We start from the raw sequence: 139,800 nt of genomic DNA on the forward strand, positions 1-139,800 counted from the left end.
TGAACACTGGTGGGGGGGCTGCAGCATCTATCAAACTGTTTTAAATGGTTCACTGTTTAATTGTCTGCATTGTGTATTTTATATTGTATTTGTTGCCTTTGTGTTTGTCCTCCTCTCTGTGGATGTGTCTTGTTGTGAATAAAAACTCTCTTGGTGAACATGTAGATGAACGTGAAGGTGAAAGTGAAGTTGTGAGATGTTGAGTCACGATGGGGATGAATACACGTCTGTGTCTCTCGGTGCTGCTGCCAACACTTGACATCACTTCTGGAAAAGTCGTCCGGCTCAGAAGCGTCGAGTCAGACACAGTGAGACAGCACGTCGACAGGAAAACACACTCTGATTTCAAAATAATAGCTCAAAGTTTGAATAAAAACACTGCAAGCTCATTTTTTTAAGGTAAAGGTTTTTCAAACATCAACAGCCAGAGGTGGAAAAAGTACTCATATCCTGTACTCAAGTATAAGTACTAATACTAGCATTATAAATACTACATTTCAAGGAAAGAGATTCCCACTATATATTCTACACATTGCACCTATTTTTACCGTAGTGCATCTTTATATAGCCCTGTATTATTATGTTTTATTATCATTTATCAGGTTCCATCTAAATTTTATTGCCTATTTTATTCTATCTTGAACTTTTCTCTTGTCTGCTGTTGTAACAAGTGAATTTCCCCCACATGGGATCAATAAATTTAATCTGATCTTTAATTTTAATTTTATTTTGTAATCATTCATTCTTGATATTTCTTGATTCATGCATTAGTCCCTTCAGCTGTTTGGGTTTGTAAACAACCTGTAGGTCAACTGGCTGCTGCAAACACATAATAACACCCATCCATCCATCGTGTGTTTTTTATTTTGAAGGGCAGCACAGGACACAGGCTGTCCTCTCCCAGCAGCTTGCAGCAGCGGGGGCAGCCAGCATGCCTGCCCAGTGAATCACATGTCTGCACCGTCCCCGTTATCCACTGGTATAAATAGGAGCAGCAGAGAGGCAGAGGCAGCTTCAGTCAGTCTGGAGTCTCAGGAAAACAACAGAGGTGAGTCACACAGGTTTCTGTTTATCTTCTCAGTCTGCAGCTCGGTGATGCTCAGAGGAAAAGTGCCTCTCCAGATGCACTATGTTTTTATGCTTTATAATTCTAACTAAATGTGAATGATGAACAGAACGATGCATTTTTTCCAGATTCATCTCAACATGTCTAACTCTCGATTCATCCCCATAATGTGTCTTTAATGTTGTTTTGTTAAATGTCGGTGCAGAAATGCTGACCTCACGGCTGCGGGTTGTTGTTGTTTGTGTTGCCTGCTCATGGGTGTGACCTCCATCTTTGGATAAAAACAACAGGATTAGTGCTGATGACATCATGACATTGTGGGTTGGTTCACTTTCATACGCAGGAGCATTTAAACTCTGACGCTGCTGCAGAATTTACTGCAAAATAAGATTATACACATGTTATTTGATGATTGATGGATGGGAGGATACGTGCAGGAAGGATTTTTAATCAGATTCACATTTAGTATTTTAGTAATAACTCACATTCAATTGTCATCCTCAAGTATAAATACTGTCAAATTACTATTTGATTATATTAGTAATGCGCAGGCTACATTCTAGGGATTTTTGCAGATTTGCTGTTTTGACCCTGAGCTGAATTTAGCACAGCTCCATGTGACAGGTGAATCCTCCGGGGTCAAACATCCCCACACACTTGAAACGAGGCTGAAACAAGGCCACATGCTCCAGTGTCCCACTTCTTGTAAATGGGAAGCCTGGATGATCCAGATTAGGTAACTGCTCCTTCCTCTTCCCTTCCTGGCGCAGAAAAATACATAAGTACGTATTTGAAAACCAGCATCTCCAGGGGAAGTCACACTTTCTGTAACTGGTATTTCAGACACAGACGTTTGAACAGATAAGACGTCAGTGACAGAGTCGGACTGAAACATAACACAATAAAGATCTAGGTGAACAATGAATAAAAACAGAATAATAATATAGACAGTACATTTGACAGTATGTAATATGCACATTATAGAGTAATAATACAATGCAGTATATATGGTAGTAATGTTCTTGTTTGTCAACAGCCCAGAACCCAATGAATCGATGATCACAGACTAATGTTCCAGTGACCAACGAATTAACTGATTAACTGATTAATCGTTTCAGCCCTAAATACAAAAATAACAATCATAGACCGTAGATGGACGACATGACAGCTCATAAACCCCTCCTTCATGTTAGCAGATGGGACATGGACCAAACTAAAACGTCGAAGAACATATCGAATAAAATATTTCTCAAAGATGTTTTTTGTCATATTAGATCGTTCTTATCGCGTTGATGTTTGTTCAAGGTCAATAAAAATGAGGTGAAATGTGATGATTGACGGCTGAGACTGACTCGTGATTGGTCGAACATGTCTTGTCATGGTCTCAATATCGTGGCTCCGCCCCCCCGATCACTACCGCGCAGACTCCAAATGTGCAAACGTTCATATCCGGGATATTTGGGCTTCACTTCTGGACTTATATAATGTTGATATAATATGTAGTAATGTGAAAGGGTTTTAGATATGATGATGCAGTGGACAGATGTTCCTCTCATCTCTGTGTTTCACTTCATGAAGTTGAAGCTGAACTTCCTGGAAGGCCGTGCAGGCGGCAACATCTGGATCGGAGCTGCTGGTCAGTTTGCATTCTTTCACTTGTGTAACCAGGATCCCAGCAGCTGCTGTTCAGCACAAAAACCCAGCTCCACCTCCGCTGCGTCAATGACTTCACCTTCTCTCCGTTTCACTCTCACTCCTTTCACCTTTTCCTCCGTCCCTGTTAAACTCTCTCACTTTTTTTTTCTCGGTCTTTGACGTCGAAACCTCTTTCATTCTGTTTTTCTCATTAAAAAAAAAGAAATCTCCGTGTTTACAAAGCTTTCCACCTACCGGCTCGCTGTAATTAAGCTTGAGGTTTATCGTCACATGAATAATGAACTCATTGTGTAAGCGGCCGTGGCTCGGTGCTAAACTCAGGAACTCATGTGCTCATGCAGCGAGGAGAAAGTAGGTTATTTTCTTAGCTCCCAAGCGGGGGTGCAGTCCTGCAGGGTTTGGAACAGTTGGTGACATTATTAGATGAAGCTTTGTTGCCCTGACTTTGTTACGTGATGAGAACAGATACCAGAGACAACTTGAATTCTGCTGAACAACATAGAATCGCTTCATCCGAGTAGAGATTCAAGAGATTTTGGAGCAATCATGACATTCCACCATGTATTTATGGCATCGAATGGATAATTAAAACCAAATTTATCAGAAAAATTCAATAAACAATTGACATATACAAACATTATGGTGATAAGAACTACCTAAAATGACAGAAACCATGTTTAAGAACATTTTATTTGACGTGTTTTTTGACTTTTTAGTGTCCTATGGATTAACATGGAGGAGGTGGGGTTCATGACCCAGGGGGAAATCAAGATGGCTTCACTTATGAGGAGCTGTCATGTTAGGGGGTTAAACAACAGAATCTTTTTAAAAGTTATGAATCTTGTTTTTTTTTATTTGTAGGAAAAATTGCTGCCAAAGCCAACATTTGATTCACTCTGCTTGTTTCCATAGTAACAGGAGATTGTGGGCGATGAGGGGGCCGTGCTCAGAAATCAATGCAGGACATGAACAAATGTTTACTCTCATTAGAAGTAGTTAAAAAAATAAACTTTGTACTTTGTTCAAAATGACCGTCCAATGACATGTGGACAGTCAACATGTGTTTGTGTGTAAATCTCTGTAAAGGGCAAATCGACTGGTGCATTCAGATGTGTGTGTTTAGAGGAAAGAGGAGGATCAGGTGTTTGCTGCAGAAATAATTAACAGAGATTAGACTCATAGAGAGATTTGTACTGCAGAGAGAGAGAGGGCCAGTGTGTGTGTGTGTGTGTGTGTGTGTGTGTGTGTGTTTATATACATATATATACATACTTATATATGCATTTATATATAGAAATGTCAGACCAGTCAAAGTCACCGGAAACACTGATCCGAGGTCAGTTTGGCGTCAGAGAAAGACGATCCGTTCATTCTGCGTGACTCTGGTGTATTCAAGTATTGATTGGTTCCTGTTTTGCTGTGTAACAGGACACAGTCTGTGATCTGAGGTCAGTGCTGAGCCAGCGTCCATTTTCCACTGCGTAGGTCACTGCAGCAGACGTCGTCCTCTACTGGTGATGGAGGGACATTACAGAGACATTAGCACAGTCAGGAGGCCCCAAAACTGAACCTGTGTGTTATCACGTCTCCAGGTTTTTCTCACCATTGCCTGGTGGCCCAGTGAGAGTCAGAGAGGATGTTAATGATGATGATGATGATGAAGAAGAAGGGGCTGAAGTCCCTGACTGTGGTGGCTCTTCTTCTGGCCGCAGCCAACTGCATCCTGCCTCCGTCCAGAGAGGATCTCAACCGTAGGTTTCACAGCACCGGAAAAATACACAGTGTCCGATCACTCAGATAGCAAAAATAAACATTTGTGTCTTTTCAATCTTTATTCTTATTCTTCCCAAAAATGTGTAAAACAGTAACATTTTGGATTGTGCAGTGTAACACATTGTTTCATGAAAAACAAGCCGATGCTGGAAATATGTAATTTATTTTTAATCCATCAGTAAAAATGGATCTGTTTGATCAGTGAGGTCACAGAGACCATGAGCGTGTGTTGTGTTGTCCTGTCCCTGCAGAGCTCTCTCTTCAGGGAGAGAAGTATGTGGCCAAGCAGGTTGAAAACGCCGTGAACGGAGTGAAGGAGATGAAGAGCGTGATGGAGAAATCCTCAGAGGACCACAAGAAGTTTCTGGACGCTCTGGAGAAAACCAAGCAGCAGAAAGACGTACGTTGATAACCACAGTGATCCAGACGTCAGCACGGATTTTCTTTGTATTGTAGAATCTGCAAATGACAGATGAATGAATTATGTTTAGGATATTGATCGACTGCAGAAACAAATGGACTGAAGTTATTTCCGTGGAGCTGTCCGATCACTGTAGAAGAGTTAATGTGCTTTTTTTAAGGAAAGCAAAGTCACCGCAAAGTCCAACATCCAGTGGTTTATTCATCTTATGGAGGAACTTAAAGAACCCAGATGTTATAACTGTTGTTTTATTTAGAGAAAATACATGAACTGCTCCACACTTGCAGAATCCTAAATCCAATTACTGTTCTTTATCGATATGTGACACGTCCCTGTGTTGCTGCAGGAAGCGCTGCGTACGGCTCAGGAGATGGAGACCAAGCTGGAGCAGGAGGAGGAGGTGTGTAACGAGACCATGAAGACTCTGTGGGAGGAGTGCAAGCCCTGTCTGAAGAACACCTGTGTCAAATACTACTCCAGGACCTGCAGCAGTGGGTCGGGGCTGGTGGGACGTCAGGTGAGACTCACACTGGACGTCCTGTTTGTCATTAGAATCCAGAAATCAGTACATCTGGCAATTATGAGTATAAGTATTTGGACAATGTTTTCTCTTGACAAGATTAAAATCCCTCTTTCCCATCACTTTTAATAATGATAATAAAAACTTTTCCCTTTTCAAAAACAAAGCTACAAAGTGCTTTCCTCTCCTAACCAAGGAAAGTTGATTTAAAAGGCGTTTCTGTGTTCCTGCAGCTGGAGGACGTGCTGAACAGGACGTCTCCCTTCTCCATCTGGATCAACGGGGAGAAAATCGACGTCCTGGAGCAGGAGGACCGGCGACAGAACAAAGAGTTCAAGAACCTGGAGGAGAAATACACTGTGATGGCCGACGGCGTGGACAGCATCTTTTCAGACAGCATGAAGGTGCCGTGTATCTCACAGATGAACTAGAGCCTCATGTGATAACAGTTCACTTACATAGAGAATACAAACAGTGCTGTGATGGATGATCTCTGTCCCGCTGCTCTTTTCTCAGGTGGCCGATCACGTCCACTACAGCCCTCCATCCTTCTTTCTTCCCAGTTTCTTGAGCCCGTTCACTCGTCACAGCAGAAGTGTCCGTTCTCTGTTCCACGATCCCTTCCAGGGCTTCCAGAGCCTGTTCTCCCCCATGGTGGGGATGGGCAAGAACTTCTTCGGATCTATGGACTCCATGATGGACATGGACACTGACACTGCTTCCAACGAAGGTACGAAGAAAACCTCAAACAAAATCACAACTGGTGAAGAAGAAATCCTGGATCCAGCTGTTTGAATCTAATCTCACAGTCTATTGTTATTTACACTATTTATTAGCACAAAACATTTTAACATGTTAGCGGCGTCCTATCCTGACAGTAAAAATCCTTTAAAGTGTCTAAATCACAGTTTGAAATACTCCCACAAGGATTCATATGTGGTCATGTGCATGTTTACAATGTTTAAGTTTCAAACATAGAATACTTGTAAACCTAAAATACACAACAAGTGGGAAATTAAGGGAGAAATCTCATATGAAGTCTTTTTCCTCTCTGTGTATTTGCTTGCAGACGGGAGTATGAAAGAGGACGTGATGATCACTCAGCCTTTCGGCACCGGCAGGATGACCTGCAGAGAGATTCGCCGAAACTCCGCCGGCTGCATCAAGTTCAGAGATGAGTGTCAGAAGTGCAAAGACATCCAGCACCTCGGTGAGAGGAGAACTCTGTGGAGACGTCTGTGACAGGATGTTACTCTTCATCCAAAATGTGGCAAAATAACACAGGAGCATCACTGGGGCAATACTTTAAATTAACAGATACATAGAACATGAATAACACAACTGATAATTAAATAAGTAAGAGTGTCCTCCATTATGATGATGATAATGTCGTCGATGATAATGATGATAATGATGATGATGATGATGTCCTTCCTCACAGACTGCTCTGGGAGGAAGCCTCTGGAGGGCCCCCTGAAGGAGGACCTGGAGGAGGCTCTGGCGATGGCCGAGCGCTTCACTCAGCAGTACAACTCCCTGCTGAGGAGGTTCGAGGAGCAGATGTTCAACACCTCCTCCATCCTGGACCTGTTCAACAGGCAGTTCGGCTGGGTGTCGTCTCTGGCCAACAACACCGACAGCCAGGACGGCATCTTCCACGTTCAGACAGTACGAACGTGTCTCCATCTGTGGGAGCTGGAAATGTGCAGTCCTGTTAGAAATAGAGAAACTATTGGAAATATAGAAGATTCAGTAATAAAGGTGCAGTTTGTTGCAGTTATTATCTCAATAAAGTTCAACCATCTCTGTGCTGCAGGTGGTCGGCAGGGACTCTGAGGAGAAGGCCGATGAGGAGAAGAAGCCGAGAGAAACCGACGTGTCCCTGCAGCTGTTCGATTCCCCCACCATGAACATCAGCGTGCGGGGCGACATCCCCTGGACCGACCCCAAGTTCTCCGAGGTGGTGGCTCAGGAGGCGCTGGACCGCTACAAGGGAACCGCAGTGTGAGTGTCACACCGGGCCCCGGCAGGAAACACACGTCTACTGGAATAGTTCAACTTATTATGGAAGGAAATGTGTTTATTTGAGATTTAGATGAGTAAAACAATTTTAATTAGCAACTTATTCAGTAAAATAAAAGTTTTGATAGCTGCAATCATAACCACAGATACCAATACGTCTGTGAAAGGCTCATATCGACCAGTATATTATCAACCAAACCATTAAAAGCCTCTAATCTCTGTATTTCTTCTGATTTCTTTTACAGTTTGGTGAAATAAACCCCTTCGCTCTGCACTGATCCTGATGTAAAACCTCTGATCGTCCTGCTTCTGCAAACAGTTTCACCTCAGAGAGTCATATCGTCGTGTGTCCTGCTGTCAGAGGAGATGTTTGCTAGATAATCCGCCTCCAACATTTTAAGGCCTTTGCAGTTTATATCATAGTGTTGGTGAGCTGGTCTGAAACAGGCTGCAGCATTTCAATGAAGTTTCCTTTTAAAAGCCAAAATATTCTCTCTGTAATGGTTTATTCTCTGCATTCAGCTTGTCTCACACACGTAGATTCAACTATTTTCTTCAGTATGATTCAATAAATCGATTTGTTTGCAAGAATAAAAGAAATAGGAAGTTTATTCAAGCTGTTTCAGTGACTTTAATGACCTGATCTACTCTACAGATCTCTGATAAGTCTTTATCCGAGTTGGTTTGAAGTTAGATGCCGGAGTTGAAATCACTGATCGGAGAAATAAAACTTGGGAATGTAGAAGTTGATATTTCAGGACGTCTTGGAGCTGCTCTGTAAAAACCATGAAGCCATGAAGCAATGCATTTCATAAAACCTGCTCAAACTACTGCGTCTCTGTGCACGTTTTTTCTCTGAATGTTGGATTCTTCAGGGAACTCAATGATGAACATAACCTGCCGTGTTTACAGAACTGATATCTACGAGTGGGTGTAACTTGATGCAGCTTGATTGAATTCAAGGAGACTGTTGATTTATACAAAGCATTTACTCAAAACATGTCTGCTGCACATGGTTGAATGTAAAAGTAAATTCAAAGTAAGATTTTGCACCAGTTACAATTAAAAGGGGAGAAAACTAAAGTTAAAGGTACAGTATGTAACTTTTACTGAGCAACAGCGCCCTCTGCAGCCACAGGTGGGGATTAATTCTGTTAGGCTCTGTGTCCCACTCACTGACCTGAATGAAGGAGAGGTGGATATTACCCATGATCCCCGGCTTCCTGAACCAGAGGAGCTGTAACAAATCCACTTAAATCTTCACATTTTAAGTTTCCTGCTGAATATTGAAGATAAACTCTGGTTTTAAATAACTTTTCTAAGTCTTTATAACTGATCTAGAGTTTAGATTTACCCTTCAACTGTCTAGACCGGATTCTGACAATTAAAGCTGCGAGTATCAGTCAGTTCCACACTTCTCACGTTGCACAATAACAATAAGTTTCACAGCTTCTGTCCCAACACGCCTGGATTCTGCTTGAATACAAAAGAGTGATTCTTCTTCTTCAACCAAGCTTCTGTTTCTTAACTTTTCCAAACCGGAAGCAGCTTGACAAAGGAGTCGGTTGCAGAGAGCAAGAGTTTAAAATATTGTGCCGTTTTTATTTTTTGTGTAAAAATCACACAGCTGCTAGTTGACTCTGCAGAGATACAGTACATCCATGCAGTTAAACATCTAGGATCCCACAGCCAAGAGAGAAGGAATTAAATAGAATATTCTTTCGCTGTTAGTCAGCAATTAATGCAAATTTACATGAGTCCAAAAAAGTGTGTATCATATACAATATACAGCACAGATCTGGGAGCGAATAGCCATTCAAAATCCCATCAAAGACTTTGTTATCGATTGCTTCTGCCTGCCTGGATTGCCTTTGGGGTTCGAGGGATGAGGAGGGAGCTGTTGTGCTTGCAAACGTAAATCGATCCCAGATGAAGGTGTTTAATAGGGTTTTAAATGGTATTAGTTCCAGGTCTGGAAAACAATATCACACACACACACGCACGCTCGCACACACACGCGCACACACACCAAGTACATCATCGTCCTCAACAGCAGAAAAAAGAAGGCGAGCCTTGATACGACAAGGAAGAGGGAGTCCAGTCAGTCGCCGTGGAAACCTGAACGCCAGTGGAGGGGGGGGTAAGGCCTTAGAAGAAGACAGATTCTTCACCAACACACATAAAGCTCCAGGGACCAAACATTTTACAATAATAATCATAAAAATAAGATTAACCACACAAGATGGGATATTTTAGGATACTGGCACAAAAAAACCTTAGTTTCCAGATTGTACTGACAAAATAAAACTCGAGTGGTTCAGTTTGTCTCTCATCTTAAAGCATCTTCTTTTTTTTTTAAATACACGTGAAAGACAAAAAAAAAAAAACAAGGACGACAACATGCGGGTTAAAAGAAAGAAAGAGGAGGGACGTAACAAAATAAAAGAACAGAAATAAGGGGAGTTAAGGTCAAAGTGCTGTCGGGTCGTTCAGGTCTCCCGTTCTGTCGACTGGTCTCCGTCCGTTGAGCTTCGTCCTGCAGGTTTCAGGTGAGAATCGCCCCGATAATAAAACACTGATCTGGAGTTTACTTCTCTCTGGAGCTGGGGGTAGGGGGGGGGGAGTGGACTGCTCATCAAAAAAAAGGCAAAATGATACATACAGTAGATGTTGTTTCTGGAAGATCTATGATACAAAAGAAAATCAGTATACTGTTCACACAGTTGCTACTATCATAGTACAAACAGCTAAGTCGAGTTGGTCTGTGGAGATGAATCGCCCGTACTTGCATAGTGCCGACCGCCCGGGTGGAAAACAGTAATCAGACTCTATCTGCACCACTGGTTTGAATCTGTGCACACGTGTTTGCCGAGTAGTAAAAAAAACCTAAACAAAAATCACAGGAAAAACGTCTTCTCCCTCAGCAACACAATTCTTCATAAACGCCGCCTCCTGCAGTCAAGCAGCTGGAAAAAGAAAGAAGTCTTCAAACCCTTCATGTGAATGTCTGCTCTCTTAAAGACCGGAAAAACAACCTCGGGAAGCGAGAAGATGAGGTTTTTGAAGCGTTTGAAATGTTGAGCCACGGCTACGTCACAAAAAAGGAAGGGAGAGAAAAGCTGCGTTTTCTTTAATCTCTTTGAAAAAAAGAAAACACACAGTCTGAGTAGAAGTAGAGAGCAGTGATAGTTCAGTCATTTGGCATTAAAGTTAAACCATTCAGTCACATCGAACCCAAACCACTGCAACGCGAAGGAGAGAAGCATTCGGTCGTGATCTCATGTCGTCGCCGAACACACACACACGCAGATGTGGGGGGCAGTAAGAAGAGGGGTGAGGGCTGAATTCATGTCACAGGATGAGTCAAAAAAAGCCTTCACCATGATTTAGCCGTTAAATGCATCACAAAAACACACACACACACGAGTCCTGTCCAGAGGGAGCGTAGCATGTTCTCTGGGGATCGAACCACAGCAAACTCCAGTCGGAAAAAATGTTTCTTACGTTTACTGGCAGATGTAGGCTCCTGTTGTACTTTCTACATTTTTCCCCGCAGCCTCTCAAATGTGCTGCAGCATGTTTCTGTGATCTATTTTTAATTATTTTGGTTTTTGAAATATTGGAGAGCCAGTGACACAGGCTCCTGTCGACAAGAACAAACTATCTTTGATGGTATTTGGAGCTGAAGTCCTGTTTTTCCAGTAGTTAAATGTCCTCATTGACGGCAACTGGACAGAACTTGTGCCAAATAAGCGAGACGACAATTAAAGTTGTTCAACACTTGCAAACTCTGCAAAATTTAATATATTTACTTAAGATTGATAATGATCTTGGGTCTTTTCTTTAAATATGCCAGATTCTTAATACGGCGCGGCTGTAACCCCAAGAGAGGAACAAACATACTGATGCTAGCCTCAAGTAAGTCACTTAACAGGAACACAAATACACAAACAGTCGCACCAACACGTGACACACACACACACACACTCCGCCTTTCTTCTTCAGTCATTCAGAGTTAATTAGACGCCAGCATTTGCAGCGTCTCGTCCGCTTCTCCGGAACCATTCCTCAGTTCACCGCCGTCCTCACCTTCGCCTCTCTTCAGAGAAGATTGAAAAAGTGCCAGTTTGTGAAACCCCCCTGCGCGCCCCCCGTCGCCTCGTCCCGCTCGGTTAAGACTGTGCCCTCCGGTCCGCCGGGTTGATGATTGATAAGTGAGAGAGTTTTAACGGAGAACCCTGGGGCAGGTCGGAGCCTCGAGGGAAAGCCGGGATGATGGAAGGAGCGAGGGAGGGAGGGATTCACACCGAGGGCCACAGCTTTGCTTCAGATGAACCACAGCCAGGTTTTTCCTCTAAAGATGAGAGAAAGGTCTGAGCTGCTCCAGCTGGACTTCCAGAGATATCCTCTCTTCAAGCAGGTCCTGTGGAAAGACCAGTTTGGAGTTAACGTTATATTTTCTACTAAAGGGGAAGAAGAACATCTGAGTGTTCAGCCTCGGTACCTTCAGCTGTTGCTGCAGTTCACTGTTGAGTCGCGCCAAGACTGTGTTTGTCTCCTTGTTTCTTCTGATTGAAGCTTGAATCGCTTTTTTGTCTTTTCCTACCGACCTGAAGACACAAATACAAGCTTTTTATTTAAGTTACACAAATTAAAATTAACCACTTGCCTTTAACCAAACCTTCCAAAGTGTGTTTCCTACCTGGGGATGGAGGGCTGAGTGGCGAGCACAGCAGCTATGATGTTGGATTTCTGTGGACCGTGCTGCTCGTCCTCTGGTCGGAGCTCGTCTTCAGATTTCAACCTCCGACGCACGGGTTTGGGAGGCGGAGCTAGTGGACCAGATGCACCTTTGGCCTGATGGGGAAAAAGAAAACACAGACAAAAATTAACATATGCAAGTGAGTGGGATAAAACACATTACATTCGTTAGCATTGGCCTTCGTCATGGTAACAAGTAGATTGATAATTTCTTCTGTAGTGTGGTTTCTCAGCAGATGTTCACATACAGAGTTCACAGTAGCCGTGGTTCTCTCATCTGCTTGACCGTCACTCTTCACTGTTCTTAAAGGACCAGCGCCCTCTGGTGCCTTTTCCACCTGTGGACACAAACACACAAACAGTTTAAAAAGGGGTTTATGTGAGGCGGCTTTTCAACGTGTGGATGTTCGATAAGGTTTCAGGTAAATAAAACTTCCGACTGGTTCTGATGAAGCATTTAATGACTCAGTAATCCAACGACTCTGTTGTAAAACCTTTGATCGCCGATGGGCTATAAAAAGGTGTCTGTGTGAATCTGTCTTCAGAGAGTTTGGGCGTTTCTCGTTGTACGTTCAAGCAACGGGACCCACTCGGCTTTCAGAGTTTTTAAATCATTTGCTAAATATTTACCACGAGTGAACCTTGAAATAGAGACACAACAGTCCAGGTGAGAACTGACCTGTCCGGCCTCGCTGTGTTTGTCGACCTCCGGCAGACTGGAAGGCTGCTCCGAGGCAGCGAAGGCCTGGAACTGACTGAAGTCTGCGAAATTGGGCTGTTGAGGAATCTGCTGGGGCGAGGTGGTGGTGAGTCCTGCGCCCCCTGCTGGTACAGCCTCTGCCTCCACACGATGTCCAGTATGTGGTGCTGATGACTGTGGAAAAGGAGTCAAGAGCCTTTTTATCCCTGAAACCTAAGACTGAGCGAACTGTATATAAATGAGATGCAAAGTGACTTTCACATGTTGTGTAGCCGTCAGTCTGACCTGTGTGGGCAGCGGTCGAGGAGGCACAGCCGGCGGGTAAGCTATCGTAGAGGGCTGCTGCTGTCCCGGGGCCGACGCAGCGGCGAAGGTGCGATTCATGTCCAGAGACGAGGAGCGAGAGTGAGAGGCGTGAGGCCGAGGGGGAGGGGGAGGAGGGGCCACCACCTGCAGAGTCTCTGGAGACGTCCCCGACTGAGACCTGAGCACAAGACACAAAATAATATTCAATCCCTCGGAGCCCAAAGTGAATGTTAATCACTTTAGTTAAGAAATACGACAAAATAAAAAAGGAAATCTTGCCATAGGAGAAGTTGCTGATTCCTTTTTTGATGTATAAAGCAATAAATAAATAAAAACAAAAATACATTTTTGAAGTCCTATCTACTGACCTTTGTCTTGTGATTGGCTCCTGGTCTGAGGTGTAGGAGTCTGAACTGCTGTACCCATCACCTCCACAAGACAAAGAAAAACACCGTCAACCTACTCACGTATAAACCATTAAATAACATTTCAAGTACACAGATATACAACATCAACACAGTACAAAATGGCAAAACTAACAATGGACTTCATTGCTAATATACCTAATGCAATTTATGATGCATCTGAAAAGTTTCAGGAGCCCAAAGTATCTATAGATCACAAGCTTTGACTCAGCCTCTGGAACAGCAGCCCCTGGTTGACTTACCCCCAGAGTTGGCGGCTACAAACTTCATGGAGGCGGGCAGATTGGTTTCTTCTGACAGTTCTGGAGGTTGGGTGAGCAGAGGACTTGTGGGGTGATTGTTATCTGCAGGTTAAAGGAAACGTCGAGAGTCTGAGGTCGGATCAGCAGTTTCAAAATCTGATAAGGATTTCCGCTGCATGTTCATGAATAGTGCAGCGTAACATCATGACAACCAACCAATGCCAAAGAGAAGTGAAATCTTTATTAGAGGCCACATATTTTTATATATCTTTACACATTATGCTAGAAAGTGATTTCGTTAATAATGATGTATTATTATTATAAATCAGGATGGTCACAGTCAGACATGAGGCCTGAGGGGTTTTCTCACCACTGCCAGTTCTCTTCAGCTCCATCTCCTGCATGTGGATCTTACTGGGCGTCATCCGGATGGGAACCGGGTGAACGATGGCTGTGTCCTGGACGACAGAAGAGACAAGGCGACAGGAGGTGAGACGGGAAGGGAGACATGTTTCACGTCTCCATCATTAACTGAATCTGATTCTTAAATAACAGTTTCATAAATTCATGTTGCAGTGACGCTACTTTTACTTGAGTAACGGATCTGAATACGTCTTTCTCCACCATCTGAACCTCCAAACTGCACATCATTTATTTTTGCTATTCCAAAATGTGAGGGTGGAAAAAGTTATAAATTAAAAGATGATTTATTTCACCATTCAGGTTCTGCTAAGTGATTTTAATGTTGGGATTTCGGCCCAGAAATACAGAGCACTTAAAAGAAATTTGAGAAGATACAGTAAAGCAAATTGTGGTGGCCAATAGTGTACTTTCATCAGATTACTTATGTAATTATGTTGACTCTCCCAGAGGCAATTATTGCTGTAGGGAGAGAAAATCTGCCTGAGAGACAAAAACAATTTTCTACTACTTGGACAGCAGCACCAAGTACTTTAAAAAACCTATAGCAACCATATGTGGAAACATTAGCAGACACAATATGCACTAGTAACTGGTGGATGTCACTGTAGGAAAATAAAAAGTGATGTCCAAGAGTAGCTAAGCCAGCCAGATCACAACACACGCCGTCCACTGCTGATGCAGCAGACTGCACTGACAAAGAACTTCATGCACAGATAGAGAGACATAAAAAGAAAGAGAGGAGAGAGAGAGAGTGGGGAGAGAGAGATCCAGAGAGGTTAATGTCTGTCCATTAATGGTGAAACCATGCATTACTAAGTGATTGACTTACAGGGTCAGCTGGTGCAATGTTAGAGTCAAATTGGGTCAGAGTTTGTGAGCTGGAGGAGCGCTCGCTAAACGTCTCCCACTGCTGCAGGAGACAGACAGACAGTGAGAAAAAAAACATGTCAGTCGGCCAGTGCAGTGACATCACACATTTACATCATCAGTCTGAGCCGCCGTCGCCGCCGTCATCCGTAAATGTGACGTCACCCGTCGTCCACTGACGACGTGGTGACAGGACGTGGTCGGCGAGCGTGGAGACAACAGACGTCGCCGACTTTCACACAGAACCACCACAGTCCAGGAAGCGAGAGAAGAGGTGGTGAATTATCAGTAATTATGTCTGATGATGAAGAGGATGGAGCGGCAGTCGATACATGACGGATGATGGATGAAGAAAATGCCGCGTGGCCCATTTAACCCTCAGCAATTACGTCAGATGAATCAAACACAGCAAAAGCAAACAGGCGCAGAGTTTACAGTACGTGTGAAAATACAGTAAGTGACTTGTGTGTGCGCGTGTGAACCTCATTGCTCTGGTTCATCTCTGGCCAGGCCTGGTTGAGGGAGGGCATGGAGGGAGACTTGTTGGGGGGGTCCTCCACCGGAGAGCCCGAGTATCCCACGTCAGCAGCTGTCTCTGGGACCTCTGTGTCAGAAAAGGACAAACAGGTTATACTCTTACACAGGGGGGCGGGGCGGCCAATGAATGGTGAGGCGGTCTCAGACTTTTGGACCCTTCTGTATGAGGCTTTCGATAATTAACACATGTGATAAATAAACTGCAAAACACACTGACTACAAATGATTGTTGGGAATGTTTCTTTTGGAAGTTACATGCAATATTCCACTTGTGATTTTGCAATTTCCTTCAACCAAAGTAACAAGTAAAACAAATATTTTGTCAGTAAAACGAACCAAATGGACCTTCACTAATAAACAGGATACACCTTGTTTGGTCCGTACAAAAGCTCAGTGTATCTCTTCACTGGACATTGCGGCTTCAAGGGAAGATTAGTGGCTGCTGCTGGTGGTGTCATATATATCAAGCAGATGGGAGAAGTGTCAGTGCTCTGCTGTAAAGACTGTTCCTCTAAATAACACCGGGAGATTTGGTGCAGAAGCAGGAGAAGCAGCAGAAAAACCAATATCTTCAATTAATTTACATTTAACGATCGCAAATTGAAGTAGGGCAGAGAAGCAACAACAACCTGGAAACTCATCTGCATGGTTAGCATGGCTCTGCGGGCTGAGGCAGTCGTGGCCGACAGAAATGAAATAAATGAATTACTGAAGCTGCTGATTTGTTGCATCAGCTTCCGTATCTGCAATTTCTCTGAGATGAATACAAATAGAGGATGTAATATTATCAGCAGCAGTTTTAGGAACAGCAGCTTTTGGCAATAGCAGTGATACACACTCTGCATGTGTTCCGTTTGATTATCTATCACCAAAGGTTTTGTGTTTGTCTCAAATAAAAAAGGGATTTAGCATCATGTGAGGCCACAACTCTTAAAATACAATGAGCTCCACTGGAGTCTTCTTTCCATGTATCATCATGCTAATTATGGGGATCAGCTAATGAGTGGACGTCATGTTGCCTGGCAGCAGGATACTTGGCTTGAGCATGAAAAAGTAAAGCCCTGTCAAATGAGCGACCTACAACCCACAAGAGGGCAAGTGTTGCACGCTGCAGCGCTGTCACCTGACAGATTTTATGAGACCCGAGGTTGAGTGGAGGGAGGGAGGAGAGAGAGAGAGAGAGAGAGAGAGAGAGAGAGAGAGAGAGAGCAAGAGAGGCTGTCCGGCTGAGTCATCCAGGTCAATCAGCTTTGGCATCAGGCTCTCGGGCAGCTTCTCGGGGAGGTCATAGCCATTCTTCCTGGCCACCACCAGGTGAAAGGCGGCACAGAACTCGTCCAGGGTCAGTGCTCCGTCTTTGTCGAAGTCTGACAGCTCCCTTCAGAGACAAATCACACACACAAGTGAGTCTGCAGCTCAGCAGTGAGCTTATTCAAAAAGGATCAGCGGCCTTTGAATCGGCCTTTGTCTTTACATCATTCAAAAAGTCAACTTCAGCTTTTTGCTAGTTCTGTTTTATTGGGTGCATCAGAGTGGGAACATCAGTATTTATGCAGGTTCTTCTTTTATACACGACATGTAGTGTGTGAAGCTCATGATCCGAGTAGTAACGTTTGAGTCCTGTTCATGATCCGGAAAAATTAAATGAATTCTCACACCAATGCAAACAGGCCTGTAAGACTGGTCACATGAGCCGACGGCTGTGTAGCGATTAACTCTGTAATTATTCAGGAACATTTTATTTCCCCTTCAAAACAATGGCAGCTTGATAGACTGGGGGTTTCCCATTACACATAAAAGAGCTGTGCAACATCATGATGAGGGTTAGATCAGTTCTGACAGGAACCAGTCACAGGTTCCTGCCCCGTGCACTAGAACCTTTAATGGTTCCCCATATCAAGTTGACCCAGTTACCAAAGTAAAGACATTTCTCCTGTCTTAACCTTCCATGTTGTAAAAACCATCACCAGTTAAACATATGGTCAACAAGTGCAGCAACAGTTGCACAGATGGTTCAGACATCTTGACAATGCACTTCAATCTCTTCAAGACGGACGAACACAGCTGAGACCGACACTTTCAGGATTCAAACTCACCAAATATGCGACAGCTCTAAAATCGGTAGTTTTGATTTGGTGAAGAATTCTTTCGCTGCTGAACCTGGGACACACAGAAACATGATCAGTCCAGGTTTTTACAGATAACCTGTTTGTTTCGTGTGTGTGTTTGTGCATTTTCCTACCAGGTATGAAGCCAGTGAGGTCCGGCTGGATGGTTTTAAACTGGTTAATATAATACTGTCGCTGCTCGTCCGTGATCTTCCAGGGATCGTCGTAGCCGCTGGACTGTCGCTGCATCTCATTGGTCGACCCTGCCGAGGCCGCAGTTCGTATCGTTGCGCTATCCTGTGAGAAACCACGTGGAAGATTGGCAGAAACTATTAGGAAAGTAGTCCCTGTTAAAACGACATAATTAAAAACACATAATTCATGAAAGCAGGTTAGGACAAAAAGTGCAGTTTCTTCAGTGATGGTATCTACTGCTTGCATCTTTCTGTTTCTGTTTCGTTCAATAATGTAATACAACGGTGATGTAGCGAAATGTTTTCTTTATTTTTATTAGACTCTAAATAATTCTGAGCTATTGAACTAGCTCGACAGAGGAGTCTGAGAGGAATAACATTATCTGAGAAACTAGAATCAAGGGCACTCGGAGAGCGCATACCTCTGCCAAGGCTAATATCCTCCCTCGCTGTGTTTAAGAAAGTGGAAAAAAATCCTGGATCTGCTCCAAACTTTAATGTGTTCTTCCTTGGGTCGTGCCCCACCCCTCTACATAATTTAATTAAAAATCGGTTCAGTAGTTATTGAGCAATCCTGATGGCAGACATACAGACAGTAATGAAAACATAACCTCCTTGGCTGAGTGTTTATCTCGTCACAGGGTACAGGAGCCTTCACACTTTCTTGATTTGTCTGAACAAGGCCTAACAAGCTGCGTCAGTTTCAGTCCAGCGACGCCGGCAGATAAAGCACTGATGTAAAAATTTGGCGGATGTTTGAAGTGCCCCTGTGGGGACTGTGATATCTCCGGCTTTATGTTTGCAGTGTGTGACGGCGACTTTCCATCTGCTGTTAGAGGTTGATGATGTTTACCGTTAAAACACAAACGTTACAGTCAATCCCATAATCTGCGATTCTGATAACATTTACTTATTAATCTCCAGTCGGTCACTGGTGCGTCCTGAGGCACGACACGTACGCCTCGCCAATATGTACGGTAGGTGAAAGGCAGATCTTTTCGAGACCGTGACAGAAGCACAGCAGTGGCCTACCTGGGCCGATGAGGGATGCATTCCAGGGAGTGTGCTGGATGGGGGGGTGTCTGCTGTGAAACTGACCCAACTCTCCTGACCCGGTAAAGGGGGCGAGTGGGACGGCCACATGCCCTCACCCGGAACTGGACCTGGATGGAGGAAGAGTTTGAGAAGTACAGTCACATCCAATGCAACACAAATACAAATACTGTGTTATTAGGAAAGGATCAAGGCTGAAACTAACAATAACTAACTAACTCTCCATTGAAATGTTTAGTTTTTTAAAAGTTTTAAAAGCTAAAAAAGCCTGAAGTGACCAATCTGTGTCAAACTCAATGATGTTCAGTTTACTGTATTTTCTGACAAAGACAAGCTTTGAATTTTCTGACATTTGAGAAAGTGGAATCAGAAATGTTTTGCCATTTAAACTAGGAAAATCTCTCAATCAATGATATATGGATTATGGGAAAAAGCAGGCGATTCATTTTCTATTTATTGCCTTAACCTAACATCTCCTCCACATTTTGTCGTAACAAAAGTAAAGCACAGGTCATGTGATGTCTACTTTGTTTCCTTTATGAGTAACTGCCTTACTCAGCAAGAATTATTAATAGTGTGTACGAGCGGCAAACAGCAGGAAGTAAAAACCAACTGATATGCTTTACACGCCGACTCTTTTTCAAGATCATCAACACTAGTGACAACTTCTCTTTCCATTGTCCACACCTGGAGTCTTTCATGTAGACTGATGCTGTTTTTAATGTCACAACCCAGGAATCAGCGTAACAATAAGTCAGGGTCTCACTTTGTTTGTGGGGTTTTGTTATGTTGTTGAAATAGGAAAAACATCCAAGATTGTCTTGTTTTTTTGGGGGAGGGGTTTGTTGATCGACAACTCATTGTAGCTGGACGTTTATTTTAAAACAATGTAGGTCAGAGGATGTTACCCGTTGGTGGTTCTCTGAACTGCGTCCACACGGCTCCAGCTGCCGCCGCCACCACCGCCGGCTGTCTGTCTGCGTTTCCTCCGCTGTGCTGCCGCTGGTGTTTCCTCCAGGAGTGAGGGGAAGTGGGGGGGGACTGGTCCGGGGAGACCACCGGAGACGTCGGTTCAGGCTGCTAATGGATAGAAATATAATTAAACATTTTAATTCTACACATAAAGGAAGAAAGAGACGTTAGCTTTCAGATCGCATCTCAAATTCTACTAGAATGGCAAAAACAATGCTAAACAATCCTACACATGATTGTCTAGTTCTTATAATATACATATAAAAGAAAAAAGGAAGTGGTCTGACTCATTTTTCATAAAACAAAAGTGAAAATAGGTTCTGGTAAAAAAAAAACTATGAATTTTGAACTGCCAAATAAAGGCCACTAAATGCTACAGGGATGATGAAGGAACCAGTGAATGAACATGTCACAATAGATGCAAATAGGTAAGAGCTGAGGAAGATGCCTTTACACAAACACACTGACTGTTTCTGCATCAGAAAACTTCAGACAGTATTAAGAGCTGGAGGCAATCAAACAGACACAGGAAATGCAGCTGTATTCCAGTGGCTTATCTTTAATAAACACTGGTTGCAACTGTGACAGGAAATAGCATGTGTCTGCAATGCTCCCCAAGAGATACATGATGGTATTATAGCTCATTTAATGCAGTTATCACAGAACTAATTGTGGAAAAACACAGCACATGTGTTTATAATTCAACCCGCAGCCTTAAACTATGCCTCATTTATCATAATTAAAAGGAATAACACACCTGTGGTTCTATGTTTGTTGCCAGGGGCTGGATAACCTCGTGGACAGGAAGTGCGATGGAGGTTGCAGGACCTTTCTTGTTCTGGAGTCCCCTTGCTGGTGGCCTGGGTATTACTGCAGTAGCAGAAGCTGGGTACAGACCCTGGCTGTCGGTGTCCGGATAGAGCGCCGCGTGCCGCGCCTCTGCCTCGTTCTTCCCCACCACGAACCGGGGCAGTGCCAGGTCCTTGACTAGAGAGACGGGAATCCATTCAGAGGATTAGAGGAGAGATTTGTTTCATGTTGATTTAAGGAATGAAGCTAGAACTCCAACATCATCAGTCTGTGAAGTTTAGTGGATTTGAGGAGTAGGTTTTTGCTGTTTGGGTTTAGTTTTACAGAGTAGAATCTCTACTTCCTTTACTTCACTGAGTGACTACCTACATTTCCCAGAATGCCTGGAGACGGAGCATTAACTTGTTGCAATCAGCTGTGGTTTGTATGTGTTCATGCAGAAGGTGCCAGCTGTAGAATGAGAGCAATGTAAAAGTAACTCATCCGAGAGTAGAGCTGCTTCCTCAAAATAATACAAACCTCTGAACACTGGTCAATTGAAAGCTCCAGTCGCTGCAGTAAAATGGGTGTTTGTGTCTTCTACTGTATGAAGCTGAGTGTCAGAGCTAAACAGTGAAAACAGAAAAGAATCTGTATTTCTCTCCTGTCACGGGACTGAGAACAAAACTCAGAATGGATTGTTTCAGACTGGTACCGTTTCTTTCAAGCTTATAACTTGTAATCTCGCAGCTTAAGATGAAGTTTTTGGAGCATATACACATCAAGTGATGCAATCCTTTCAGCAACTTCATTTTGTACTAGTTTACCCTAAACAAGTAACAGTGTGTGACATCTTCCCTTGTGTTTTTTGAGAGCAGTCACACCAAAGGCAAACAGGAAAAAAACAATTTTGCAGTTAAACTCTCGAAGGGTTTACACAAGAAGCTTTGTTTAGTTAGGAAATAGAAACTAGTTTAAACTGTTATTATTGTCAAGCACCTGATAAAAACATTGGGCAACAGTGACCTGAAGTGCTGAAAGAGCAGTGGCTCTAATTTCTGATTAGATGTTCTTGTTCAAGGTGATTAATATTTTTCCCCATACGCTCAAACAGCAATTTGGGTTTGCTAAAGGACACGTGGGCAGGAGGATCTTGGGATCAAATCATCAGCTCAAGGATTAATGAAGAACTGATTAAGATGAGGGGTTTGTTCCGTTCTAGAAAGCAAAAAGAGGAGAGCACCATTATGTACTTAAAGATTTTAAACAAAAAGAAACGTCAGGTGGCCAGAGAACCTGCTAAGCCGTTATGCGATGGTATTTTCTGGTGAATCTCTGGTGTGAAGAGTCCAATCTAAAGCAGGAGAAAAGGGCAAAAACAGTGGCAATGATTCAAAGTCCACCGTGGACTCACCCGAGTTGAGGCTCTCCACCCTCAGGGGCAGCCCGGACTGGGCGATGGCGATGAGCTTGAGAGCGATGTAGAACTGGCTCCTCCCGAAGTGACCCAGTCGAGTTGCTCCACAAAGCTCTGTGATCTAAAGCCCCAGACGAGGACAGGAAGGAACAGTTAAGGTCGCCTTCGCCTGAAACTCTGATATGAACGATTTCTGATAAAGAGGAAGGAGGAACTGGTCTTCACTTGCAGACGTTATACTTCATTATACCTAGACATTTCTAAATATCTGAACAGGCTTCTTGCAAGCTGGTAGATTGAGCAGTGAAAGGTGCACAGAAACACAAAGGTGAGAGAAAGGTAAGAGCGTATGATGTGTGGTTTAATTATTGATGTGTGGATACAGTAAAAATACACAGGGAATTAAACTTCATACACATTATTATGACTCCTTTAAGTGGGAGGCCTTCAGCCCCGTGAGCCACAACACAGACAACCCACCACGGCTGACTGATCCCTTTCTCGCTGACAAAGAACTTTCTTATGAGTGTGTGTGTGGGGTGGGGGGTGGGGGGGGGGATACAAAGTACCAGTCACTATTCTCAGCCTGTTACAACACGACATTGTAGCCGTACCCGTCTCTCTCCCTCTCTCCCTCTGTCTCTCACAGGCCACAGCAGCGTTCAGTGTGCATATCGGAAAGTAGAGGATAACAACACAACAACACAGCTCCCCCCTTGTTGACCTTGAAAATGATGCTGAGTCACAAACTGCAATGATTGGGCCTGCTGGGAGACCTGAAGTCCCCAGAATGAGCTGCTGCTGTTTGACTGCTGGTAACTGTCAGCTGGGGGGGTGGGGCTGGGTGGGAGGTTATGTTTTCACCCCCCCTGTCCATTCGCTTGTTGGCTGGTTTGCTTTGTATGTTCGGAAGCAGGATTACGCAAAAACTGCTCGACAGATTTCCATGAAACTTGAAGGACGCATCAGGGAAGAACATGTGAAACACTGTTGCGACTCTGGATTCAGGGAATGATTTTGGGATCTTGATGAAAATAGAAGAATAAAAACACATTTAGGGAACTAAATGTGTGCAATTTAGTGCCGCTTGATTGAATTGAAGGGAACTAACAGGCCTTGGTGGATGTATGTGCTTTACAGAGTGCCAGTCTAGATAGTGGTTTTCTGTGTGTGTGTGTGTGTGTGTGTGTGTGTGTGTGTGTCTTCTCTTAAACGTGTATTTTTGAGACAGTCTGGGTTTGATGACATCTTGTCTACGTTCCCAATATGTCAGCACGACCTGGTGAACACCACAATGGCAGATGTTGAAGTGAAAATGGAAGGAGAGAGCTGGACGTGATGCAGCTGAGGACAATTTAGCAGCTGAGACATGTCCCTGATCAGAACCAACCCAGCAGCAGACACTTTGAGACCAGGTTCTGTCCTGAGAGCAGGAGGAGAACCTGGTTCATCTCTCTCTTTGGGCTAAGGCTAACGTTAGCCAGAAGAAGGTGTGTCTCCGTCGCTGCGCAGCATTGCTAACCCCACCGGGGCTAACCCCACTTCCCCTGGCTGACAGGTCGGCTCTGACAGCCGGGCACGTCTGTGAGACACCTCCGCCCCCTCCGCAGCCTCACCCCCCCCACAGTGTGATCACAACACTCCGGCTAGCTTACCTGCAGGACAACTTCGCTGGGCAGCTGGGCCGCCCGGAAAAGGTCAAGAACTCTGCCGTTGGACGCCACTTTCTTGGTGTTGTCCGTGTCGCAGTAGGCGAACAGATCCGAGTAGTATTTCTGCTCGACGTCGGTCAGCGTGAGACTTTCCATCGTGGCACCGAATCGCAGCCGAAAAAAACAACCCCAGACGAGTTTCGGCCGTGGATTAGCCCCTTAGCCAATGGCCGGGGCAGGATCCCGAAAAAATGGGCGAGACTTCAGGGATCCCAACTTAGCTAGCGTCGGTGCACCAGCTAGCGCGGAGGTTAGCGGGGGTGATGCTGCTCGCAGCGCGGGCACCGCTCTCTGCAGGAGCCCCCGGTGCCAGCAGCTAGCAGCGGGAGCCGGTCGCCTCCTCGCGGCGGAAATGCGGCGCGTTTCCAGACACTTTGAGAACTTGTTGGGCCACCGGAGCCAACAGCTGGCTAGCAGCGGAGCTAACGGCTACCTGGGTGCACACAGGCACCGACGTCAAGCTAACCAGCGACCCCGCTCCGCCCCGGACACGCGTCGCGTTCACCCTCGCGTTGTCTGTGCGTGAAGCGCTGCCCGGACGCGCTCTCTGCGTTTTCGTTGCGGGCGAAGTCCCGTGCGGGGCCGTCAGACGCAAAGTTTCTGGGTCCTCGGGTTCCTTCCTCTGGTGATCGGAGCCGCCATTCCTGCTGCCAGCGTCCGTCCGTCCACCCAGAGACAACACCACACTTCCGCCTCGGGTCTTCAACTTAAAGGTCCAGTGTGGAAGATTGAGCTGAAAGGGATCTAATGGCAGGAATTTAATATAAAATGATCCCAGTGATGTTTTCACTAGTGTGTTTCATCTAAATTGTACGAATTGTTGTTTTCTTTACCCTAGAATGATCCCTTTAAATTTAAATACTTTATATTTACATCAGGAAGCGGGTCCTCTCTACGGAGGCAGACATGTTTTGTTTGTTTACAGTAGCCCAGGCTGGACAAACTAAACATCTTTTGAGTTTTTATGTCAACTGAAGCTGTCACAGGTTCTCTTTCATGTTTGGAGGAGGAGGGTGAGCTGAGGGGTTTTCAGCTGCAACATGCAACTTCACCACTAGAGGTCACTAAATTCTACACACTGTACCTTTAAGAGACCCCCTCATATTTGCTTGAACTAAAATTAACGTTCATATTTGTGTATTTTAATTTAAGTTAGTATTCGTGTCAAATGCCTTCAGTATTTTCAGTGTGTCAATTACATTATTATTAATAAAATAATTAGATACGCTGTCAATATCACTTTCACTTTACATCTTAAGTGTGATTGTATTGCAGCCAAGGGTGAATACTGTAGTTCCTGTAGGGCCCCACATGCACCATATATAATAATCACTTTATTTATATAGCACCTGTCAAAAATAAAATGCAACACAGTGTCATTTAAAATCTCTCTCTATGTTTATATATTGTGTAGTTTGTGGTAATTTGATTAATTGGACATGTGTATAATCACAATAGAAACTGATATGATGAGAACCTTCCAGTGGGTGGTACCTTTGGTCTGTCAGAGAGGAAGAACTGTATGGAGCATATTCCTAAATAAAGTTTGTGTTAAACCAAGTAACCTCAAGCTGAGCCCCTTAGCTCCTAACACTTGTCTAATAAAAGTTTCTTCAAGCATTGCAAGTCCCCCTGAAACACAAAGGTTCGCTTTTATTCTGAAGTGGAACTCTCTAAACTTCCGGTACAGTCTCGTGTGACCTGTGGCTAACTTGACGTCAGCGCGAGCTCGCTCAGCCTGCAGGGACCCGGATGAGTGATTTCAAAATAAAAGCTGCGCTGAGTCCCTGAATGTGAGTTTACCAAGTTTCATGAGTTTTCAAGCATAGTTCGCTCCTCAAGAATTCACTGAAACCTTGACATACACTATGGTACTTGCCATGTTAAATCTGCAAATGAACATTATTGGCCAAATAAAGAACAACATACATTGCTGTAACTCTAACAGCCCTTGATTGCGGGTGGTAAATAGTACAAAACCATTGGATACAACCATGAAATAACTTTTTTATGCACCAAAATGTGTCTCATATAAATGAAAAGAGATGAATGGTGCAAACAAAGACAAATCCTCCACTGTACCTGAAGAAGTTGGCACTCCGGTGTGATTAATACATTGAATGATGCACTGTGGACCATGTACACCTGTGCTTTTCCTACTATGACAAGTCAACATGCCTGCTATGACACAGGCCTGTTGCTGGGGGCTGCTGTGGCACGAGAACAGAAATGAACAGGATGTTGAGGAAATGATGAAGAAATGATGAAATGATGAAATGAAGAAACAGAAACCAATAGATGCAGTTAACAGTGGGAGGAAAGGGGATCGAAGCTTTCAGCACAAAAAAGTAACTTGTAGTTTTATTTTGCTTAGAATGTAACACAAATACAATCAGTTGCAAACTTCTTGTGAGTTTTCTGGGGCCTGATATCAAGAGCTTTTTTCTTTAATTTTGCATATTTGCTCATTGAACATCGGTGTAACCGGTTACATGCGTCATTCTGACATGAGTTCAAAAGGTAAAACTTTATTTAAAAGCAGAAAACAAGCACAAGAGCTCCTGTACTTCTTCTTTGCCATATATGGGGCAGCAGCCTGCAAGAATCACACATCTGTCACAATGAAGTCAGATGAGCCTTTTACGGTGCCTTCGCGTGTTATGGGAAATTTGGCCACACAGGAAATACAACACATTACCTTGTTCATAATCCAACGTAACAATGGGTCGAATTAAAGTTAAGACCTAATCTGAACCAATGCCCTAATTGGAAATATTCGGCTTATATTAGATCACCAAGAAGGTAATAGAGACAGACAGACAGACAGAGAGAGAGAGAGATTTTCTTTTCAAACCACATTTATAATTTAAATAAATAAGCAGCTGCCCCCCCACAACAGAACCAAAATCTTTGGTCAAACACCACTGACACAGAAACTTAATTTCTTCATTTTTCCATCAGAGAGTAAAGTCCTCTGCTCTGACTCTGGCTTCCACTAGCAGCTCCTCACCTGCAACATTTTCTATCTGGTTTTTCCTGCTTTTTTTAAATGGACAGTTTGGCCTGTCCGACTACATAGTTCACTTCTTTGCATTTTCTTTTTTTGGGGGGGGGGGTTGTCCCGAACCCCCCCACCCCACCCCACCTCTGGGAAATCCGCCCCTGCCTAGAAGTGCTTAAAACCCCTCCGAGCGGACCCTGAACGCAGCAGCTGCAGCAGCACTATCCAGCCGGTGGATGAGGACGATTCTTTAAAAAAACTCCTCAGTTCACAACCCAGGAAACAATCAGAGAAACCAGGTAAACACGTTCATAGAAAAGTTTCTAATCCTGCGCGGGGTCCAGTTGGATTATTGTGTTTACCGACCACGTATTTAATCCGTTTATCGGTAAACTCCGGTCTCCCTGCAGCTCCACTAGCCGGTGGCTAACCGGCGAGCTAGCGTCTCCGGCTCCCGAGGGGGGGGAGAAAAACCTTCCTCCTCGGGAGAAACTTCACAGACACACGAAGACGAACACGAACACGTGGACAAATCCTCGGTCTGTTCGACGGCCGAGTCACGAAGAGCGTCAGTGTGGATGCTAGCCGCTGCTAACCGGTGCTAACCCTCCACTTCCGCATTGACAGTCCGCCCTGTTCATGTTGGAGCGTGTTACCTTCGAGTGAACTGTGCAGGGATCACGTGTGGCGGGTTTGCTGGTTGTTCTTGTATAAATTTGGTTGAAGAGGATTGAAATTAGCATGTGCGTTGTTTGTCTGGTCTTAAATCTTTATTTTATTATCAGGAAGAAAAAAATCTCAGCCCCAGACTCCCTTGAGAAAACTGTCATAATTCACATTACCTTGCTTTTAATCCAATTTAACAATGGGATGAATTAAGGTTATGACTTAATCTGAACCACTTCCCCCCTCTGGAGCATTCGGCTTTCATTAGATCACCCAGCAGGGAATAATTAGATTTATATCAATAGTCTCCAAATCCCCCCTGCTTTGCCCAATGTGCACATGATGTCCAATAAGGAAGTTGAACATTTAATTGAAACCAATTCTCCTTGTTGGGTCACGTTCCTGCCGGTTTGAAGACTGGATGAGTTTCTACTTGTAAGAAGGCGTTCGTTGACAATTAAAGCGTCTCACTCTTGAGTAGAGTTTGTCTCGGTGGACTCTCCCTGCTCCTCAGTGGCGTGAACCAGAGACAGCTGCTCCCATCTCATGAGTCGAATTGACCCTTTTTAAAGCTAAATGTAGTAAAGTTCAAATGTGTTGTCTAATCTCGCTTTATTTTGTTTTCCCCCCTTATAGCGACAATGAATGTGGCCCATGAAGTAGAATTGCTGGTGGGGGAGATTCAGCGACTCGGCAGTAAAAGTGAGTCCGGTGTCAGAATCATGGAACATTCTGTAACTATCTGTAGGAATATCCACACATGTGTCACTCACACTTAGAAGAAGAATGCTGCAAAGCCTCTTGGCACCAAAAACATTTAGTCAATTAAATAATTAGTTGATTGACAGCAAAATAATCAACAATTTTGAAACTTGATTGTTTAATTTTTTCTAATTGAAATGTGCAAATATAAAATTTTATCATGATCATTTGCATGTTTTTGCAAGTATTTTTATTTTAAAAAGGAAAATTACTTTATTTACCAGCATTGTTACTTACTTTTTTATTTCAGATGATCTCGGTCAAAGTACGGTGAAGTTCGGCGTGCTGTTTAACGACGACCGCTGTGCCAATATCTTCGAGGCGTTGGTGGGCACCTTGAGAGCTGCCAAGAGGAAGAAGATTATCAGCTTCGAGGGCGAGTTGCTCCTGCAGGGCGTCCATGACCAAGTCGACATCATCCTGCTGCAAGAATGAGACGGAAATCTGGACCAGGCGCTTTTCTACAGTAACTGTGGGTCTCACTGAATCCTTCCAAATTCTGAGCTTCTTGTCCCTGAGCTTCTGTTTCCAGTCATCCTCCTTCATGTATATGGCTCAATATTTGAACTCAAAACGCACAGATTGCTCCTCACAGTTTGCCATGTTGAACAGACCCAGCTGCCAGGTCGGCATTAAAGATTGAATTGTGCCAATTTAGAGAATATTTTAGGGTTTTCATGGGCTGGCAAAACAGCCACATTCAAAGTTAAAAATGACAAAGTAGAGTTTCTCTCTTTCTCAGGCGCGGCCTTGCTATCAACCACGGGTCTGTGATGTCACAAACGCACAAATTGGGAACGTTATAGTTTTTGTAACACATTAATTCAGGGTTTTCTTGTTAATTTTTGGGTAAATTACAGTATATGGTAATTGTCACAACGAAATGCCTCTTTTGATGTTACCAGTATCATGAAAATGGCAAGATACTGGTTTAGTTTTAGCACTGCACTAGCAAATTCTCCCTTTCATCAGCCCCAAGTGGCAGTGGGAGTTTAACCAAGACCTAAATGCTCAAAAATCATGTATTGTAATGATTGTTTTCACATATTAATCTAGTGCAGCTTTAGAACAGCGCGAGTGTGAGTCCACCAACAGTGTCACCTAATGGCCGCTCCATTTATTGTTTACACGAGTCATTAATACTACCTCTTGTGGACTTTTTTAAAAAGACTTGAAAGGACCAGTGCTGTTGGAAATTCAACAATTCCTTCACGGAACTACAAAGGCAATTGCATTTTAAGAATGTGGCACCTATTTGTATCAGCTGCAGCCTCCAAGAGTCGTTTTTATTCCATCTTTTTTATATGTGGTCTCGAATGAACTTTCTCTGCTCAACAAACTCCTGAGCTTGCCTTTCATAAGAAATAGTTGATTAACAAATGGAGAAACCTTTTCTTTATGTGCCTTTTTTTTGTGTTGCTGTTTCATTACAGGGTGATTGGTGCCAAATGCAAAAGATGATTTGTATTGATTCTCAGGACCAAATCAACATAACCAAAATATGTTAAGTAACACTTGCTATGGCTTAAATTAGGTTCCATACTTGTAACACATTATGTAGATTTATAGTTTTTATTCAGTACTGTAGGTCCGATGAAACTTGCAGATCAGACGTGACCAGTTTGCTCCATTTCCCACCAGCTTAAATCACCATCAATAAATAAATTGTCATTGCTTAGTATGGATGCCCAAAGTAGTCCAGATTAAATTAATATATTATGAAATAAGCATACTAATTAATACTGATTGTGCATTATTTGCCTCATATCACTCAAGAGAATAAATGACACAAATAACCTGCTGAAATAAAATGGAGAAATATCATTTTTAGAATGCAACAGATTTCATATTCATTAGGTGAGTTTAAAAATGTTTAATTATTTTACAGGTAAATTTATATATAATCTGTATTTACTTGTCATTTATCTAATATCTATCTAATTTGGACCATTTGGGCTTCCATAGAGTGGTAATTATTTGCATGCACATGAAAGACCAGCAATCGAACAGATTTTTGCTTAATGAATGTAACCTCTACTTGGCAGCTGTTGTTCCCACATGAATAATATCAAACATTTTCCTTCATGTTCACACATCAGATCATTATTTTCTGATGTGACTCGATCAACGCCTGGTCTGCAGGTTTCCTGAGGCTCGTTTAATGTTCACTGCTGTTGTATTAGCCAAACTCTTTGTGTTTCAGGTGTTGGTTTGTTGATTGAGTTTGACTTGATCTATTTTTCTGATCGGTATAAGAGGTCATTCACCTGCTTCATGACGGTTCTCTTAACTTTGTTTTTGTTGCATAGATGGACCAAAAAAAAATCTGGTGAAATCAAGAGAAGGAGCTTGATTATATTCTGATTAGGAATGACAATGAATATAGAAGAAAAGATCAGTCGTGTGTAATATAATCATGGGTTCGGTAAAAGTTGTGGGGACATTGGAGAAACGCAAGAGAGGAAGAAACCTGCTGCTTGTATCACTGTCATTTTGGATTTCAAGATCAACCTGCTGTTGCTGCACTCGCTGTGTGACGGTATTTGGTCGGAGGAGAAAGTTATGATCTGAGCTGTGCCAATAACTCAAGCCATTTCTGTAAACTCATGGGTCGGGATGCCTGCACAACGTGTTCAAGTGCGTCATTACTGTCTTTTGTATCGGCAATAACATATTCCTGAAAGAACAGAGGTGTCTGTTACTGTGGAATACAGAACAAAAGAATAAAATCTTTACACTTGAAACCTTCAGTCTGCTTTCTGTTTCTTTCTAATGTTCCCTGATCTCAAAACGACCTGGGAATCACATTTTTGACACTCATGACTTCTTCTCATCTTCTGACTGCAGCTCAAACTCTGCTGCTGCCTTCATGTGCTGTGGGAATATCTGAGCATCCCGGAATTGTTGAAAACTCTCAAGATGCCACCGAGAGCAAAGTCATAAATTAACAAGAAAAAAAAATCACAGTATTAAGTGAATAATGATTTTTTTTTTCTGTTTTGGAAATAAGCAGCAAAGAGAACCAGATGTGCCAATGGAGTATTTTGTATTTTGTGAAACCTGCAGTAAAGTATGTCTTCAGATGATGTGCCTCATTTCATATTTTAACACAGGTTGATCTTGTAATATTTCCTACATAAAATGACATGTAACCTAAAATACGACTCCTATCATAACATACCAACTTTATTCTCTTAAGATACAACTTTGTTTCTCATGATATTAGGACTTAATGCTTGTAAAAACTTCTTTCTTGTAAAATAAGACATCGTAGAAACTTCAGAGAGAGACGTGAGAGATCCCTCTCCCAGGACGGACAGAAGTAGCTGTAACAGAGTACATCAGAAAAATAACAGTATTTACAACATTGATTAGAAGAAAGATATATTAAATATATACAACTGCCTTGTACTTTATTTGGAAATGTGAACTTGTACACACACGGTGCAATAAACTGTACATACACACTCCATCCAGTTAAAGTCCAACCACCTTTGAATGTATATAGTCTTAGTTTTGTATTGTATTGCACTTGACTCTTTATAGTAAGCTCTTTTTACCTTGCTTTTAATTGAACTATTGCACTGCTGAGCGGTTTGTCCAACACCTTTCATTGTATATAAAACTTGAAAATTGAAAAATTAAAACTTCTGCCGGTATTCGAAGTGCTAAAATCTGAGCTTTCTCTCGGGTGCGTGAACGCAGCGTGAATCTTTTGACAGCCAATGGCGGGGGGGCGTTTCCGCGTGACGTCAGGGGGGTGGAAGAAAACAGCAGAGCAGGAATCAAAACAAGAGACGGACACGCCCTCATCGAGACACAGACACAGAGACAGGGAGACAGACACAGAGACAGGGACGCGGGCACAGACGGGGACACTGACAGGGACACGGACGCTGAGGTTACAGCCGCTCATTGCGTCTCATTCTGCCGCCACAGCCGCACGGAGAGCCGCCGGAGCCGCCGCGCTAATGGAGTCCGCGGACACGTCCCGCCGCGGCCGCTCGTAGAGGTCGAGAAGCGCCCGGAGTCCCGCACGATGCCGAACCAGAAGAGCAGCAAGGGGAAGCGGAGCCGACGCACCAACAGCAGCGGGGACGAGCAGGAGAACGGAGCCTGTGCGGCGGCGGCGGCGGCGGCAGGGGCTGCGGTGGCAGGAGCGGGAGCGGGAGCGGGCGGGGGCCGTGGCGGCGGGGAGCTGCAGCGGGAGCCGGAGGAGCGGCGGCCGCGGCGGCTGCTGCTGCGCCCCGGAGCGAGCGCTCGAGCGGTAAGACGCGGAGGAGAGGCTCCGGGGATGCGGGGGAAGTTTTTTTGGGGGGGGCGACGGTGCCCACCTTTGCTTCCCGACCGGAGGGAAGCCCCGGTGCTGGTCCGTGGCATCCGTGCACTGCGACGCAGCTGCCGGAGACACGACCGCACCGGACCTCAATGAGAAATGTCGCTGTTTATTACCGCTGCCTCCATTATCTCCACCTGCAGGCTGCACGGCTCCATCACGACCGAAGGCCCTGCACGGGTTCGTGGTTATTTGTGCGTGTCGCTGGTGTTTCCGTGAACCAGCAAGTAGCCGGTACCCACCTGCACCCGAAATCCCCCGTTAATGCGATTGATTTGCGCGGATTTTGGACGCGCAGGGTTGTTGTGTTGTGGCCCGAGGAGATCACAGGCAGCAGCAGGTGAAGAAGTTAAAATGGCTTTGAAGCGGGGGGTGTTTGGTGCATTTCAAGGAAGCCGAGTTAAACAGCGACTTGTGTTCCTTCGGGTTAACACGTGAAATCGCGTCTGGATATGAGCTGATACTTCCCGATGAGCAGGAAATCCTTAAATTGTGGAAACTGTTGATAGAGTTTAGTTCTTGAATCACAAGGATTATTCCCATTTGTAAATAATAACCCTTGTTGTCAAACGTGCAGCATCCGTGTTTACATCCACGCTGCTGCTCGATGGCTGGAACGTGTAGTGTGCAGGCCTCAGCTTTGACTGTTTCCTTATCCTCTCAGTTTTTGCTTGTGGCCTTCCTCCTCCTCCTCCTCCTCCTCCTCTTCCTCAAGGGTAATACTGACACCTCACCGCTTGTCTGCGCACTCAAGTTCAACTTCATCCCGAACAGACTTGAAATGCAGAGAGAAAGTCTCCCTGTTTGCCTCCTCACCCTCTGATCGTTATTAAGAATATGGTTTTAAACAGACCTTTACTTTGAAAAACCCACCTCTCTTCTTATATCATAGACTCTATGTAAAGCAAATATAAATACAGACAGTTTATGATGTAATCTATGGATGTAGTGCAGTATTACAGGCCGTGTCTAGTTATTACATATTAATATAATACGACTTCTACAACTAGGCCAAAGCAAAGTAAACACAAATCAGTGCATTTCTCTTATTTGAATGTTGAAATCATAGAGATAATCATCATAATGTAGGTAAGCTAACTAGCAGTTATAATAATAATAATAATAATAATTAGATGTTAGACTATGAAGCAGTGCTGAAACAAGTCACTTCACTGGTAATTGACGAAGCGGAAACTACTTGTCGTTCATTTTCTATTAATTGTCTTGAATATTTGACTATTTCCTGCTTCTTTTAATGTCTCACATTATGTTAAAAAGAATGTTCCTCAAATTTTCATTTCATTCTGTCAAAACAAGCACTTTTATTACGACATCTCCGGCTCTGGGAAGTTGTGACGAGCATCTGATAAAGATAATCAATAAGCAGATGATAAGAGCAGTTGCAGCCTTGAGTGAAATGGAAATAAATCGACTTTTCAGGAGTGTAAATTGTGTAAAAGTGAATTTAAAACCGTCAGAGAATTTCTCCAACTTTCATTCATGCTGAAGTGTGAATCCAGTGCAGCACTTTCTCAAGTTTCTCCCCCACCCCCGCCCCCGCCCTCCATTGTATGAAAGCACAGAGAGTGCACAGGAAAGGAAGAAGGAAACTACCCCCACAGAGTATTATCATCAGCTGCTGCTTGTGTCGACTGTGTGCCCACATTTGCTTGATTCACATCCAGACTTGAGAGTTGGCGAGGCTTGAATAGAGCCGCTCACAGGCTCCGATGGCCTAGTTGAATTCCATAAATCGATGGCGGCGAGGCAGAAAAGACACCGGAGTCACTCGCTTTGACTAATAATCTCATCTGGTGGGTTCATGATGACAATGACGTTGATGATGTAACTGCTGATGGAGACACATTTTGGCTTTAAAGCTGCTCTACGACAATAATCCATTATTTGATTTGTCAGTTTACAGAAAATGTTGATTACGGATTAGTCTGTGCGTTATTTTCACAGTCAACGGGTTCATTTTCTGGGGTCATAAAATGTCAATAGCATGTAAAAAGTGAAAAAGGAATCACACTCACACAACTCCCTTGATTCCAAAGTCAAATATTCAAAATACCTGTTTCTAAACTTCACCCAAAATTCACTTTACAATCATGCAGGACAAAGAAAAGCAGCAAATGACATATTTGCCTTTATTAAATGAATTGCAATGACATGATTCATCACCAAAATTATGATTCTGCATACACATTTGCTGGATTCACTTCAAAACGTAGCTTTTACACATTTTTGATGAACCGATTGTCCAGAAACAGAATCATTATTTGCAGACCTAAGGCTCTTTTTAGGGAAACTTTCATGAGAAACACATTAAAATCCTCCTCTCTCCTCCCTCCTCTTGTTCTCTCAGAGTGCCAGTGTGCGACGCCTCTCGGCTGCAGCCTCGGCCGCCCCATCGACCTGGAGAAGGACGACTACCAGCGCGTGCTCTGCAACAACGAGCTCTGCCCTTACGGCAACTGGATGCATCTGCAGTGCTTCTACGAGTGGGAGAGCTCCATCCTCGTCCAGTTCAACTGCATCGGCCGCGCGCGCTCCTGGAACGAGAAGCAGTGCCGGCAGAACATGTGGACCAAGAAGGGCTATGACCTGGCCTTCAGGTTCTGCTCCTGCCGCTGCGGCCAGGGTCACCTGAAGAAAGACACCGACTGGTACCAGGTGAAACGCATGCAGGACGAGCGCAAAAAGAAGCCGTCTGAGAGGAGCGCGGGCAGGACTGGGGCCAGTGGCGGGTCTGTGGGGTCCGGGGACGGGCTTTTTGAGGAGCCTAAGAAAAGTAAGACACCTGGAGCAGGAGCAGGAGGAGGTAAACAGTGCCACCGAGCCTCGAGTCAGGATTTACCTCGCAGACAATCAGTGGACCGACAGAACTCTTCCGAGAGAGGAGCAGCATTGGGAGGACCCTTTCCTCTGGGCCTTCCTCAGAAATCTCCATGTGACTCTCCGGGACAATCTCCTCCTACCGGCTTCTCCCTCTCCCCCACTGCTGCTCCCGGATCAGGGGGAGCCGGCCTGAGGGGTTCCCGTCAGCTGGGAGAGTTTCTCAAATCAGCCGTCCACATGGACCCGCAGAGGAAACACCTCCTGGTCGGGGGAGCCCTCAGCAGGGCCGGCGGCTGCTCTGTGGGAGCCTCCGGGGGCGGGGGCCCTCACCTGGACCCCGGCTCTGTTCTTCCCCTGCCGCTGTCCTTCGCCCTGCCGCTCCACCACCGCCTCACCTCGGGCAGTGTGGGCGACGGCACCCACTCTCATCCAGTTCAGTTCCTGAGGAGGCTGGACCTCTCGGAGCTCCTGACCCACGTCCCCCGACATAAACTCAACACCTACCACGTCCGCATGGAGGACGACGCCCAGGCAGGACAGGGGGAGGAGCTGCGCAGGTAGAGCTCCAGGGACATTGGTTTTCTAATGACTGATTCACAAATTAAATCTAATATGAACTTGATTGTTACAGTTTTTTAAAGTTTAAATCTAGATTGCGGTTCATGTGTGATCAGTGATTTGATATATTCAAGTTTCAGATCGTAGGAAAAAGCCAAATGAAAGTTTTTATGAATTTCCGTCTTTGTTCATCGGCTGAACGGTTTTATTCAAAAGACAAGGTTCAGCATATTATTGAAGCTTTAAGCAAACAAAGCAAAATTCAACATTCATGTCTGAGGTGAGAGGTTTAATCTTTGACTAATATCGACATCTGATAATCGTCTGTGTCACAGGTGGAAGAGATTAGAAGGAACATTTTGTAACTGACTCCTCAGATTTAAAGATGAGCTAAAACCAGACCAGTGAAAAAAGGACGATTCTAGTGTAGGAGACGTGATGATGGTGTTTTTCATTATTTCTAAGTTTGTCCCCGTCGTCTGTCCTGTAGGTTCATCCTCTCCGCCCTCAGTGCGAGCCAGAGGAACGTGGTCAACTGTGCGCTGTGCCACCGGGCGCTGCCTGTGTTCGAGCAGTTCCCCCTGGTGGACGGGACCCTGTTCCTCAGCCCCTCGCGCCACGACGAGATCGAGTACGACGTCCCCTGTCACCTCCAAGGTCAGAGCTGACATTATGTTGAACAGATCTTAAAGATGAATATATAGGAAAACACGTAAACATGTACCCAGGGGTCTGCACTCACACTCTCAGTATAGTTAGAAGACAATAGAATAGGTGTTTATGTGTAATATTTTCAAAATGTTCGTCCTTGACCTGGGTCCTGTTCTACGAAGCTGGTTCAACTTCCTCTTGATTTAACTCTAGGTTTGAAAAGAGAGTCAGGGTTGACGAACCCTGGTTCAGTGACTCAGTGTTAAACAGTTCTACAAAGCTGGTTAAGAAGTTGGTCTGTTAAGTCCGTTTCCATAACAACCCAGCAAATAGCAGTGTTTCACAGAGGAAGGCTGCACGTTAATTCTGAGCGGATACGAGGAGATTAAACACAATCAGATAAGAAACTGTTACAGCGAGCAACGTTAGAGTTTTATTAAAACACATTACTGACCGAGTACCTTCATAGGAGACGTGATTTTTGCCGGCACGTGTTGTCTCGACTTTATTTGTAACATGATTGACATGTAACTGAACGTTAATTATGTGAAAAGACTGAGGAAACTTGAGTTATAGTCAACACATGGACCCAGTTACTGAAACTGACTCATTCCTCACTGATGCTGAATTCAGATTTTCTCTGTGTACAAAGTACTTACTTGATTCTATCTCAACTTTGAGCTGCAACAACGATGGAAAATTCACCTGCAGCAAATCAGGACGAAATATAAAAACATTCTGTAAAGTGATCAGTATGAAAACTTCTCAGTTTCTCTAAATCGCTAAATCACAATTGATGAAACTGGATCCACTTGATCTTCATCATCATCTTCATCACAGCAGAATCTTTCTCTCAACAATGTGTTCAGTTTTTTTTATTGGGTTCACACAATTTTACATTTACACAGTTTTCAGTAGAACAGGCCCCAGCCGGAATTTAACGAGAACTTAACTAATATCTGAACTAATATTTTTATGATTTACATGTTTTGTATTGTTCCTATATTGTGAAGATTAAACAAAAATAACAGGATGGATTAACACAAAACTGAGTGGCAGGATGCAATATGGGTCAGGGAGTAAATCCAGATCTGGGGACAGGTCCATGAATTATTTATCACTTTCTTGTTGTTGGGCGTTTTTCAACATTTTCACACATTTTCCAGGGAACAAATTATTTATCTCGTTGTAAAGAAGCTGATTATTTGTGAGTGTGTGTAACTCGGTGCAGCCTGGTTGGCTCTAAGCGACCACTGAGTGGCATTGTAGTTTAGGAAATGAAATCACATCAGCGGAGAATTGTGGCATCATGCTAATCTAAAAAACTATGTTCCTCTTTATGCAGTTTTGTTTCTTTCACACACCGTTGCATTACTAGTTGCATTTTCTTGTATTTCTCACAGGCAGGTTAATGCACCTGTACGCCATCTGCGTGGACTGTCTAGAGGGCGTCCACAAGATCGTCTGCATCAAATGCAAGTCACGCTGGGACGGGAGCTGGCATCAACTGGGCACCATGTACACCTACGACATCCTGGCTGCTTCCCCGTGCTGCCAGGTAGAAACTCTCGTCTCTGCGAGCTGATGTATCGGCAGCAGTACTGACAGAAACATGTATAGTATGAGATTTTTTCAGACTAAAATCTAGAACCCAAGGCCTATTTCCTCCTAATCTTGGAAAGCTATAGGTGTTATTGCTTTATCACACATGCAGTTTAACCAACCAGCGTCCCCTCTCCTCCCTGTGCATCCTCAGGCTCGACTGAACTGCAAGCACTGCGGGAAGCCGGTGGTGGACGTTCGAGTCGGGATGCAGTATTTCTCCGAGTACAGTAACGTCCAGCAGTGCCCTCACTGCGGCAACCTGGACTATCACTTTGTTAAACCCTTCTCCTCCTACAAAGTTCTCGAGGCTTATTGACAAATGTTGTGTGTGCATGCTCGTACGGCTGCTCAAGTTCTCGTTGGTTTTTTTCTAACACAATCTAGGAAAGATTTTATTTTTTTGGGCCTCATGGTGGTTTTATGTGTTTTAAGTTCACGCTTTTATTTTTTATGTATAAGAAAAGAGAATGATTCTAGTTTTAAAAAATAAATAAATCAAAGTCCCAGGACAGGATCTCTGCTGTTGGAGGAAGGTGTTGACAAAAAATGTGGAATTGACACTTTTAAGTCAAGCGAACACATTTATCTGTGACAAGTGAATGTATCTGTGCGCCAAAATTTACTTTTATTTTTTACCAAATAAAAAAAAATAAAGATGAATCTTGAATAAAGCAGAGAAAGATGAACACAAGTGTTGGTTTGAAATGTTCCTCACATCGAGACACGTTTTCCCTCCAATGAAACGCGGCAAATGTTTGATCAGATCACGGCTGTATTGACCCTTCTGTCGCGTCCTCGCTGCTAACGGACGACGTTTGGCTCCGGGCGGCCTTGGGCCTGGAGTTGTCCGACTGCGGCGCCGCAGACTTCTTTACTTTCTGTGCGATCTCCTTCGCCGAAGCCGGGCGGAGGATGCACGTGGCTCCTCTACCCTCGCGTATGACCGTCGGCTTGGAAACAAATCCCACCATTACCTCCAACTGTTCCACCATCTGCTCCAAAGTTGTGTCCTGTGGAAAGAAGATGTCCCCGTGTAAGATGCCGATACTTGAAAAAATAACAAAAAAGATCGTGCAAGAAATCCGTCTTTTCTTCAAAGCTTTATTGATAAATCTTTCATTTGCAACCAAGATATGGAACCTTGATTAAAAGGGTTTGATTTGACAGATTAATAAACATGACAACATTTCTAAATTACCTCGAACGCATCTTAAAATCCATGATCTACTTTACAGTGTCTAAAAATACTTTTCTTTAGTTTGAGCTGTTTATTTTAAAGGGTTAGATTTGACAGATGAAAAACTAATCTGCATGACCCTCAAACATATCTTAGAAAACATAACCTGTTTCATCAAAAAGTTCTAATATGGTGAAATGAGTGTAATCATATGAAAATCTCTGTAGTTTGAGCTGTTTTTGCTTCAAGGTTCTTTCAAGATGATTTTCTGTCATCGTCGTTCATGAAGATCAGGAACTGATTTGTTACGTATCCTGATCCATACGAGATAATAGCATTATTTGCTGTTTATGCAACGTAATTTGGAGTGTTTGGAAACCCTGAAGGCCGACCACAAACTAAACAGTACGTCAGTCTTCTCCTTTCACATCCTGCCGTCTCTTCCTGTCATAAAAAAAAGGCCAAAATATGCCCTTAAAAAATGACAGAACTTGAAAAAGTTTGGAACAAAGTGTGTTCTTCCTCACCAGGTTGCCTGGGGGGGCTCCGCGTGCCGAACGCAGAGTAATCCTAACGTGGTGCTTCTTCCCCAGCCAGCTGTCCACTTGCTTCAGCTTGGTGCTGAGGTCATGAGATGCGATGATAGATGAAAAGCTGAGCTCCTTCACCTGCACAGACGCTGCGGAGGAAATACAGTCAGTCGCCTCTTTCACGTGACGTGTTACACCGTGTTTCACAGATTCAAATGAAAAGGGGACTGTCCAGTAAGTTATTGTTACGTTTTAAGTCGAAGGACGAGTGAGCAGAGCTGAAACAATGGAAAATGACATTATAAACATTGGAAGATGTCAACTTACCAAATAACTACTCAATTAATTTGAGAGAATGATAATAGATGGATTGTTAATGAAAATAACATCTATTATCAAAAATGCCGAAGCTAAGACATCCTGACTTTTAGACTTCGTCATAGTTGAAGCTCCAAAAACACTGGATCTGACATTTCCCATCATGCAACTCTTAGTTCATTGCAAAAGCACCAGTTCTACTTGCAGGTTTTTAAATGATAATGCTTCACTTGTGCTTCACCCTGTGAGGTGAATAAAAAACGTGTCTTAAATTAGACGCCTGCATCTTTGGAACTCCACATCCCAGATGTGAACCGAAGTCTTTCTGTTGTCTCTAATCTGACAACAGATTCTTTTTAAGAGTTGACAAAGCTGCTCGAGAACGACACAGGACACTGAACAACTGTCTTCACGGGCTGAGGAGGCACTAAGATGTGAATTAACCTCTCTCTCTCAGGGGACCACACACCTGGTTTCGCTTTCTGTTTCTCCCTCAGTTTCAGCTGCTCTTGGTGGATTTGTTTGCCGCTCATCAGCTGGTAGAGGGGAGGCTCGTTGTGTTCATTGAGCAGCACCAGTTTCAGACCCTGCTCGTCCATGACCCTGATCGCATCTGCTCGGTGCATTCGGCCCATGTCCTCGCCCGTCTCGCTTATCACCTGTATCTGTTTCTGCGGGATCTTACGGCCAATGCTGCTGATCGTGGTGTGAGATCTGGGATCCTGCTTTTTCTTCTTCTGTATAGGCGTCTTATCTGCATCGTCTGCCGCTGTAGAGAACGGCGAGCAGCTCCAGGAGACGATGTTTGATCTGTCACCGCAGTTGAGAAACCGCGATGCTGCGATCCGGGAGCCAGGAGGGACGCCACACACAGCTCTGACGCCGTGGTTCAACACCCACCGCATACAACCTGCAGACATGTCCTGGATAAAAGGAGAGGGTGTCAGTTGAGCTGCCTGATGTGATTACATGAAGTGATAATTAATTAAATAATTAATCCTTTGTTTCCTTTCGGGACAGCACAGGTGAGTTAGACCAGATATTACATCTGCCAAGGAGATCGTCTGGGTGTTTTTGTTTGTTATTGTCTGTTGTTCAGCGCGATTACACAAAGACTATTTAACGGCTTACCACGAAACTTGGTGGAAGGATGCGGTTTGGGTTTGGAGAGAACCCGTTACATTTTGGTGCGGCTCCGGATCAGGGGGTGGTTTCAAGAATAGTTCCCCCCCCCCTTCTTCAGTGAATAATGACTGGATCTTGATTTTGAAATATCAGGCACGTCCAGGGGACTGATGTTTCTGGAAGTGGTGAATTTAAATGTGGTTTCAGGAGGAGAATGAAAAATCAAGATGCAAATCGTTAGAAGCCTCTGGTTTTAATCCCAGAAAATAGGTTTAGTTTTGACAGATTGTCAGTTTGCACACACCCCACCACACCAGCCTCCATTCACAAATTAACCAATAAAAGATCATTTAACTTATCCGTCAATACCCACACACACACATGTTAAAGACATTGTTATTTCACATCTTCTGGCTCAACTCTTTCATTCGGTTAACAACACACTCACTTTATTCTTTTTGTAGAAGTTTTACACACGTTTTTTAATTCGGGTTTTAACCGCGTTGGTTCACACGTCTGTGGCCAAAACACCGTGCACGATAGACAGTAGATGCCGTAGTGACCATTGAACAATGAGTCCAGACGCGTAGTAAAGTCGGTAAAGTTAATGCCGAACTGATGACGAAGCCTCGATGATTTAGTAAACGTATTCCAGCACATGAATCATGCCTCGGTTGTTGTGTAATAAATGTGTGAACTCTTAGCTGTGAGGTTTTGTAGCGGAGTCTGGATTTGACAGAAAGATCCGTTTACAATCATCTAGACCAGGGACTCGGCTGAATGAATGACGCTGTGATCGACACGCTACACGTTGTCCTACACGTACAGGTGTGTGCAGGTGTGCACAGGTGTGTACAGATGTGTACAGGTGTGTACAGACGTGTAATTGTACTTTAACACATCCTCGGGTTACGAATATTACTGCAAACGGCCCAAAATAATACAATATATATATATAAATAAACGCAAATCACGTGGGTCATTAAACGCACGCTTGTTTTTCAATAGTTGTGTTGTTTTTTACTCACTGCGCGTCAATGTCGTTCAATCATGGCTACTTCCGCTGTGTTCTTCTTCTCTGAATCAGAACCAACACATTATGCAAGAAAAACCACAGGGTCGCCCCCTGTGGTCAAAGCTGGACACGCAGGCTCACCGGGTGCTTTCTGACGCTGCAGCTCACAGTTATTATTTGTTTATTTGTTTATTCATTTATGAGAGGTGGAAAACAGAGACAGTTCACATGGGGAGAAAAAAAGGGACAAGTTTCACACAACGTTTTAAATAAGGAAAACACAAAATCATCAGACCAGAATCTCTTCAGGTTCTACTGGGATGTACAAGTATTATGGTTTTAATATGAATCCGTACCATTGTCGTGCCGCTGACTTATTATGTAACAGATTTGCATATCAAGGATTTCTCCAAGTCAGGGGCCATAAAGGGGCCACAGTTTACACAGAGGGAACAAGTATATGTTCACCATCCGTGCGCTACTCCTGATTCAGTGAAGTACACAGGCAAGTCGTTCCTTGTTTGCCGTTATGCCATCTCATAGAACCTCGCAGTTGGGAATTTTTACGACCCCAGAGTCTGAAGTCGCAACTGGAGCGCAGCCTAAAGTCGGAAATTTCAACTCGGAAGGTCGGAGGAACTGGAAAAAATGGCCCCTCTGTAGATCAACAGTAGTGGAAGCTGTGGTTCTTACTGTTTATTAGCAGTTGTGCTGTTTTCGGGAGCTGTCATGTCGTCCATCTTTATATACAGTCTATGATACTTATACTTACATGCATGCACATACACTTAACATGTATTCGTGACTGCATCCTACACACACACACACACACACACACACACACACACACACACACACACACACACACACACACACACACACACACACACCAATACCAGCTCCACTGTTGCTGCTGATAAAAATGTTGATTTCCTGCTTCTCTCTCACACTCTATGCTATAAATACTCCAGCAGCTCGATCTTATCAGTGGTCATTTCCCTGCTTCAGCTGCAAAACCCTTGTAACAACATGGAGTTGTTGATTATTTGCCATTTACTTTACACACAATAACTCACTTATGATGTTTGAGAATGAGAAATTGGATTCCCGAGGAAGTTTTTTGTGCGTTATTTAGTCAAGTAATAATATATTTATCACATTTTACTTCACGCAGGCAATAGTGCTATAGGTATACAAGCATGTTCCTTGTGTACTGTTACAGCTCCCGTGCATGTTAATCCAAGCGCTATGTTATTTGGCTGATTTTGCATAGGACAGTGGCATCAGCATTAACTCTCCCACGACTCTTCCAGGAAAAATTTGCAAGACAAATGTTTTGCAGAGGGCGGCTGAGAGAAGTCAGCTTACTGACGTAGTGTTGCTGCTCATGTTCAGTGGTTGGATGTGACTTCAAGCGGAGAGGAGGTAAGAACTGAAATACTTAGTGCATTTTTGTCTGATGAGACCTGATAGAAAATACACACTGAAGGAATATTTGTTATCCATCTAGTGTAGCAGTGAATGGACCACACCTCTTAATGCCTTCAGAAGAACATGACGCCAAAGTGCTGGATAACGTGGGTTTTGCTCTCAGGCCTTCTGTGGAATTTATCTGCTTGTAAGTAGAATCAATTTTCACGTATTGATTGGAGGCTTTGTGTCTCGGCTCAGTCTGTGTATAATGTTGCATAATTCTCTGCTGGAGTTACACTTTTGAGAAATCTAAATTTAAAGTCTTCGGCACAACTATGATCCTTATCGTTACTGTTCATTCTGTAGAATAAGTTATATGTACGATAAGATACTTATATGTCTGTAAAAGGCTGTTATCGATCGATTTTATCATCCAGGCTCGAGTTAAATGAATGTGTAAACCTATAATGTTGAGAAATGTTAATCTTTCCGTTTTGATGCTGTTGTTTTAGCCAAAGGAAAACAGAATATTGACAAAGAGCTGAGAGATTGTATGAAGAATCATACGAAAATATTTTTTATTGCTGACACCTTCAACCTATTCACCACTGCATCAAACCAAACTAAGGTAGATTGTGGACGGTCCGGAGGTAAGTCAAAAATGCAACAGACATTTTCACTACAGTAATTGTTGATTCATGACAAACTATAATGTGCATATGGTTTGATGTTTTTTAGACCAAGCAGCGTGTAGAAAAGGTAAGAATCGTTTTGAAGATAAGGGTGGGATTTTTGTAAAGATATTGTGACTCCTTAAGATATTAAATTCTGCTTTGCTGTAACAGCTGTAAAGTATTGCGTAAAAGAGATGTAAGATTGATTATATGGAGCAGTATATTCTGGTCATACTCTTGTTTAGTAATAATAATAATAAAAAACTCTACTTCACAGCTTGCATCCTATTTATGAAGGAAAATGCTACTGTGGACAGTGAGTACAGACTTTTCAATTCAGTTTTTAAATTTTATTTGCATCACAACATCATCTCAAGGCACTTAGTCAGGTGGGGACCTTACAGTATTATACAGAAACCTAACTGTTCTGCACTGACGACTGCGGAGGCAAAAAAACTCCCTCATTAACTGAAAGAAACCAAGAGAACCAGACTCGGTGTGAGGGCGGCCATCTGCCTCGACTGGTCGGGTGAGAGGGGAGGAATGGGGAAGAGAGGAGAGGTGAGTGGAGAAGAGGGGTGGGAAGAGAGAGAGAGAGGAGAGGTGAGTGGAGAAGAGGGGTGGGAAGAGAGAGAGGAGAGAGAGACCAGGAACAGTTGTGTGAGCGCCATGTTTAAGCTCTGTCAGACACCAGCACCAGATAATAATAATAATAATAATAATAATAATAATAATAATAATAATAATAATAATAATAATAATAATAATAATAATAATAATAATAGTGTTGGATCTGGATCCCGCAGCTCTAGAGGGAGGGAGAGAGAGAGAGAGAGAGAGAGAGAGAGAGAGAGAGAGAGAGAGAGAGAGAGAAGACCTGAACATGCCTGATAGCTTCCTTCTCAGAGGGGATCTTCATCTATTTATTTATTCATTTTGTTTGGTGTTTTATTTATTTATTTGTCATGTTGATGAGTATAATCGTTTTATTTTGGTTTGTTTGTCTGGCCTGTGAGTTTCCGTCTTCAGGCCTTTATTGCGATGAGCTGTTCATTCTTTGAAGTAGTTTTTTTCTTCTGTTGAGGTTCTATAAATGATTTTGATTTAAGTTGGTTATTAGAAGAGAGACAATATCATTTATGAATTATGTGTTCATCTGTGTGTTTATTATATATGTAAACGTTACCACCTATTGTTTACCAGGTGTATTCCTTTATAATAGGGGTCAGGCCTGGTTAGTACTTGGATGGGAGACTGCCTGTGAATTTGAAAATTAAAGCGTAACTTTCAGCCATATTAAGTTGTATTTTTTATTTTAATTACCAGAAATCTCGCAAAACTCGTTGCCTCAAATGGGGAAAAAAGTTTCTTCTCATCTGCTGCACCTGTCAAAGTGGTACACTGAAAATAATCATACGGTGTATGTCGTGAGTGGGAAGAACTGCTGCTCAACAATATCCAACTTCACAGGTGATTGAACAAAACTGCAGTTGACATTTATTTTTCATGATTTACAAATTGAGATGTGTGTGGGCTCGTGATGTGATGAGACATAAAAGCTGATGATATATTTTTGGTTTATTTTTTTTAATAATCCAGCCTCCAACTACCCTGAAAAAGGTAAGTTCATATCACCAACAGTCCAGGCCGGGAAGGAAAAACTGTAATGACAATAAAGTCGAATTAGAAATTCACCTCACCCTCCCATTCCAAACATGAAAGAGAACCTGTGGCAGCCTCCAGTCTGGGCAACTGTAAAAAACATGGCGGCCTCCGTAGAGTGGACCCGCTCCTGATGTAAATATGAAGTATTTAAATATAAAGGACTCATTCTAAGGTAAAGAAAACAACAATTCGTACAATTTGGGTGAAACATCACTAGGACTATTCTAAATTCAAGTTCTGCCAATAGATCCCTCTCACTCACTTTATTATCTACAGATTTAGATCTGTTCGGGCTCGTGATGTGAATGAACATAAAAGCTGATGATATACATTTATTCTTTTGTTTTTTTTATAATCCAGGTTGTGAAGAAATGTCAGACTATGTCTTCAACCACACTGACAAAGGTAAGCTCATACGGCCTGGCTCAAACAGTCCAGGCCGGGATGGAAAAACTGTAATGACAATATAGTGAATGTTCTATTTGCAGTTGATTTAAAGTTTGGAATAAATCAAGTGTCTTTTGATGAAGTAATTAAATATTTGCTGAGAAACTCGAATGAGTCATTTCAAAGACTAAATTAAATCCAGTGTAGTTTTATTAGTTTAGTTTTTATTCTGTGTGTTAGATTTCTTCATGATTGTGCATAGATGTTAAAATCTGTTTCTATTAAAAGGACCTTGCCGGGTTAGACGTGTCTGCGCCAAAAAGCTATGTCATGACGCTGTTTATATTGAAACACAGTGCAAGGCCATTGGTGAGTTCCCTTAAAATAAACAATAATAATAATAACAACAATGATAATAAGAATAAGAATAATTATTCTTGTTCTTATTATCATTCTTATTCTTATTCTTATTCTTATTCTTATTCTTATGCTGTAGTAGTAGTAGTAGTAGTAGTAGTAGTAGTAGTAGTAGTAGTAGTAGTAGTAGTACTGTAGCTCAAACATTTCTGGCTATTTTGCTGAGTGGATCGAATGAGTGAGTGAGTGAGTAACATCATTTTTTGTGTCACATATAAAGAAACTTTGTTGGAGGAGTAAATGTCTGCAGATGTGCACATAACTTAATAATAACGTGCTCCATCAGAATTGACACTTTGAATAACCAGATTTTCTTCTTTCGGCTCCAGGGATCAAAGACAAGTACATCATCAACGTAACAGCAACAAACAACAACTGTTACCACTGTAAACCCCCCACAGAACAGCCAAAAAAAGAAATCGTAGTGAACCTTACAGCTTCGACTGATGAAGGAACAACGGACCCAGCCGCAGCTAGGTAACACATGAATTTATTAAATGAAGAGTTATTTAGGGAAAGGTAATTTTTCATTTCAGTCAGGAGCTGTACAGATTAAAGAGTTCCATGATGGCTGATATGAAACATGAATATTTGTTCTTCTGTCAACAGTAAAACCATGGAAAAAATGGACGGAATAGCCTCCTCCATGAGCGAATCTTCAGCAGCCTTGTCTGCAGGAGAAGGAGTCGAGGGCTTGATCATGAAGATCACAGAGACTGAAGTTGTCTCCATTGCTTATGATTCTCCAAAAGACAGCTTGAGTGTAAATGCATTTGACCTTCATACACATGCAATGTCATTAAAATAAAAGTGACTTGATGTAGTTTTGCACAAAGACTGGATGCACAAGAGAAACAGCCTTGACACAAAAAACATTTATATAACTTTCAACTCAAATTTTTTTATTTTATATTATGTTCTTATATTTATATTTATTTATATTTTCTACGCTGTTTATTCTGTGAATTTAAAGTTTTCGTATCTGCAAACAAGAAACGTAGATATCGATATGACCTCAGACTAAAACCTGTGGTCATCTATCATAAAACTTTTATGATATTGGCAGAGATGTTGCACAGAACAGAAAAACTGCTGCTTCACAAGAAAGCTTGCAACTCCCCCTGAAATCTCCTCTGCTCTTTCCTGCAGATTATCAGTGACAACACTTACCTGCAGAGCTTTTCGAGATCGGTCTCGGTGTCAAAAGAAGCTATTGATAAAGCTCGCAACGCGAACCTCACTGTCCCGTTCATAGCTGTTATCAGATTCACTAATCTGGCTCAGGTAAGAACAAAATAAAAACAGTTTCCCCCTTCAATGATGGACGCAGCTTTTATATATACGATTACAGTGAGAGCTTGTAATGATCCCGTTTTTCTCAGGATAAGAAGCACAGCACTGTCTTTGGTAATGAGGTTTTAGGGGTGGAAATGGGGACCATGGTCGCCAACCTCACAGAGAGCATAGGCATCAATTTTCGCAACGTGACCTACGTAAGTTAAAAAATAAAGTGCATAGTTAAATGTACGTCTTTACCATTCAAGAGCACATTTTCAGTGCAGCTCTGTTGATTTGTTTACAGAGCGGAATTCCATCTTGTCAATCATGGAACGGTAAAGGTAAGACGCGCGTAGAAATGTGCAATGATGACAATTTGGATATGTCCACATCCCCGGCATAAAAAAAAAAACAGTATTTTGTAAATGACTTTATAACCTTGCTTAGATAAGTGCTATAGAAATAAAGTGGAATTATTTATCATGATTAATACAACATGAAATGCAGCTGAAAACTGTGGTGGGCTACAAGTATACTGGGCCGCAAATGCTTTTCATCTACTCCGAGTTGATGCTAAGGTCTTTTGTCTTCATTCAAATACGTTGATGAAGCCTCCAGTTTCTGCTCTGCACTGTTCCCATGCAGGCAATCTACCAAACTGGACCGATGAAGGGTGTTGGACGCAGGCGAATGGAACCGACATCACATGCCAGTGTTCACATTTGACGTTTTTCGCCATCTTGTTGGTTTGTTTGACTTCTTTTGTAATATTTAATACTAAACTTCACCCCTTTGATTTCCTTTCCTAGTGTGATGGATGGTCTTCTGCACGGCCATCTTTTCCTTTTGCACTTTATCAGCTAAAATCCATCGTGATTATCAATCCCAAAATGTCTCCAAACCGTTTCCCTGTTCCTGTGCAGGCTCCCCTGAATGAAACCATCTCTAGTACTGATCTGAAAAACCTCACCATCATCACTAAAGTCGGCTGCGGCTTGTCCATGTTCTTCCTCTGCATCGTCCTCTTCATGCACTTTCTTATAAGGTAACAATAATGGAACTGTATGTAACTTTTATTGACATTTTAGTTCCTTCTTTTTATTTGAAGGGACATTTTCTATTCAAGTACAACGTGCTTCACGACAGATTTATCATTAATCATTCACAAGTGCTTGCATGAAAATAGAGCTTGATGCTTGTCATCTAAATTTGAAGTCAGAGTAAAAAGAGTTGAGCAGAGTTGAGCCTCGGTAACAACACATAATTGATGTAAATCAGAAAACAACAACTTGTTCCACTGACGTTACTGTGGTGAACATTGATGTAAATAAGGAGGCGCCACAGAGCCACTGGACACTGTGGTGGCTTGTGCCACAGCAGGGAAATGAGACTGTTGAATAGTAGCTTCATTGTTTCAAAGGAAAAGTGTTTACCCTTTTCTCACCGTGTCACAGGAAGATTTTACTATCACTGCTGTGACAACTTCTGCAAACAAACATTATTTAAAGAACAAAGATGGTGAGATAATCCTTTGTCAATACAGCGCATGATTATGTAATATTTAAATAAATATTATTTATATGGGTCCAGTTTTGAATAGAGCCAGCAGTATTTGAGTAACTCAATCGCCAGTCAGCTGTCAATCATAACGTTTCACGTCATTTCTTATAGCATCAAATAACAAATTTATCAGAAACATGAACAGTTGAGAAAAATGTATTTTGACTTTTTAGTTTGGCCCATGTCCCATCCACTAACATGGAGGGGGCAGGCCTTATTACCCATACTGCAGCCTGTCAGCAGGTGGCGATCAAGACGCCTTGGTTTTACTCTTGAGGAGCCGTCATGTTGTTCAACATACAGTCAATGACTGGAGGCAGAAAATATTTGGTGCTTTTATTTATTAAACTTAAACATGAAAAGCGAAAGGTTGTGAACCCTTAAGAAACCCCAGCATCACACGATGTCTCGGTTCATCTCGTCTCACAGGAGGACCAAGGCCACTGACTCCACAAAGATCCTGATCCACCTGGTGTCAGCCATGTGCCTGCTCAACCTCCTGTTCCTGATCAACAGCTCGGTGGCCGATATGAATAGCTCTGTGGGTTGTAAGATCGTGGCGTCGCTCATGCACTACTTCATGTTGACCACCTTCACTTGGTTCGCTGTGCAGGCCTTCCACCTCTGCCTGCAGTTGCACACAGGGGGCAACATTGTGATCAATCGTTACATGCTCAAAGTCTGCATCGCCAGCTGGGGTGAGTTCATAATAATAATATCTTGGATTTATATAGTTCCCAAGGCAGACTTTTGCGGTTCAGTCATGAACTTGTTTATTTTCCTTCCTCCATTTCCAGTTATACCCAGTGTGATCGTGGTTGTCTTGCTCATCTTGGGCAAATATGGTGAACAAGTCATAACCACTGATAACCCTGCAGAAAATGTGAAAATGTGAGTCAAGCGAGTCAAACAATCCTGACGTCTGCGGATCATATGTCTCCTTTTCTTTACTGACATAAGCTTCTGTTCCCAGGTGCTGGATAACTGACGGGAACGTCCACTACATTGTCAACATCGGCTACTATGCCATCGTCTTCCTCTTCACCTTCAGCACCTTCACCATCATGGTGTCATGGCTCTGTATTCTCAAGAGAACCAAAAAGGACAACGAGCAAGTTAACAAAAGCGGCATAAGCTTGATGACTATCATGGGACTGTGCTGCATGCTGGGTGTCACGTGGGGTTTTGCCTTCTTCGCCTACGGTGCCCTCCGGATTCCCTCCTACTACATTTTCACCATCCTCAATTCTTTTCAAGGTATCTGTGATCAGTTCGGATCTAGTAGAACTAATAATCTGTCAATTCGTCAAATAAAGTTGTGTTGAATTGAACATCAATACAAATTGCAGGCAATTGACCAAATTCCTTTGCCTTGTAGGTTTCTTCCTTTTCATCTACTACTACAAAAGCAGAAGCAACATTGCGCCGAACACCGGCACGAGCGATAACTCATCATCAAACGCCAGTCGAACCACCACTGTCGCAAATGATCTGCTCGGACTCGACAACCCCTACTCCAACATGCCAGGGAAGTAAAAACCTTAGCCTTCAGAGGACGACTGAGGAGTGATGAAGTCTTCGGCTCCAAGAACAGACTTTGAGCTAGTGCAGGGAATTAACTGGAGAGTGTACGGATGTGAAACATAGTGCTGTAATAACAGGCGTATATCCTGACATTAGTATATAGCTTTAATAGTGCTTTTTTATTATTATCTTAGGATCACAATAAGGTTTGGATTAGAAATAGAAAGGATTGTTTCATGCAATTTAATCAAGAATTCTCAGACTCTTAAAAAATATTATAAAAAAGCTTTAAACCGATGAATCGTTTTATTTATTTATATATATATCCTGCTTTAACCATACGAATACCAAGTGGGAAATCGTATGTTCTGACTGAAATATGAAGAGGGATGAGGAACGTGAGGAAATTCTTTCTTTATTTTTAGTCACTCTTACATTAAAACACAAATTAAACATTAATATACACATGAAGTTTCTCATACAAACTCAATTCAAATGGACATATTATTGTACATTATCACAGTAAGAGAGCCTCGGCTTCCAGGAGAGCTTTTTCCATCTCAGCAGCCTCCAGCGAGAAGTTCTCCCTTTCCTGCATCATGTGTTCTCGTGCTTTAGCGAGGTCTGTCATCGTTGCTTGGATTTCCTGCAAGAGTGTAGAAGATGGGACATTTCAAAAATACACTGCACACATCACTAACATCATCATCTCCAACTAATTGATCGAGACAGAAAGGGGGAGTGACTTTGTCTCACCTCCAGCCGAGAACGTTGCTGAGACGCGGCGTCACCAAAAGTCCTTAATTCGCTCAGCAGGTCTGCGGAGACGCTCTGAAAAAGATGAGTTGATTTTATTTTATTTATAACAACTGAAAGCCTTTGCATGTGTGAAATACAAATATAGATTTATTATACATATACACATTACATATACACAAAATAGGCAACTTCTTTCTTTGTCAGGACTTGTAGGGTTATGAGGTTTGTGTGCATGTTTAGAATTTCCTCTGAGTTGCAGGTTGTAGTTAGTGTGGGAGTTTGATTCAAATGTACTTTAATGATGAAACATGAAATATATATAAAACACTGCATGTAAAAAAAACTTTATCTACCATTGCTTCTTTCCGTTGATCTTCATTTTGTTGTGCAGCTTCTCCAACGCTTCCTCCTGAAACTGGACAATATATTTACATCAATTTCCATCAGGCAACCAGTAAAACTGGGCAAAATCCCGTTTTTGAAATTGGAAAGGAAACATATTCACCTGGGTCTATATTCGCTGCGACAAGGAGAACATGGCAGTTCTTCAGGTTTTTCTGTACATCTGTATTTTCCTTTTCAATGTCGCTGAACTGCAGCTCCAACTCAGCGACTCTTTGCTGCAATATAACAAGGAGGTAAACAAAGTGACATATATTCATGTATAACTTCTTAAGGATTAATATAAGTACTTTATTTTGTTACCTGTGTCTCTGTGAGGTTTTTCTGAAGCTCCTCATTAACGGTCATCAAATGCTGATTTTGCTCCTTGAGCTCTGCCTCTTGCCCATAACGAGTGGAGACTCTATGGAAGGGTGCAACATATTCAGTTGTAAAAAATGAAGTCCACCTCATGGTCCGGATATGCAATATAGTCTGTGACTTACCCTTTGTGAACTTTAGGAACAACGTTTTTCCTGAAAGACAAAAGGGGGGGGGGAATGTGATCTAATAGCTGTGAGGCAAACGTACGGACACAAAATAATTCCAGACAGACTGCAGAAGATGGGCGGTTGTGAAGATGTGATTCTGGTGATGTACCGATGATGGTTTTTGAACTCACTTCCATTATTTTCCTGCAAAATCCATTTGGCATTTGAATTTTCTCTAAAAACATGTTCGTAAAATGGTAAATGGATTCTATCTGCTGGAAGTGGAGACAGCCAATCATCCCTGTGAACTGTAAATATATGTATCGTGAATCTATCTCTCTCTACGATTTTAAATTTACTTTTATTATTTCAGTTGTATTTCTCACTCGTTTGACGTGTGTTGTGTGAAGTTCTGTAAAATTTAGAAAAAATAAAACACAAATAAATACAAATCATACTTTTGAGTGCAATTATATGGTGTAAGCAGCACGGGAAGTGACATCTTTCTTACCTCTGCGTGTTTTCCTTCTGAGGTTTGAGGACACCATCGGATTTTGGGGCAGCGCTCGCTGGGTCTTTGGATTCGTACTTACGACCTGTCCTCTTAGTTTCTGCAGGAACCTGCAAACCTGGAAAAACACACAATCAACCATCAGCTGTGTTTGACTTTTTACCAAATTAAAAACACACACACACATTGACTCAGTGGCCTCTCAAGGACTCTGCTCACCTCTGGGAATCTTTGTAGACATTGTTGACCTGTGATGACAAATAGTTAAAAGTTAAATTTAAGTTTAGTTTAACCGAATTAGCTGTTTAACTACAACGAGTTGCCAAACCTTACATACGCGGATCGTAAAAAATTGCTTTTTTTTTTTAATGGAGTTTGGTGCGAAATTCCTCAAATACAACATTAAGAAGGAAAACTAGCCGTAGTTGTGTTGGCCCACGTGTAAGTTGCGCATTTCACGCAGGTGAATAACGCAAATAAACGACGCTTACCTTCAGATGTTTACGCTGAATACGAAAAGTTGTCAACAACCAAAAAACATGAGGCGGAGCAAATTTTTTAAAAACGTCCCGCCCTCTGTGGTCACTTCCGGCCCCCTTTTTTGCGTCATTTCCAGTACACGTACAAGTACTGCATAAAATACAGTTATACCCCTGTTTTTTTTTGTTGTCAACTCGTTGTAAAAACGTTGTAAACTATTTGTTTAACTTACTTTGCTGCAGTAAAAGCAAAAAAAGCAGGAAGACGAAGAAGAAGAAGAAGAAGAAGTGGACGACGTCAGTGGGCTAGGACGCTGCGTACTGCGCATGCGCGGAGGCGGCTAAATTCAAACCTGCAGACGTTAGCCCCGTCGCTCGTTGACGTTAGCTTCGGTTCGCAGCCAAACGCTAGCGACATGTAAAGTGTTTTGAGTTCGTAAACGAGTCACAACAACAACAACAACAACAACAACAACAACATTCGCGGGGAAGCCGGAGGAACTAGCTCGTAGCTCCCGCGAGGTAAGAGCCGCAGTCGGTCTCCGTGTGTATTGTGAGTGCTAAGCTAGCGCGAACGTTAGCGTCAACTGGAAAAAACTTTTAAAATCCTGTGTTTTAACGTTCGTCACTAATTTTTTTAGAGTTTCAGTTTTGCTTTTGATACCAAACTTTATGTAATTACGAGGTTATTATTGTCAACGACGTGTTGAAGAGGTCTGCTGGAACATAACATGGCGTCTGTTGACTGTTATTCCTCCTTGTGTCGCTTTTATCGTCGTGCAAATGTGTGTTTTTTAAAAAGAATAACGCAATGATTATTACGAGGAAGTTAAAACAAGTGTGTCTTATACCGCCCCATGTTTCACTGACGTCACTGAGGAACCATTAGCTCATTATCAGATCGAGTGACAGACACTGGGTGGCATAAGGTGTTTATTTCTAAAAAAAAAAGTGTAGTTCAAAACAATAAAACGAAACAGCACTAGATCTCGTCTGTGATTTGGTCAGTGGGTTGGTTTCAGGCTTCTTCAATCATAATCTCCTCTTGATAAATTCCCAGATTGATGTTGTTGTCCTTGTGTCTGTAGAAAGCTCCTTATGCTTTATGTACATGCTGCAGGATGAATTTGACACTGACGGTCAGTTAGTTTATTGACAAGCCCCCAAACAACAGAGCGTCACATATCGACCTGTACTTGTGTCCTGATGGCATTATGTTGAAGGATGTTGAGGTTGTAATGGCCGTAGGATTGAGTTTTCACTGTCACGATGGTGCTATGAGAGGGACGAGAATCCAAACATCCCTGAAACCCAAGCACGGTCCTGTATGTTACTGAAAAAGGCCATGTCTATTAACATAACTTTCCACGGATACTGGATTAAAACCTTATTTTCATATGTTCACAGTGGAAGATGGAGCCCCAGGAACTTGCGAAGAAAGAGTAAGTATTGAGAAACAACAGCTGGATGGTATGTGCTGTCCTCGTGTTACCCAGAGGCCATGCAGGATTAAGATGTCTCTTATCATAGGGATGGATTCACATTGAATATAATAATAATAATAATAATCACCTCACATGTATGAACACTCGAGCTTACTGTGTTTCGTGTTCTGTGTTGCAGTGAAGGCAGTGGATTCTCCAAGCGGCGCATTTCCTCAGTGAGTTCGACAAATCACTTCATAGATGAATGTGTATACTTATCATTTGTTTTTTAATAAATCTCAACCCGTGTGGTCTACAATTGATTATTTATTTTAGATTTTAAAAGCACCACGGAAATCAGCCAGATTCCCGGAACCAGAGCAACAAGAAAATGTGGTAAATGGATCGTTTGATTGGAGATTTCAACCTAATTACCATCATATATACTTTTTAAATATCTTTAAGGATATTTAATATTTGATGTTATTTTTTTACATTGATTCAGGTTGAACGTGCCAAGCCGGTGGAAAAGAGGAATTCCAGAAGAGTCAGTTTTGCTCCTGCCAACGATGTTCTCCTGTTTTCAAAGTAAGACACCACTTGGGTCTTTTAAAATATTCATATACAAATACACTTATAATCCTAATCAATACTTTATCTTTACAGGGATGTGAAAAATCCCTCCCCTGCTCGAAGTCCTTTGCAAGAATTAATGACAGCAAGTATGTATTTCTTTAATTTTTTCAGTGCAACAATCTTTTTTTAATTTAAACATCTTTGTAATATTTGTCCTGTGTTACTCTCCAGCAGGGGCGACCGCACAAAATAGGTAAGATGACTTTCATGCTTTACCCACTCAGCTGTATTTCAGATGATAATTTAAAAATTGTCTTAACAACACTAATACTTATTTTATCACACAAGGGTCCAGGTGGCTGTTGCTGAAGATGGGATCCAACAGACCACAGGTAATGTTTTTTTGTACATAAGACAACTATTAGTTAATGCTTCTTTTTGTTTTTGCAATTTAAAATGGCTGTTACTAAATTAAAATCTCCCTTTTTTAGCTATGGAAACCCTCTTGAATGCTCCTCTACACGCCTCTCAACAGGATAAGGTGAGCTTGAAGTCACTTTCCACTGTTGCTTTGCTTTTTACAATGCTTTGTAAACTGATTATATGCTGAACAGATTGAATATTTAAAAAATTGTTCATTGACATAAATGTTATTAACGTCCCCAGGTCAGCTTCGACACAGTGGAAGGCTTTGGGGAGAAAACAGTGGTGTTTTCCACAGATGATGCCTTCATGGACATGACCCACAGTCAAACTATGATCGTGGCCAGTTACGCAGATACTTCCCTCCAAGTCGGCGATGCTTTACCCTCCGGTGGAGAGAAAAAGGGGATGTTCACTGCAGATGATGCATCCATGGATATGTCACTTCTCCCTGCCGGAAAGAAGGATTTAAGTGTGGATAAGAGAAACGTATCCTCATCAGTGTCAAGTTTGGATCAAGGATTTGAAAGCTTCCTGGCAAGTCTCTCCAAACCTGGTGGTCCCTCCTCTTTAGCCACTGTAGACACAAACATCTCCGTCGCTCATATGAAAACACGAAAGGCTAATGTGGACAAAGAGAATCTGCTCCCAGCGTCCGTTTCAGCCGTGATGGAGAAGTCACTCAATAAACCCAGGAAGGCAGAGGAATCGTCTTATGGACTCGGTCCAGACGTTGATGTTAGCATGAACCTGACTGAGGTTCAAACGGGACGCATACTGTCAGTCGCAGATGATGATAATCCATTTCAGTGTCTTTTTCCCACACAAGACATGTACGCCCACTGCGACAAAAGAGAATCCCAAACAGCGGAAGTGATGATGACCAAGTCTGACCCTAAAGGTATCGAAGTTTCTCTGAATTAAACAACTGACTCATTTAACATGTCTTAAAGCAGCAGTCTTGCCTTATCTGTCATTATTTTTTATTTTTATGTCTTATAATTGCATCTCTAAGATTGTTACATTTTTATTTACAAATTTAGATATGGCCTCCTCGAAGAATCCTGCTCGAAATGCTTCTCAGCCAAGAAGGAAGGTGAGTTCAACTGAACCCAGTGACCATCAGCTTGTGTAATATATTAATATGAGTTGCAGTTATCATGCATCAGTGTAAATTTTATGTTTTTTTCATGCCAGTTAACACTTGAAAGCAAGTGAGTATGTGGTAACAGCGATTTTTCTTCTTTAGGTCAACTTTAATGCCAGAGATGAATGCACAGAAAAAACGATCAGGTTCACTGCAGGTGATGAGTTTATGGACATGACTCAAAGTCACACCGTTAACATTGCCCGTGGTCCATTAGCTCCTCAGCCAGGGTCCACAGATGGTTTGGAATCAGGATTTAAGAACTTCCTCACAGGTCTGTCGAAGCCAACTGTCCCCGGTGTTAATCCTGGGATTGTGAGAGTGTCGCCCTTGACTGCAGCATCCTCTCAAAAAACCATCAACATGGACAGATCCTTGTGTGAGTTAAAAACACCAATGTCTGATGCAGGCAAAGAAAATTGGTCTCTGAATACAAGCCGGAGCTGCAGAGAATCCTCCATTGGGGTTGAGATCTGTCCGGGTATTGACATGACCATGGAGATGACTGAAACTCAAACAGGCCACATTTTAGGAATCTCTGGTTCAGACGATCCGTTTCAGTTCCCTTTCCCATCACAAGACATGTATCCACACAGTGAAAATCTGAAGAAGGCAGAGATGACTTCAGGACAGAAGAACAGTGAAGCACTGGGGTCATTGAAACATGCTGGTCTTCACACCCAGAATAAGTTTGACCCAGAAGACGACCACAGAGAGAAGACGGTGAGGTTTTCTGCAGATGACGCCTGTATGGATGTGACACGAAGTCACACTGTCAACATCGGCACTGACTTCAGTCACAAACATTCGGGCTCTTTGTCTTTCAAAGATAAAACGATACGATTCAATGTAAAAGATGCAGGTATGGACATGACCCAGTGCCTCACGGTAAATATTGCTAATAATTTAGGATCCGATTCAATTCTTCTTTCCGAGAAGAAACAAGAAAGTGAGAAACGTGGTCCCTTGAGAGACAGATCTTCATCAGCACACGGTTTGGATCCAGAGTCAAATAGTTTCCTCACCAGTGTCCCCAGTGTGGATCCTGTGTTTGAAAGAAAGACGTCGACAGCTGCACCTTTCTCTAACATGAGAGACTCATCAGCTGGAGGCACAATCTGCCCCGAAGATGATGTTAGCATGGATATGGATATGACTGAGGCTCAAACAGGCCGGATTGTAGGAATTACACATACAGACGAGCCTCTTCAGTGTTTTTTTCCACCACAAGACATCTACCCCCAAAGTGGTAATCTGAAGAAAGCAGAGATGACTTCAGGACGGAAGAGCAGTGGAGCACTGGGGTCATCTGATCGTACAGGTAAACCACCACCCTGCAGGTTGTATGGCACAAAACCTGTATTTGTGCCATAGTTCAGTTTATTTCTGAATGTGGAAATTACAGCTTTGATTGTTTTTGCTAATTTGCTTTTTTTAAATTTCCACATTAGGTATGGGAACCTCATTGAAGTCATCTTTAAAGACAAAGGAACAAAAACCTCAGGTGGGCCTAATATTAGCTTCAGGTTTTTAATGCATGTGTTTATTTACAGCAAGTAAGCTGTATAATTCATTCTGCAAACTGTATTTCATATCTAGTTGAACTATTACAGTGCCTGTTTTCAATGGACTGTTTGTTTGGCCTTTGGTCATGCCCGATGCAGCTTTTTTTCTGAAAATGCAAAAGTGATCTGCAGTAATTGAGGAACAGGAAGTAAAGACCTGCGGGGAAATCGTGTGAAGCTGCTTCTGCACAAAGAGCTGATTCAGCTGTTTATTCAAAGTTCAGTGAAGCTCTCGACTCGGAACGCAGAACCCCAAACTGGAGAATCAGGTTTTCGTAACCATTCCCGTAAACGCCCTGTTGACGTGACGCACAACGTCACGGACATTGAGTCCCTGTCACCTGTTTATACTAAGTTTTTGGACTCTTATAGCTTTATTTGAATTGAACGATATTTATACACAATGTATTGAATTAAATCTCCTAGAAAAATACATTTGGTGAATGCTGCAGAATCCCAGTGATTGAATTGCTTTTCTTTATTTATTCACTATACACTTCCACTGATTATTCTTTTCTTCTTCACACCCAGGATGAGTTTGACCCAGAAGACGACCACAGAGAGAAGACGGTGAGGTTCTCTGCAGATGACGCCTGTATGGATGTGACACGAAGTCACACTGTCAACATCGGCACCGACTTCAGTCACAAACATTCGGGCTCTTTGTCTTTCAAAGATAAAACGATAAGATTCAATGTAAAGGATGCAGGTATGGACATGACCCAGTGCCTCACGGTGAATATTGCCAATAATTTAGGATCGGATTCAATTCTTCTTTCCGAGAAGAAACAAGAGAGTGAGAAACGTGGTCCCTTGAGAGACAGATCTTCATCAGCACACGGTTTGGATCCAGAGTCAAATAGTTTCCTCACCAGTGTCCCCAGTGTGGATCCTGTGTTTGAAAGAAAGACGTCGACAGCTGCACCTTTCTCTAACATGAGAGACTCATCAGATGGAGGCACAATCTGCCCCGAAGACGATGTTAGCATGGATATGGATATGACTGAGGCTCAAACAGGCCGGATTGTAGGAATTACACATACAGACGAGCCTCTTCAGTGTTTTTTTCCACCACAAGACATCTACCCCCAAAGTGGTAATCTGAAGAAAGCAGAGATGACTTCAGGACGGAAGAGCAGTGGAGCACTGGGGTCATCTGACCGTACAGGTAACAACATATCTTAAAGATTGTTTTGACTCATTTAACTGTCAATAAATTAGACTTTTGGGACCATAATAATAATAATAAACCTAATTTATATCGTACTTTTCAAAACACAGTGCTTCACAATTAGCAAGACGACCAATAAACAAATAGAAAGATAACATAATAAACAAAATGCCCAGATATAATCCAGAAAGGCTTTCTGGTGGAAGTACATTTTTCAATCTGTCTAGGGATGATGCTTTATTTCTTGTTTTTTTATTTTGTATATTGTAATAAACTGTGACACTTATGTTGTGTCTCGAATCACTTTAATAATTTATAATTTTCATTTTCACATTTAGGTGTTGAAAAATCTTTGAGGACCTCTTTCAAGACAACGATGCGAAGATCTCAGGTGACTTAAACATTTGCTTACTTTCCTCTTTATTTTATTTTTTAAATGAATGTAGTTTGTGGTACGCTGGTCGGGTAAGACAGTTCTATAGTTCTACTGATGTAGTAAATGTTTTAAGAAAAATAGAATCATGGTGTTTGGCTCAGAACTCCATAAAAATATTGTATTTCATGTCTTACTCCCTCAGGTCAAGTTTGATGCTGAGGACGACTGCAGAGAGGAATCTGTGAGGTCGTCTCCAGATGATGCCGCTACAAATGTGACCGACTGCCTCGATGTACTTGTTGACAGCTCATCAGCATCGGATTCAGTTCTTCCACACCAGGAAACAAACATTACAGCTGCCCACAGGGACGTGGATTTACATCTAATTGGGAAAAAGAGAGGCCGGTCTTTTTCCGCACGCAGTCTGGATCCAGGATTTAAAAACTCCCTCTCTGGGATGAGTTGCCCGTGGGTTAATCCTGTGAGAGTAGTGACTCCTGCTGGACAGCGCCCTCCAGAGGGTGCCGATACAAATGACCATCTTCAAATACAGAAGCCTGGTGTGGATACTACAAGTGCTTTCATGGAGAAGTCACAAAACAAAACCATGACTGACTTTACAGAAATTGACCAGAGCATGGAAATGACTGAAGCGCAAACCGGCCGCATTTTTGGACAAAGCTGCACAGATGAACTCCCTCAATGTTTTACTTCATCACAAGACTCGGACCTCAAGTTTGAGCTTTCACAGCAAACGGAGGCAAAGTCACGACAGAGCGATGAAGCTGCGTCTGTGGAAATCACAAACTCAACAGAATCTGTTGACTCATTCGAAATCGTGACCAGGAAAGAACCCGAACCACGGAATGAAAATACTTCATCACAAAAGACGGAAGATGGAAGTTCCCTCAGTGCCGTTGACCAAGACTTGGATACGTTCGGTTCACGGACGTCTAGACGAATTAGTTTAGCCGATATCCAGTCAAAGGTCAAGCGATTGAGCCACATGATAAACACGGCTCCCGGCGCTTTCGTCGTGGAAAGCTGCACAGAAACGTTGCCTCATTTTGACGACGACTTGGACAAAACCTCAAAAGACAAAACCAAACCCCTGCCTGCAGTGGAGCCTGAACTCCAAATGAGTTTGGAGAACAATGAAGAGGAAACACAAGATCAGTATCTTACCCGAGGAGGAGAGTCCCCAGCTGCTGCCACTCCGTTCAACTTGAAGACTAAACAGCTAATGTCGAGACTGTCGATGGGAGGGTTCAAACCCAAACTCCCTCAAATAGGCAGACCCAGTGATCCAAAGGTGCTGAATTGTGCAGGAGAGCACACGAAGACCATGACTGTTAACGTCACCAATCAACTGAGTGACGTTGACCACGATGTGAGCGATATATTCGACGAAGAGCTCGACAGCTCTGAGGATGTGTCCGATACGCTGAACCCGAAAAGTCCCAAGAAAATCCCTGAAAAAGTGAGTCATCAGCAGGAGGCCGACGTGGAGCTTCTAGAGGAAGACGTGTTTGAGGAGGACTTCATCAGTGCGGTCCAAGGGAAGAAGAGACCTTTACCAAATGATGAGAACAATATGGAGGATGAGAAGAGGAGGAAAGCCTCCACCGGGGAGGCCGATGACATCAATGATATGGTGAGTCACATTGGAATATTACTGTAAATTCTCAAATATGGCTTTAGTTTTTATTAACCTTAAACACCCTTTTATCGTGGTTTCTGCAGAGTCTCAAATATCCTTTTACAATTAAATAGTAAAGTACAATTCGCCCAATGTCATACCCATCACGGTTTTTCTCCCTTTTTGACATGATTCATTTAATTTCACAATAAAAGCATGGTTTCTTGTTTGTTTTTCTCAGGAATCCCAGTCTCATTTTGAGGAGTCTGATGGAAACCTCACTTCGGCTCCAACCATGACGACACACACCACCGACTGCTCCAGCAGCAGCCACACAGCCAGCGTCCGGTGTGAAGCTACATTTGAGTCAAGTAAGTTTCACTCAGTTGGGACGAGGAGATTTATTTCTGACATCATTGTTTCCTTTATACAATTATCCTTCTTTGTTTGAATTTTGTTTTCCAGCTTTTAAACACAGTATGTATGAGTCTCAGCTTGAAGACTACACAAGTGATGCACAAACGGTACATTTCCAGTGTATTAAGCAACAAATATCAGTAAAATCTCATTCCTTGATGTCAGTAATTGAACAGTTTTTTATGTTTTTAATTACAGAAATTGGCGGACGGCACCATTACAGTGTTGGAGTTCTTGAAACTCTTCAACATAGACTTTGTCATCCACAATCCTCGGCAAAGTATCCTTCCTGGCAGAGTGGGTTCATCTTTTATTCATTATAAAAAAGTAATAAAAATAGTTTTTAACTAAGAGATAAATGCCGTGATGTAACCTTGTATTTTGTTTTTGCAGATTTTGTCCGACACAGAACGCACAGAAATGGACGTACTGAGAGAAAGACACATCTGTCGTCCTAAACAGACGGTGTACGAGACAGACGTCCTGAGCCTCACAGAGAAGGTGGAGGGGTACGTACTCGTCTGACTGTTGAAATACTTTCATGACTGAGATTAAATACTTTAATATCTATTGATGTTGTGCCTTGACTTCCATGTTAATGCATTACTTACACCTAAAAGTCTGATCCAAGGATCATATTCATGTTCATGTCAATAGAGCAAGTAGGAGTCTTTCCATTTGAATGGAGAGAATGAATGAATGTTAATTTCATTACCACTGTAATATCATCATGTTTTTGCTACCAGCTAAATCAACGTCCTCTTTGTTCAAACTTTATATGGATGGAAGCGAAGACTTTTATTTGTTGCCGTCTCAACTTCCTGCATTTGGAAACTCAAATATTATGAATGAGGCTCTAAAACAGGCCTGTTTTGTTTTGTCCACAGGTTGAAGGTTCGATTGCAGGACCTTGACAAACCTCTGAAGACGATGAATCAACCTTTGTGGGACGAGATGAGAAATTCTTCAGAGAAAGAGGTTTTATTTGATGATTCAGTTTTTTACAGGATCTGTGTTAAAGCTTTTCACGTGTCGCTCTGTGTGGACGTAGTAAAAGGATTTGGTTCTAACCTTCACTCTTTGTTTGAATCCACAGCTCAAATCTTTTGGTTTAACACTGAAAGAGAGAAACAGCTTCTTCCGAAAGACCAGCAAAGTTCTGTCACATGAAATGAAGGAGGTCCTCTACTCAAATCTCGTGCAGGCGAATCTGGTGAGATTCTTCACACGGACATAGTGAGTGGCAACATTGGAGCTTGTTATTAATGTGGATGGTAATTGTCATTTTCAATGTTTTCAGGAGGAGCAGCAGAAGTTGAGAGGAACCATCGAGGAAGCAGATGAAATGATAAAAAGCCTGGACGACTGTATTTGTGACATGGAAGCAGGTATGGTGTTTCCTGTGGCTGTTCCCTTTATGATGCTTCCTTATCATGTGCGTTGAAACAACAGCTGAACTCCTGACTTGTTTATCTCCTTTAGAACTCGCTGCAGTTGAAGAAAAAGGCTTCGATGGGAAACCAAGTCTGAAATCACGTCAGGAAGGTAAAGGACTCATCTGATTTTCTCTGTTGTTTTTTTTTATCTTAAATCGACCATTAAGTTATGTTGTGTTTCTTTGTTCAGAGATGAAGAAAGTCACTGAAGCTTTGGCCGACAATGACAGGTGAGTTGAGAATATTGAATATCTTTCTTGAACGTTTGACCTGAATGTAGATTTGTTTCTTACTCTTTTTGTTTCTGCCTGTTACAGACAAGTGGCTGAACTGGAGCTGCAGAAGAAGCAGAATTCCAGTAAACTCAACAGGCTGCAAACTGAGACGAGGAACCTGGAGAGCCACATCACCGCGATGCATATGTAGGTTTCATCGGGATGCAGTTAAATAATGTCTATAAACTCTACTAAAGCCAGACTGAACACAAGGTTTCAAGTTTATGTTTTAAGATTTCAACACACTCACGTCCTCCAGAGTCCGTTAATGAGCCATTTAGCTCATTTCTGTCTTTTGTTTTCTTCATTTCTACACAAATAAAGTTAATGTTAATACTTTTTTGTACAATCATTTGTTTCAGGGTCAACGAATGGAAGCTTGGAGAGAAGCAGGAGAACGGCTCCGTCTACACATTTCTCCATGAGACCATGCATCTGCAGCTGGTGTATGAAAAATCAAAAGGTATTTATTATTATTATGGTCTTCATCAGAAAATGAATAAGGACTTAATGGTTTTAAATAGTAGAGAAACTGCAGAGAAAAAAATATACTTATTGATTTCGTGTAAACTGAAAATTGTAACTATAGTCACACCTTAATCAATTATGTCAGCACACGATTTGCCCTTAAAACTATTGATTACCATCTAAACTCTATAGAATTTTACTTTGTAGATACGTATATATTTATATTTTAATTTATTACAAATGATCATTTACAAATGCTTATTTATGTCTTTTTTGTCTTGATTTTGAAGGAACCGATGCTGATCATCAGACCGAGAGGAAAATATCTCACATCAACTTCAAACTTCAACTTAACGGTGAGAAAGAGAAAACGATGTCAGGAGAAGATTTTCCCCGTGTTCACCTGTGTTGTGTATGTTTGTTTATTTGAGAGAACATCAACCTGACTGCTATTACTCAAGTAATTAGTATTAATAGTAAATTAGCAATGGCACATTTCATTTCCTTAGTCTTTTTCATTATAGAGGACATAGCTGTAACCTGTTATTTCTGAAAACAGTTTTGTGCATTTTGTTTTCCCACTAGACGAGAAGTCCCGGTGCCACGCCCGCCTCGTCCACAAGCTGCTCGCTCACTACGTGGACAGCGAAGCCTCCTGGGTGGAGAAGTACCCAACGAGCAGACACGTGCCAACGGTTTGTACCAAAGGAGAAAGATAAACAAGAACCAGTGTTTTTTACCATCGAGGAAACAACAGTCAAGTTAGACTGAACCTTTGTGTTGGATTTACGCAGCTGCTCCATGACGTCGGCCTGGTGGTGAGTCGCTGTCGTCTGCTGGGAGAAGAGCTGCGTCTGCTGAGAATGTGGGGGGGTCTACAACTGGATATTCTGGACATCAGCTGTGAGGACACTCGGTGAGACACCTAGCACCTGGTCTGCTTGCATCATCTATCATCATATTGTTTAGAATAACTAATTTATGTAGGATATGTTAAGGATCAGGTTCAATACAATAACTTAGACTTTTATACAACAGCAAGATGGAATAAAACTTTGTGATTAGTCTTAAATAGTTAAACTCATTTTTCGAATGATGCTTGATGTTCTGTTTTCCTCTTCTAGGGTTCACATCGTCTTCAGCAGCCTCAAGAAACTTTCCAAGTTCAAGGTGGTTTTCTCCGTCGGTTTGATCGACCAACTCTGTGTCGTTCAAGTCGAGAGCTTCGACAACGTGATCGGAAGCACTGGGTAAGTACGACTCCGACACTACGACTCGTACTCACGCACACGCACTCCCTCAAAGCCATGTGCTGCGTTAACATAAATAATTTTAAAACAACTAACTCATATTTGATGATTTGTAGGATGCAACAGATCGAAGAGGTAGTGGCGTCGTTCATTCCGACAAAGAACCTCCTGACGAAGATCATCAAAAAGATTCACGATCACCTTCTGTGTTGAGACCAGCAGCAGCAGTGGCTGTTTTCCACCGTGCGTTCGGTCGTCATGAAGCAAACACGCCTGTTTAACATTTCACTGTTTTACTACAAGTCGTTACAGTTGGTTAGAAATACAAAAGGTTGTACATCTGTCACGTGTTGTTCCAGCTCTGTTCTGTCGTATACATATGTAAATACTTTTCATGTTGTTTTGTTCTCACTGTAAATCAGTCTCTTTAATCTCTTTCAAGATTTTCATTAAAAAAAATATCCTTATCAATGTGTGTTTGTGTTTCTTCACCTCAACCCTACAAGAACAACTGCAGCATAAACATTGATGATGTGAATAATGTTTGTTTTTTATAATAATAGAACCTCAAACTTTATTCAGTGTTTCCATGACGTTTGTTTAAAGCATTTCTTGCAAATTAGAGATCAAATTTAATCGTCTGTGTAAATTTCCTCTCTTGCTGTTCTGTTTTTAGACTTAAGATGGTGCTGTGGTCTTAGAAAATACACACTCCAACGCCACTGTCTCATCTCAGTGGAAACTGAATACTTACGTTAAATCCACATCTCAATGTTCAGCTTTTAAAAAGAGAAGTAGCTGTTGTGTGGGTATGATTTTAGAGGTTCTCAATACTTAAAATAAGTTTATTAAGTAAACATAGATTTTTCAGTTTGGGATCCATTAAATAATCAGTAGTTGCATGGAATAAAGTCTTGACATGTTTCTAAATCTTCAAGATTCATTTGTTTTATTTTATTGCTTAAATATAGGAACAGACATTCACATTGTTTTAGGTTAATCACCATGTAATTTGTATGGTTTTTAACAATGATTCATAGATTTGAAGTAAGATTTCAGTTTTCTCAAAACACCGACGTCCTTGTGATCCCTCAGTCTGTTCAAGTACGAGCTCAGTTTATTCCTCAGCAGCTTGAGAGAGTAGCTGCAGAGAAAACTCCTCAGATTTAAACATCAGGATTATCTTGCTCCACAAAAGGTGAACAAAATTCAAACATTGGCAGGATCCTGCTGCGTCCAACGCAGAACCGCAACAGCCGAGACATGACTGACATGGACAGTGTGCAGGGGTCGTTGGAAAGGTCAAACAGCCTCTGAGAGGATGTGTGTGAGGCAGGGGGCATGACTATCCACTCCCCGAAGCCCTGACGTCAAAGGTCAAAGTGGACTTTCCAAACCGTCACCCTCGAGTGAGCCATCAGGGGAGACGAGTTCCTCCCTCATTCTCTCCGTCCGTCCCTCCCCCCGGGAACAGCGGCTGCTGTCGCTCCACGCAGAGGACACATGCAGGGTGTCCAGGCCGGGGTTAAGTTTGACCGGGCCGACATTTGGTTGTGCTGACCTCAGCCCGGGGGGTCAACTCAATTTCATTTCAATCGATCCGCTCGGGGACTTTTCACCATTTAGCTGAACCTGACTCATTCATCAGCTCATAAATACAACACTACACACAGGGACTAGATTTCTTCCTCCTCTACTTTAAAGTGATGGTCATTTTTTCTAAATTGTGAAAAGTTTGGTATGTAGACGAGTGTTTGCCTGTTTGTGCCATTTTTATAACCGTTGAGAGAAAAGCTCAATGCTTCCTTTCGTGGTTATCTAATTATTACACTGGCAAAGTCAAAAATAATTCCAGGGCTTTATTTATTTATTCATTTATTTATTTAAACACCTTTTCAACAAGTTCCTCCCACAGTTTGCAGTCAACCAGATTTTTCTGTTGACTCAACGTGGCAAACGCCCGTCACAAGTCATGTTCGTGTCTGCACCAGGTACGACCGGCTCCTAAATGATCTGTTGTGATGATAATCGCAGCAGTTTTCCTCATCATTGTAATTTCAGGGTAATTTCACGCTCAATAGAAAACACGGGGGTTTAACTCGTGAGAGCATTTTGCCAAAGTGGACAGAAAATGGACTAATTAGACGACATGAAAGAAGTTTGTAGGATCCACATCCTGTGAGGGGAACACCCAAAAAGTTCATAACAGCTTTTCACTCACAAGCATGAACGTCAACTTCAAGTGGATAGATGGAGAGGGAAGGGATCAACGTCTTTAGGGTTCATCCTCTGGGGAACATGAACATCAGAAGGTTCTCAGCAAAACATCGGATTTCTGGTGAAAAAAGTGGAATAGATGGATGGATATTTAAATGGATAGATAGATAGATGGATAGATGGATAGATAGATAGATAGATAGATAGATAGATAGATAGATAGATAGATAGATAGATGGAGATAGATAGATAGATAGATAGATGATATAAAATGGATAGATAGATGGATGCTTAATTGATCTCAAAGGAAATTTAAGACATTTATTTATCATGTACAGAAAAGCAGGTTAAAATACAAAAACTACTACACAGTGTTTTTAGTCATACATGCAAAATACGCCATCGATACTACTATGCAGTATATAAATACTCACAGATACTATGGAATGAATCAAAACATCCTGGAACAAGTGACGACATAAGCGATAATATGGACAGATTTCTTTGGTTAGTTTTATATTTAGCTTTGTTTTGTCATGGTGTAAAGATCATAAAGGCGTCATCACATACGAGAGGCACAATAAAACCCCGTTCTTCCCTCTGAGTGACGGATGTAACCGTGAGTCGAGATCTTGATGAAATAAGGAGGCGACACATTGTCACCGCACTGAAGATTTAATTCTGTAAAGAGGAACATTTGGCTTCAGGCGACCTGGTTGTAATTTGTTTATCCTCAGACACAGGAGCAGTATTTCACCTGCGTAACATCATCAGTGTCGTTCACCAACATCAGGGGGAGGTAATGTTGGGTTTGGACGACTGTGCAGGAGGAAGTAAAAACACAACCACCTGCCAAGCGCACATGGTTCTTCATCCAGGAAAGAAAGACATGGAAAACATACGCAAGGATTAGTTCCAATATAAAATCGGAGTAATAAGACTTTAAATGTTAATACAGAGTCACGATTGTGATAAAAACAAATGTAAACCAGAGAGTTTTGAGTATATTTAAAAGCACACCTGCTATATATGGACCCAAAGTGTTAAATGTATTGTTCATTATGAGACCTGCAGCAGTCCTGCTTGAAATAAATATGGATCATGATAAAAGTTGTAATAATGAATAGAGACCTGAATAATGGTTTTAATACAGCTGCCTCATTATACTCTCATGACGTGGAGTCCCGCAGGGCTCGATTCTGGGGTCTACATTGTTTGGTTCGGTTAAAAAATGTCCAGTTGGGTTGGAGGAGGTGTTGAAATCTCCCACCACTGAAAGACCATCGTGGAGTTATTCAAGAATAAAAGGTTTCGACTGTAAAGTTTCATTCATAGTCGCATGTTTTAAGAAGGTCGGGAGTTCAACAGAGAATAAACCAACAACTGTAACTGCCAACACCTTCAGTCTGTCGTCATTCTCCTCCATTGTCCGTCCCTTCCTTTGGCCCGTGTTGGTTCACAGCTTTATGTTTTATCATAATTATCTGAATAAAGAGAGTAGGCGAGTCCAGCTGTGACCGCATCACTCAAACAGCTGCAGAAAGATAAAGGCAGCACAGTTAAAGCAGTGTTGGGAGTTTAGTTCGAGTCCAGAGGGAGAGATTTTGTATTGAAGCCAAAACACAATGTATCCATTCTCAAGGCTGAACTGTACATTCACAACACATAACACTGTCGATGAGAGAGTCTGAGAATAAGAAGGAAACGGTGTCAAACCCGTGGTCCAGAGGAGATTGTGGATTTATTCCTTCTTTAAATCAGCCACTGCAAAGAAAACTATGGAAGTTTGTAACGTGTTATTCTACCGGAGTCAATATGTGTATATATGTGTGTATAGTTTTGTTGCCATCATGTTAATTTGAGTCTCGTACTTCTGTGGAGCTCAGGTTATCTTGTTCAGGGCCGTTACGGGGGGTTTTAATTGGCTGCAGGCAGGTAATTAGCTCCGGTGGCATGTGCTCCCATAGTGATGCGAATGACAAGGACACATCCCACCCCTCACCCCAATAACACACGCGCACACACACACACACACACACACACACACACACACACACACACACACACACACACACACACACACACACACACACACACACACCTAAGTGACCCAAGTTGTCCCCACATTCTCTGGTCATTCTTGGGTAAAGACAATGGGTCTGTCTTGTTAAAATCGTCTCCTTCTCAGCAGGAGGACGGAGGAGCCGCAGCAGCTGTCCCACAGCATCAAGCTTCAGTGTTTCCCAGAAAACACATCCATGCAGTTTGGTTTTTTGATTTGGTGGGAACAAATTACATCTCATCAGCAAGAAAATACAAATGAAGTAATAATTCAAATGTTCCCTTAGTCTCTGTTTGTGGGGATATAATGTTAAATCAAATTTTAAGTTTAAGTATGATGTATTCAAAAAGGAAAGAAAGGGAAAAGGGAAAAGGGAAATACTAGTTCCCATTTATAATACTACAAAGAGGACTGGAAACTGTTTGTACCGTATCATGATTGTGATAAAGAGTACAAGGTGCTTGTTCTCTGGCAAAATGAATAATGATGACAAAACAGGAGTTCTGACCTTGTCTGGGGAGAACACATCCTGGGGCACGCCAGCCACAAGGGAACAGAACAACAATCGCTTTTCCTAAAAATATTATAAGGGTCCGACAGGAGGTTTTCCATTGCAATGGCCTTGAGATGATCAGAGGGTTAGAGAGTCACTTATTTAAGCTCCTTCTTGGAATAGAGGGACTGGTGAAGCTTGTGAGACACATGTCATCCACCCAGCTTTATTTTTTTAAGACTTCCTAGTTCTCAGACGACCCTAAAATAACTTTAAAAATGGCAATACTGCTTTTTGTTAAACTGATTTCAACTCATTTTGTTGCATGTGTGTGTGTGTGTGTGTGTGTGTGTGTGTGTGTGTGTGTGTGTGTGTGTGTGTGTGTGTGTGTGTGTGTGTGTCTGTTGTGTGGTGCACTGTGTATTTTTAGAGCTTTCTTCACTTTGAATAGTTGCCCTGTTGCGAGGAATGAGGGTGATGAGAGCAGCGAGGTTAAACCAACACAGTTAAGTTGAGGCCTGCTGAGCAGAGCTGTAGATTTTGAAACTATCGGCAATGAAGTTGGTTCATTTCATCCTCTGTTGATATCATCATATTTATCAGTGCTGCTTTAAATCCGACTCGTGTTCAAGTCTCAACTCTGAGATACTTAAATATTGTGCCACAGAGTGAGAACCTTCTGTCTGATCACTTCTTTGTGGACCTCGGTGACCTCAGTCCGTCACCGTCTTGTCCGACGTGTCTTCACCACGGATCCTCTATCGACACCTCACACACCTCAGCCACACAACGTACAGATTTCTGTGCCGAGATACCGAGCGCCCTTTTGACACGTGGCGCTATTTTGAAGTCCGAGCTCTCGTGGGAGGATTTGGGAGCGTCTCCCGGACCAGGCGGGTGGCGGCTCAACGTCCAGACTGCCGGACGGGGGCGGATAGCGGCCATCTTGACCCACACCCTGCGCCTGCTAACAGAGCTGCAGCAGCCACCTTGGCTAAGTGCATTCTCCGAGGTCCTGGCCCAAATCCCTGCTTGACCCTGACTGATAAACTATGCTATGGATAGACCACTGGGGAGCTTCGTCTTTTAGAATAAGGATTCGTCCAAAAGTTTACACAAACAGACTGTGGTTCAGGTTATCATTCAAAGAATACACATAATATAAATATCCAATTAACCTGGCAATATCTATATTTTATAATGTGAATATCATCAAACAGGACAGTTCCTTAATGAAGAAACCAAGTTTGAAAATAAGAATTATTATCATTCAAAGTTGTATTAGAATGTATCTACATCCCATAGAAATTGGGGTATTCATGATAATTTGATTTGATAATCAAAATTATTTCTATCGTTAAATTATTTCTATCGTTAAACAGACTGAAGTTGTAGATATGAAGTAGTTTCACATGAGTTTTCACTTAACGTTCACGACACTATCTCATGTAACAACCACTGAAGGTTTGGTGGCCTCAGCAGCTTCCAGGTTTGACGTTGCACTAAGCTCAGAGACGTCTGGCCGGCATCAGCGGCCTGCCGGCGGTAATTGCTTGTGACTGTGAGGACCCTGCAGCCCCATGTTCCTGGAAGGAAGAGATTAACACGTATTGGGCCCCTGGATGAGAGGCTGATAAGACTTTTGGGGCCTTTTTGTGGGTGATGCTCAAATGAGGCCCCGGAGAGGATCGAGTGTGAGGAGAGTTCACCATGAAGACTAAAATACAGGTTCTACCACTGAAAGAGGTTCAGATGAATTTATTAATACACAATGAAGCAATTTATCACAAACACACACACACACACACAGTCATGCAGCCACTAAATAACATACTGTTAATGTTGCTTTATTTTGACCTGTAGTTTTACTGTCACCATGAAGTATGAGCTACTATCCACTGTTTTCATCTCGTGATGTCAGACATGTCTTTATTATCAAGAACACGTAACTCTCTATGTTCACCGAAGTTTAAGATTCACTTTCTTTCCTCCTGTTATTTAAGTTTTAATAATTTTTCATCTCTGTGGTGCTCTAGCAGTGAGGATTCAGAGCTCTCACTGCCGTGGCCTGCGTTCGACTCCCGCTCAGGGAACTTCTCTTCAGGAATTTCTTTTTACATCAAGATCCATAAATTGTTTTCCTGAGAAATCAATGAAAATGTTGAAAAAACGCACATTTCGCAATGTTAGAGAAGGTGTAAAGAGAAATTCCGTGGTAATCCGTCCTGTAGTTTTTGCGTAATCCAACAAACGCAGATGAAAACATATCCTACTCGATGGAGGTAATAAAAGACGTCCCACTGAGATGATGTTTGCATTTGTCACATGCAAACTTGTGAAAGGCCTTAAACTGAATGAGTCACGTGCACATTCTCAAGCAGCTGATGAAAGCAATGCAGTGAACACCTGTTGCCATCTTGGATCCGCACTGACTCAGACGTGAGAACAAACCACGTTCACAGCTGCTGAGAGAGATTGTTTCCACGTTATCAAGGACACAAGTTGTTGGAAAAACACGCTCCTGGTATGTTTTTGATCTTCTCATCCGGCACGTGTGAAGCTCCCGGCACAGATAATCATTATTATATCAACATCAGCCTCCACAGACAAACACTGATGGCGATTATTCATTCACGCTTATTTGATTTGCTCACTTCTTTATTCTTGCAGTGTCATTATATCCTCCCTAGTTTTTTTTTGTGTCGACTCTTCTGAGAATGGCGATAAACCAGAGCAGGCTGACTCCTGCACAATACTTCGACTCGGCCGTCCCTCCCGTCTTATCGTGCCCTGCAGCTTGGCCGGATCGGGCAATTTATATTGGGTTTGCCCAGAAGAGAGACGCCGGTTCCTCTTTTAGGTCGGTGCATTGTTTCGTCTGGGCCTGTATTTATTTAGATGTAAATCAGCTCGATAAAACGTGTTACGTCCTGTCCCTGTGTAGTGGGCGGTGGACTGGCGCTCGTTTGTTGGAGGAAGTCAGCCACGTCGAGATTGGGAGTTGTGAGGATTGTTTTCCATTATTAGGCTGTTATTGATGTGAGGGGGTGACATCATGCGACCTCACCCTTCAGGGAGGGACGGGTGAGAAAGAGCTCCGACACCTTCATCATCATAACTCAGCAGCCTGGTGAGGAAGCTGAACCTCATCATCATCATCATGTTTCAACATAACGACGGATGACAGGACATCTCGCCAAGAGGGAAGCCAACACGTCTCGGCAGCCCCCTGGTGGCTGGCTGTAGGTCAAATCTCCCACCTCCTCCATGTTAGCAGACGGGAGATGGACCAAACTTAAAAAGTCAAAGTAGACGTTCAATAAAATGTTTGTTCTGATGTTTGTTCAAGTGTTAATTTTTAAGCTAAGTTTAGTTTTAATTAGCTGTATGATGTTATAAAAAATAGGGTGAAACATCATGATTGACAGCTGAGGGAACTCGCCACCGAGGCTCCACCCCCTGATTGCTTCTGCACAGACTCTGGCTCCAAACACGCAAAATGGAAACAACGTTAGTATCTTTAATATTTTGGCTTCATTTCTGGATAGTGAGAGGAAGTGGAGACGAGTCGTCCATCTTTTTACACAGTCTACGATTTTTTTTAAAGACGCAATCTGTGATGTAAAGCCTCCCACAGCTTAAACAACCATTACAATGTAGTTGTTGTGTCGTGTCAGCCCAGCTCCCACAAAGCTCTTTAAAGCGACAAAAGAAACAAACGCTGGACTCCCTCTTGTCTCATTTGTTCAATTAGCTTCACTTAAACCTGCAGATTAAGATATTAAACTGCTCTGAGCTCCGTCCTACACAGAATAATCCACACAAACACTAAACACCATGCCCTTGATGAATAATGCACTCCTCCTAATTAGTAACAATTACGTCACCTTTCTTTGACCTACTGCTGGCGCTTCCCTTGAGCCAATCAGTGGGAGGTTAAAAATACCAGCACCACAATAGTGAGACGCAGCTCCCACAACACGACGGCTCGTCTTTGTCTCTAAGCTGTCGACTGTCTCTGCTGCGAGACAGATATTTCAACAAAAATGTGTGATCGTAGACTTCCTCTTTTTAAAATTTATGTCAACGAGGATTCAGATTCGTTTGTATTTTGAGAAGCCGGATATTTATTTTGGTCTTTGTCCTCTTTTGCACGTCCTCTGGTACCTGCAGGTGGACGACAGCTGCAGGGACAATCCTGCTCCACTTACACGTAATGAAACAAACCGGCGAGTGGTGATGCTTCTTCTTTTTTTTTTTTTACCAGACCAAATGAAACAGTCAAGTAATATAAAACATAACTAAACATCACACGTGAAGGTCAAAAGGGCTGGAACCCAAAATCCAACCCTGCTGAACATTTCCTCCCCTTGTCTGTGTGGGTCTCATCCAGATGCTCCAGGTGTTTATGAAACCAACCTGCAGAGAGTGGGGGCCACATTACTCAAATGATTCACTTCTCAGTCTGGAGGAGGGTGGATACCATCCAACAGCTTGTTTACGTCTTAGAAGCAGCACCACACACGTCCCAAATTCAAAATGTGTTGTGACTTTTTGTGTCGTCAAGTTGATGAAGTTGTTTTCTTAATTTGCAGCGCGTCGAGCTCTTTCTGGCGACATGCACCGATATGAAAACCTTTATCTTACAGAATTCATTTTGTTCACATTGTTTAAAATGGTGCTGTTCACATTGTGTATTTCTCTTGTAGTCATTTATAATAATGTTTATAGTAAAACATCAAGTCCCAATTACATTTCTTTGTCATAAGGGTTTGACCATGACAAATATATATATTAACTTTCTACTTTATTCATTTTTTCTCTTGCGTGCTATATACATGTGTGTGTTTGTGTGTGTGTGTGTTTGTGTGTGTGTGTGTGTGTGTGTGTGTGTGTGTGTGTGTGTAACACCAGAACATCATTAAATTGGACAGCATGCAAGATAAAAAATGAATAAAGTAGAAAGTTAAAAGATTATTCACTTCAATTAAACCCAAAACAAATTCATTCATTCATTTTTATTTATGTCGAACATGAAAATATAAAAAAAAAGAAGAGAAAAACCAAACACTTAATGATTTAACCTACATCTTCTAAAAGGAGTCAGAAGAAATATAACAAACTTATTTAACCCCACCACTTCTCCACGAGTCATAAATGAATAACTACCTCATATAATTAAAAGATGATAAATGTGTTTAAAACCAAATTATGAATGATTAACACAGACTCCTGCAGATCACAGTCATGCAGCGGTTTGACTATTCTGCAGATTTCATCTCCACCGCTGCTCCTCACCCCCACCCCCCCCTCCCCATCCCCCTGTGTGTCCTCTCCCGGCTCCCGTAGACATTCCTCCGCTGTCAGTGTGCGGTGACCGTCGCTGAGCCACCACCACCACCACCACCGCCACCGCCTCCCCGGAGCCCCGAGCGAGAACCATGGAGGAGATCAACAGCGTCGAAGTGGGCCCGTGCACGGAGTCCGAGTACCTGAAGCCGCTCCGGGTGCACTACAACCAGGTGAGCCGCCGCCGCCGCTGCCCCGCGCGTTAGCCGCCGGACGCTGGAGGCTAGTCCAACCCTCCCCCTCCATTCATTCTGCGGCTAGCACGTTAGCATAACATGGGGGCAACTGCGACCTCACCCCCGTTGACGTCCGCAGCAACGGCCGCTGGCGAGTCCACCTCCGCTGGGTTCGCGGTGTTTCCGCGCGCGAGGGTTCGACCGGGTTTTGTTTTTAATTTGCATTTGACGCGAAACAACCAGTGGTTCGGCTAACAGGCAGCTACAGGCTAGCTAGCATGCTAACGGTGGCTACTGCTGCAGAGGCTAATGGGCTGGAGCGTCACGTAAACGTTAGCACATGCTGCACATTAGCGTCAGGAGGTGGGGGGGTAACGTGGTTTAGAGCTTGTGTGTGTGTGTGTGTGTGTGTGTGTGTGTCAGAGGTCTCCACAGGTCAGGTTTGCATTAAGCTAACTTGCTAATTTCATCACAAGGAGAACTGTAAACCCTAAAAAACATTATCATGAAAGTACAAGATACAACATGGGGACATTTATGCTACTGAAAGGGATGGTTCACCTCAAAAATGAAAGTTCACTCATTGTCTCCTCACCACTTTGCCAATGGGGGTGAAAGTGAAAGTGTTTGAGTCCACAGAACACTTCTGGAGTCTCGGAGGTAAACAGCGTTACAGTGGAATCCAATACGACGGAAGTAACTGGGGGCCGATTCCTCAAACGTGCAAAAACCACAGAGTAAGAACACGAGACGCCGCCATGCTGTTTCTGTGGCGTCGTCCAAGTGTCCGCAAGCGTGTGTGTTGGAATCGGCTGCGACGCTGTTTACCCCGAGACTCCAGAAGTGTTTCAAACACTTCACCACCCCTCCGTCGACATAGTGGTGAGGAGAGAATGAGTTAAGTAGAGTTTAAGTATATATATTTTGTCTTATAGTCCTTCTTAAATCTGCTTATGTTGACAAACCGATGGAATAACTATTTGGTCACTAGTTGCAAAGTTTGGTTTGGGTCAATCATGGACTGTAGACGGGCGCATCTCCACTTTCTCCCACCGTCCGGAAAATGAAGCCAGAACGTCTCCGTGCCGATATGTACCAACGCTGCATCATTTAGACCCAGAGTCTAGAGAGTGGTGAGGAGCTGAAGGAGTGACAGCAGATAATTATCCACGAGGATATTAAGCGTTTTCTGGATCCACCGTAACTTCAATGCCTTTTTAAACCATTTGTCTGATTCACGGAGGTAAATCCACGGTGGCAGAGAGAGCTCAACACACTGCAAATTAAGAAAACACACGCAAAAAACGTCACAAAGGATTGAACTGAGGTTGTTTTCTGGAGGCGACACAATTCCTGACAAATGCATCAGTGTTTAGCAGGATTTACATTTTGCATATTGGAAATAGAAAGGTATCAATAACTCCTAAAACTGTTGATGTCACCTTGGTTAGTTTGTCTGATTTTGTATGAATTTGTCATTGGAAGTGGGTTTTTAGACGAAGGAGGAAACCGAGTGGGATGCCCGTGTGTTGTGATGGTCTCCAGCAAAGTGAGAAATGTTCGCTCACCCAAACAAAGGCAGCTGTCCAGCATGGATTTAATTTTAGCTTTCACAATATTTGTGCAGTTTTCTCTGTTCCTGGTTTATAGAGCTGGCGAGAACCAAAAATACAGCAGCACAGAGGAAGTGCTGTGATGAAACTCAGGATTAGAGAATCATTCGAAAATCGTACTGAGGAGATGATACGTTGTTATTCAGGCTTCATCCACACGGCTACGTTTTAATTTGAAAAGGCTTCACTGATTACACCTGTCGTCCACACTTTTTAATTGCTAGTGTGGACTGAAGATTGTATTGGTTTCAAACCAGTGCTTTAAAACAAAAAACATAGCAAAGATGCAGCCGTGATCTGGTGATAGTGAAGAAGTCAAAGTCGACCAAACAGTGTTTATTATTTGAAGTGAGCGAACATAAAAGAAACTATGATTCTAAGTTTTTTTTGTTGTGTTGCCTGAAAACTCAAGTACCAAGTCCAACACCTGTGATGGGTGAGGTGGAGGGTGAGGTGGAGGGTGGGGTAATCTTGCCAGGAGAATGGCTGACGGGTTAAAACAGCAGATGGACGACAAAAGAGATGACGGTGGACTCCCTCTCTCCGTCCCTCTCTCCGTCCCTTTCATCCTCGTCCTCTCTACCGTGCATCTCAGGAGGGGTCGGTTCAGGGACTCTCCACACAAAAGCTTTTCAGTGGCACCGAGGGAGCATCTCTTCCCCTAAACCTTCTTATGTGCATGAGTACATCTGCAGCCCGGCCACTGGTCACTAACTGGAATCCACACAGACCCACACCAGACACACACACACTATAAGTAGATGCCATGTGTGAGAGGCTCTCCTCATCATTAGTCTTTATTGGTGTTTTGTCTGGTCTCCCTCGCCTCGCTCTACAAAGCAGGTGATTTTCCCTCGTTGACTCCGGGAAACCCCTCTCATCTCCGCTTCCTCGTGCTCACGTTGAATCACGGGTTGACACTCAAAGCAGAATAATTGCCTCCCATTTATTCGTTATAATGATTTGAATTATTCATTCCGAATTATTTATCGTGTATATCTTACAGTCAGTGCCCCCCCCCCCCACCTCACTCCTCCAATGAGAGAGAGATCTATTATTGAAACCCATTTTCTCTCATGAATAGTTATTCACCGGCTTGACCCTGAATCATGGAAGTGACACGTATATGTACGAGAGCGAGGATGTTCAGTAGGTGGAGAGATAATGGTTTTCAAACTTTGATTTAGGGCACAGAGACATTTTATTAACTCTCAGTGGAACTGATTCTTGTTTTATAAAAATCAGTTTGAATTTAGTGATTTAAAGCAAATTGTAAATGTGAGTTATTGAAGTTCTTGTTTTGAACTTTTCCCCCTGAAGAACAAAGAAGTCACCTTGTCTGAAGAAAATTGCCACAAAAGGAAAGTTAACTTTTATCTCAATGCTTAACGTGGGAAACTAAACATGAGCTGATTGGTCGGGTTTCCAGGCTAAGTGATAATAGTAATTTAAATATTTCAGTGTATCAGTACTTGGGCTTGTTGACACACATTAAAAAGAACAGAGCTCTCTCTACCAGCTACTGGCAAATAGTCCTGATTTTCATGATATATTATTTCAGTAATTTTATTAAATATTTAGTTAGTTACCTAGTTACAGCATCACGGTCTTTGGTTTCACTAAGAACTCATTAACAATTAAAAACGAAGAGAACTGCAACTACAACTGCGATGATTATTGAGTTAATAGACTAATATGCTTATCATTTAGTCAATTAACTCATCTTCAAATCAGCCCCAAGCTAAAGATACTCAATTGTAATATAATAAAAAATCAATCAAGAGCTAAATCCACTATTTCAGCATTGTGCCAACCCTCATACTTCATGTTGCGACAAACTGAATCATGTATGTTTGAACTAACCAACCCATCATCACTATTCAATTATTTGAGCGCTTCAGACAGATGTGTTCGAACAAGGTTAAATCAGAAATAGGCTGCAGACAGTTCGGCTGCGTAGTCGTCCGTGAGTGTGGGGACATGTAACATGTAAAGTGACTTTATCTGATCTGAGGCGTACACGCTTTCTCTGGATTTCGCCGGAGGACACAGTCACATGGGCGTGAACTTGAAGAGTGTGTCCTTGACACTGGCTCTGGCACTTCACCATAGGTCCCACTAACGAGACCGTTCTAATGCTGCAGATCCTGTAATTCAGCTTGATCGGTTCCTGCAGGTGCAACCTGCTTTTGCCATTGTCACGACCAGACCGTGCCGATCATTAGTTGGAATGCAGGTATGATACTGTCTTTGTTGAGGCCAGAGGCTGTGGCTAAATCCAGAGAGCGAAAAAACAAAAAAAACTGGAGAGCGCATGTTGAGAATCAAAGAGCGCTATTGTATTTGAGGAGGTAGTTGATTTTTTTTTTTTCTCTTCCTGCTGCAGCTGCCAGCTTTATAGTGTAGTGTGCACAGGAGGTGTGTGTGTGTGGGTGTGGGATGATTAGACTTAAAGCACCTAAAAGATCAAGACCATACATCCCTCCCTACAATGGCCATTCACACAGGAGCGTTTCTGAAGCCCAAAGCCAGAGGGACCACATTAATTTCAAGGTCCTGTGTAGCCTGTTCCTGCTTCCCTTCCTCTCTTTCGCTCTCTCTATCTCTCTCTCTTTCTCTCTCTCTGTCTCTCTCTTTCTCTCTCTCTGTCTCTCTTTCTCTGTCTCTCTCTCTCTCTCTCCCTCCCCATGGGCTAATCTCTCTGTCGTAATCCATGTCGGCCATGATTCCCCATCTCCCCTGGGCCATTCAAGCTGAACCCGCCCCCCTTCTCTCAGCAAGTGGCCTGAGTAATGAGGGGAACCCCACCATCTGTGAGTGATGACAGGATACTATAGAGTGTGTGTGTGTGTGTGGCACAGTGATGCCGAGCGGTTTTACCTCAAAGGAAGGAAATTGTCGTCTTTGCCAAATTATTTGTGATATTTATGACATGATTACTGTAAACTAACTTCAGGTCTCTGTTATTGTTGGTGCTTTTTATACATTTCCACTTCATTTTGTTTCTCCTCCCTGGAATCCCCCTGGTTGACTTTCCTCTGCCACAAGCTGCTTGCAGACACACACACTGGTGTCCGGACGTTTTCCCAGTTAGTTGCCCCCGGACATTTTTTTGCCAGGCCCCTCATAAAAATGTCCGGGAATTGTCTGAATAAGCCAATGTGAGCACAGCAGGAAAAGTTTCTGGCGTTTCTAACACGTGACGGATGCGAAACTGGAAGAATAAAACATTTAGAAGAATGAAGAAGTGTTGACGTCCCCATGAAAGACCTCGACAAAGACAGATGATGGGATTCAAGAGCTTTTGGTGACGAGGGCCGACACAAAGGATCTTTTACTAAAGTAAAAAACCCATAATTTACCTGTAAAAGCTTCATTGACAGAGAAAAAAAAAGCTTTGGCTCACACTACATTCAACAAGCACTCTTCACTGCCTCAGTAACAAGTGATTTATCATAGAAACACACACACACACACACACACACACACGCCTGCCTCCGCACTCGTTCTTCTTTCATCGTTGAAAAGTGAGAGGGGCGCGGCTGGCGTGGCCTCACGGAGGAATGACTTGTATGTGCTGTAGGACTCGCACACTTTGTTGGCATGACAGGATTTTGCCAGAGCGATTCGGCCGGTCGACGGTTTGCGGCGCAGCCGGAGCATCTTTCACGACGCGGCTGCACCAGCGAGGAGGTTCGACGATGTCAACGCTTCACTGGTGGTTCGCAGCGAGAGGAAAACAACTGACGAGGCTTCACGTCTGTCCTCAACATCGCTTGTCATCACTCGGATAAAAATGCATCATCTATAAATCAAATTTCCTTATTGATACAGTATATATTTCATTATGTGTTGAGGGCTGCAACTAAAGCCTTTAATTAAGTTAGATTAAATTGAATTAATGGAATGCCAATAAATCAAACATCACAGTATTATTCTGACCAAAAGTTCAAATACTCAAAAAGCATTTAAATTACAATGATATAAATCAATATGTCAAATAATAATATGGCTCAATTTCCTTTTCATTCTCTCGTGTTTTAACAAGAGTTTCATACCTGGTAGGACTTTTAATATGAAAACGTCTTATATTTTCCCACAACTTGAGGAGATGCATTCAGATTGCTTATGTCAAAAATCCAAATACATTAATTGAAATCAAGAAAATTGGATTCCAGCCCATTGTTTGCACTGGAGTCTTCTCAGAGTGTCTCAGCCTGACGCAGCATTTGAAGCCTGTAAAGACGATCTCATATTTCCATAGCATGAAACCTACACAAACTTTGGCTTCATGCTCTCGTTTCACATCACAACAGGAAAGTTAATGATGCATGAACGCAGCATTATTCTAGCTTGGCTTCACATTGAGGCCATGTGGTCGTGAACTGTCGTGCACCAGTCGCTGGACTGTTTGTTGACGTGGTTTAAAGTCGTCGTCATTCAGCTGCGTCTCTCTTTCTCTTTCTGTACCCGGAGGAAACAGATAGAGATGAACCCCGTCTCCATTAGAAGATGAAATACAATTAAACAAAGTGTGTGAAGTGCTTTTCCCAGCCGTTCTCCTGAAGTGCACTTGTGACTGTATTATACTACTAACACGTCTGTAAAAGTGTTATCAATCATACCACCTCATGAGTGAGTCCGATTTATATGGAGGCTGTTTAACTCTTTGTTGTTGGAAGGAGCTGGTTATGGGTTCATCAAGAGGAAAGGACGACAACACAGGGCAACAGACCTTCCTTGAGTACTACAGTTTGAAGGTTAAGTGTAGTGCTGAAGATATTTGGCGATTTATTCATCAATTTCTATAATCGATTACTCTTTTAAGACATTTATCAAACAAAACATTAGTGGGACAGCTGCTAAAATGTGAGGATTTGCTTATTTACAAAACCAAAGACAACAGGGATCTGGGACTTTTTATAATAGTCAATTTATTAGAAAAAAACATGAATTAATAAAGAAAACTATAAATGTAAGTTTGAGCTCATGTGCCTCTGCAGCTTGCAATCCTCAGTTTTTGATCAGGTTGTGTCAGAGAGCTACAGTACTAGGCTACATATTATTTTTTGTAATATTAATATTAAACTGAAAAGAAAAAAATATTTGCACTCATCAGAAATTCTTAGGAAAAAGGAAACTCCTGCCAAATTGCTGAATGTAATTAAAACTGCACGCGTGGGTGTTTTCCTTTCAGTTGGAAATCCAAACATCATCAATTGCAGCTCTACGTACACGATGTTTGGCCCGATGGAGCCTGTTGCTACAACAGCGGCTCTGTTATGTCTGATTCTATCGGTGCAATTAGCCGGCCACTTTCACCTCCTCCCATTGCTTGGGTGTTCGTGGAGCCGCGGAGGCTTCGCTCGCACACGAGGGGGCTCGTCCATTGTAGGTGAAACGAGCCTTTTGTTGTAAAAGCTGTCATCCACTGTACGTGTCTGAAAGATCTGGTGGGTGGAGAAGAGACGAAGCCTAAATTTGAATCAAAGCCATATTTCCTCAGGCATAGAGAATATAGGCCAACTTTAACATATTTATAATGCATGTAATGTGCACAGAGGGATACGTGTTGAGTTAATGATTCATTCTGACTCGTACATCTTTGCCGATTTGATGTGAACGATAAAAGATTAAAAGTCAAATTATATTGAATGGGATTTTTATTTTGTCTCTGACTCCCTTGTTCTCTGCGTCTCAGCTCCAAGGCCCACAGGTCACAAGAATACTGTAAAATGCTTTTCTGTTTCAGTGGCTCAGACGAGCAGCAGCGTATTATTTTGGATTAATTGAGAGGAAACGATGAGAGAGAGAGAGATGTCTTACTGGTTTATTCTCTACATCACCAGTCACCAATAGGGCTGACGTCTGTTGTTGGTCTTTCATGCAGACTGAGCCACAGCTGCAGACATGTATACATCATTGGATGAGAACTACTTGTATAAAGTGAAATTAGATTGTGACTTTCATGCGATTCAGATTTTCCTTAATGGGAGTTTGGCTCCCTGAACAGTATGTACCTTTCCTCCCTCACCTGTTATGAATGGAAAGGAACCTGACTGTCAGGGTGGTTCCCCGATTGTCCCTTTTACACTTTCTACAACTCGATGAGCGTGTGCCGCTGCCTTCATATGTCAGATCCCTGCATGATCTCTTTTGTACTGGGGCTCACACCTGCATCGGCAGTTCCATTGTGATTGTGCTTCTGGAAACTTACTGGAGGCGTACTTGGCTTTTTTGCACCGATGATGTGACCAAAGGGCATAAAAACACTTAGTTACAACTTCTGTCGAGTAAGCTGAATAATTGCAGGACGTGTTTCGGCAATTTGTCATCAGGAATCTCTCCCCGCAACTAAATTGTTCCATAACAGTTTGGAGTGTGCATCCTTTTCTTACTGAGGACGAGTTAGATTCCCAGAAATCAACCACAATACACCTTGGTGGTCTATAAACATCAATTAGATATTAGGAATTAATTAAATTAGTTTTAATTCACACAAGCCCAGTAATGTCGGACTCTTTGGTTTGAAAGGGATGGTGAGTTAATGGGTTTCCCTGTAAGCCACAGTGATATCATCTCTATAATTGATGGAAGAACAACACACGTTGTTTTTCCCCCTCGTGTTTTTGACAAGTTTTAAACACAACACAAGCAATGTACTGTAGTTTTGTACTTACTGAACTATGCAGTTGTCAAAGTTAAGAACGTTATGTGATGCAGTGCTTCCGGAGATGCTTCTGTTAGGTGCGGCTCGTGATATTACCTTCGCGTGCCCAAGCAAGCATCAGTTATGGAATAGATGTTGTGTTTACACAGGAGATAAATCAGAACATCTGACATGCCGCCATTCAGAACGCATGCATCAAAGGGAGGGAGAAGCTGTCGTACACCGAGTGCCACCGAAGTACTGAATAAACACGTCGTTAAAGGGTTGCAATGTTCTGTATTGTGTTGGTTCGTGCTGTTTATTGTTGTGTTATTCTTTTCTACAGAATGGCACAAAGAAAACCTGGGACTTCATGCAAACCCATGACAGGTAAAACGCAACGCACCTCTTCACTCTTTGTGTCCACACACACACACACAGTAAAACATTTTTCTTAATGGGCTAACAAATACAACCAGCCTACTCAGACTATGTCAGACAGACAGATGGATGTGGAAAAAGCCTACAGCTCTAAAAATGTCTCCCAGTGAAGGGTTGTTCTTGGTCTCCTGAATAATCACAGTTGTGTTCGCCCATCTGCCCTTTAGAAGACATAGTATCGGTAGATTGATATAACAATGGTGGATTTGGAAGTCAGAAGGCTGCAGAATAGGAAACAGGTCTGTTTGAATACTTGCGTGTACAAGTACTCGTTTTTTACTTATCCTGCAGACAAATGCCAATGAAAACATAGCTTCCTTGGCATAGATAGTAAATTACGTGATCAACCAATACGTCGATGTTGTGTAGGAACAAGTTCTCACCTGAAGCTGTAATTGGCATCTTCTCCTCGTGTTGTTTTTACACATCTGTCAACACAAACAGACCTTGTCTTTTTGGGTTCTTACTCCCCCCTTATTCTCTTTGGGAATGTGTATAAATGTCCAAGCTTCACAGGGGGGGACACTGTAAGAGAAACCTCACACGTTTGTGTCAAAAGCTCGGTTACTACACTTTGTGTTATGCCCAGGGTACCGTAATGCCCTGAGGTAAGTCTCAGGTCATTTAACCCCTCTTCCCTCAACCCCTTGACCCCAAGAAGAGGTCCCTGTGAAAAATGGTACCACCGAGACAAAGGCAGTAAAAAGAATACAGCCCATGGGAACGTCCCGCTGTTCCTCAGGTGGAACTTCTGCCGATGTGTTATTTCCCCATTAGCCTGCATTGAATGGATGCAGGTCTGTTTTGCTTCTTTGGTTAAGAGTGCGTAACAGTTCCTTCTCAGCAGGCTTCGTACAAAAAGATAAACCAGCAAGAGATGTGAAAGACAGATTTGAGCCAAGACCACATGAGGCTGTGGCGATGTTGTGAGAGTTAGTTAGAAATATTTAATTCTTTGGCTTGATCCTCGTGTTTTTGCAAAGATCAGTTACCTGTGAGCTGCTTCCTTGAAGGTTTTGGAGAAGAACATTAACGTTGACGTCCCAGTGGACATTCAGATGGTGTAAAGATTTAATTCGACACCATCCATCAATCCTTTAATTTCCCACCACGTGTCTGGCTGTGAATCCACTAATAAAATTACAAGGTGACCCAGAGATTCTTTTCCCCAACGTCCAGCTCTTCCATGGAAGGATGGGTTTGCCATCGACCTCACACCACATCTCACCCTCACCCTGGATACATGTACATCCCTTTGGGACCAGAGCCAACACCACCATACTGTCCCTCAATCGCTTGGGTTTGCACAAACAGAACTGCCAAAACAGCAGAGATGCTAGTTGAAGTCTTCATACTGGACACTGGCTATACCCTGAGGTGTTGCTCATGAATGGGTAACAAGGCAAAATGCCACCAAGAACCTGCCGAGACATCGAGAGGGACACAGTCACGAGTCTTCACTGAATGTGAAACAAAAACACACACATGTAGATTGAAGTCCCAGTGCTTTGGTATTTCGACACCTATGTGTTTATGGGAGTGTTTGCATAGTGACGCTTGTTTATTACTGGAAGTGACTTCTAATGAGAGTTTAGCTTTTTGCCAGTGCAAGACATTTTACGGTGAAGTCATTTGCACAGTTTGAAGTCTCGGTGTCATCCGGCTCATGTTTCGTTCACTCCCATGTCGGTAACTTGAGCGTTCATCCAGCCAGATAATACACTTTAGGATAAGTTTCGATTTACTTGAAATGCTCAATCAGCAACAGGAGTTTTCAGAAAATCTCCAACATTTGAACTAGTTTTTACATCACAAGCCTGATGATACAGTTCCGGTAAATGTCTTCAGGCGGGGAACCTGTTCTCACTTGAGCTCTCCTCCACATATGTCTGCCCATAACCCAGTTTTTTTTCTTGCTGTCAAGCCAGAAGTGCTGCAGAGAAAGCTTAACAGTGCATGAAAAGTCCTGAGCGTGTGTTTCGCCTGCTTCTTGGTTTAGCCATTAGATTCTCTTTCAGCAGGAAGCTGTAGAACAGCAGTAATGGTGCGGAACAGCACCGCAGGACCGAGATCTGCCTCCGGGGACAGCTCTCATGCCTCAGGCGTGTGTGGTCCACTTTTAGGCTAAATTTACCACATTACTTTATCTATACTTGTGACGATGCTGTTTCTGTTCGACACCTTCTGACGCCCCAACTCGTCCGTCTGTTCACTTCCCGATAGCGAGTCACTGCTGCTTCCAGTCTGCCCCAGATGAAGTAGTGCTCCTCAGGGGGCGTATTACACAACGTCTTGTTCTCAGCAAAGTGATCATCACCACAACCTGGCAAGACAAAAAAACATTCAGCAGCAGATAAGCACCTTTTTTAAATAGTGTTTCTGTTACTGGCTCTAGATGTGGGACCTTGAAGGCTCAGTTGTTGACTCTTATTCTGAAAGGCCAGTCTGTGATGCCTCCACGGCCTCTCAATAGAAACTCTTTTGCCTCTTGCAAATGTACAAAGGAGGATGAAGGTGCACGTTCTCTCCTTGAAGGTGTTCATCATGTTGTACACCCACCTCCACACCTGATTCCACCAAGAAGAATAGGGTTTCAGACACTGATAGATGAGCAAACTTTAAACTTTTAGATGAGCATCTTAGGCGAAACAGACTCATTCCTCTCTTGTTGCAAGCAGACAATTTAAATCACTCTAATTCACTCAAAGTTAAACGACAAAGGAAACATGTTGAATGAGCAAACTAGGAAGTTGTTGAACAGGCTCTTACTGCAACTGGACAGCAGCTGCCAGACAATGACAAGTAATCACTGTAATACTGTAATTATTTCATACTGTTGAAAGGCACGCCGTGGACTTTCACTTTAAATAAACTGTATGTATTGCAAATAGATATTAAATCAGTATCCTTGGCGCTGCAGCTAGAACCCAGTGGCGATTTCACCATGGGAAAGACAGGGCAGGGCTTCCTGCCGCCTCAGACACATCCGCTTTCCCAGCGCAGACCCCGGGTCTCAAGTCTCCACTGGCAGCGACAGTCACACACATACACACACACACACAAAGAGAGAGAGAGAGAGCAAGTACACAATTCACTGGCTGCCAATGAGGATGCTTATCAGTTAATTGCTTGGTCATTCAAGCTTCAATTTTTATTTGAATTCGATTAATGATCACGTGTTTTAATGCATGATTACTCCGGATGATTTACTGAAGATAGAGTCCAGAAGACTCGTCTAGAGTTTCTATTAAATGAGTTTGAGTTTTAAGCAGAGTTTTTGCAATCGTTTCTTTCCTTGAACATTGCTGTGAAGTACCAATAGTGTCCATGCTACTGCCAGTGTATGAGTGGGCATTAAAAACAACAGGAGTTTATGTCATAACGTGCGCGACTCACTGCCGGGGTCGATAGTTTCTTTCCTTTTTAGTTGGAATTTAGCCTCACGGTTTATTTTACGTCATATTTTAAGACACGATTTAAGCCAGGATTGTGTTTTTCTGCGTCTACGTGTCCATGAAGGTCTGTGTGATGAAAGTTTCGTCCAAAGGGAATCTGTGTGTTCCAGCCCAAACTTTTATGACCCTGCAAATGTGAACTTGGCTATGTTGTATAAACAGATCCACATGTGCATATATTTTTAGACCATAACTGCCCGTTTTGAGTCACTGTCCAATAACATTTTCCCAATGAAAGTAAGTAGGAGCTGATATTCGGATTGGATGAAAGTACATCCTTATTATATTGTTTAAGGTGGATTGTTGCTGTCGTTTTTTCCAGGGAGAAAGTTGTTGGACCATGTTGTTAATGTAACTTTTTCCTCTTTTCCTCAGTGTATCAGTGCTGATCTTCAACACCACCTCTCATTGTTTTGTCCTTGTCAAGCAGTTCCGTCCAGGTAAGCCTCCGCCCCTCCCTAAGAGCCCTGTTCAGTACAGCGTATTCACTTTCTTCTTGTCACCAACGCAGATCTAGATTGTTGTATATCCTGTGGGCACTTTCGCTAAAAAAGCAGTGCATTACAATCCGTGTTTATTCAACTGGGCCCTGAGTAACAATGCAGACTCATAAATAGACTGCAAGAAGCCCCGTTACAAAGCAGCCTAACCTCCTTTGTCAGGAGTCACCAGGGACTGTTCCACAGCGCACTGTGCTAAATTCAAGGAAGTCTGGGCACTGATATATATTTTTTTCCTCTCCTCTCTCATTGCTGTTGGGAGGAAAATGTCTTTTATCTGAAAGAAATCAGTTTGTCTCCAGCCAAGAATGGCATTGAGTTTTTCAACAGGGAGTGTACAATGTATTCGTGTGTTTATTGATACCAGAAAACAAATGTACATGGGGACAGAAAACTGTGAAATATGGACATTGTACGATTTATGTTTAACGTTTGTTCTTTTATTATGTTAGACGTCAGTTTCGAAGGCAAAAGTTCATGCCTTACTTTCTGTACATTTCTAAAAACTTGATTAGAGACAATTTCTTAATTTTTATTTACATCTGTTGCAAGATTGTGTTGATTGATCAAATTTTTCATTTGATTTTTCATTCATTTTCAAAACTTTCTCACTAATTGATTTATTAATCAGCTGATTTTCTGCACTAAGCATTATGATAAAAGTACAATAGCCAAATCCCAAAGGAGGAAACTGCACAGTACATTGTGGTAATTCTGTAAATTGAATAGTATCTGTCAGTATTATATATATTTTTCAGTATTCTGACTTTCTAGATTTAATGATGTCCTTAAATTATTGTAAATGCAGTGTTTTTGACAGTTTGTGGCAAAATGGATGAAACAAAAGTTATATTTGCCAACATTTTTTCTTGCCTCCACCCACTTATAACAATTCCCCTCTTTTCTACCACCAGCCGTATACATGTGTGAGTGGGAAAGGAGCAAGAAGCAGCCGCCTCAGCCTGCGGAAAAAACCGAGGAGGGCGCTGCCGAAGCTGCGGCCCCCGAGCCTCAGGAGGGCCAGTCGGCCTCGGAGGGGGAGAGCTCCTCTCAGTGGCCCCCGGCCTCAGCGGGGGTCACCTACGAGCTGTGTGCCGGGCTGGTGGACAAACCCGACCTCTCGCTGGAGGAGATCGCCCGGCAAGAGGTGCTGGAGGAGTGTGGCTACGATATATCTGCCGCTAAGCTGAAGAGGATTTCTTCTTACAGGTGAGCTGGTCGTTTTGAACTGAAGTAAATAGAGGTCTTTAAAAAAATAATCGTATCCATTCCCAAAACAAAGATGTTTTAGCACAATGCTTTTCATTGTTTTTTAAATATCTTCTTTAGTTTTAGTCTCTCTGGATTTCATATCCCGTAACAATTAATTTCTTATGAACCCATTTGGTATAATTCCTGTGTAATGTAATAGTTTCCAGAGATATTTTCAGGGAGAATTAACCGACATTTGCAGCTTTGTTTCTTTATTTTAGTTTCCTGGTGTGAAGTTCAATTCCAGGAAACATTAAAAACCTCTTTCTAAAGTCTTAAAATTAGTCTCCACCCAAGTCTGCGTGGCAGGTAAAAGGTTTGTTGTTTTGTTTCTGACGGAAGGATTCCAGAAGTTGTCAGTATGATCCAGATGTCCAGGTGTCCAGCGTGATACCACCCAACTCCTGCTCCTCCATTGTCCAACAATAGCCAATAAGGAAACAAGGCTCCAGTTTGTGATGCAAGAAGTTGAATTGCAGGTCTTACTGCACATTTTCTGGCTTCACTGCCAAATCATCTAATGAGTCTTCAAAAGTCTTTGGTGGATAATATATCAAGTTTCAAAAGATATATACCCTCAAGTCAGTGGCTGACAGTATTTTGGAGGAAGCTATATAATGATAACGTCAAAGTGCCGCCGTTATGTAAGCGAGCCGATAAAGTAGCACCCGGCGAAACCATCCATCTTTGTCGGGACATGATTAACAACCGACGGGGAAACGGCAGCTGAAAGTGTCGAGAGACGAGAGGTCCCACATGAGACAGCAGCACCTGGGCAGCTCTGACAGACACCTCTCATAACTCTGCTTTTGATTTGACTGGCACGCCTCCGCCAGCTTTGTTGGTGTCGTCTATGGCTGCTGTTATGTGTGGGCTGCTTCTGTTAAGAAGGTGGGTATCATCTTCACCCTCACGACCCCTATGGGGGTGTTTCCGACAGAAGCAGACGCCGTGAGGATGCTCTCTGCTAATAGCAGGCAAACCGAGGTCACGCGTCTCGGCAGCAGAGAAACACTCTGTGGTTTCCACGGCAGAGAAAGTGTTGGCGTGTGTTGAACGTTGTTATTCAAATATGGAGAGCGACGGCTTTCATATATACGACAATGTCTCCTTCCAGCCTTGTTGGTGAAAAGGTAAAGAAACAATGACAGAATACGTCCATCAGCTCTTCTCAAGCTCTCTATCTTCAACTGAGTAGTTTGATCATGTCCCGCTACATGTCAAATGTGAGAGATATATCTGTCCAGCCAATAGACTGTGTATATAACGTCCAAATCGATTGTCCACAGCTGTGTATTGATCACTATAGGTCGTAAACCCTGCCTCCTCCATGTTAGCAGGTGGGACAAACTTAAAAAGTCCAACTTCTAGTTAAATATATCTTTCTGGTGATGGTTTCTGTCATTTTAGGAAGTTCAAACAATACCCAGCCCTATGTTATCTTTAAAATACTGGATATATATATAGAAACCAACCATTTTTCCTCCTGTGTGTTTTTCAGGTCAGGCGTCGGTGTAACGGGCGCCAAGCAGACCCTGTTTTACGCCGAGGTGTCCGATGACAACTGCGTGGGCGCGGGCGGAGGTGAGCCACGGGAGGGCGAGCTTATCGAGGTGGTCAAAGTCCCGCTGCACGAGGCCATGACGTTCGCCTACGACGAGCGTATACCCAAAACCATGGGCGTCATTTTTAGCTTCATCTGGTTCCATAATAACATGTCTCCCAAGTACAAGATCTCAACTAACGTGTAACTAGTATTTACAAAACCTTCTTTCAAAACAATTATTCCAAATTAAATGAAACACTGGCCCAGCACATCCATTCTTCCCCCTTATGGCTCTTTATCCTCTGTTGCCTTTTTGCTAAGTGGTACGCGATGGAGGGTGGGCCCCTTGTCGTGATGCCGGCAGGTTTCTTTAAGTTTTGTCCCGTTTAACCTTTTCAAATTTTATGTGGTCTTAATCATTTCCCTCAAAAGAAATTTGCCATAGCTGGTCGTCTCTGGCACTTTGTTTTTCACGTTTTTTTCTTCTTTTTTTTTTTAATGTATGTTAATTATTTTATTTACTGTGCCATCTGTTAAAAAATGGCTGGATATCACTGATTTCATGTGCTTGCCCCTTGATTAGAGGAATTCTCCACTGATCTAATTAAGGATCTTGAATGTTACCTTTAAAAATCTGTTGCTGGCTGTGAGAAGAATATTATCATTCCTCGAAACTTGACTCGGACCATTCCTGCAAAACACAATCACTGGGAACTCTCGCGTCACATCAGTTATCGTAAATACAATTTTTCTGACTTTTGAAATCATCGTTACGTCAGGGAAACATGACGTCAAGTACCTTGAATACACCTCAAGTCACATTTATTCTGATGAAATTAAATAAATGTATACATTTTTATATCATTGTTATCTCACAGTTTACTAATCTCCACTCTGCGCTCTTTCACCGCCGTGTTAGTGGAATCTTACAACGATCTTGATTTCGTGAACTCACAAGAGGATCAACATGGAAATTTCCTCTTCCACCATCCACCCTATACGATGTGAACTTGGCATCGAGCCACTCACCAGCCACGTGCTCCTGGTTACCTCCAGTCAGCTGACACTTTTTATCGAGCTAGTTTTTTCGCTCATGCTCAAACATCTCAACCCAACCTGAAAGTTAGAATCTAACATTTAGAATTTACAGCATCAGCTTTGTCAACATTGTTCTTATCGCTAATGCAAAAATAACAAAACAGTGGAGTATTCCTTTAAGCCATGATCCAGTACTGCAAAGACTATGCTGTTTAATTGTGGGGCCTTGTATCGACGGGGAGTCAGGCGTGTGTTTGTTAACCACCACTTGTTCAGGCATGCCTCAATTAATTTATCTGATCCACAGCCTTTGAGCAATACTTATCACAGCACCCCGGGGCTGAACTATCCCTCAGTGTTTGCTGAGCTCCTTCATTAAGTTTAACCAGTCGACATATCCGCAGACTGTCTTCACCGCTCAGACAGAGCATCTGCCTACCTCTGCACCGAGGGCCTGACTCTCAGTGAGTCATTGTAGTCGAGCACAATCCTGATCTTGAGCGTACTGTACTAGGTTAGTCAAAGACATGACGCACGGAACTTTATTTCACGTATTCACGGTTATAGGATTAAAAAATAAGCTACAGTGGGTTTTGTTTTTCAGGGTTTTTATTTTTTAAGGGCGCTTTTACACAACCTACTTTGTTTGTTCTGGACCTTCAGACTTTTCAGTGTCGTCCAAATCAAACCGACCGGTGTCGAAGGAGCCTCGGACCAGTTTCTGGACCGATTCACCGAATATCAGTCCGACCGAAAGAGCTGGTTTCAGTCTGGATCAAACTGAACCATGGATCAGTTCGTTTGCAGTGTGAAAACACTTTGTTGGATCGTTTGGACTTTGAAGAAAAGTCGCAGGATTGCCTTCCGTCTTTGCCTCCAACAAAATATTGTCAAGGATGTTCATTTGGCACATTTGAACTAGTATCGAGTACTAGTTATCGATGCTGGTAGTAATACTATAATGATATAACAGTGGGAACCAAGTTAACGAAATGAATTTCTTCATTAATTTTGATGAATTGATGTCAGACACACGCTCGTCTACTAACCACTAAATGTCAAGTGTAGGTAGACGCAGCCCACAGAGGTGAAGACAACAGGACGTGCGTGTGTCATACAAAATTATTTAATGCGCTCCCTAAATTCTGATATGAAACCAAAACTAATCAAACAATGTAATAAAGACGTTCAGGTGTGAAAACGCTCCTGAGAACCAGATATTTTGGCTCTAACGTGTCGGGGAACAACCTGAAATCTCTTTGACATCGAGTTAAGATACCTTTTCAGTTTTAACTTTTTTTGGACGGATTATTTTTGTACCCTGTATGACATGTTGCTTTCTGAGATATAGACACAGCCTGGAGGTTTGAACACAGTAGTGCAGGTGTAGGAGCATGTTTAAAAGCAGTCGACCTTCTGACACATTGCCTTGAACGATAATTCATTCCGGAGTTCCAGTGCAATACATATTGGAATCGTCATTTACACCAATCTCACAAAAGTTAATCTCCAACAGCAGTTTGTCTAAAATCTCAGGTCCAAATCATCAAACGTTTGGCCGTTCAGGGAAAATCTCTGAGCGTGACGATGACCAGCATGTTACGATATTATCATATTTCAAAAAATCACTTGCAGCTTAGAGGCGACAAGGTTCTTACTCTTCTTACTACAGTGTGTATTAGTATTTTTCTTCATTCAAAAAGGGCTGGTACTTCATCTATGATTTAAAAAAAACGTGACAAGACACAAATTCCCCCTCACCTCCTCGTTTTGTTAAAAATATGCAAGTACTGAAGCAGAGCTGTTTTTAGAAAATCACTGCCCACCTAAAAAAAACAAAACAACAACACAACCCCCCATCTCATTATTTTTTACATAACTAGAGTCGGATAGAAGTAGAAGTAGAATAGAAACACGCTGGCAGATCTTGTCGGTGATTTCGCGTCAAACCAGGGTTCAGATCTTCTTATCGTGCACCAGCAGAGTTGTGACACAGTTCAGTGGTTTGTACTGGAAGCTGTTTAAAAACTGACCTGCCTGAATAACTTGGTGGTTTGGTGAATTTTAATTATTTTTTTTGTAAGTATTTGTAAGGATTCTAAGTGCAATGTTTATAACACCTTAAAATCCCAAAACAGTGTTAAAACAAGTTCCGGTCCTAAAACTCACTGGGTTTTTTTCTTCAACCAGTGAGACCATTAAGAAATACTCAAGGTTGATGTGAGAATTAATTAACTTCTTGTTTTTCTGCTTTTTGAGCCTGAGGAACAGCTGACAATCAAGCGCCAACACTTGTCTTCTGTGACCCATCGTACCTCGTGGTTGTTTTTTGGTCGTGTTCTTTCGTTGCGTTGTCCGGTGTTTGTCCTCGTCCCTCCTGGATCTCACAGCAGTTCTCCCTGAAGAGGACTCGGCGTCGTTTCATCTCTATTTGGTGCCACTCGGGCTCTAAATTGATTGTTCTCATCTGCACAAATTCACAAAAATATCAGAAATTAATCAACCGAACTAAATATGCTTGGTTTCACACACCGAGAGAAATATTTGAGAATGAATATCCACCCAAACTGTGTAGGAATATATGCATTCAACCCTTAAAGCCATATTCATCTCCCTCTATGCCCAATAATTGAGTTTCTTATCCATCGGAGATCATTTCCTCGATGTAGGATTTTCTAGTTTAACTGGAGCAGCTTGAATTGTTTTTATTCATTATTTTATGTTCCTGTCTTTTTCAAAACAACTCTCATTAGCTAAATTGATCCATATTCTCTCAGGAGTAATGAGGTTTCCAAGCCTGTTGAATAAATGTCGGTATCAAGTGTGAATTTAGATCAAACGTTTCAAATACTTTCAAACTACAGGAATTAGAAGTTTAGAGTCGGGACACTTTGGAAAAATGTGGAAAGCACCTTTGGAAAATGAGACGAGACAAATTAATCTCATATTATGTTTATTGTTTTACTTTGGGTTAATACTTAAAAAGGTTTACACTCTAATATTCAGAAAATACCACTTTCCTCACTGTCCATTGAACTTTGACATACACAAAAAACCTTTATAACACACTCGAGGAAAGAAATCGTATGTGTCCTTTAACAATATTTTTAACTACACCTCACATCGTGATAATCAATATGTTTAAATGTCTTTTTATTGGGCAGTTTATCCTCCTTCACCTTATTTCATCCACCTCCATCCGTCTCCCCTTCTAACGCTGATCTCAGTGGTTTGATGACAGATTTCCAACGGTGCTCCCAGTTTTCCATCGTCCTGTCCTTGTCCGGTTTGAGTTGTGACTGATGAAAGTGGCCGCTTGTCTTTGGTTTGACTCTTGATTATCTGTCGCCCACACGTGAACACATTTTACAGGTGTCAGCCATAATCACTGCAGAGTTGACGGAGACAAATCAAACCTGTGTATCGTGTATGAAAATACTTTCGTTGGCTGAAATGAGGCCGTCTGCTTCGAATCGTCTTGACCTAAAAATGTGACAAACAAAAAGCCATTTTTACTTCTGAGGCCAGTCTGTAACTTTGTGCCTGTGAAATGTGGAAAGCTGCCGTGTGACTTCTCCTTAGGAGCTAAAACGTTTGCTCAGTGGAACGTCGTCGCAGAATCACGAGGCCGTGTTGCTCTTCTACATTAACGCCTGCATCTGGGGGCAGCGGCAGCCAGGAAGCCGACACAGGTGCACGTCGGTCCACGCCTTTCCTCCTGCGATTATCTGAACGTTCGAGTGCGAAGACGCACAGTAGCATTAATGATTGACACAAGGAAAACAAACATCCAGTCCCAACGTCTGACGTTGTTACTGAAGCTCGATTGTTTTTAGAGAATTCAGTTGCCAAAAGAAACACAACCAGTGTGGCAGCGCTTCAGGTTCAGCCGGTTCGACCAGGGCCTATACAGAATAAATATAAGATGGAAATGTCAATTTAAGTATAGGTCTGTGTGTTTATTTTAGTTCAAGCTGTGGAGTCGAGATCTACTTCATCAGACCCGCAGTCTGTTTTGTACTCAAACATTTTTTTATTACTTTTATAAGCTATTTAAAAGTGGCTGGTTATGTTTTTTTTATTATTATTATCTTATTCAGGTTCAAATGTTTGTGTTCTTCTGCATAAAATACTAAAATTTGAGTTAATACCCAAACCACAGACTCTCATAGTGTTGAATCCGAGACACGTAGAAGTCAGTAATCGTGGCAGCGTTCATGGAGGAGTTAAAGGAAGAGTTCAACATTTTTGAGAAATGCAATAATTCACCTTTTTGCAAAGAGTTGGGTGTTAAAACAAACACCGCCTCCATGTCTGTACAGTAAATATGAAGCTATAGGGACGTACCACTAAGCAAAGGGTTAAGACTACATGCTACACGGTTTGAGTCCCTACCATGGGGCCCTTGGGCAACTTATACCTCATTTGAATTAATGAGCTTTAGATTTTAGAGTTAAGCTGTTCAGACCTGGTGTTAACATCTGTCCTGAGGGATCCAATCACAAGATCAGGTGTGAACATCCCGTGCCACAAATTAAATAGATATAGACATTGATATGGAAAATGTTGAACTTTTCCTTTTTCCCTCCGTGACGAGCTGAACTTTCCCCCCCCCCCCGCGACAAAACTAAATGCACCTTTGCCAGTTCAGGGTGAAGTGGTCCGACTGTGCCGTGTGCTAAATATCAAGGCAGATTAACATTTGAGGTAAGTAAATGGTCGTATGACTCATTCTTACCTTGTGCTGGATTTGGCCCATTAGCCCAGCACCGGACATCTCTACCTCCACCACTTGTGTGTGTGTGTGTGTGTGTGCGTTCGCTTCTAAAGCATTGACATATCAAATTCTCAACGCTCAGTGGTTCTCTGTGACAGAAAATCAAATCCATCAGTACCACGTTTTTTTCTAGACGTTCCCCTCACGGCGCTGCTGTAGTTGTTTTTTTTTTCAACTGTGATTGTTTTTTAGTTATCTTTTTCAGTTAATGGTTTGTGCGCCGTTCGACAATTTCTTACTGTATTTTCCAGTGATCACGAGCTGAACCACAATTCATCATTTTAAAATGTCGGGTATTCAAAGGTGCTATGTGTAGTAATCTGTAATTAAAGAAGCTGTATTATCCTGCTACATTGATATCGGACCCAGGATGTGACGGTTCACAGGTTCCTCCGGCGATCTGCTCAGTTTGTGATTCTTTGCTCATAAAATCCTGGAAAAAGGCACTTTTGATTTTGGGGATGACGTCCGCTCACGTTTGCTTCTTCATTTGCAGACCGGTCGCTGAATATTCAGAAGCAACAGGAGGAAGATCAATTATAAGATTTGCTGCTATGAGGCAAAGATGACGTGTATCTTATTCGATTCATATTTTAGTGAAAATACACACGATACCTTTAAAGCGAAAGAAGTACGATTAGTTTCTTTTCATCGTAAAGACATGGAGAGATTTGTCCAATTGTGATTTTATTTTTTTCTTTCTTTCTGGTGTCTTACTCTGAATTTGTGTTTTTAAGAAAAAAATATTTTCTGGAGGAAAAAAAAAAGTACAAACACGAACATTTCTGAATTTCTCATGTATTTGAAGCTTTATTAAAAGTGTATACTCATTGTGGGCAGTGATTTCAGTAAGGTTTGGATTTTGTTAATTTATTACCTTAATGTTGAAATGTTTAACTTTTAAAACATGACACTTGGTACAAACATACAGTATATATTTAAATATGATACTTTGCATGTGCACTAACTGTCTTGGATGACATTGCATTAAGTTGAAATAAAATGGGTTTGATGCCCAAAACGTCAATATTTTTTTTCTGTCTTAAGTTTATTTACTTTACTCTCAAACTTATATTAAGAAGAATATCAGTGTTTTTAATTTGTCTGTACTATTTAGTTAATGTACTTTCTTTTTTATTGGTACCTCACAGAGTTAAGGGGTCAGCTATTAAAATCAATAAAGTCGGACGTAAGTTTAAGTGTTTCTAAGGTGTCAAAACGTTTTTTTTAGGGATAATGACATAAGACAAGAAAATTGTTATTTACACTTTAATTGGCAACACACAAATGAATTAAGTTCTTTTAAGTTAAAGTTTGCAATTTTGTTAAAAGAACTTGCTAACTATAATTCGAACAAACTTAACTAAATTAAGTTGCAGAATGCAGCCTTCAAAGACCTCTTGTAAAACTAAATTAGAAGTAGTTTACCTGAACAAAAAATAGTTAGTTGGCACAACTTTTGAAAACTTAGGAGTTTGAGTAGGCGTCAAAATTCTTTTAGTTTTCCTAACTTTTAGTTTTTTTGCCGTAACGTGGTCAAACTGCAGAGTCAGGTGATTGTCCTCTTTGTTCTATTCATTCATGATGTGAAACAATTAACAGCTGCAGCTTTAATGTAATAATTACTACAGTTAGCACATTTATACCAAAATACAGGGCAGTCAATGGCTGTTGAGATATTTCACTCTGGAACAAACTGTGGGTTCGATAAATTTACTTTTGCGTCACTAGAGAGAAGCTGAAAGTGACTTTGAACCAGCATCCAGATGAAGGTGGTAATAGTGAGAAGTTCCTCTGCTTCTAATAAAGTAAATTCTTACAGATATTGTGTCTCCGACCAACTGTTCGACGAACACATCCTCCCCTGGCCTCCACCCGTCCACTTCTACAGGGGTGGTGGTGATGGGTGGACCAGCGCTTACTTGAATTGCGTCCCCGCTGCTTTCATGTTGTAACAGGACACATGGGATGTCTGTGTTCTCCAGAGACCATCTGGATTAGTGGGCCACGGCAGCAGATGGATTACCAGCCCTCCACTCTGAATGCTCTCCATTCACAGGTGGGAGCTGCGACCTGCCCTTTGAAGGACGGACAGGATCCACCGCTGCAGTTAGTCGATCCACTGAGGTGAACTAAGCCCGAGTGATTCCACAACACTCTCACACACTCTCCATCTGTATGCAAATGACACCGTGGACATGTTCTACTGTCGGGTGCGATTCCACTGGAGTCAATGCAGACTAATGCCCGCAGACATTTAAGATGGATTTTGTTGTAAAGAGTCACGCAAACATTGGGTTTCGCGCTTTTTCTGGCTTATGTCAATTTAAAGATGTGCTTTGTCTCCTTAGCATCAACCTCAGATTGCTTATGAGTTGTAAATCAAAGGTTTGTTATCTATATATTAAAGTGGATATAGAAAAATTGAAAACCACAAATATAAAGAAACTGTCCCACATGTCATGTTTACAAGGTGACGATGCTACAAACTCTGTGGCACTGTACTTCATCACTTTGGTAGATATTTAGTCAACGATCAGTTTATGGAATTTGTTCAATATTCGTCAAGTGATAATCAGAGTTAGTGGGATGAGTGAAAACTTTGACCGGCCAGTGACACAGATGAAAGGTCAGTTCTCCATCGGGTACAGAGGGAATCCATCCAATATTTGAGGTATGTAGTCCAACTGGTCCTAGAGAATAAGTCCTGTGACTATTGACGTCTGTAAGGATTCGTCCTCTTGGCCTCATGAACGTCTGTACAAAATGAAATGTCAATCCCATATAACTGCATCTATAGAGCTGTGCAGTGAACATGGCTAAAAAGCAAAGGTCAGAGAATGAAGTCTCTGAATCTCCTGATCCGACCGAGTGACCCATCATTTCTCTTTATTTTTCCATCACCAAGCCTCCACTTGAAACCACTACAAGATGTTCTGCTCTCCTGCCCCCGACTGCATGAGGTCATCACCTCGGATTAACATGGCGTTGTGCTTTGAGGAAGAGCAGAGGAGCGACTGGTTCGAGCTGATAAACAGTCGCTAGACGGGAACCAGGTGAATACCCGCAGCCTGTTTCTGGTTCAAAGGGCTGACATCGAGCGGGCCATAAAGGTTTTGCCGCTGTACTTTCTACTTTCTTCTGCAGCTTCTGCCGGACGTTATCAGCGACGTATATTTACGAGGTTCTGGGCTGTGCATGCTGGGGTGGATTTGAGGGCTTAGGGTGAGTCGCCCCTTTAGGTATCTCCATGTGTGGGGAGAGGCAACTGGGAAAATCTTTCACTGAAAGGAAGGAAATCTAAACAATATACCACATTTCCTCTTTAATCACATCTTTTAATCAGTGATTCATCGTAGGGCCGACGGCGTTTAGGTTGCCTGAGCATCATCTCCCACAGGCTGGAGATAGAAGGAAGCAAACGAGGCAGTAACTTAGATTCAATGACCTTTAAGATCTAACTCGTGCAGCTTTTACCTCCTCAAACGTGTGGGAGTTTGAGTTGATCACTGAGGTCGTGACTTCATTGTGTAAACAGAGTCGCGCTGGCAGCCCATCACAGAAAACACATAAAATATAAAGCTGTCTAGAACCATATATTTTCTTGTCACGTCTCCGTCTCTCAGAGGTTAAACGGGGACTGTGCCTACAAAGTCATTTCCAAAGTATGAACAAGAAAAGCGAGATATAGTCGACTGCAAAGTGTCGTTAACTCGCTGAACTGGTTAACATTGTAACTGTGTTTTTCCATCGTAAACCGCTGTCGAAAAAAACCTGCGTGTGTTGTGTCTCCCCGTTCGAACAGTGTGACTGAAACCAAACCGTGCACTTCAAGATAGTTTGGAAATGTCCGTCAGGTTTCTTTACAGTAGCCTGCAACGCTCTGTGAGAAATCTGAGCTTTTAAAAGTATGCGGCACTATCAAGCAGAGCAGAACATGAGGGTATGAGAGAGGTACTCTGGGCTGTGTGTCACAAACTAAACAGTGGAGGACTGGAACAAATGCACAATCGCAAGTTGCACCAGTCCAACTCTACGCAGACGAAGTTCTCTAATTCACACACGAATAAGAAAAGTTGTTTTTCTGATGTTGGAACGTTTCATTCTGCATCAAAAATATCCTTAAAAACACTTTTTTGTCATTTTCTACAAAGATATTTTCCGATCGATCTTTTCTGATGATCTGGATGTGACCTCTGGACAAAGCAGTTTTACTATGATGGTTTTAACTTGATAATCATTATTGGACCATTTCTGTTAAAGGCAGGAAACAAGCTTGGTCAATAATGCTGAACTCTGGAGGTCACTAATCGAGGGTCATTAATTATTAAATGCCCCCTTTTTAAAAAAAAAAAAGAGCTCTGTTTGAATGAATCCACAAGGGAAATAAACTGCTGTTAAACTGCATTTTTTATTCGTGGTCCATGTGGTCAGACCTTTAAAGTACGAGGCTTCACCACATTCACACATCTGCACCGTGGAAAACTTACTGATCCACACTGAATATTTAGATTTCAAGTGTCCTGTGGTTCAACCGTGAGAGGAAGACACAATTAAAAAGCTCTTCTTCAAAGACTCCAGCAAATGAGCATCATCTAAGTCGCCGAGATCGTCATTAGAGCTCGGTGAAAAACAGTATGTCTGAACCTTGACCCGCGCCGTCACCATCGAAGCCCCCCCACCACCAGACACACACACACACACACACACTCCCCAAAAGATGCTCGGAGATAAAAGCGAGTCGACCCGTCAGCCGTATGTACAGAGACTGGAGATCTGAAAGGAGGAAAGCCATGAAAAATGGATGAGAGAAGAAATCCACTTCACCTCCCCCCCTGGAGGCTGGCAAACCCCCCACAGTGCTCCCACTCATAATCCCTTCTCCTCCTGCACACACACACACACACACACACACATGCGTACATGTGGTGTATGCAAACAGTAAGACAGAGTATAAGCACACACCACCCGAGGCCCTTTGGTAGGTGTTAGATTCAGGAGATACCACGATTTGATTTGACGCTACATTACATTAATAATTGTCTTTTATGACATATTCCATCTCATTCAGGCTGAATCCTCATGAAACCGTTTTTAACATTCGAATCATTCTGCACATTTCCTTTGGTTATGTGTATATTTTCAGTTAAAGATTGTGTTGATTTATTTCTTATTCAAAGGGCTAAATGTATATCCAGGTTCCTCCGGTGAAGCTCTCAGGCTCAAAGAGATGCTCGACAAATTTCCTTAGTCACGCTTTCAATGGCGAGGCTCATATTAGAGAACCATTATGGCCTAAACGCTCGTTCAGAGGCAACAACAAGAAGTACTTAACATGCAGGAGAAGATGAGCTGAGGTTTTCAGTTTCATGGGCAGGGAAATAAAAAACTAGATCGAGAAGATATAATCGAAATTAATAATTAGGGAGTATATGTGCAAGAGAGAGGAGTTTACAGCCATGTGAGGGTGAACCATGAGGCTGTATATAAAGATGGACGACACGCCTCCACTTCCTCCCATTGTACAAAAATGAAGCCAACATATCTTGTGTATTGGAGCTGCCATCTGTCATTTGGAGCCATAGTCTGCCCAGTAGAGATTGTGGTGTCGAGGTCCTGCCGGTACACAAGCTCGACCAATCACAAGTCTGTCTCAGCTGTCAATCAGGATGTTTCACCCGTTTTTTTATCACATCAAGTTACTAATTAAAGCTAAACATCAATCAATCAACTAACTGAAATGACAGAAACTGAGAAAAAAAGATTTTGACCTTTTAGATTGAACCTTGTTTCCGTCCACTGACATGGTGAAGGCAGGTTTTATGACCTACACTGCAACCAGCCACTAGGGGGTGATCAAGATGATTTTTGCCTCACTTTTGTCGTCAAAATTTACGTAGTCAAGGAGCTGTAATGTTGATGCTAACATCAACATTACACCAGCTAATAAAGTTCAGCAGGAGCCAACTTCAATGGTGATTGATCCAATAGCTGTCAACACATTTGAGTTAAACCTCATGATAACAGCAGAGGGAAAGTCATGATGGTTCATCCTCTGGGCACCGTGAACGTCTGCACAAAAACTTCCTCACAATCCATCCAAAAGTTGTCGAGACATTTCAGTCCGGACCGGAGTTGTGGATTGACCGACTGACCGACATGTTGCTGTCCCCGGAGACACGCTGCTGGTGTGGCTACAAACCCCACATGTGACACACACACACACACTCACAGACACACACTTACACACGGTTCCTTCACCACCCGAGGCCCTTTACAAGGTGCGACCCAACTTAAGGCACTCACATGTACTCGTGACAGCGTGTGAAATGCCCCAGTCAAAGCGGCTGCAGCAGCTCTGGCTATCGGGGGCCTCCTTTGAGGGCCTATCTGACGGACTGGCAGTCGCCTGACGAGAAGAAGACGGAGACATGGGGTGGGTGCTGCTGTCACACACACTCTGATTGGCAGCTTCTCTCTGTCTTGTTGTGTCTCCCGGTAGCATGTTACGTTTCACGTACACCTCGACTTGTTGTGGTTAATGTGCCGCCCGACGTGAAGCTGTTTACTGGAACATAATTAACGCGACGTTTGACATAATTGAACTTTAACGACGTTCGAACAATGTCTAATGTCAGCAGTTAATATTAATTACAATCAGAACGGGTTTAGTATTGATGATTGAGGCCAATTAACCACTGTAGGTCAAAGCAATTATTTCATAGACAGAAGTCACTTAACTGATGACTGACTTAATGGTTTATTTGTCAACAGGTTTATGGCAAAATTACGAAACTGATTTCCTCCAAACTTGGTGGAAGGGTGTGGTTTTGTATGAACCCATTAAATTTAGCTGCAGACGCTGATTAAGGGTCAGAACCAGGACTTTCTTTAACTATGTGTCGGTAAACAGTCTTATCGATCACTCAATCACACCCGGCTCAGCCATCAGGGGCAATCTGGGGTTCAGTACCTTGCTCAAGGACACTTTGACGTGCGGACAAGAGGAGATGGGGATCGAACCACTGACCTCTGTGGTTAGCGGATGACCCACAGTACCTCCTGAGCCAGTGCCGCCCTGACAAATAAATCATTGAGCTTATCAGACCACGTTATATTTCTACTACAAGAACTAAACAATCATTCCTACCCTACACTACTCAAAATCCACTACAGACCTGCATGAGGGAGGTGGAGTTCACAGTGAACATCGTTATAGTTTGTCACATCATTTGAGTCACATTACTTAACTGTGCTTTACACTTCTCATTTCTTGCATCACTTTAAAATGTTGCTGCAACGAAACACGCGCTGACCACCATGATGGCACTTTATCTTATCTGCACCCGCAAAAGAAACAAAACCCAAAGGCCCTGCAGCGTTTAGGTTACAGAGAATGAATTTAATAAATGTGGGGGGGAAACAATATTTGGCACCAAGAAACACAACATAACAAGACGTATTAAGTGAGAATAGAAAATAACCTGTTTATATTTGCACATTTAATTTATTCCTTATTGCAATAGACTGAGAATGAGGTGGTGAGTGGTGCACAGACAGTAGAGGGCGCTCTACACTTCTGCAACGCATGTGGTTGATTTAAGGGGAGTCTCGATGAAAAAGTGCTTTTAACAAACATTAGTGCTGCAGAAACAGATGAATTAATAAATAAAGAATATATTCAGGAAAGAGGATTAAATAAATCGTGTCACAAAATGGTTCAAGTCAAATCTTGCAGTTTTTAAAACATCATTATGATAAAATAAAAGCAAATAGATTAATGTCAGGAAACAACTAAATGTTCCGTGTTCACTGTTAATTGAATATAAAGTATAATCACATGTCAGGAGTGGTTTTAAAAGTTTAGTTTCATTGATAATAAACACACACAAAAGAAAGAAATCCTCCATCTTTGTCTTTGTGCTCAACACAAAGTGGAATTAAATCCAACACAGGTTCTCGTTTACAAAGAAGGAGCTGATCATATCTGTGGGTGCATTTTAATTAAAGATGCTTTGTCTGCACCCTGCACTGTTCAAATGAAGCTCAATGGTACAGAGGCAGCATAATTCAAGTTTTGGGAGGAGGAGGAAGAGGAGGGTGAGGAGGAGGAGGAGGTGGTGGTGGTGGAGGAGGAGGAGGGAGAGGAGGGGGGTTATTATACTATTGTCCGCCCCTTAATCCGGTTGGCTCAGAGACTGCCCGCAGGCCAATTTGTAAGTGGTTTGCGTGGCTGCCAATCAAATCAGACATCCTCTCCTCCTCAGGCTGTGGCTACGAAACATCTCAGTTGCTGTGTGGAGAGATTTGACGGAGGGATCCTCTGTGCATGGGCCGTCACACTGCGCTGCAATCCTGTCTCTCTCTCTCTCCACCTCACACACACACACACACACGCGCATGTAATGGCTCGGTGAAATCCGGACGCACACGGCAGGAGGAAAAAAAAACGCGCATGTGAACAATCGTGCGTTTTTTTGCATGTCAGGAGAGGAGGAACTCGTCGCCGGGTCCGCGGCTGCTCGTCTCTTTTTCTCCCCGCTTCTTCTCCCCCCCCCCCACATGTCACTCTAATTCATCGGAGGCATGTGGAACCACCGCACCAGGATTAGGAGCCGCTTCCCGATAGTGTGCCTGCTGCTGACGCTATGGACGGAGGTGAGGGAGCCTCTCTTGTTTTATTTCTGAATCTCATCCAGCCTCGTGAATGATGCGTGAATCCGCCGCGCGTAAAATAGAAGGAAAACCAACCAACCAACAAAAAAAAAAAAAAAAATCAATTAAACGTGTTTTTCAATGTCAAAAGTTGGGTGGGCGTGGGCCGGCGCGTCGCATTAATCGATAATTGAATCGCGTGGCCGTCAGTTGTGCAGCATGTGACCATGTCGCGGTGACAGGGCTGAAGTGTGGGCTCGATGCGGGCGCCGCTCCATGTTGGTTTGTTCACCCCCAAAATCATGTGCGTAGATTGGGAACAAGTTTGGATCAATTTGGCCGCTGCAGCGGTTCGTTGTGCTGCTGGAGAGAAGAAGACGAAGAAGACAACACCCCCACCCCCACCCCATGCTGCAAAGTGTCGCCTGTTCACGTGCTCCATTCATGATGCAGCACATTATTTGGGCACATTTTTCTACATGCGCCAAATGTTGGGTTTTGACGCCACTTGTCCTCCCTCTTTACGCACCGGTTGAAGCAGCCTAAACACCCCCCGACCCCCCCAAAAAAACCACGCAGCCTGTGTCGAACCCTCCTGAATGTGTCTGATTCCCTCTCTTTCCCTACGTGTGTCTGCAGGTGTCCCAGTCCACCGGCTATTTCGAGCTGCAGCTGATCTCCGTGCAGAACGTGAACGGGGAGCTGGCGGACGGGGAGTGCTGCGACGGCTCGCGGGGCTCCCAGGACCTGCGCTGCACCCGCGACGAGTGCGACACGTACTTCCGAGTGTGCCTGAAGGAGTACCAGATGGAGGTCACCACCGGCGGCCCCTGCACCTTCGGAGCTGGATCTACGCAAGTTCTCGGTGGAAATATGTTTTCTTTTAAGAGCGGGAAGAGCAACGCGAACAGAGGCGACGAGCCCGGCAGGATTTTGATCCCCTTCCAGTTCGCGTGGCCGGTGAGTGGACATGTCTTCTGACCCCCTTTTCTTCTTAGGAGAAGCTCGTTGGGGACAACAGGGGGGTTGAAGGGGTCACTCCTGGGTGCATGTGTTCAGAAATGAGAAGGAAGGTGTCTTACAACATCTAATGAATCGCATTCTGCTTCCTTTAAACTGAAGTACGCTCCTATGGATAAAAGTTCATCCACTCAAAATAAGTTCCTCCACGTTACATCGGTTATTGCAACAAGGTTTGATTGATAAAACACCAGAAAGCTCAGATCAAACACCCCAAAGTACAAGATCGTGTGTTTTCTCTCATTGACTGTCCCAAACCCCCCAAAATATTCAATTTACTTACTTGAAATGATCAAAAGTTGCACATTTCCACATTTGAGAACCTGGAAACATCAAATTCTGTCACATTTCATCTTGAAAAATGACTGTCGATCAATTGATGAGCAAAATATAGCAGATGAATCTTCTTTTGAGTGATGAATCAATGAACGGACTGATTGTTGCGTCGGTGGAAGTTCTCGACAGAAAGAACCTGTTTGTAAAGTTCCAGTTTTACATATAACCAAACCAACTTTGGTGCCAAATTTACCTTCACGATTGTGGATCAGGTCTTTGGGGTCCTGTGTGAGGATGGACCCTCATTAAATGAGGGGGGGGGGGTTTGGCAGGGTCCCGTCCTTTATGAGAATTGACACACATCACAGCTAAATGATTGCATGCTCCACCAGGATCCGATTGCAGCTACAGTGCTTCACAGTGTCATCTGGGTCATCTTTTAAAGTCGCCTTGATATACGAGCGCTGGCTTTGTTCCAATCCTCCAGCTTGCACCTGCCAGGGCCGTGATAGGGTCATTAGACAGGGGGAAATGCTTTTGATATGTGGACCCTCTCGGGGGGGGGAAACTACGCTCACTTCTCTTATGGATAAAACCGTTATGGCAAAGCTGTAATTCATCAGGGTAACTTCATCTCTACAGAATCCATCAAGTGATATTCGGTTTGTTCAGACTTCAGCTGTTAGGACCGGACTACGTTGCTGGTTACTGTTGGTTACTGTTAGACGATTCTGGGGAAATGGCAGAAGAAGCAAAGGTAAAAGTCGACTTAAAATGGAAGTGCGTGGTTTGGTTTTCTACAGAATGGGAACTGGGCTGAAAAGGGGGCCACACCTCCATTGTGGTGTGACGTAGGAACATGTGCTGTATCCGCGGGCCCGGCCTGGACGGATGCTCCAATTAACTCCCTAATATAATCATGATTGAGTGACATTATTGTGCGAGCGTGAAAAAGACGTGTTCAGCCGAAGTGTTCGATGCCCCGGGGGCCGCGGTTTGGTGTGTGTGTGTACTGCTGACTGGTTTTAACACCCCTTCCACCCCACTGCTTCCACCCCTGCTGTGGGTGCCAGGAGGCCCCTGGTGGCCCCTGGCAATTAATCTTGTTTTACAGCAGATGAGTGATAGCTGACGGATTAGGCGTGTGAATAAGGTGTGCAGGCAGGGAGGAGGAATCGCGCTGTAGTATTGTGCTGTAGCGCTGAACACACTCGTAGCTGTTTGTTTGATTTAGCCTTTGTTCGGCCTGGATTTGAATGAACTTACTGTAAATAGCTTCGGTCTGTGTCATTGTTAAAATCGCAGCTTGTATTTGATTGAGATTTCTGCTGCAGTGGAAGTGGAGTTATGATAAAATGAAGGAAGTTGTCTTTAGTTTGAACAACGGGCTGTAGAAGCAGAATATGTGCATTTTATTTTGAAGTGTAGTTGCAAAAGAAGTAACTTCATGATCGGCTTTTGGGAAATTTTGACTGCGAGACAATGAAACATTTCTAGAATGATTCTTCACTTCACCAAGAAAATAATCAGCAGATCCATGGAACATGAAATAATCATTATTTGCTGGATTAGATGATCAGCAGAAGATTAAACATTACATTTATTTATCTTCTATGGCCATAAAGTCAATATTTGTTGGTTCAGTTCAGGTAAAACAAGCTTTTTTTCATTTATGGATCCAAAAAACATTATTTTGAGAAATTATGTAGTTTCCTTTTTGTAATTGAACTGTAAAAGGTTAAAAGATAATCTAATTCTGTTGAAATGTGATGAAACTAATAATCAGCAGCTCACTGTGAGAGCTTTTAAAAACAAGGACGTACGTTTCTGTCCCTTTTTGTGTTGAAGGCATCAAACGTGTGATTCAGCCTCCGTCTTTGTGCGTTTAATGATTCCAGGGTTCCCTGCAGCTGAGTGTCGCTTTAGTGAATTAACAACCGGCTTCTACTAAGGTTTTTAAGCTTCAGGGCAAAATGGCAAAGGTGCGATTTCACACCGTAAAGGCCATATATTTAATGAGGGGCGCTATTGTTAAGACCATCAGGTGGTGGGGGGGGGGCGTTTACCACCTGAGCAAACCCAATTTTCTGTGTCCAACCCTGGGTAGGTTTTTTTTTTTTTTTTTAAAGCTATGTGCATATAAAAGCGCTCACCATCACTTACTGTATGAAGCCCTGGGAGTCTGTCACTTGAAGCACTTACTGACACCTCGAGGCGGAGGTGAAGAGGGCTATTCTGGTGTGTTGTCTTTCTGCTAAGTGGCGCTGGCTGATAACGGTGCACTATTCCAGTGCCAGATGTCACGACAGGCCTGCAGGGTCACTTGCAGTGGCGGCGTTGTCGCTTTCCTCGCTGGAGAAACAAAGATGCAGTGTACTATTGGCTGTGTCATCTGGCCGGCTGCCCGTGGAAAACCAAACGAGGGGATGGACCATTCTGTCATCTCCAGCCCGGCGTCTGAATCAACCCCCGAAAAATGAAAGTCATGCAGGAATCGTTCTGAAATGCGAGGAGTGTCCTCTTTCTGATCTGGGCTCAGCCCGTCCTGAGTCATGCAATCCACGCATCATTTGTATAGAGAAGCTGACACAACTATGGCATGAATGGCATCTTGTCTGTGCAAGTGTGTGCAGGTTGAAAACAGATCTCGGTTCAATCAGCATCCCCAAAAAATGTAATTGAATAAGAATCTGCTCAACCAAACCCGGTGCAACACTTTCCAGCGTCTAAGTTCCTCATATTGAACCATTTTGATGCTTTCTGTTGTTGGGAGTTGGGATTAAAGCCATTTCTCAAAGTGCACCTCTCATCTGCTGGTTTAGTGCAGAGCAGTCGATGTGTAACAGTGAATATTATCCGGTGATTTCTGGGAAGTGGTGCTGCTTCTGTGGAGAGACGGAGATCAGAGCCTCTTCTCCCTCCAGTCATCATCACACCACGGTGATACAGTCGATAATGGCTTATTGCATGATGCTTATCCATTGTTTGGGAGTATGCCGTTGATTTGTCAGGTCTGGTTTGTAAAGCCAGTAAAGAGGGTGAGTCTGTATGTTACTGTCACGTCTGAGCTCTGCCCACTCTCAGTAATTTACTGAGTAAATGGCCACTGGATGCTGATTTCTCACCTTATGAGGGTCTGTAGACTGTCAGTTCAATTCACTTTAGACTATTCCAGAAGTAACCGGCCTAGGGATTGAGTGAAGTTTCATTGAGTTTAAACCATGCAACTCATTTAAGTTTTGAGTTTTCCAATGAAACAATCTACATCATGAATTTACTTTTCGTGCCTCCCCTGCCTTCTTTGAAACCATGCTTAGGTCTGAACAAACGGTTCAACATTTTGGGAAATGCAGCTTATTTCGTTTCTCTGAAGCTGCTTCCAGACGTGCACTGGACTCCGCAGTTCCTCCGTAATTTGTCCGGAGGGGGTGCATGTCTCAACGCAAATGTCCGAGTGCGACACTCCGCATTTTCCACAGACTTTCTCCTCCCGACCTCCTGGTATAAAGTCCGTAGGAAAATCCATTTGAGAATCCGAATTCACTCTGTTTTAGCTCCATGTTTGGTCTCCTCCTCCTGAGATTTGACTGTAGAGTAATTACTGATAGCACCAGTATGTTCACCTGATGATTGTTATCTGTTGGTTGGTGTTGAACAGGTCGTGAACACTGGGTTATTATTACGACCCTGATGTGAAAATCCCTAAACGAACACTCTCTTCACATTGTTATTTGATTTATTTTAATTCTAATATATACCTTTTTTAAAGAAACTGCATTCACATGAGTTACCAGATCTAAACCATCTGATATGTGGACTTCACCTATTTGGTGTGGCCGTCAGACATTAAGCAGCCATCTGACTAAGTTAAGGCCTCGTTTGCTCCGTCTGATTGAGTTTCCGTTTTCTTTCCGTGCTGTGTGTGCACTTCAGGAGAGAGAGGGAGACATGTCTTACTTCCATTTGATCACTAATGAAATTTGCCGGTGGAATTTCTCGCCCCCCCCCCGGTGCATCAGCCGGACGTCCGTTCGATGCCTGTAACTGTATCCGCTCTCAACCTGGATGTGTATCCGACCTGCGTTGTCACTGAGCTGGTGAATGGACGCGTGTAGTCAGTCGATCTGCGACCGACACCGACCACATCAAGCAGCTTCGAGCGTTGAATCTTGAGCAGCTGAAGATATTGAGCTAGAGTTTCCAGTTCCCAGCTATTGGAGTGTAAAGATGATCAGGGGATAAAGTGTGTGTGCTGCTCGTGGCCTCTCTTCAGCCGCAGGAAGCTGATCATCTCAAAAGTGGGATGTGCAAAACGACCTCCTTCACATTTTTAACAAGTTAATCTGCACGGACCTGCTGGAAATCGTTTTTCCTGGAACCGACTCAAACTATGTGAATGGTTTTGGCTCGCAGCTCTGGTCGTGCGTACGTCAAATGCAGAGTGCGGCGTGTTGCTGTCAGATTTTTTTGTCCTACTGTCAAGCGTTGATATGCATGACTTTTTCTTTTATGTACAAGTCAAGAAAAGTGGTATTAAGTCCTTTTCAGAGAGGGTTATCGGGACCACACAGGTCAGGGGTGGTGTCCCATTCACACCCAGTTTTCCGGTCTATTTAATTCTGAGAAATGGAAGTTAACAGCACAAATTCAATGACACACTTAACAAGGATTAATGTGTTTTACTCTGTTGTACAAACATTGTGACCTGTAGTATTCGTATGAGGAACAACTAGAGAAATGGAGACGGGTTCATATCCAAGTTTCAAAAGGTTGCAGCTGCATTTCCAGATTCCAGTAATTTAAGATTTCTGACACTGTTTGATAATTAGGTTTCATATTTACACCTTTACTGTCAACTCTTAATGAAAGAGGGAAGCTCAGTAACTGGCATATGATGACTTGTAAGGAGTCGTTGGCTTGAAAGGAAAGGTTGTCTGGACAAAATGTTCCTAAAAGGGACTCGTTGGCTTTTAGCCTGAGTATCTGAACGTGCTGAATTTTGGTGCATCCACATTTCTGTGCTGGAGAAGCTGAAAATATTCACCCGTATCATTTTGATTTGCTAGTTTTGGTGCAGCACGAACAGAGAAAACTAGCCCTGAGCTTTTCTGTTTGGAATCCCTGATCAGTATCAACACGGAAAAATATACAAACTCTTATCTGCTCCAGTATGTTTTTCTTCAGCTCTTAGCGTAGGTGTTTATACTCTTTGGAAATTATGGATGAGGTCGACTGGCTGCGTTTCTTTCCACTTATCAAAGTTTTCAGTTTGTATTGAGGATAAAATGAGATCTGATCTACACTCATCTCATTTATTTTTTATTGGCAAAGGTGACGTTTTACTTTGTGAATGCAATACGCTTCCGCACTATACAGATACATTATAGTGCTTGATATGGAAGAAATAGGACCCGTCTATTCAAACATTTTGATTCTGTACATGAACCCCTCCCACCCTCTCTCCTCATCTCTCTTAGAGACTGCAATTAAAGCACTAGCTATATTTTGGATGCACACACACTCACACTCACAGAGGCTAACGGAGGCCGCCATGGTTAGCCACACCTGATACGGAGCTTGTCAGAGCTGTTGCTAGGAGACGGCCACATAGGCCTCCAGTAAACAATTATCTCTCGTCTCCCTCCCCCATCCTCCCTCCGCTGGTCCCAGTGAGTCTAGTTTAAAGCCACTCACACGGGCCTCACCTGTGATGCAGCTCCGCTCTGTATTGATTATGCAATTAGTCAGTCAGGCCGAACTCCAGAGGTGAAGTGGCAGCTTTTACTGAGACGTGCACGAGCGTGTGAGTGCACGGTTTCACCGCCTCGTCCTTTTATGTGCTGCAGAGAGGCTTCGCTGTGCAGTAAAATCCAAAAATATCCAGTCACAACGGCATCAGACGGCAAGTTAGTGTTCAGGGTCTGTGCTGCTGTTTCAAAATAAAAGCTCCCTGGTGATGCAGGCCTGTGGAAGAGTGTCCGCTGTGAGTTACCACAAGATAAAATCACAACCCTGAGCAGTGAGTATACATCCAGAGGAAGATTTAGTTTGCTGCATCACTTTGATTCTTAATCTGCTTCCTGTTCACACTGGCCTGTGTGAGTGGTCATGTGTTTTCAAGTGTGTTAGTCTGGACAGAGACTATTTCTGTTACTGTGCTGAGACCTCGTCTGGATGGAGACATCTCTGTTTAAAATGCTGTTGATAAATGAATGAGTTGCATGTGGCTCTCGCTGCAGTGAATGTGGAGATCTGTCCTAATCTGCAGCTTCACACGTTGGGACAGTTACAACCAGGCTGGATTACAGTGTCTGAGGGAAAAATCCTTCTGCATAATGTTGTGGTTTCTTGGAACTGAGAGCCAACGCATGAGTCACAGCTTTTCTGCAAAACTAAATATCTATCTATATGCCTTAGATTAGATGATAAGATTCCTGGATTAGTTTCACTTTAAGGGGTTTATATTTAATCTCTTAGTCTGGCACAGTTGAAGAATTTCTTTTACTTCTCGTCTCTTAACGAACAATAAAATACAGTTTCATAACTTGACAGTCAGCAGTATTTTCCATGTGCCTTCATGTGTGACCCCAGACTTGCATTTACAATTTAAATTCTGCACAAAAAAACAAAAAATCCTGTTGAATACATAATATATTTCTTGCAAAGAAGTAGCAAGAAAGTTCTCTTCCCATTCAGACACGGCACATTTTGTACCTTCTGCTCTGTTGCCTACAGACGTGTGTGTTGTTGTTTTGCTCATTAACAGAGTTGCTGTGTGTTGCCTGCACAGCAACTCTGTAGAAACCTGTGGAGACTGAACTCTCACTACAATCTCAACATTAGACTGATCTGTGTTGTGGTGTCTTTGTGGTGAATTTCTCCACCTTATTTGTCGTCTTTCTGTGTACAAGCAGGAAACACCAGCTTTTAGGTCCCATCTTCATTTGAAGCCTCTTCTCTTACTGAAGTGATGTGTTTTCAGCTCCTCAGATTTAGAGTTCTCGGGTCCAGTGGCGTTTCTGCTAATTTTGGACGTGTTTCCGTCTGGGTCGAGATGCCCCAGTTTCCCTCTGGTACTGTCCTCCTTACCTACTTCACTTACAAAGCTGTGAGTCCAAAACTGTGTCTCAAACCATCATAATCTAATAAGCTGGTTTCCAACTAAACCTGTTCACCATGAAAAGTAGATATGCTAAAGTCCTTGCTTGCAACCTGCAGCCACAGTGTATTAGAATACTCTCATTACTCATGTCCAGGTTGGTGCCTCACATGGGCCGAGTGGCTTCATCACTTTTGAATGTTTAAAACCAACATTCAAATTGGTTGGTTTCGTGGAGACCTGTGCATGTTCTAAGTTGGGCGTAGTTTATCAGTAGCTATAATAAAATCATCAGTTTCTGCACATTAGTTTCCTTACTGGCTGGTATCTTGTCACTTTTCGTGATACATTTCTGCAGTTTGTTTTATTATTGTTACTAAATTGCTGCCTCTAGTGGTTGATATGTTGTTGACGGTGGATGCTGCTTTGATATTCTCAGCAGTCAAAGCCAGAATGTGAATAACCAGTAAAAGTAAAACATAATCTTGCTTTTGCACAACCTGTATCTGCACATATTGACGATTAGTCCAGACTCCGTGTATTGAAATAGATTGTGTGTCTCGTCTGTTAAAGGAAAAACAGGAGTCCTTGTGTTATGATGTTGCAGGTATTCCTGTGGGTGCAGTCGTGCGCACGCCAAAGAAACCTGCTTGATTAACCTCTCTCGAGTCTGAAGTCACATAACACGTGTGACACACGCTCCACTTGCTCCACTGTCTGAGGCCGGAATGAATGTTGTGCTCGATGCCAAGTGTTGTTGGAACCATGTGTTTGGGGCATTGCATGGCTTCGATTAAATGGTTGGCAAAAGAGAGACGACCGGAAATGACAGAGGAGACAGAGACGGGGACAGAGGCTTCCAGCCGGACTCAGACTGGGGACATTCCAGCCTTGTGTCACCACTGGGATACCCCCAAAATCTGTATATGCACGGTAGAGATGTAGAAAACTGGCAGCATGTAAATATTACATTAATGTTGCACAACTGAAGATTAACCCTGTGACAGAGAAATCATCTTCACAACACTTTATAAAGTAAAATAAATAATGGAGGAAATCAACTGTATCCTGCAGTAAATAAAGTACTGTCAAGGTCTCGCTTGAATCTCACCTCTCAGGTATAAGTACAACGTGTACCACACAGATCTGCATAATAGATTTGTGTAGTTGAGTATTTCCGTTGTCGCTCTGCATTGATTAGTTTGAATGCACTGTACGTGTGTGTTGCTGTGGTCCACTGCATCCCCTGCCTCTTGTTAAATGAATGGTGTGCAGGTGCTGCAGGCTCCTTGTGGGGGTAATTAAAGCACGTCATTACATGGGCAGTTAAATTGTCACTTTACTGTTGAACCTGTTTGAAATGATAATGGCGCTCAGCTGGAGGCGGGGACTTGTATTGCTCTCCAGTCTGGCGCCCTGTTGCTTTGGATCAGGAATTAGCCTGTTTAATATTTCTGAAGCGTTTCTATTGCCGTAATGGCTCCGTGACTTCTTGAGGCACATTAACGCCTCAGGGAGTCGTTGACAAATATCCGAGGGTGCACGAGAACCGAGGTTTAACGCAACAGTTTAAGAACTTAAAGTTGTTGCATGCTTCTTTGCAGACATGATGCTGACGTTACAACAAGTGCAGAGTATAAAAAGTGTATTTTTGTGACTTCTAGCCTCGTTAGACCAGTACTTTCAGATAAGATGCTTAAATTCATTAATATATTCATAAGCTTTTCATTTAATTGATGTTGTCCTCTAGTATTTTTATGCAAATGTGGATGTGTTGATGTTTGTGTTGCGTAGTCCTGGATCCTGCTGGTTAATTAGCACCGGGAGGGGAGGGGTTTGTTGTATTGGAAGTGCATGGGTAATGACCCTGTTGGCATAGTAGCGGCATGCTCAATGGGCTGTGTGTGTGTCTGTGTGCGTCTACGTGCACAACCGGTACGCACCAGCCGGCCAAATGCCTTGTCATCAGTGTGACATCTCTTGGCACTGGACTCTGGCAAACTGCGTGTTTGTGTGCAGAACTCGCAGCGGAGATGTGACTGTGTGTGTAACCTGCGTCCACAACCACACGTGTAGTTGTAAAGCTGAACATAAATATTGTGTCGTAATAAAAGATGAAAAAACCACATGAAGTAAAATTAACTTGGCACTTGGTGACAACCGCTGCTGTGAATAGGATGTCTATGTTTAGACTGGAGCACAAATGAGAGCTTATTCTCGGTGTTTACTTCAGGAGTGAGTCTGGCTCACGGGCCCGAGTCGGTCCTGTCCTAATCAATCCAACACTTTAATCAGTGTACTTGTAATTTGTCAAGTAAATAAGTCAAATACTCACAGGTACACGCTTCTCAAATGTGAGGAATCTACTACTTTTTCTTGACTTATTGGGAACTATTTCAATACTTTAAAAGATGTTTGACTACTGGGGCTCTAAAAACTGTAATTTGTAATTTAATTTAAAAAAAACTAATTGGGTTTGACATTAATTGGCAAACTTGGAAGTGAAACTGGTCAGTTAAGGATCCAGCTTTCAGGTTGTAAAGACTTCATGTAGATACACACATTTGATTCTACTTATATAAATTTGTCAAGCCCCAGTTTTGTCCACCTTGAATCCTGGAGAAGTGCAGCAGCGATCAGTGCGATGTCAGAAAGGGTCGAACAAGCTGGATGGGTCTTTTACGACCCGCACTGCCAACATCATCACCGCATTTGCAAGGATTTTTGCCACTGGACATGTTTGATCCTCGCCTCTGAACAGATTGAGGAGCTGGACCAAGAGAGATTTACGTTTGAGTTCGAAAACGTTGCACCTTCAAACCCCCAAACTCTCTTTGCCTCTCTCCCATCGGAAACCTCTCTGGCTGAGGGAGTCTAGGCTTTGTGAAGTTCATGACTCCCAGTATCATTAGTAGTTAATTATACCAAATGACTTCTCTTCCAGTTCGTCTTAATTGATTGTAATAAAATATGCCACTGGGCATTTCAGGGTTGATTGATTTTATTGGACTATCATTCATTCTACGATTCCTCATATTGAGGCAGCTAATAATCCCCATTAAGGGCGATGGAGTACCACTGTATAGTTCTGTCTGTAATTTTTAAGATTTGTGTTGGAAGACGGTGCTTTTGTGTCCAGAGACGACACAGCTTGATGCCCTTGCTCTGGAACAGTGTAGACTCAGCCCTAGTAAAACCAAAAGCTGGGATTGACATCACAGATTAATGAAGATTACACGCAGTGATTACTGGCCACGGGATGAATCGTGATGACCTCATGTCCCATCAGAGGGCAATAAATCAGGAGACGTCGGCGGAGAGATCCCTGTGGAGGAGCTGGGAACTGGGAGGTGGACATTCAGGTCACCTCTCAACGACACGGGAAACAGAACTAGCTCAAAGTTACAGACCGCTTTTTAGTGGGAGTGCTCATCTGTGATTTTTATAGTTATTGCATGAAAGACATTGTAAAACATCTACTAGGAATAATTCCCTAAGCTCAGCCAAGATTGGGCAGAAACTGGTCATTCAAGCCTCGGCTCCTCAAACGCAGATGCACCCTTCTATTGATGGCAAGTCGTTGCCAGGCTGGGATCTCGCATGGGATTACACACCAGGCCCGGATCTCACATTCTTGGTTTTCTTCTGATGCAAACACTCACGTCGCCCCACATGCAGAGCGCTGACCCCTCTTTTGAAAAAGGAGCGTGCAGATCCTATGCTTAGTGACCCCAACCTGCCCCGGCTTCCACTTTCCCACTGCCACCTCTCTCTGTTCCCCGTCGATTCTCATTTCAATGGCCACCTTCCACTCACTCATCCGCCGCTCCTCATGGCGTGGGAACCTACACCTGTGGCTCTCCCCAGACCTCACCACTATCTCCTCCTCTGCCTCCACAAGAATGGCCTTTTGTGAAGACCCAGTTGACCCTACCTGGATTCAATAAAGGGACGAGGGCTTGGACCATTTTGTGATGCAAAGATGGCACTTTAGTGTTACATAATGTTGAGAAAACAGATTCCCAGAGTATCTGACACACAAACATTTTTTTTTTTTTGTCACCATGCCCTCCTTCCCTGACTTGAAAACTAGGATTTCTCTCAGTAAATCCTCTAATCCACTAGGGGAAGGGCCAGGTTGGGTTTTGGAGATTTGACTGACTGAGGATTCTTCACAGTCTCTGATAGTCGTCTGAAATGTTGTTGTATGTTGTGTTGCCTAAAAGGTCAGGTTAATAAATTAGTTTTTTTTTTTTTTTTAAAGAGGTTGTAATTTTAAGACTTTTGCAAGAACCACCGTCTGCTTTTCTTTTCTTTTCTTTTTTTTAACTTTAGCCATGCAACCGTCCTGCCCAGGCTCAGTTGCACACATGCTGACACTAATTGTCCTCGTGCTGACTGTGTCTCTTCATGGACAATGGTTTTGATTGGGATGGGGGTGAGTTACGGTGTTGGGACAAGGGTCTTTGTTCAGTAGCCTTTCCCCCTTCCCTCCCCCACTTCTCCCCTTTATCCCCCTGCCCATCCACCTATCTTGTTCCATCCATTTGGGCAGCTGTCACTTAATCCAGCTAATCACAGACTGGGATGGTCTGTGGGAAACCAGACAAGTCCGTGGCTTTGCTCAAGCCCAACACACACTGACTCGGGGGACTATTTAACCAAACATTTACAACATGGAGGCATGCGAGCAGGCCTGGCTTTTGGGTAAACCCAAAAGGTCGGGGTCACAATTCGGGCACCTGCTCTTTCTTTGGTCTGTGGTGAGATTTGTCTGCAACACTTGCATAGTCCCGCACATCTTCCTAAGATCGACATCACCCATCTTTAGGCCACTTGTAGTTCTTCTTGTGTGCATTGGCATACGCACACACCCACTCACATGCTCAGTCTGGGGCAGCCAGCCCACCCTTTTGTGGCGGGGGGAGGGGAGATGGGTGGAAAGGTCAGAAACCGAGCTACATATCGTGGGATGATCCACGTTCATGTCAAATAATCCATCTTTGAGGCTGCATCTGTTGTGCGTCTAGGGTTGGACGGGTTGGCAGAGCTTCGGGCAACGGCAGCACAAGTTACCGTAGACCGCCTCCCTTTGCCTGAACCCCAAAATCCCCCTCTCCTCTAGCCATTCTACTCTCAAACATCTCCTCCACCCCGGCCTCGCTCCGGCGCCTCACGTCTTGCCAGCAGCTACAGCCTCATGCAGCTGCACCACCCGTCGTCCAAACTCTGACCCGAGCCCTTTAGCTCACCTCTGTCCCATCATCTTCCATTCCCTTCCCCTTGTCACCCGTGGTCTTCCACAATAACACTCCCCTCCCCTTCCTCCCGCCACCACCCACAGCCAGACAAGCCTACTTAATCCCACAGCCCAGCAGCAACCAGCCTACCAGCTTGTTGGTCCCCCAGATCAACAACACAGACACACGCACACACACACATGCATGTACACACACACACACACACACACGCACATGACACACAGACACATTTCCCAATCCCCCTCTCTGTGATTTCTCTTTCCATCAAAGCGACCGCAAGTCCCTCCAACACTTCCCCAATTTGTGTGTTTCTACCACACACCCAGACTGACGTCCTGTCAGTGACTTTACAGTAGAGGTCACGGCAGTCACACTGTGGCTACTACAACTGTCACTGGTGGTGACGTAATGAATGCTATTTAGGTCAGCTGGTTGCCTAGCAGTGCGGCACCAGCTAGATTACTCCTGTGATGCTGGTTAGCTTGGTTAGTGTGTGTCTGTGTGTGTGTGTGTGTGTGTTTGTGTGTGTGTTTACTCAGACCAGGGAATTCTTGTATTATTCAGTTAACAATTTCCTAATATGCATTTTTGACCAAAAAATCGATTAATCTGGATAATAATGAATAATGGGAGATCAATCAAAAACGCAAAGCTTTAGTTGCTGCCCTAATAGCGCCCCATTTTAACAGAGCTAAGGGGACGTCTTCAACAATCCAAAACCAAATGTATTAATGTGAAAATTGCATAAATCAAAAACAGAGAAGAAAATCCTCACATCTGACTGACAGCAAATATTCAGTGACTAATTGCTAAAACTAGATTAATGGAATAAAGAAGATTTAAAACTCATTAATTAAAGCAGCGTTTCTGTGACGCTGCTCAGCAGTAAAGCATAACTTGGTGTGAAACCAGATAATCCCCATAGCCACTGATTTACCTCCCAGTCTGACAGCCAAGGACAAAGCCCGGCAGAGTTCATCTCACACAAGCTAATATTGGCAAAGTCACCTTCTTAATGGACACCATTACCTGATGAGGCTTTGTTTTTCCTACGACATGGTGGCGGGCTTTCAGAAATCATGGGGTCCAGTTGGGAGATAAGAACATAAAACCTTTGGGTCTCGGTAAGATCCAGGACTGTGAACCCAATATTTACTGATCTGTTGGTTCTGGCCATGTTGCAAAGTTTATTAAAATATATATTGCAAGTTACAAATCATATAAGATTAATACAAATGCCCAGTGTCTGCCCAGTTTATTGCACCATAGAGGGAAAGCATCCTGTGAACTGGCACCTTGAACTCAATGATCTCTGTATCTGTGGCCTTTCCCTCAGTTGAACTCCGTAATGCCAGCGTGCACACTGCACATGCGTTCATACGTCTACAGCGCAGCCCAGGAAGTTCGGTGTGATACTTCCCTCACATCCTTTCCTCTCCTCGGCAGCTTCTCTTGGCCTCGTCCCACAGTCGTACTCACGGCATCTCGCTCCCCTCATCTCTGAATCTTTGGGTTTCACCGGCAGCGTAACTCAAGCACATCTCGGGGGAAACGGGGCCAAGTTGCATATACGAGACTCTGTAGTTGCAGTGACATCGATTTTGTGTGTGTGTGTGTGTGTGTGTGTGTGTGTGTGTGTGTGTGTGTGTGTGTGTGTGTGTGTGTGTGTGTGTGTGTGTGTGTGTGTGTGTGTGTGTGTGTGTGTGTGTGTGTGTGTGTGTGTGTGTGTGTGTGTGTGTGTGTGTGTGTGTGTGTGTGTGAGACGAAGAGCTGCTTCACCATGACTACAATATCTGTTGCAAGCACAATTAATGTTACTTATTTGTAGGCGAGTGGAACAAGAAACGAGCTCACTGAGATAATTTTGTTATGCTAATTGAGATCCTGCATAACATTAATTCACACCAGATGCATCTTGAAGAAGTATTGATTTTGATTCTTAAAGAGGATTATTGAGTTTCCTCATAATCCTGTTGTGTGTGTGTCTGTGTGTGTGTGTGCACGCTCATGCAGTGTTGTGTTAAAGTAGCACATTGACACAGTTGTTTATACCTCCCACTATATGAAGGCTGAAGTTTCACAGATCCCAGTTGCAGCCAAACAAAATCAGCAAGTGGACAAAGCCAACAACAAACTCTTCAGCCTTGTAGTTGCAGTTATATTGTCGTATATTATATCATAATCATAACCGTTTCTTTCTTTTCTCTGCAGCGGACGTACACGTTGATTGTGGAGGCCTGGGACTGGGACAACGACACACGAAGCAGTAAGTCTTAACTTCACATATAATCTATGTCAATGCTGTGGCTTCTACTTTAAAAGCTCTAACTTAAGTTTTATCGCATTATTACAATGATTTTTATCGTTATAGCACAAATCTAAATACTTCAGAGAAATCAAAATCACTTGAAACCCCCCGGCCCCCCTTTTAAAATACATTTTGCCGTTTCTCATCAGGTGACACAGGCTGTACGTTGATAATGAAATATCTGCAATAAGTCCGTATCGAACGGCAGTAAATTGTGCGTCTGTGATTTTGAGAGTTAATATACAAAGACACAAGGGCTTTATTTGGAATCTGCCGCTGACCGTGATGATGATTTTGATTCTATCTCATGAGCCTTTTCGAAGGTTTCTGAATATTTAGTTGACTTTGTAGGTAGCAGGTTGAAAACATGCTGAACGTTATGCTGTCGCCTCCCTGAGACGCCTCCTTACAGAATTCAAGCCTTCTCCTCAGCAATGTTGGCTCTGGCGGTCGGTGCTGACCAGCTGTATCCTGTTTTCCTTTGGTTGTGTCCGCTGGGTGGACTCCTGGACAAAACCCCTTTTTCCCGTCTGAGCAGTAGCACAGTCTGGGAGGAAGAGGACCCTCTGAGGACCAAAATGTCTGCGTGGACGCAGCTTTGATCTGCGGAGACGGGAGCATTTTTCACGAGTCTCAAATGCCCTTTTCTGTTACACGCACCTATCGGCATGAAGGTGTTTTACACACTGAACCAAACTGTCCTCGCCGGTCCAAACCTGCGCCTTATTTATAGGAGGTCATTACATCCTGTTTTGTCCATAACATCAAACGCATTTCCACTCGCGTCTTCAGACAATGGAGAAGAAATAGATTTTGACATCACAGCTCTTTTATTAGACCCGTTGCATTCCTTGTGTAGTCTCCTGCTCCTCCACTAATCCTGTACGTTTACAGTAATTAGCTCCGATGCTTCTGGTTGATATAAGACCTAAGTGTTGCTTGTCCAATTGATTTCCTGCTGGCGAGAAGCACTTCAGTCTCAGCCAAATAGCTGTAAAGAGTCAAACTAGATGTTTTCAAGGATGCAAGACACAAGAAAACCTAATTTAACACTTTCAAATATTCTTCCTTTTGTTAGTTTAAACGTGGAAATGTTGGAATTTGACCTTTCAGAGCGAGTTCATCGGACTCTGTTGCATGATTTTCTAAAGCTGAACTGAAGCTGCTCTCGGGTCACAGACGTCTGCTGACTTCAACCTTGATGTCATGGGTTCAAGAAACACAAACGTCTGGAACAAACGCTCCTTTCAACCTCTGTGGAAGATGACAAGAGAATGTGATTGTTGTAGAAAACGCCTTAAAGGTCACAGTGAGTTGCAGCAGCGGCTGAAGCCTTTGCCTGACAGGCGGGTCGAGCAGGTCACACTTGTTTGTGTTTGGCGGATGTTATTTTGATGCATCACGACACAGATATTATGTAAATAGAAATCATTCGCTGGGTTTATGCAATTCCCGATTTAAAGACGGTTTGATTCTAAAAGCCTGTAGAAGTTCATATGTATCCCACGCTGCTTCACGACATCGCCAAACTAGGACTTTTGTTGTTTTTGATTGAGAGACCCCTAGTGGCCAAAGTTACATATTGTATGTTCAAATACAGTTTCTGTGCTCATTGGTTGGGTCACAACGAGCTCATGACTAAAATCTTCATGTTACCTTAAATTATAATGATCCTAATTAGTTTCTTTAAAAGAGGTGATTGGAGACCCAACTGGGCTCGGACTGGGAATTTGTGTTGGCAGACACTCAGAATGAATTGGTAGCTTGAGAGAAGAATTCAAATAGATGCAAAGAGATGTGGTTTTAGCCGTTTGGGTCATTCTAAGGCCTGGATGCTGCTGGTTTGCGTGAGAAGCTTAAATAAATGGAAACAAGGCTCCAGTTTTCTTTGCCTCTGCTGTCGTCTGCAGAGCTTTGACTTGTGGCTTCCCTACAGTCACATTATCAGCACACGTGGTGTTTTTACTCTATAGTTATAGAGACAACAACCTCACTGATGTGGCTCAACTGAAAACTGCAGGTTCAGATCCTTCTGCATCTGGATGTTTGAAACATTGACCCTATTCTAGGAATTTTGTAAAGGTTAGAACCATTTTAAAGTTGGCAGCTGTAGCTGTGGGACCATATCCTGAATAATGAGTTCAGGACTGATGGAGGTAGCTGTTTCCTGCCATTCTTGAAATGCACTGCAATCTGCTAATGATGCAAAAGGTTTGAACGGTTCTTTGTCCCGTGAGGTTTTCTTTTCTGCACAAAACGAGAGATACAAGTGGAATAAAACTTTGACATACATGCGTGTATCTGTGAGAGACTTGAACTCTCCCAGTTTTCTGGCCTGAGTCAGCAGCAACCTCATGTCTTGTCCTACGTAAGAGCCTGTTGGTCGGTCAGTGAGATTCCTCTCCTCCAGCGTCATGTCCTCCGGTGTGCCTCTCTTCCCTTCCCCCTGTGTTCTCAGGAAAAGCGGGCCGGCTGTTTTCCTTGTGTTTATCGAGCAGGAAGTGGAGTGGACTGGGCGGCCGGGCTCAGTGTTTAGACACCGAGGTAGCAGAGCCCGGCTTGGGCCTGGAGCCCATTGTTCTCTATCTGGCAACTGTTATTTCTGTTATTGTTGCTTAATTCTGTCTGACATTGTGTCAGTCCCCAGCAGAGGAAGGTGTGTGTGTTGCGTTGTGTTGCATTGCATGTGTGTGTGTGTGTCCCGGCTTCCTCACTTCAAAATGTCTATGGTGCATTGCAGTCCAAAGCGATGGAGAAAAGGAAATCACAGACCCCCTATTTCCACAGAGATTGTTCGCCAGCTTCGATCCCACTCGGATAAAACCACAATACCAGATTCGCCGGTAACGCTCATATTGTATAACTCAGCCCAAGGACTAACTCGTTAAAAACAGAGCTTTAACAAACTGGAATAATTTACCACTTAATATCTGCTTAATTATAAAGAATCTGCAGAAGCATTTATAGGCGTCAGAACGCAGACTGAATAGTAGGAGGATTCCTGTCCAGCTCCATATGAGTTTTATATTTCTCACTCTTTTAAATTCTATTCAAATGTATGCACCGTGTTGTCAGCTTTGATGTACATGTATGTAATTAATGTTTGCAGCGAGCCACACAGAATCAAACCGTGTTTAATGAGGGTGTCGGCGAGCAAGAGGCTAAATGTTACCGTGCACTGGCAGAAAGATCAGAGGCAGCGGTGATGTGAGCCGTCACCAGAAAATAGATCAATTTGCAGACGATGCATTTCAATTGCATACTTAAGATTCAGTGGATACTTTCCACACAGACACACACATTGTGATATAAAAGCATCCGTCTGCTGAATATCAATGCAACTGCATTCTTTAGAGAGGGCGTGATTATACATGAGATTAAAAGAGACTTCACACCGTTTCTCAGTGTTTGCAATAACTCATGTTTATCACCTCAGTGGCTGCTGGAGGCCCGAGCTGTGTTCACTTGAAATGTTTGGTTCACATCGAATATATATATGTTCATTATCTCCTGTGAAAAATGCTTCTGTTCAATATTGGAGACATAATTACACATTTTGGGAAATGCACTGGAGTTTTGGAGACACTGTGAGGTTGCCGGGCAACCAGCTGGGCTAATTGCTCAGTTTAGTCTCCGGAGATGTTATTGGTGGTGGTTGTTGTTGTTGTTGCTTTTCTCACTTTGTTTTAATTGTTGGATTCATATGAAACAATCAATCCAAAAGTAGCTTTTCACCAAATATCTCTTTTTTTCATACAGCACTTTGTCACAAATCACAAATTTCCCTTCAGGAGATTTAAAATCTGTCCTGAGGATTTTAATTTGGATAATTCAGTTGAAGAACTATGTATATGCATTTGGTTAATTATTCCTTTATTATGCAGGTGCCAACGAGGTCGGATTTGCTCTGTGTTTGAATCTGAATCGTTCCGTCTTCATCTTTTGTTTCAGAGGAAGAGGAGCTGCTGATCGAACGCAGTGCGCACACCGGCATGGTGAACCCCGGTGACCCCTGGCAGACCATCCCGCACGCAGGGGCCGTGGCTCGCCTCACGTATCGTATCCGGGTGCGGTGTGACGACAACTACTACGGCAACAAGTGCAACAAGCTGTGCGTTCCTCGCGACGACTACTTCGGGCATTATCGCTGTGAGCCTTCAGGGGCTCAGGTGTGTCTGGACGGCTGGATGGGAACAGACTGTTGCACAGGTGAGCTGCCGGGACCGGAACGTGTCCATGTCCCAGACTCGGTACCGACAGTTACTGTCCAGGTTCATGGAGACACTGAGATGTTGTCTTGTTTGATTGACCAATAATTAATCTACAGCTGTTTTGATAATCAGTTCACCATGTTGCTCATTTCCCGGCTCCAGCTTCTCAGATATGATGGTTTGATACTTTTCTGTGTTTTTGGACTGTTTGTCTATAAAAAAACTCCATTAAACTAAATGTTAATTTGCATTTTTCAATATTTCCTCAACAAAATGATTAATTGAGAAAATAATCCTCAGATTATCAATTATTAAACTAATCACTCTTCTTCTTTCTATCAACAAAGTGTAAATTAACTTTCCACAGAAACAGAAATAACTCTAATGGCTCTCGGTAGATATTAGTTTGATATTCAACATCAAATTGTCCAAACTCATTGATCCCAGCACCATAAATATATGTGATTTACTACACGAGTGAATGTTACAGGGACCAAAACCAACAATCCCCAATATTTTCCAATTTACCGGCCTTCAAATTCAGAAGATTATTTGGTGCTCAATGTATCAGCCAATAAAAATTCCCATCAGTTGCAGCTCTATATTTTGCAACGGGATTATTGCAGATTATTCGCTGCATGTGTAAAGTTGTTATTTATGATCCCACAGTCGTATTAAAACGTTGCTGTTGAGTTGGTGGGTGGTGATGGAGAGTTGGGGGGGGCCTCAATAAATCACCGGACTGACCTCGGGAGTCGAAGGTTGAAAAGAGGAGGGGAGTGCAGAGGTGGCTTTTAAGAAGAAAGGGGGTCGTGTTGTACATGCAGGCCATAAAGTTGCCCCCCCCACCCACCCTCCCCTGGTCAGGGTGCCATGAATTCTCACGTCGTGTTGCACTTGTTAGAAAGACGGCAAACAAACCTTCCACCTCGTTGCCTCCCTTTCTCTTCTGAAAACGTAACGATGCACGTCTCCTGATGGGATTTAAAAAATCATGTTTTAAGCTGATTCGCTCTCTTTCTTTCTCGCCTTTTTATTTTCTAGCAATCTGCAAACAAGGATGCCACCTGTTACATGGCGGCTGCGCTGTCCCGGGGGAATGCAGGTACGAATATTAACTCTTTCTTTTATACAGAAATAGTTTATTTTTTATTATCTCTGCAGGATCTTCTGGGCGATTAATATCTAAGCAAACATTACACTCCCTGCTCCTGTGTTGTTCGTGTTGCCTGTCTTTTGAAATCGATAATCGGTTTCTGTAAAAACCAAAAGTGCAGCAGTGTTTGACTTGCACCCTTCAGTTTTTATCTAAACGCCTGCGAGAGGGATTTCAGATGCCAAACCGAGACTCTTCACTTGTCGGAGCCTGCTGCGTTTTCCTCTGCCAGCCTTTCCTTCCCTCGTGGGCATCTCCGCCTCGGTTCAAAAGAAAAGGGCAGCGCCGCGCCTGCCTCCTTGTATTTTTAGCCGCCCGAGGTCCTCCGCTGAATACCAAGCATCTTGTCAGCTCTGGGCGGCTCGGGCCTGAAGAGAGGGACTCGACGGTGTGTGAATTTGACCACTGTAAACGTGCTGGGAAATCGCCACGTCCCCCCCCCCACTCCCCAATCCGCATTGCAGTCCCGCTTGAAGGGCAGGGGGCAGAGGAGGAAATGAATATCCCACCGTGTTATGTACATTTCCCAAAAGTGGAAACGAGCGTTAGATAAAGCGGTGCGGAATGGCCCCCGTTGCTCAGCGCTTCCAGGATGTGGTGCATCCCGTCGTCATTTGGAAACCCCCCACCCACCCACCACCCCTCCCACCTGCCGGATGCAAAGAGACACTCGCCTCCCCGTTATTAGGAAAAAAGGTTTTTGGCTCGGAGCCGGGGAACAGCAGGGGATGACCAGCTTTAGGAAGCTGTTACACATTTTTTTTTGTTTTGTTGCGACGACCTCGATCAGCCGGCTACATCCTTATTCCAGTTCGCGGACCAGACAACGGAGGGAAGCGCCTTGTTCTTATGAAATGTCAAGTTGCAGTCAACAGGAAAGGGTGACATGAATGGAGGAGCAGCAGTAAAGACTCTTCCTGCAGTGGCATGAATTCAGTGGAGCTTCAGGTCCCAGAAAACTGGCATTAAATCCTCTGCCATCTCCTTTTCATTCCCTTTATTCCCTCCCGGCTTTATGGGCTTTGCCCCATTCGCCGCCGGCTTTTTAAGAAACACAAAAGCCGGTACGTGCCCGTTGTTACGAGTTTTTTATGAGCACACATTCGACTTGTTCTGGCATATTTGTCGGAGGCTTGCCGTGTCCCAAGAATCCATTTGGGCTAAGCGGTGCAACACATTTTTTTCACCACTCTGAAAACATTTAGCAACCTTTGACATGTCAAGATGCTGGAATCCGACGAGAAAGCAGCATCGTGCCCGTACCTGTACGTGTTTGATGAGTAAACACGATATCAGCTTAGAGGGACGTGTTCAGGTTTCCTCTCCCAAGTTCTGCTGGTGTTATTCCCACATTGCTGTCAGACTCCATGCAGCTAATCATGTGCAGTGGAAGAAGAAGCATGACAAGTATTCCCCGCCGCCCCTCCACCCCGCTGCCGGAGAATGGCAGTGATTTCTGAAGGCAGAGGCAGCGGTGCCGTCTGCAGGAGACTCAAAATAGCAGTCAATTGACAAGACAGCTGGCTCGACGACACCGCAGCCTTCGAATAGCCGATTGCTGTCATGAAGCTGCAGGCAGTGTATACACACTGCCGTCTCCAGGCCCCCCACCCACCAGCCCCGGCTCCCAGACTCCAACACAAGCACTGGAGCCGCTGGAAGTATTCTTAACCCCTCCTGCCCTGGAATCTTACCCTCCACCGAGATTAGTCGGCAGGAGGCGTCTGGACGGGTGGACGAAGGGAGCAGGTATAATCTTAGGTGCAATTCCACTGTTGGACATGTTGCATTCAGGGGTTCACTTCCCTTTTATAGAGCCTGACTCGTATATCAGCTGGCAGATGATATTTTTGCCAGTAAACACCGATGTGAACAATATCATCATATATCATTAACATTATGTCCTTTAAAGTTCAGGAGAATAATCATTCAAAAGAAAGTTTAACCGTTGGTGATAGAAAAAGTGCAAAAGATTAACGGTGATGTTTTGGAATCTGTGTTTGACAGCTGTAACTACGGCTGGCAGGGCCAATTCTGTGATGAATGTGAGCTGTATCCTGGATGCGTCCACGGGACCTGCAACCTGCCCTGGCAGTGCAGCTGTGAGAGGAACTGGGGCGGCCTGCTGTGTGACAAAGGTATGAAAAAGTTCTGTCCGAGGGTCACACAAACTACTGAACTTATTTCCATGAGACTTGGTGGAGGGATGGGACACGGGCGAAGGAAGAACCCTTAAAAAGTTTGAGGCAGATCCAGGGATTTTGCCAGATCTCACAGGGAATAAGTCCTGGATCTCGATGAAAGAAATCTGACACATTAATGTGCCTGATATCTATGAGTTTGTGCAATTTGGTGCAGATCCAAATGAAAATGTGGATCTATCAGATTTAATGTGGTTTCATAAGGTAAAAGAAGACGCTGGCACAGTCTTCACCTTCATCCTGCTCGTCCCCTCCAGCTACAGTTGTCTGTATTCGATGAGTCACGAGCGACTCGGAGCAGATATGAGGCAATTTGTCATCACTGAAAATACTGTAACAGTAATGCAGCAGGATTACAAACTACAGAACTGATTTCCATTCAATCTAGTAGAGGACTGGACCCATGAAGAACCCGTCAGATTTTGAAGCTGATTTATTTATTTTTCCACTTTCTTAAACATGGCCAGGGATGAACTCTCAGAGTATAAGTTAGTTAAATAATCAAGTAGTGGACTTACATTAATTAAACAGTATTTGATTATCGATTAATTGCCATTTTTCCATAGAAACAACAAACTTTTCTTCTTTGCTGCTTCTCAATTGTGAGAATTTATTACCTCCACTTGTTTTACACTGAAAGTCGTCACCGAGCCTCTTCCATAGCGTTTGATGTGTTTATAGAAAGTGTATTTTAGATGTAAAAAAACGGCCTCATCATTAATATGTATGAGTGGGAGACCTTCATATGAGGTCTGGGTTCTGCAGCTGGATAGTTTTACTGCCCGTGTGATCCGAGCAGCAGCAGACACTCGATCCCCCCCCCACCCTTCGTCACCGAGGGCTCTTCAGGGGATGAGAACGGGTCCTAAGATCCCGAGTGGAGACAGATCCCTGCTCATTTATTTACCAGCCTTTTACTGTGACCTGGCCCTCGGCCTAAGGATGGCGTGCAGGAGTCCGATAGGGGAGCTTACTCTGTACGTGGCGTGGAAAGAAACTGCAGATAATGAATGAACAGAGGTAGAAATACACTGATTACTGTTACTTCTTAGCGTGAACACCTCAGTACTGCACCTCCGTCATAATGCAGTGCAGCAGAGTGGTCGAGAAAACACTCTCCTGCTTCCTGTCGAAGCCGTCAGCCGGCGTTCTGTGCCTCACAGGCTCGATCCAATTAGTCTGAAGACACAGTTGCTGCTGACGCTGGAAGTTTTCTCTTGAAAGTTCTTTTGAAAGTGTAGATGCAGGAGTTTATATTTTATCTCTCGTCCCAAGGTGCACTATTTAAAAAGACGCTCGTACAGCAAAATAAGTTTGTTTTAACAGTTTTCATTTATTATACAGGGTGCATGTTACCTGGCTAATGAGGGAAACTATGCATTTTAATACAATTGTACTTTTTAGTGGATTTAAAATCACCACTCGCGATCAAACCCACATGTTTTTGGGCAGAATACACGGTCACTTCAGTTTATTGAATGTTAAACACATCGTCACATCCTGTATCTCCATAAATAAGTGTGCAGAAAAAAGCTGCATATTTAAATTTACAATTCAGTCATGATACTAATCTGTGTTTAAATGCATCGTCTCTCTCCTGGTCTCCTCCAGATCTGAATTACTGCGGTCGCCACCATCCTTGCATCAACGGAGGAACCTGCCTGAACACCGAGCCGGACGTGTACCACTGCTCCTGTCCACAGGGCTACTCCGGCCAGACCTGTCAGATAGGTGAGTGGGGGGGGAATCACACTAGAACCTGCTCGGCTGTTTGAGGATGATTCTTGTAGTAATTTGAAAGTTGCAGGAAAGTTAATATCAAAATAATGACAGAAAATGAAGAAGATGAATACATGAGTCCTGTTTTATTTTGACCGTGTCCTCCTCCTCTTTTCTTTCAGCCGAACACGCCTGTGTCTCCGACCCCTGCGCCAACGGTGGCACGTGCCACGAGGTTGCCACGGAGTTCGAGTGCCAGTGTCTGCCAGGTTGGGAGGGTCCGACCTGCGCCAACAGTGAGTCGCCTCGCCCCTTCCAGTCTTCTCCTCTCTTTCTTCACCCTCCGCTTCTGCATCATTGTGTTCATGTTCGTAACATTCGACATGTTGTGTTTTCTCAGATTTGGACGAGTGTGCGTCCAGCCCTTGTGCTCAAGGGGGAACCTGCATCGATGGGGAGGACGGCTTCAAGTGTGTGTGCCCGCCGCAGTGGGAAGGACAGACCTGCCAGATCGGTGAGTGTTCAGTCCGCGTGTGGACGCACACGACAGTTCGCTTGTTCCTAAAACCAGTAAATTCCCCCGAGGCGCAGCAGACAGCCTCACTCACTGTCCTGGATTAACTGTATTTTGGGATTAAAACTGCAAACCAGCGACCTGAGCCCCATGGCCTCAGTGCACATTTTAAATGTCCTGGATGAGCCGGCAACACCCCACAGCTCAGAGTGTGAGTGTGTGTGTGTCTGTGTGTGTGTCTGTTTGTGTGGTTGTTTTTTTTCTCAATGACTTTACCAGCTACTAGTGCGTCTATATCCGGCGGTTTGTTAGTCACTGGCGGCGGAGCTCGTTTCTATGTCGCTCACATCCCAGCAGGCGGACGTGACCAGCACCGAGCCAGGAAATGGATTAGGACCGGTAAACAAAGTTGGTGTGTGTGTGGGTGGAGATAGGAAAGAGATCCCAAGAGTTCAGTGTCATCTTACCAGCTCAGATCTCGGTTTACGGGCAGCTATTGGCCTCCTGTCTTACCTGGCGATTGGTGTGTTTGTGTGGAGTGTTGGGTTTCACAGAGAGAGAGAGAGAGAGGACAGGTGTGTGTGTGTGTGTGTGTGTGTGTGTGTGTGTGTGTGTGTGTGTGTGTGTGTGTGTGTGTGTGTGTGTGTGTGTGTGTGTGTGTGTGTGTGTGTGTGTGTGTGTGTGTGTGTGTGTGTGTGTGTGTGTGTGTGTGTGTGTGTGTGTGTGTGTGTGTGTGTGTGAACACAGCAGGACTCATGAGCTACCCACCCCCACCCTTACCAATCCACTACCCCCTCAACCATTTGAATATTTAAGCAGCAGTGCTTTTCTTTGGTTTGCTCCACACCGATATGTTTGTCACAGACAGAAATGAAATCGAGTGTTTTAGCCGCGTATCAGAATAAACGACCATTCATGTTCACTCGAGTTTACCGAGTAGAGGCAGCACGGTCGGCGTTCTGGTGACTCACCGCCGGTAACTGCAGCTGATTGTGTTTTTCTGGAAAACCATTAGAGGTGTTGAGTGAAATTACTGTTTGGTCTCTGAGGCTCTTTAGTCATATCCATTCATATTGTACTGTATGAATAAAACATGTAGAGGAAGACATTATCCTCACACTGTCGTACTGTGTTATCTTAGTGATGTTTCTAGTAACTATAGAACTATGCGTATATATTAGTATTGCAGTATATAATAACATACATGGGGTAAAGGATTCCAACCATGGCACCTTCCCTTTTATTTCATTTTTGTGTTCTTGAGGCTGTAAAGTCTGCGTTTTCCCGTCTTGCCTCCCTCGGCTGGTTTCTACTGACGGACTGGGTCTCCCTCTACTTCCTGCCTTCACAGATAGGAATGAGTGCGCAGAAAGTCCCTGCAAGAACGCTCACGCTTGCAAAAATTTGATTGGCGGATATCTCTGCAACTGTTTTCCGGGATGGTCTGGACAAAACTGTGACATCAGTCAGTATTTCTTCCTCAGAATCACTTCATCCTCTTCCTCTGGCTCTTTCTCAACTGACCACTCCCCCTTCCTCACTCTTCCTGGACACACAACATGCGTGTGTCACTTCCCCCCCACCCCCCCCTCACCCACATGTTGTAACCAGTTCATTTCTTGGGAAACCAAAGCTCCGACGCTGACGTCTGAAACCTGCATGAACAGTTTCTCTCTCTGGATCCACTGCATGCACAGGTCCACTCTACAGGATCTGTCTGGCCTCACTAGTTGTTTCCTTTCCAAACTTTACTACTTAATCTGTGCACCTCCCACTTTGTAGAGTTCACCTAATGATTAACGAGGTGATCACGTGGGCCTTCTTTTTAATTCCCACGTGAAAATGTTTGTCTTTTTTTTTTTGGGGGACAATTTAAATTAATGTAAAATGTTGGCGTCCTCCTCAGAAGTCAGCGGTTGCCACGGTCGGTGCCAGAATGGAGCGACGTGCAAGGTGCGGCTGATTTCATTTTTAACTTCAATATGATTCGAGCATAAATAGTTCCGCCCTTTGACCCTTGACCTTTCTGTCTGTTTCCTCAGGGTAACCACTGCCAGTGTCCTCCAGGCTTCGCGGGCGCTCACTGTGAAATCCAGAGGAACAAATGCGACAGCGCTCCGTGCCAGAACGACGGCCAGTGCCACGCGGTGTTGGACGGCTTCGTGTGCGAATGCCCGCCCGAGTTTGCAGGACAGCTGTGTGAGGTGGGTCTCGGGTTCCACGTGTCCCAGCATTGAAGAGCGAGAGATGCAGGGAGAGTATATGAGGCGGCGGCGGTAATGGGATTAAAGCAGCGACACATTAGACATGTAGAAAATGTTTACTGTGGTTGACTGTGGGAATCCAAACCAAAACATCATGATGATATACAGTAAGGGTGAGGTTGTGAGTTGGATTCCTGCTTTGCTCTGTTTCCACAGAATGAAAAACACACTGTGAAACCAACATGTTGTTTGAAAACATGTCAGTAAAACGTGAGGGTTTTTTCTGATGAGCTGACAGAATTACCAACGTTCACAAAATCTTTTATTTCTCAGCTCCTAAAGCAGATGGATGAAATTTAAACATTTGATATCTTGATCAATTGGCTCTCATTGTAAATCAATGCCTCCTTAAGACTTGCCCAGTTCCCCCTCTTCTTCCTCCTCTTCCTCCTCTTCCTCCTCAAACACGTCTCAGTCACATGTTTTGAAACCCGTTAATCATTTAGTAAAAACAAAGCACCTTAGTTTATATGAAATGCAGCAGGTTGTGTTGTTTGTGGAATAATCTCACACCACAGGGCTTCATGCTATCATCAGAAATCTGCAGTGGGGGGGGGGTTATACTACCCCAGAACAATTTAAAAATACAATACAGCTGCTAAGGTGAAAAGTATTAATAGTTCCTTGACAGCCACTTGGCTTTTGGAAACTTGTAATAGCGTGTAAATGCAGTAGCCGTTCTGACCCCGTCCTCCGAGCCAACTGTCAATGGTAAACTCAATGTGCCAAATACTTGCGTAATGCTGATTTATTTATTTTGCTGCGAGCGTCCGTTGTAAATCAAATGTGTTCTTTGACACAGACGTTACATGCCAGTGTCCCCGCTGCAGCCTTTCTACATTCGAGGCGTGTGTTTGAAGTTTTAAAGTAGGTTAGCAGCGAAGGAAAACGACACTTCACCGCGTCTCCTGGGCCCTGAATGGAGGACATTGCTGGTCAGGAGCCAATCCTGATTTAGCATCTCCACTATAAATATGAGCCTCCCTGAATGAGGTGATGCTGGAGCTCTGCCCGCGTACTACAGACCTCTGATGTCTGCGATGGCACGGTGCACATTCCTGCTCTGCTTTCCTATGTTGTCCTGTCAAATCTGGTTCAGACTTTCATGTCATTCAGAGCCACCATCAAGTCAAGGTTTTAATTTTGATGAATCCTTTATGACCATATAGGATTGGCCAATAAAACGGTATCAGTAAGTATCACAATATAATCATTATATATATAGAGTTTATACATTGTGCAAACACAGCAAGGAAGTATAACGTATAATTGTGGTCCGTCACAAATGTACATTCTAAGATGCTACTGTTCAAAATGTCACTGTGACCCGTGAGTGAATGTTTATAGACACTTGTCCTCAGAGAAGATCCTCAGACCACACACACACACACACACACACACACACACACACACACACACACACACACACCAGTGGTAAAGAATAAGTAATAACTTTCTCTGACAGTCGGGGTAAAATAAACCGAGACCTCAGACTGTTGTTCTCCTCCGACTCCCCGGTTCAGCACCTTAAATGGTGAAGGGGTGCACCCCACAGTTTACACCCTGTAAGCTCCTGTTTACATGAACTGAGAGGGTTTCACTCTGACCTCTCTATTGCGGCACGTTGGAAAAGACAAAATATGTCACCGTGGCCTCCAGATCAGTTCTTTGTGTCGTGGTGGTACGAGCGATGATTTATCTTTATTATATTCTCTCCGCGTGACGTCGGACTAGAGTCAATATTTGCCCTCGCGGTGGGTTGTCGTCCTCTCGCCTGCTCACTTTCTCTTTTGCCTTCTCCTCCTCGAGGCGTCTGTCTCAGAATAATCTTTCGAGATTACGCAGGACGACGAAGATGTGAAACCAAAAGCGTGGATCCCCTTGATGAGCTTAGGGAATGTTTCTGAAGCTTACTCTGCTCTTTCGTTTTGTTCCCCAGCGGCGGCGGTGGCTTGAGCCCAGCTAAGCCGCTCACCTACACAGACTTTAGCTCTTCTTTCTCCAACACTCATTTGGCTTCACTTGCTTAATTGTCTAAGTAATCACTCACAATTTGGAATTGTATTTGAATATTGTCTCTTCGTGGTTTCCACAGATCCCCAGCTGGTCCCCCTCTGACGCCTGTGATCCGAACCCTTGTGAGAACGAGGCTCAGTGTCACAGCATCTATCAGGACTACTACTGCGCGTGTCCAGAGGGCTACGAGGGAAAAACCTGCGAGCGGCTCAAAGTGAACTGCAAGACCGTCCCGTGTCAAGGTGACGGGGGAAACCTGCGCAGAATCCTAAACTACTGCTTTATGTTAAAGAGAAGTATTGAAACCCAATCCGTGTCTTTTCGTCCTCACAGCGATTGACAGCTGCACCGTTGCCGTAGCGACCAACGACTCGGCCGGAGTGCGGCACATCTCCTCCAACGTCTGCGGTCCGCGAGGCCGATGCCTCAGCCAACCAGGGGGCAACTTCACCTGCGTCTGCGACCCGGGCTTCAGCGGCATGTACTGCCACGAGAGTACGACAAGATTTTAACCTCCAGTTTAACATCAGACCAACATCTGAACTTTAAACTCTAATTGTTCTTGTCTTTTACTGAAATGTGCTCTTTTCTTAGTCATTTTAAGTTATTTTTAAATCTATAAGAGATTAACTCTAACATTATCATGTTTTGTGCGCAGATACAAGGATTTTAAAGTGTTTGTGATTATTATATTAACTGTTTTCATTACATTTTCCCAGTGTAACATAGCTTTAAACATATCTACTGATATAAAGTACAATCACAGACCTGATATAATGATCTTATTTGCCTACAACTGCATTACAGTGTGTTGTAAATAATTGTTTATGGGCTTTTATTCTTATTATAAGCTTGAAATGTGACAAAAAGTTAAATTTTTCTGTCTTTCCCTCTTACTCCTCTAGACATTAACGACTGCATCGACAGCCCCTGTGGAAACGGAGGAACCTGCATCGACGGGGTGAACTCCTTCCAGTGCTTCTGTCCTGACGGCTGGGAGGGTCGACTCTGCGACCACAGTGAGTACATGATTCGTTCACCGACCGTGTGGTGCGTGCGGTCCCTGCTCTGCTCTGTTCCCTAAATAAAAGAGTGGTAATATTCTAACCGCGTGCGTCTCCCTTCGGCGTCAGACGTCAACGAGTGCCGACACAACCCCTGCAAGAACGGCGGCCGCTGCGTCGACCTGGTGAACGACTTCTACTGCGAGTGTGCCGACAACTGGAAGGGCAAGACCTGCCATTCCCGTGAGTTATGTCCACTCCGTGTTAACGTGCGTGTTTATGTTCGTACTTTGCCGTGGGCCCCAAACTCCAACATGCTACGTCTCTGTATGTTTTGACAACTGAAGCGTGACCTCGACATGTCGGATCACAGGAAATCTCCTCTGTTACCGAGGCCACTAAAAGTAAATGGTGTCGGGGTGTTGGTACAATAGATCGTAAATCAAGAACTGCCATCTTGTGGATTCACCTGTTTCTATTGCATCAAATAACGAATTAAAATCAAATGAATCACTTGATGTCCCATCCACTTACATGGAGGAGGCAGTCCATCTCCTCTCTTTATAAGCAGTCTAAGGTGCAGCCTGTGATCTGAGTGTTTGTTTCCCCCGCCAGGCGAGAGCCAATGCGACGCCACCACCTGCAGTAATGGAGGCACCTGCTACGACCACGGAGATGCCTTCCGCTGCGCGTGTCCACCCGGGTGGGGGGGGAACACCTGCAACACAGGTGAGGCTTTCGGGATGACGTGCTATCAAACCATAAAGTAAGTTTTTAATCTATCTGATCCTCATCCTCTGTCCTCTGTCCTCCCACAGCCAAGAACAGCACATGCGCCTCCAGCCCTTGTTCCAACAGTGGAACCTGCGTGGGAGGAGGAGACACCTTCACCTGCATCTGCAAGGACGGCTGGGAAGGACCCACCTGTGGCCAGAGTCAGTTCCTTTCACACATAACTAACACAAACATCACAGTTCTTTACAGCTGCATTGTGCTTATTAACGATTTAAGGAAGTGTGTGATTCTTCCAAGGCTGCAAACAGAAGTGGCATTTAAGAGTTATGGTCAATCCCCTACGTAGGTTTTATAAATGACATGAAGGCCATTTCTTTCTTCATTGATTTATATGTATATGTATTATGTAATTTATATTGATTGAGTCCCAGACGCTGCTGCTGCTACAGAGCTGGTTGTCTTAAGTTTATTAATAAGTGTGAAGCTGATAAGTTGAACGGTTCTCAAACAAACAGAAGGAGATTTGACAGATGCTCAAATGTCACAAATATCCCACTAGCTCATTGGTGCTTGACGAATATTAGAAAATATTTTATATTTATGAAAAATCTATACAGAGGGAACTTAACAAACAGTTAATTATGTTCTCCTGGATTTTCTGTATCAAATGAAAAAGAAAATTGTCTGACTGAGCATTTCTTGTATTTCTTGTCTTCCACAGATACAAACGACTGCAACCCTCATCCATGGTAAGTACCACCCCCACCCACCCCCAAAAAATCCATCTTCTTGCCTCCGTCGTCTCCACACTTCACTCAGCCCCTGCATGAAGGAGGGTGAAGGGCTAAAAGCTGTGGAAGTTGTGCTTAAATCAAGCCTCAAAGAGAGGAGGGGGGGCGCTTGTATGCTGAATAGGACGGAGAGAGAGAGAGATTTTGGGGTCGGCTGTATAGTGAGTGCAGGTGGGGAGGAATGTCAGGGGGAGGAGGAGGAGGGGGTACGTGTCCCATTCTTCCCGTGCGACCCTGGGGGTGCTTTGAGGAGGACTGGAGGAGAGGCAGGATGAGAGGAGGGGAGGGACTGGACACGCCTATTAGCATCTGAAAGGTGGAGGCTGGTATTGATGAGTTGAATTGAGCCGCGTGACCCCCCCCCATCAACACACACACACACACACACACACACACACACACACACACACACACACACACACACACACACACACACACACACACACACACACACACGATGTGGCTTTGTTGCAGCAGGAGAGGATGTGGCTCTTGTGCAGTCTCGTCTAATCGTTTTTTTTTTAATTTCCTTTTCTCTCACAGCTACAATGGCGGTATCTGCGTAGATGGAGTCAACTGGTTTCGGTGCGAGTGCGCTCCTGGTTTCGCCGGACCCGACTGCAGAATCAGTGAGTAGTGACAACATGGAGCTATATGCAAATATACAACCAACCCCCCAACTCCCTGAAGTAGTCATGGCACCAAGTGTGGTGGTGAGGAGGAGGATGGATAGATGGATCGAGGAAGG

At 43.2% G+C, this 139,800-nt stretch overlaps 10 protein-coding genes across 21 annotated transcripts in view; 7 read left to right on the top strand and 3 right to left on the bottom strand.

Annotated features, from left to right (window-relative positions):
- The first annotated feature begins 910 nt into the window (after positions 1-910).
- clu (clusterin) lies at positions 911-8,288 on the top strand. The gene is made up of 10 exons (XM_035143660.2): positions 911-1,048; positions 4,315-4,473; positions 4,747-4,895; positions 5,263-5,433; positions 5,670-5,840; positions 5,953-6,166; positions 6,506-6,646; positions 6,878-7,104; positions 7,253-7,440; positions 7,704-8,288. The coding sequence occupies exons 2-10, from the start codon at positions 4,359-4,361 to the stop codon at positions 7,714-7,716; spliced, it is 1,389 nt and encodes a 462-aa protein (XP_034999551.2). The 5' UTR covers positions 911-1,048; positions 4,315-4,358; the 3' UTR covers positions 7,717-8,288.
- Positions 8,289-9,039: 751 nt separating this feature from the next.
- Positions 9,040-24,681, bottom strand: reps1 (RALBP1 associated Eps domain containing 1). Of its 5 annotated transcripts, none has more exons than XM_035143657.2 (19): positions 23,908-24,664; positions 22,250-22,373; positions 20,804-21,033; positions 19,983-20,154; positions 19,054-19,184; positions 17,962-18,124; positions 17,816-17,879; positions 16,943-17,097; positions 15,665-15,786; positions 15,145-15,222; positions 14,263-14,350; positions 13,893-13,994; positions 13,594-13,654; positions 13,205-13,403; positions 12,899-13,093; positions 12,468-12,557; positions 12,161-12,315; positions 11,963-12,068; positions 9,040-11,881 (listed from the first exon to the last, which is right to left on the bottom strand). In XM_035143657.2, exons 1-19 carry the CDS (start codon positions 24,058-24,060, stop codon positions 11,813-11,815), a joined length of 2,457 nt encoding a protein of 818 aa, XP_034999548.1. In that variant the 5' UTR covers positions 24,061-24,664; the 3' UTR covers positions 9,040-11,812. The 5 variants fall into 5 exon arrangements, with proteins under 5 accessions (XP_034999548.1, XP_034999547.1, XP_034999546.1 ...); XM_035143656.2 differs by having other exon boundaries at positions 15,145-15,225; positions 19,983-20,151; positions 23,908-24,658; XM_035143655.2 differs by having other exon boundaries at positions 15,145-15,225; positions 23,908-24,654.
- A 2,427-nt stretch (positions 24,682-27,108) lies between these two features.
- Positions 27,109-31,137, top strand: abracl (ABRA C-terminal like). 2 transcript variants are annotated; one of them, XM_035143662.2, is made up of 4 exons: positions 27,109-27,264; positions 28,268-28,333; positions 28,644-28,865; positions 29,827-31,137. In XM_035143662.2, the coding sequence occupies exons 2-3, from the start codon at positions 28,273-28,275 to the stop codon at positions 28,826-28,828; spliced, it is 246 nt and encodes an 81-aa protein (XP_034999553.1). In that variant the 5' UTR covers positions 27,109-27,264; positions 28,268-28,272; the 3' UTR covers positions 28,829-28,865; positions 29,827-31,137. The 2 variants fall into 2 exon arrangements, with proteins under 2 accessions (XP_034999553.1, XP_034999552.1); XM_035143661.2 differs by having other exon boundaries at positions 28,644-31,137.
- A 1,019-nt stretch (positions 31,138-32,156) lies between these two features.
- heca (hdc homolog, cell cycle regulator) lies at positions 32,157-39,070 on the top strand. Its single transcript, XM_035144061.2, is given in 6 exon segments — positions 32,157-32,585; positions 32,588-32,660; positions 35,098-36,127; positions 36,619-36,785; positions 38,183-38,337; positions 38,536-39,070. Coding segments are annotated over 6 exon segments (1,743 nt in total). The 5' UTR covers positions 32,157-32,432; the 3' UTR covers positions 38,701-39,070.
- On the bottom strand, positions 38,987-42,642 carry mtif3 (mitochondrial translational initiation factor 3). 3 transcript variants are annotated; one of them, XM_035144063.2, is made up of 5 exons: positions 42,563-42,603; positions 41,541-41,710; positions 40,879-41,332; positions 40,089-40,240; positions 38,987-39,394 (listed from the first exon to the last, which is right to left on the bottom strand). In XM_035144063.2, exons 3-5 carry the CDS (start codon positions 41,327-41,329, stop codon positions 39,149-39,151), a joined length of 849 nt encoding a protein of 282 aa, XP_034999954.2. In that variant the 5' UTR covers positions 41,330-41,332; positions 41,541-41,710; positions 42,563-42,603; the 3' UTR covers positions 38,987-39,148. The 3 variants fall into 3 exon arrangements, with proteins under 3 accessions (XP_034999954.2, XP_034999953.2, XP_034999955.2); XM_035144062.2 differs by lacking the exon at positions 41,541-41,710 and having other exon boundaries at positions 42,563-42,642; XM_035144064.2 differs by lacking the exons at positions 38,987-39,394; positions 41,541-41,710 and adding an exon at positions 39,472-40,005 and having other exon boundaries at positions 42,563-42,642.
- Positions 42,643-43,892: 1,250 nt separating this feature from the next.
- On the top strand, positions 43,893-53,550 carry LOC118099559 (adhesion G-protein coupled receptor G5). 2 transcript variants are annotated; one of them, XM_047338103.1, is made up of 20 exons: positions 43,893-43,974; positions 44,060-44,167; positions 44,475-44,612; positions 44,701-44,721; positions 44,914-44,952; positions 45,963-46,106; positions 46,236-46,256; positions 46,662-46,706; positions 46,977-47,057; positions 47,435-47,582; positions 47,715-47,868; positions 48,255-48,389; positions 48,488-48,598; positions 48,688-48,724; positions 49,029-49,129; positions 49,307-49,428; positions 50,373-50,641; positions 50,741-50,834; positions 50,917-51,200; positions 51,322-53,550. In XM_047338103.1, exons 2-20 carry the CDS (start codon positions 44,104-44,106, stop codon positions 51,477-51,479), a joined length of 2,166 nt encoding a protein of 721 aa, XP_047194059.1. In that variant the 5' UTR covers positions 43,893-43,974; positions 44,060-44,103; the 3' UTR covers positions 51,480-53,550. The 2 variants fall into 2 exon arrangements, with proteins under 2 accessions (XP_047194059.1, XP_047194058.1); XM_047338102.1 differs by having other exon boundaries at positions 43,895-43,974; positions 44,065-44,167.
- Positions 51,863-54,219, bottom strand: knstrn (kinetochore localized astrin (SPAG5) binding protein). Of its 2 annotated transcripts, none has more exons than XM_035144226.2 (9): positions 54,101-54,219; positions 53,829-53,857; positions 53,610-53,727; positions 53,114-53,143; positions 52,932-53,031; positions 52,732-52,846; positions 52,580-52,635; positions 52,224-52,298; positions 51,863-52,113 (listed from the first exon to the last, which is right to left on the bottom strand). In XM_035144226.2, exons 2-9 carry the CDS (start codon positions 53,848-53,850, stop codon positions 51,985-51,987), a joined length of 645 nt encoding a protein of 214 aa, XP_035000117.1. In that variant the 5' UTR covers positions 53,851-53,857; positions 54,101-54,219; the 3' UTR covers positions 51,863-51,984. The 2 variants fall into 2 exon arrangements, with proteins under 2 accessions (XP_035000117.1, XP_035000116.1); XM_035144225.2 differs by having other exon boundaries at positions 52,580-52,641.
- Positions 54,220-54,428: 209 nt separating this feature from the next.
- knl1 (kinetochore scaffold 1) lies at positions 54,429-66,726 on the top strand. Its single transcript, XM_047338101.1, has 32 exons — positions 54,429-54,610; positions 55,496-55,530; positions 55,712-55,748; positions 55,849-55,908; positions 56,018-56,100; positions 56,179-56,234; positions 56,320-56,341; positions 56,437-56,480; positions 56,580-56,629; positions 56,755-57,412; positions 57,555-57,607; positions 57,761-58,979; positions 59,110-59,162; positions 59,755-60,391; positions 60,733-60,785; positions 60,973-62,424; positions 62,651-62,780; positions 62,875-62,933; positions 63,025-63,123; positions 63,220-63,335; positions 63,714-63,804; positions 63,923-64,039; positions 64,127-64,214; positions 64,309-64,371; positions 64,453-64,492; positions 64,580-64,684; positions 64,900-65,000; positions 65,296-65,361; positions 65,591-65,700; positions 65,800-65,921; positions 66,130-66,255; positions 66,372-66,726. The coding sequence occupies exons 2-32, from the start codon at positions 55,502-55,504 to the stop codon at positions 66,466-66,468; spliced, it is 6,036 nt and encodes a 2,011-aa protein (XP_047194057.1). The 5' UTR covers positions 54,429-54,610; positions 55,496-55,501; the 3' UTR covers positions 66,469-66,726.
- Positions 66,727-76,377: 9,651 nt separating this feature from the next.
- On the top strand, positions 76,378-98,849 carry nudt14 (nudix (nucleoside diphosphate linked moiety X)-type motif 14). The gene is made up of 5 exons (XM_035143638.2): positions 76,378-76,549; positions 85,161-85,204; positions 89,086-89,150; positions 90,125-90,419; positions 91,963-98,849. The coding sequence occupies exons 1-5, from the start codon at positions 76,469-76,471 to the stop codon at positions 92,210-92,212; spliced, it is 735 nt and encodes a 244-aa protein (XP_034999529.2). The 5' UTR covers positions 76,378-76,468; the 3' UTR covers positions 92,213-98,849.
- A 7,212-nt stretch (positions 98,850-106,061) lies between these two features.
- Positions 106,062-139,800, top strand: part of LOC118099231 (protein jagged-2) — a 39,119-nt gene continuing 5,380 nt past the window's right edge. Inside the window, exons 1-20 of one of the 3 annotated variants that reach the window (XM_035143634.2) lie at positions 106,062-106,480; positions 107,117-107,437; positions 122,345-122,399; positions 126,393-126,650; positions 127,697-127,757; positions 129,816-129,946; positions 131,621-131,740; positions 131,911-132,024; positions 132,129-132,242; positions 133,594-133,707; positions 134,149-134,195; positions 134,285-134,446; positions 136,602-136,764; positions 136,856-137,017; positions 137,428-137,541; positions 137,656-137,769; positions 138,142-138,255; positions 138,345-138,461; positions 138,983-139,010; positions 139,596-139,681. In XM_035143634.2, the coding sequence (XP_034999525.2) occupies positions 106,409-106,480; positions 107,117-107,437; positions 122,345-122,399; positions 126,393-126,650; positions 127,697-127,757; positions 129,816-129,946; positions 131,621-131,740; positions 131,911-132,024; positions 132,129-132,242; positions 133,594-133,707; positions 134,149-134,195; positions 134,285-134,446; positions 136,602-136,764; positions 136,856-137,017; positions 137,428-137,541; positions 137,656-137,769; positions 138,142-138,255; positions 138,345-138,461; positions 138,983-139,010; positions 139,596-139,681 (2,467 nt within the window). In that variant the 5' untranslated portion in view covers positions 106,062-106,408. The remainder of the gene's footprint in view (positions 106,481-107,116; positions 107,438-122,344; positions 122,400-126,392; positions 126,651-127,696; positions 127,758-129,815; positions 129,947-131,620; positions 131,741-131,910; positions 132,025-132,128; positions 132,243-133,593; positions 133,708-134,148; positions 134,196-134,284; positions 134,447-136,601; positions 136,765-136,855; positions 137,018-137,427; positions 137,542-137,655; positions 137,770-138,141; positions 138,256-138,344; positions 138,462-138,982; positions 139,011-139,595; positions 139,682-139,800) is intronic. The other 2 variants (XM_035143635.2, XM_035143636.2) reach the window with 2 other exon arrangements.

Source organism: Hippoglossus stenolepis, chromosome 20 (genome assembly GCF_022539355.2).
Source record: "Hippoglossus stenolepis isolate QCI-W04-F060 chromosome 20, HSTE1.2, whole genome shotgun sequence".
NCBI lineage: Eukaryota > Metazoa > Chordata > Actinopteri > Pleuronectiformes > Pleuronectidae > Hippoglossus > Hippoglossus stenolepis.

Bases quoted from the DNA above. Each gene is read 5' to 3' on its own strand.
- clu (XM_035143660.2), top strand. From the start codon at position 4,359: ATGTTAATGATGATGATGATGATGAAGAAGAAGGGGCTGAAGTCCCTG. The intron at 6,167-6,505 runs GTACGAAGAAAA...ATTTGCTTGCAG, and splicing joins TGACACTGCTTCCAACGAAG to ACGGGAGTATGAAAGAGGAC. The intron at 7,105-7,252 runs GTACGAACGTGT...TCTGTGCTGCAG, and splicing joins GCATCTTCCACGTTCAGACA to GTGGTCGGCAGGGACTCTGA.
- reps1 (XM_035143655.2), bottom strand. From the start codon at position 24,060: ATGGAAAGTCTCACGCTGACCGACGTCGAGCAGAAATACTACTCGGAT. The intron at 12,316-12,467 runs GTATGTGAACAT...TTTCCCCATCAG, and splicing joins CCACGGCTACTGTGAACTCT to GCCAAAGGTGCATCTGGTCC. The intron at 12,069-12,160 runs GTAGGAAACACA...TTGTGTCTTCAG, and splicing joins ACTCAGCCCTCCATCCCCAG to GTCGGTAGGAAAAGACAAAA.
- abracl (XM_035143661.2), top strand. From the start codon at position 28,273: ATGAATGTGGCCCATGAAGTAGAATTGCTGGTGGGGGAGATTCAGCGA. The intron at 28,334-28,643 runs GTGAGTCCGGTG...TTTTTATTTCAG, and splicing joins TCAGCGACTCGGCAGTAAAA to ATGATCTCGGTCAAAGTACG.
- mtif3 (XM_035144062.2), bottom strand. From the start codon at position 41,329: ATGTCTGCAGGTTGTATGCGGTGGGTGTTGAACCACGGCGTCAGAGCT. The intron at 40,241-40,878 runs GTGTGTGGTCCC...TTTCCTCCGCAG, and splicing joins GAAACAGAAAGCGAAACCAG to CGTCTGTGCAGGTGAAGGAG. The intron at 39,395-40,088 runs GTGAGGAAGAAC...TTCTTTCCACAG, and splicing joins GAGCCCCCCCAGGCAACCTG to GACACAACTTTGGAGCAGAT.
- LOC118099559 (XM_047338103.1), top strand. From the start codon at position 44,104: ATGACGCCAAAGTGCTGGATAACGTGGGTTTTGCTCTCAGGCCTTCTG. The intron at 44,722-44,913 runs GTAAGAATCGTT...TCTACTTCACAG, and splicing joins CCAAGCAGCGTGTAGAAAAG to CTTGCATCCTATTTATGAAG. The intron at 50,835-50,916 runs GTGAGTCAAGCG...TTCTGTTCCCAG, and splicing joins CCTGCAGAAAATGTGAAAAT to GTGCTGGATAACTGACGGGA.
- knstrn (XM_035144225.2), bottom strand. From the start codon at position 53,850: ATGTCTACAAAGATTCCCAGAG. The intron at 53,728-53,828 runs GTGAGCAGAGTC...GTGTTTTTCCAG, and splicing joins GTCTACAAAGATTCCCAGAG to GTTTGCAGGTTCCTGCAGAA. The intron at 53,144-53,609 runs GTAAGAAAGATG...TTTGTCTTTCAG, and splicing joins CAGAAGGAAAACACGCAGAG to GAAAAACGTTGTTCCTAAAG.
- knl1 (XM_047338101.1), top strand. From the start codon at position 55,502: ATGGAGCCCCAGGAACTTGCGAAGAAAGA. The intron at 56,101-56,178 runs GTAAGACACCAC...TTATCTTTACAG, and splicing joins GATGTTCTCCTGTTTTCAAA to GGATGTGAAAAATCCCTCCC. The intron at 64,372-64,452 runs GTAAAGGACTCA...TTCTTTGTTCAG, and splicing joins TCTGAAATCACGTCAGGAAG to AGATGAAGAAAGTCACTGAA.
- nudt14 (XM_035143638.2), top strand. From the start codon at position 76,469: ATGGAGGAGATCAACAGCGTCGAAGTGGGCCCGTGCACGGAGTCCGAG. The intron at 89,151-90,124 runs GTAAGCCTCCGC...TTCTACCACCAG, and splicing joins TGTCAAGCAGTTCCGTCCAG to CCGTATACATGTGTGAGTGG. The intron at 90,420-91,962 runs GTGAGCTGGTCG...TGTGTTTTTCAG, and splicing joins AAGAGGATTTCTTCTTACAG to GTCAGGCGTCGGTGTAACGG.